Genomic DNA, 144,179 nt, shown 5'->3' on the forward strand with positions numbered 1-144,179 from the left:
ACTATTGAAACCCGTTGCATACTATGGTAGTGAGGTCTCCTTTCTCTGTGTATCTTGAAAAAGAGGCTGGACAGCTACCTGTTGAAGATACTTTAGTCTGAGATCCTGCCCTGAGCAGGAGATTGGAGTTGATAGCCCATGAAGCCCTTTCTAACTCTATGATTCTAAACAATGAATTCTATATAGATTATCCCAAGGCCAACACTTTTATTCCCCATGACGGGATAATGGAGAAGAGTGTACTTTTCCCTGTGTGAGAAGACTGAAAAATGAATCCTTGGTATTATATATGAGAAAAGTAAACAAAGGAAACTGAAGTGCATGGGAGTATTTATTTATTTACAGTATTTATATTCCAACCTTCTCACCCTGAAGGGGACTCAGGGTGGATCATAATGTACACATACACGGCAAACATTCAATGTTGTTTCTAGACATATAAGACATACAGACAGATAGAGGTCATTCAGCAGTTTTTCCAACTTTGGATCTGGAGGTTGCTCAATTTTGGCCACAGGGGGAGCTGTCCCTTCATCCAGTATGATGCCGAGCCTTTCTAATCATAGCATTTCCTCCTTGCTCTTTGATGTCTGGCATTTTTTATGGTGTCATAAATTAACCTGCTTTCAGACTGCTTAAGTGAACAGTAAGCTGGGCTATTAACAATCAACTCGGGCTTCGAACTTGCCACCTTCCGGTCGGCAATGATTTATTGCTGCAAGTGATTAACTAGCTGTGCTATAGCCTGACTACAATGTTCTAGTACAAGAACATTGTTAGCAGGAAAATTTACTCCCCTGGTCTATTCCCAACTGCTCATATCTTCCTGACTGTGGAACTGTAAGTCTAAAATGAGAGCTTGCAATAGGGTTTACTAGACACAAATTTTATACCACCAGAATGTAGTTAATATTTGGCCATGAAGTTAATAAGGCCCTTAGAGCCCACCTGACAAATAACAAGGACCATACTCTTGATTTTTTAATTAAACTATTTACATAATTAGATGCTGTCTTTTAGGTAGAATCTTAGCATTATATACAATAGAAACAAATTAAAATACTTCTAGATTTGAATAAAATGTTAAACAAGTTAAAAACATATTGAGTATAACAAAGGTTCAAGAAACTTAAGCACAGATAATAATTTTATAACCAAGTTCATTTCAAAGTAAGTTTGTTCTCAAAGGTTTTAATACAAACCTTTTTTTGCTTTGGCATCAGAAAGAAATGAATAATGGCACCAGCATTGCATCCTTGGAATGTGACAACTGAGAAGACCATCTCCCATGTCTTCTCACTTTGAATATACTACATTGGGAACATACAGAGAAAGGACCCACCTGAAGAGCTCAGTTCTCAGACAAATATATACAGAGAAAGGTGTTCCTACAGATATTAAGGTCCAAATATCCCTAGCACCTTGAATTCAGAAGCAAGTTGGCAGATCCTGTAGTTTCTTTAAGCTTATATTATGTGGTATTCATGTTATCATTCTTGTTGCTTCATTTGCAATTGTAGCTTCTGAGTGAAAAAAAGTGTACAAAATTTCTCCAGGACGAACAAAAACACAAACCAAAAACTTACCATCTTGTAACATGTCATAAAAATCCTCATATCAATCATTACATGGTGATCGTGTGTGAGAAAAAATGTAAGGACATGTCTTCTTCCCCATGGCTGGACCTCTCTTATGTCCTCTCAGAAACCATCTTTTGAATCCTAGGACTGACCTAAAATCCATCTCAACACATTGCATACCATAAGTACATAAGTATTTGTAAGGTGCACTTATTTGCACAGAAGCTATTAACAAGACACTTGTCTACTGACAAAACTTTTTTGTTGTTGATGGCTTAATGGACATTTCTCTGATATTTCTGTTTTGTTTTTGTTTTTTAAATTAGGGTCTCTACTATGCATGTCCCTGCTCAGAGTTTGGAAAAATCTGTAGCCTCTCATCCAGCATGGCCACTGGTTTAAAAAAGTAATTATTCAAAGCAATGCCTTTGCGAATGAGATTTAAGAATGTGTTTAACTGACAACTAATGGAAACCAGAATTCTAGGCTAGATGGACTCTTAGTTTGATCCAAGAAACATATCTCAATACCTTGAGTTGGATCCACATTGGCTTGGCATGTTTCACCAGGCTTGGCATGCCTGGTGAATAGACTTTCCTGCCTCCTGATAGCCAAGACTGCCTTCCCAGTTCCCTCAGATTCCCCCAATGCCCTATGGAGACATTTTGGCAGGCTTAAGGAGCTGCCAGGGGTGCGAGCAGGGGGTGAAGGAAAAACACTTTCACCAATCCAGTTCTGGAAGCCAATTCTGAACCCAGTTCTGTTTTGTTGTTTTAAATAATAACCTAAAAAAGAACATAGAGATAATATAATCATTATTCTCAACTTGCTGAAATGTTTATCATATGAAAGCAAACTGGACTAAAAAAAAACCCTTTAAAATATATCCCTTTTCAAAATGCCTTGTGAAAAGGCAGTGAGACTCTCATCAGAAAAGTTCTTGTCAACAATATAAATTTGTTGACAAGACAGCAACCCTCTGAACTCTTTGGAAATGTTTACTGGCTAGCAACACATTTGTTTACGATGTGCCAATCTGATGTTCATTTCAGATTGTTCCCAGAGATACTGCTCTCATTTTTGTCTCTCTCTGTTTCAGGCTTGATCCCCCCCTCTTTTTTTTCCTTTAGTGAATCTGCAACACCGTTTATCTTTTGGAGATCAGCAATTTCAATAGTTGGTTGCATTGCAATTTCCTGCAATGGAACTCTCTTTTCAGAGAGAGAGAGAGAGAGGGAGAGGAAGAGAAGAAAATGTAGACTCTTACTTCTGTAGCTGTGTCAAAGAATGAGAGCGAGAATAAGAGGCAGAGAGGTGAAGGAGAGGTGATAACTTGGGAGCAGATTTAAGCACATGAAAACAACCACTCATCAGTGAGTTTGTAGGGCCTGCTTGTCAAGACTGACATGGATCGGTATGGAATTTCCTAATTGACTGTCTGCTGAAGTGATTTGAAATGATTTAAGTAGACAACATATAAACAAATCCATCCTAAGAGACATTATAGTGTCGCAACTTGTCTCTGCTCCACCAATACTTCCTCTATTGATCATTCTATTCCTCAACTTATTGTCTTCAAAAGTGGTATGATAGAATCAGAGTGTTATCCTCATAGAAGAGGCTAGAAAAATGAAATGTGTAATCATGTGTGCGTTACAAATGAACAGATGGCTGACAAACCATTGGTAACTGCCCATGTAAAAATAAAAGGGAATTTTCCAAGAGATACATAATCTGTAGTTTTTTATTGATAATTCTTTCTACTTAAGAAGTTAAATGATGCTATTTAAATTAACTGAAAATCCCAACAAGCACCATAAAACATTAACCTGCTATGTCTTCTCACAGAGTTATAATGCAAAGTTTGGACATGATCAAGATATACATCCCTCAGATGATTTACTACAAAGCACTTCCCTTCAGTTGTACCTAAGACTATCTCTCTGAAAATGTTAACTAAAGCAATGGTGGGTATTTGCTGTTGCCTTGCTCTTCACCATCTTCAACTCTGGAATATCAGGGGTGCTTTTTTTGGACCCCAATACCATAAAATACTCAACAAAAAAAATACTTTTTGGACTATCAGGCATCATGGCCTGATAGTCTAAAAAGGAGGATTCTTGAAATTTTAGTTCAAAAAGCACTGTTTCTTGGCCTTATCAAAGAACTTTTATTTTTGATGCTTCATCAAGGATTATCCAGTCAGGCTAAACAAAAGCACTTAACTGAAGCATGATGAGAAATGAACAGAAACAAAAAGGTCTATACTTTCTACTCAGATAGATATAAGCCATATTAAAGGGTTTATATGATATGGATTTCAAATAGTTTGTTGGATTTAGTGGAAAATATGGAAATATACCCAAAACTAATTTCAGACCATGCCCCAATCTCAGTTGAGATTAAAATAACAAAGAAACACTTTGTTAGGAAAGGAAAGGAATATTCATTAAAAATTGAGAATGTGCAAAAATTAAAAGAGCATTTTTTAAAAAAAAAAGATTTATGAAATGGAAGGATTGTCTACTAACATATGGGATACATTAAAAGCTTATATGAGGGGAAGATCAATACAATTCAATAGAAAGAAGACACAAAATAAAAAGAGATTAATGAAATCCAAGAAGCTATTAAAAAAGAATTAGAAAGTAAAATTCAACCAACAAATGTTAAAATAGTTCTTAAATGTAACTGAATATTTACATATTAATAAAAACAACAACAAGGAGTGCTGATTATCTTGGACACGGAGAAAGCCTTTGACAACATTTCTTGCACTATTATAAATTAATTACTACTGGCAATAGATTGTGGAGAAAACTTTAGAAATAGAGTAAAGGCAATCTATTCTGAACAAGTTGTAAAAATACAAATCAATGATGACTTCATTCAAAAAATAGAAAGGGGTCAGACAAGGATGTCCACTTTCGCCTCTACTTTATATACTAGCAGTGGAAGTATTGACAAAACACATTTGATCTAACACTAATATGGAAGGTTTAACAATTAAGAATGAAAACTACAAGATAAGATCCTTTTAGATGAAATTGTGATGTTGATACAAAATCCTCTACAGAATATTCCAAAAGCATTAAAAATAATAATGGAATCTGGAAATGTGGCAAAACTGTCAATCAACTGAGACAAAACAAAAAAACCCCTCCTAATATGAATTAAGAGAATCAAAAGATGCTGAAACAATAACTCTGAACTATTCAAAAATAATTATGAAAAAATATGGAAAGATCTACAAAAAGATTTACAAAGATGGAAAAATTTGGACTTGTCCCTACTTGGAAGAATACCGACAATTAAAATGAATATACTTCCCAAAATGATATATCTGTTTCAAACAATTCCAATTTTGACAAAGGGTGCATATTTTAAAGTTTATAAGAGGGATTTTACAAAATGTATTTGGAAAAGTAAGACACCTCAAATAAAAATGAAACATCTACAAGATGCAAAAGACAGAAGAGTAATTGCATCACCGAATATGGGACTGTATTATGATGCAGCTGTATGGACATGGATTAAAGAATTGATTTTTTTGTAAAAACAAAATGTAACAATTGAAGGGACAGATTTAAGGTATGGTTGGCATATTAGATATATGACAAAATGAAATCAGACTTTAAGAAACACCAGATAAGGAACTTATTAATAAAATACAGTGAAGACATCTGCCCTTGCGCTTTGTTACTCTGCTGCTGAGTACACATGCCCAGTGAGGAACACATCTCACCATGCTAAAACAATGGATGTGGCTCTTAATGAGACATGCCACATTATCACAGGATGTCTGCGCCCTACATCTCTGGAGAAATTACACTGTTTAACTGGTATCGCATCACCTGACATCCACCGGGAAGTAGCAGCTAATAGTGAAAGGACCAAGGCAGTGACATCTCTGGCCCATCCCCTGTTTGGATATCAACCAGCACGCCAATGCCTCCAATAAAGAAATAGTTTTCTTGGATGTTCAGAGATACTCCCAGGAGCACCTCAGCAAGTGAGAGTCCAAAAGTGGCAGGCTAAAACCCAGGACCTCAAGCCATGCCTGATACCAAATGAGAAACTCTCTCTTAGGCACACAGAAGTCTGGGCGACTTGGAAGGCACTGAACAGACTGGCACCATGAGATGCAGAGCCAACCTTAAGAAATGGGGTCACAAAGTGGAATCCTCTACATGTGAGTGTGGAGAAGAGCAAATCACAGACCACCTATTACAATGCAGTCTGAGCCTTGCCACATGCACAATGGAGGATCAGAGGCACTCCAAGTGACCAGCTACTGGTCAAAGAACATTTAATATAATGCAAGTTTTTGTTTTTTGAATACATTACAACTGTACCCTTGATTCACTCCTGATATAATAAATAAATAATGGATAAATATATGGAATACATAAAAAATACTTTTTTACAATAGACTACCAGAATGGACAAAACCATGAGGTGTTTCCACATTTAAGAACACCAAAGAGAGAATACTTAACAATTATTAGATAAGGAGTCGCCACAGAATTTAAAAACACCATAGGATCTGCATAAAGAAGATTCAACTATGACATGGTTTCAATATTACCTGTCAGAGTATGTTTCATACTCTGGTATCTTGGATGGTAAATTGACAGAAAAGCTGAGGCCTAGCCACCATCTGCAAATTGCTGATTCATTATGCAGCAAGCAAGTGGTGGCTGATGCACTATGGAGGGTAAGCATCTCCCATGTGCTGTGAAGAGTGAGTTTAGTGTAAGGAGGTTTGGTTGGAGTTTGGAGAGAGCTTTGAGTTGTAAATAGCTTGTATATATTGCAACTGAATAGATAAAGCCTTTCTGAATTGGAACAAACATCTAGAGTCTGGTGTCTTGTGTTCCTGGCACAACTACAAAGAGGGGAGCTTAGATTCTGTCTGGTGTCTGCAGGGGAAGCTTCCAGGATTCTGTTTAGCAAACAGAAATCCCTGACATTACCAACAACAGCAAAGATACTGGTTAGATAACAAAAAGGTATACAAGAATCTGAGAGTCATTGGAACATATTTACTACATGTGCTGTCGCACGCTGGGCCTGTGCATATGACTGTAGACAGGACATAAATTCCGTGTGCCCAACGGGACGCCAGGCTGCCTCAGATTAAAGGCCCTTAGATTCCCCCAAACAAAGTTCTGTAGAGGCTTAAAGTAAGTCCAACAAAGTTCTTTATGAAAACAAACAGGTACTTTCAAGATTTCTTAATTGTCTATTGGCTCTGGCAATCTTGTTCACTGGGAACAGGCACTGTCTCCTTAACTGTAATTAACGAATGGGGAAATCCTAACTTCTAATCTGGGCAGTCTGTACTTGCCTCTGTTGATGTGGAGCTCCTGCACCCGGTACCAACTGCGTCTGGCTTCTGCGAGCGACCCTTGCCCCAACAGAGCTTTGTAGACCTCCAGGGAAAAAGAAGGAGTTCAGGTTGCTGTGATGGCCGGCTGAAGTCCCTCAGCCAAGCTGTGGCTGTATGCCTCCCGGCCAAGCTGTAGGACTGTATAACCCCGGCCAAGCTATAGAAGACGAAGCTTTTCTACACTTTGTTTTGTGTCCTGTGCGAAAGGCTTCTCTGTGAGAACTGAACTCAAAATGGCTCCTGTTCCCACTAAAACTCAAAAAGGGGCGGGACCAGGGAACCTAACTATTATAGACAGGTGGCTTGCCCTATGAATGCAGCCAAAGGAAGCCACCTATCTGCAAAGTCCCTGCAACTTAGAACTATGAACAAACACTCAGTGCAAAACACAAAATTGGAGCCCCTGGAACAGCCGTTCCAGAACACTACAGATAAAAGACAAACAGGTAGGAAAATTATACCAATTCCTTCTGAAATAATTTACAGTTGATCCAATGGATAAAAAATGTGGGCCAACCAATCAAACTAGAAGGAAGGGAAGAACTCTGGAAAAAATGACTTAAATTTACAAGAAGCTATACTGTCAAAGAAAAATTCTATAAAATGATACACAGATGGTATATAACACCAGAAAAGCTATGAAAGACGTATAAAAGGACTAACCTATGTTGGAAGTGTAATCAAACGACTGGAACTTTCTACTTGTGGTGGACAAAGAAATTCTGGACATAGAGATATACAAACTATAAAATCCCTCTGAAACCAGATTTTTTTTTGGTGGGAATTGTTAGACAAACAAGTACTAAAAAATAGGAAATACTTCTTATTTATGTGACAGCAGCAGTTAGAATTGAATATGCAAAATTATGGGAATAGCAAAATATACCAACATCAGAAGACCGGATTACAGAAGTTTTCAAGATGGCTGAAATGGACAAATTAACATTGGCTCTATAACAAGTAAACATCCCAAAATTTTAGGAAGAATTGAAACCTTTCAAGGAGCTCATACATAATCAGAAGTAAATTACTACAACTGGGTTTTTTTTTTTGGATAAAGGCTTTTCTAATTTTTTTCTCTCACATTTTTTTTCTCTTTTTTCTTTTCCTTCCATCACCTACAAGAATTTGGATACCTTTTAAACAGAGATATATGCATTTTGTGTACTGTTGGAAAAGGAAGAAATAAAAATAGTTAATATATTAATTTTTCCCTACTCAATATTAAATTAAAATTTTAGACTTTCTATGTAATTATTAAAATTAGATAAAGAATTTAAAATAAATATTTTATACATATAAAATATAATTATTAGAGACAAATTTAATAGTTATTGAATTGTACATAAACAAATATAAAGCTGTATATAATAATAATAATAATAATAATAATAATAATAATAATAATGACAAACTCTTAATGAAGAGGAACTGGAAAAAGAGACCAGAAGATCCTGAGGTAATATTGGAAGAAGATACGGTAGTGGACTTATTGGTGACAATCACTCATCCTATTTACATGGAACATTTTGGTATTTTATCATCATCATCATTGGTGATCACTCATGTCCGAGTATGATTGCCTTCAAAGTGTAGGGTCTTGTTGGTGGTTCAATATAATCCTTGTAATTTATATGAAGAAATAAATGTATTAAAAATAAAAAATGCTTATTTTTTTCAATGTAATAAGGACATTAAGAAAACTTTGAACACTGATAATGGTTTTTCCTTTTTCTTTAACCCCTTCCCTCTTCTTTTGCAACATATTTATTATTTGTCATGGGTTAACCTTCTAACAATAACTCCACCTTTCCTGCCGCTTTCTCTTTCTTTCTTTTCTGTTTTCCCCTTTTTTCTTTTTGCTGTATACGTTGAATTTAATAATAATAATAAAAAGTGCCGCGCTTTAAAATATATATACAGGGTTAGTCAAAATGCATAGGCCAATAAGCCATTCAATTGAATGGCTTATTGGCCTATGCATTTTGACTAACCCTGTATATAAATGCAAAAAAAAAAAAAAAAGAAGAAGAAAAAAACAAGAAAAAAAGGAAGAAACACTACCTGCACCATCCAGGCCCCATCCACACTGGAGCCTCTTTTCAGCTTCTAGTAGATTCCCCTGGCTGCCAAAGCTTGTTAAAAAAGTACAAACATGAGAAGAGAAAGGTAGTGAAGGTTTTCACAAGTGCATGACTGAAGTGTGCACTCTTATTTATTTATTTAAAACATTTTTATTCTGCCTTTCTCACCCAGAAGGGGACTCATGGTGGAGCACAGCATATACATATATGGCAAACGTTCAATAAAATTTACCATAAATATACGAAAGCACTAAAATCGGTAATATCTAATTTAAAATCAATTATTTAAAACCATCTCAAAAACAACCATATCAGCTCCAATCAGTGGAGTGGGTTTCCTAGGATTGCCCTGTCCCAAAGGCTTGGTCCTACAGCCAAGTTTTTACCATCTTTCCGAAGGACAGAAGGGAGGGGGCTGATCTAATCTCACCAGGGAGGGAGTTCCATAGCTGGGGGGCAATCACTGAGAAGGCCCCCCTCTCTCTTGTCTCTGCCAATCGTGCTTGTGACAGTGGTGGAACTGAGAACAAAGCCTCCTCAGAAGATCTTAGTCTCCACAGTGGTTCATAGAGGGAAATGTGTTTGGACAGGCAAACATCCTCCTCTCTATACCATTCCTATTCCACACAACCAACACCACTCCTCTTCTGCTCTGCCTTTAATGAGGCCAGTGCTGTGAAAGTCCATATGGAACTTAAAGGAACCTTTCCAGCAGGCATGTTGAACACAGCTAGCAAGGAGGTTTCAAAGAATTGGAACATTTGTCGTGGGAACAATAGCCTGTCGTCATTCTTTCACACTCCAAATGCCTGCAAGTGTAGGTCAGAGAAACCTGGCAGAGGGGTGTGTAATAATAGAATGAGAGTCTCCACCCGCAGGTGTGTGAGCTGCCTGCCTTGAAACTCTGGCAGCGCCAAGCCGCGTACCTGCAGGTGGCGACAAATGCCCTTGAAGCTCCGCGCTGTCCATGGTGCTGAAGCCTAGCCCTGTCCCATAGAGCAGCTGTGGCGCTGTCCATGGTGCTGAAACCCAGCGCTGCCCGCGGCACTGCAGCGGCGCTATCCACGGTGCTGAAGCGGCTCTAGGGCTTGGAAGTCAAGCTAGTTCAGAGCATCACAACGCCGATGGGAAAAGAGGGGCAAAGCGAGGGACGCGAAGGAACAGAACCTCCTGGGCTCCCTGCTTGGCCAGCCAGGGTCAAGGAAGGCTGGAAGGGATCCCTTTTCCAAGTTCCCTGCAGCCTCAGATTGGCAGAGTGACTCCACACACACACATTTTCCCCGCACTGCTGGAAGGTCCATTGAAACAGGCGACGGAGAAACATCGAGTCCTTGTCCTCCCTCTCCCCTCCGGAGGCAGGTACATGGGTCCTCGGTGCCTCCCTCCCGCTAAGGTTTAGCTTCCCCCGTTTCCTCCAATGTTGTAAGCTATAGCCAATACATTCATCTTACCAAGCAGGGCAGGCGCGAAGCTTTGCCAAGCAGTGCCCTAGTGTGCAGCAAAGTGGTCGCGGGGAGATCTCTCCTCCCTCCAAATCACCCTCAAATTAACTTTTGCTGCGATCTCTCCTCGTTGGCATAGCAGGACAAGCAGGAAACGAAGAACGCGAGCCAACTTGGTCTCTGTGTACGGCGCTAGGACTGGGAGCTGGGGGAGGGGAGGAGAGCTGACGTATTGGGGGTTCCGTGTCCTTCATCGTCAGGACTCAGCTGTGCGTGTATGTCGAGGGGAGAGCGAGGAGTGACGGGTGCGGCGTTTCTCTTGAATCGGGAGCAGCGCTCCGGATCTCATTGAAGAAAAGGAGGCATTCCCGCCGGCGATCCCCCCCCCCCTCCCCGCTCCCCAGAGAGAAAACACCGCTCAGGTGTGTATCTTGTGGGAAGAAGAAAAGTGAAAGAGAGAGAGAGAGAGAGAGAGAAGGGCAAGTTAGGACAAAAGAGAAGGAGTGAAAGCGGGGGGAACACCCGAAATGTAAGGCAGGAGAAAGGGGCGCTATTTAAAAAAGAACAGGGAAGTGAGACCCCTTCCACATATCTGAATAAAACTCCACATTATCTGCTTTGAATTGGAATATATGGCAGTGTGGACTCAGATAACCCAGTTCAAAGCAGATATTGTGCCTTGATATTCTGGGATAAAGGGCTGTGTGGACGGTCCCTGAGAAAGAGGCAAAAGGAGAAGAGGAGGAAAGGGACGGAGGAGGGAAGGCGCAAAGAGAGGCGCAAAGAAGCCCAGCGGAGGAGTGGCGGGGAAGAAAGAGGAAATCAGAGCAAAGGAAAAGAGCAGCGGCGGTGGCATTGGGGGGAGCGGGTGGGGGGACGGCAGAGGGAGCGACAGAGTGATACAAAAGGGGAGAGGTGGGAGGGGGAAAAGGAGGGAGAGAGGGGAAGACGGCGCGTGCCGGAGGAGACGGGAGCAGAAGCCAGGAGGAAGAGGAAGAGGAGGAGGAGGAGGAGGGCAGCGGGAGGGAGGGAGGGAGCAGGGAAGGAGAGGAAAGAAGAGAGGAGAGAGAAAGAGGGATCAAAGGAATGAGCACTGACGGCCGAGGAAGTGAGGAAAGAAGGCGAGGCAGAGGCGCTGGAGAAACCCCAGCAAAGTGAGGAGAGAGGGACGAGGAAGGGCAGAGGAGGGGCAGGACGGAGCCAGGGGCAGTTGGAGAGGGCGGAAGAGAGGAGAGAGAGAGGCGAAGAGAGGACAGCAAGTGGGTGACGGAGGAAGAGGAAGGGGAAGAGGGGCGCGGAGGGCACCTCAGGACTCGCGGAGAAGTGGCGGGCGAGAGGGCAAGCCGTCCAGGGAGAGGAGATGCCCAGCCTGGGAGGAGATGCCACCGGCTCCTTGGGACCGGGACTGGTCCGAAGGAGAGACCGAGAAGAGCACCGCTGAGGGCCTCTCTGCTTCGTCCTTATCCTGCCCCTGCCTCCTTTGCCGTCGGGGGCCATGAAGACCCCTAGGAAGCGCTGCCCCTCGCCGCCGGAGTGAAGCCCTTCCCGCCTTCCCACCTCGGGCTCTCCCTCGGCTATGGAGCCTCCCAACATCACGGCCAACGGCAGCCAGGCGGGCAACTGGACGGCGGCGGCCCCACCGACGGCCAGCCTGGGCTACCAGCTGGGCACTTCTCTGGCGCTGGGGGCGCTGATCCTGTTCGCGGTGCTGGGCAACGCCTGCGTGGTGGCCGCCATCGCCCTGGAGCGCTCCCTGCAGACGGTGGCCAACTACCTGATCGGCTCGCTGGCCGTGACGGACCTGACGGTGTCGGTGCTGGTGCTGCCCATGGCCGCGCTGTACCAGGTGCTGGGCAAGTGGACGCTGGGCCAGGTGACCTGCGACATCTTCATCTCGCTGGACGTGCTGTGCTGCACCTCGTCCATCCTGCACCTCTGCGCCATCGCCCTGGACCGCTACTGGGCCATCACCGACCCCATCGACTACGTCAACAAGCGCACGCCGCGCCGGGCCGCGCTCCTGATCAGCCTGACCTGGCTGGTGGGCTTCCTGGTCTCCATCCCGCCCATGCTGGGCTGGCGGACGCCGCAGGACCGCTCCGACCCGGACGCCTGCACCATCAGCAAGGACCCCGGCTACACCATCTACTCCACCTTCGGCGCCTTCTACATCCCGCTGCTCCTCATGCTGGTCCTCTACGGGCGCATCTTCAAGGCGGCGCGCTTCCGCATCCGCAAGAGCGTCAAGAAGGCCGACAAGAGGAAGAAGGAGGCCGCCCCGGTGGCCGACACCTGCCTCTCCCTCTCGCCCAAGCGGGACAACAGCGGCAGCAGCAGCAACGGGGGGCCCAACAGGGCTCAGGAGCCGCCCGCCGTCGGGGGACTGGGCAGCGTGGCCTGCGTCAACGGCAGCCCGGCTTCCCTGGAGGCGAACCCCCCGCCCCGCTCGGGGAAGGGTCTCCTGCCCTTGCCGGACCCGCAGCCCCCGCCCCAGCCCACTCCGGCCTCGGAGCGCAAGAACCAGGAGCCGCGCACGGCGGAGGCCAAGCGCAAGGTGGCCCTGGCCCGCGAGCGCAAGACCGTCAAGACGCTGGGCATCATCATGGGCACCTTCATCCTCTGCTGGCTGCCCTTCTTCATCGTGGCCTTGGTGCTGCCCCTCTGCACGGAGTGCTACATGCCGGACTGGCTGGGCGCCGTCATCAACTGGCTGGGCTACTCCAACTCCCTCCTCAACCCCGTCATCTACGCCTACTTCAACAAAGATTTCCAAAGTGCTTTTAAGAAGATCGTCAAGTGCAAGTTTTGCAGGCAGTGACACCGGGCGGGAGAGAAGGAGATGGAGGAGAAGAAAGAGGAGGTGGAAGAGGTGGAGCGGGAGAAGGGACACTCACTCACTCACTCACACTGCCCCTTGTAGGGGAGGCCAGGGCAGGGCGGAGGAAGGGGGGCGAGGAGGAGAGAAGGCCTAGGAAGGAGGGAGGAAGGGAAGGGGTTTCTGACTCCGTCGCCTCCCAGCAACTCCTTCATCGCGAACCTTGCTCCGCATCTCTTGCTCTTATCACCGAGGTGGCTTTGCGGGCTTTCCTTTCCCACTCAGACTCATGGGACCTGCACTTCGCCTGCTCCATTGCTTTAAGAGTGGACCATTTTTCCCTTTTAGGGAATCCCGCAAGACTCCTTTGACACCATAGTCCTTCTTCCTCCGCCTCTCTCTTTCCCTCGCCTTCTCCTTGCTCCCTCTTTGCGAACTACAACTCCTCTTCCGCACAAAGCAAGCCGCCCGGGAAGGTAGGACGTCCTTTGGAAGCCTGACTGTCCTGTTTCTTGTCGTTCGTGCTGTGCTGTTGTGGTCGCTCCGGGACCTCCATTCCTTCTCAGAGTTGCTTCCTTACTTCCTCATCCCCGGGGTCTCTGAGTCTGGAGGCCAGGGGCTGAGTTAGGATTTGCCCCCCTTGTCAAAGGCGGGGAGAGTGTGGGATCTGGGGTTTGCAGACCTGGAAGTCACCAACAGGGTATCTGCACGTCACTGACCACAACAAAACCCATCCTATGCATTGTAAAGCAAAATACAGAGAGAAAGAGAGAGAAAGAAACCTCATCTTGTCTTGTTTTGATTTTAAGTTTCTTGCTTATGGATGTTGGAGTAAGAAGTACGAACTCTGAAAGGGAGCTGAGGAACTGAATCAGATCAGAGAAGAAGTTACATTTTGGGGAGGTGAAATGGGTGGCTACCAGCTTCCACAACTACTTTCTCACACTAGAGAATGGATCCACTTTAAATTCGGTTTTTGCCTCCTACAGAATTCTGGGGTTTGTAGTTTAGGGAGGCTGTTAAAAGCTCCTCCCTAAACTACAAACCCCAGAATTTTGCAGGAGACAGAAACCGGATTTAAAGTGGATTCAGAGTCTGGTTTCTCTTCACAAGTGTGTTTTAGATTGTATCTACACCAGGCATGGGCCAACTTAGACCCTTCAGGTGTTTTGGACTTCAACTCCCACAATTCCTAACAGCCTCAGGCCCTTTCCTTTTCCCCCTCAGCCGCTTAAGCGGCTGAGGGGGAAAAGGAAGGGGCCTGAGGCTGTTAGGAATTGTGGGAGTTGAAGTCCAAAACACCTGAAGGGTCTAAGTTGGCCCATGCCTGATCCACACTATAGAATCAATGCAGTTTGACTCCACTTTAACTTATTGTGATGGAACCCTAGAAGCTGTAGTTTTACAAGGACTTCAACCTTCGCTGCTCTAGAGTTTTGGTGCCTCAACAAATTACAAATTCTGTGATTCCATAGCAATGAGCCATGGTGGTCAAAGTGGTGTCAAACTGCATTAATTCTACAGCATAGACACACCTGTCGCAAGCAAACACTTGTAGAGATCCCATCTGAATTCAAGAATCCCACCTTGGGAAGTCAGGGATGGGGAATGAAATTCTGGCCCTTCACATATGGCAACAGGGAGTTGTTAGAAAAATACATGGCCCAACCTGTCCTCCTAGTGGCATGATTAGGCCCCTTCTATACTGCCATATAAAATCCAGATTATCTGCTTTCAACTGGATTATATGGCAGTGTACACTCATATAATCTAGTTCAAAGCAGATATTTATTTATTTATACCTCGCCTTTCTCTACCCTGAAGGGGACTCAAGGCAGCTTACATATAGGCAATTATCTGATGCCTTAAAATACATACATTTCTAGTAACATTAAAATTAAATTTAAATTAATCTATATTAAGCATTTAAATGGTTTAAAAACGTTACATTCAATATAATGTGGATTTTCTGCCTTGGTATTCTGGATTATATGGCTGTATGGAAGGGCCTTGGGACGGTCTGTTTCAAGTCCTTCAAATCTAGTTTGAATCCACTGGGTGACTTTAGAGAAGGGCCCTTCCACACAGCCCTATATCCCAGAATATCAAGGCAGAAAATCCCACAATATCTGCTTTGAAATGGGTTATCAAAGTCACATTCAGATAATGTGTGATTTTCTGACTTGAGGTTCTGGGATATAGGGCTGTGTGGAAGGGCCTGAAGACACACTCTCTCTGCTTTTGTGAGAGCATGGTAACAAATCCCTAGGGTAGTATTGCTTTAGGTCTGACTGGACTTGAGGGCACATAACCCTCAAGTAGCATTTAGGGCCCTTCCACACAGCCATATAACCCAGAATAACAAGGCAGAACATCCCACAATATCTGTTTTGAACTGGGGGCCCTTCCATACATCCCTGTATCCCAGAATATCAAGGCAGAAAATCCCACATAATCTGAGTGTAGACTCAGATAACCCAGTTCAAAGCAGATATTGTGGGATTTTCTGCCTTGATATCCTGGGATAATGGGCTGTGTGGAACGGCCTTGAGATCACACTGCCATATATTCCAGTTCAAAGCAGATAATGTGGGATTTTATTCAGCTGTGTGGAAGGGGCCTCAAATGGATTAGCTTCAGACCAGACATTGGATGAGATTAGGCTTTGCATAGAAAAGGGGGAAACATGCTGTCCTTTTCAAATGAGGCCTTAGATGTACCCATGATCAATTTTAGGAGTGAGAGAAGTAAACTTCCAGACCATTTTGAGGATGATGTATAGGAAATTAATAGAGCTGGATAAATTTACTTAATGCTGACCCTGATCATACTCTGGTTTCTCTTCAGATCGTATAAATCTTTCACCTTTTATGATCATTTTATGATCAAAAGAGAACCTCTATTGCAAATTGCTCAGTTACTTTAGGCACAAGGATGCTACTGATGGATTATGTTCAGATATGTCTTTGAGAAGTTGAAGGAAACAGTATCTGTACTGCTGAAATTTCCCATAACCACTGGAAGGGTAAACACAGATCAGGCAAATTTATCAATTGTGCATTGTTAGGAAATTCAAATAGCTGGGCTAGCTAGAGCTGTCCGCTTCAGAGTTTCTGTTTGATTGACACATCCATCTTTTGAGACATTGTGTAAAGCAAAATGTATCCACCTGCACTTACCCCTGGAGGTTGCAAAGTTTACGTATTTGTCTCTGGATGCATAGCTCTCAAACTACTCAGACGCCAATGTGTTATCTCAAGAGTAAGCCACACTGGAGGGGATGCATTGACTTCAGAAAAGTTTAAGTAGGGACAACTGTGTTTAAAGTGGGAGGGGAAAGGTTAAAATATCCTTTGATACAGAAATAGAAGGATCAAGCACATGTCCTGTGAATCAAATCAGCTGTGTGGTACAATGCAATTTGAAAATATTTAAATATTCTGGCACAAAAATGTGATGCAAACTAAGTCCACATCTATGTGTATCTGTCTATTTTGTTTTTTAAGGTCTTCATATAGTTGTCTATGTCAATTACACCTTGTTGAAAGTATAATGAAGCTAATGAATGCACATCTATTGCCACATAAGTTATAACAATCACCAAAGGGGTCTACTGAAATGGAGCGGCTTATGTGGCTTGTGGGTTGCGGTCAGCTATATTGTTGTTTTTCTTTCCAGGAGAGCATTTTACAGTATACCTAAAGTAAATTGGTTGTTGTCCCTACCTCACCTATTAAAGATCCCATTAGCATAGACTTCTCCAGCCTAGTGCCCACCAGATGTGTTTGACCATGACTCCTATTATCTCTAGTCAATGTGGCCATGGTAGGATACTTCTAGAGGAGGCTTTTATTGAACAACCATCTTGCCTCATTTGGACAACTGTCCCATTCATATATCTGTATGTTCAAGAGACCACCTTCCCACGTGTGATCCTTTTATATGTCCTCACTGTTTCTTTAATTTCCTCTGCCAAACACACCTTTCTTAGGACCTGCTGAACAGTGAGAATCCATTAAGTAGAAAAAGGAGGAATAGCTTAAAAGTGTCTTTTAAGACTGGTAGTGTTAAGAGATGTCCCATTTACAAGTACCCGTAGTGGAAAATAATACTGGGTAATTGGTCCTCAAGATGTTTTTTGACTGTGTCTCCTGTCTTTCACCTTTGTCTACATTATCTATGGTTAAAGGGAGCTGTAGGCCAAGAACAACAGGAGAAATACAGTTGCTCATACCTAGTGTAAAAATATTGAGACATCTCCACTACCCTCTAATAATGATTTTGGCACAATTCCTTTGGCTTGAACTACAGCATTAGTTTGAATAATTTCAACTCCCTAGTAAAGGAATATTATATGAATATGCAAGGGACAGCTTTATTGGTTCCCTGTACCATTGATGTGAATGGGTTACTCATTGATCTTAATGGGATTTGCACCAAAAGATGGAAGTGTTCTGAAAACACAAGCCCCAATTATTTCAAAAGAGTCTGTATGAAAGAGTTTCAGATGATTTTTACTCCATGCAGCTGTTAATCTAATTCTTAAAAGATATATATTTTTAGAAGTATGATTTAAAACTATGAGCCACCAGTTCAGAGTGCCTTCTGCTCCACTCCACGTTTTCAGGAATCTTTGAAGTTACGTCCTTAAAACAATAGAGATGTGAATTATGCCAAGCACATGCACATGGAAGTTCATATAATCTATATCGACTGCTAGCATTTGGAATGCTTCTTATGGAGACATAATAAATGTGACAAAAGAGTTATTTAGCAATATATTTTGAAAGAAAGTTTCCATAAACTAGACACTAAACAAATGCAGAAAAACGAATCACAGAGTTGAGCTCAAAAATACATTCATGTATCCATTTGTAATATTTTTAACATATATCCTTGTGAAGAAATGTCTGGTTGCTGGGGTATCGCACAACACTGGTGACTTATTTCCAGGAAGGAATCCAGATATTTTTAAAATTAAAAATTATTGATGGGTATTTTTTTTATTTTCTCCTTCCCTGCTAACAGTTGCATCTGCTCAGGCTTTGTTTACGGTACATTACCATAATGGGCAATGTTTCTGATACTAGTACAGTAGGCCTTCTATATCTACAGGTTCTGCATGCATGGATTTTACCATCCAAGACTTGACAATATTTTTAAAAAATCAGAGAACAAATCTTGATTTTGCCATTTTATTTAAGGGATACCATTTTACTTTTGTATATAATGGGACTTGGGAACTCACAAACTTTGGTATCTATTTACAGTGAGTTCTTGTACCAAAACTCATCTGATATCAAGGACCTTCTGCACTGTGGAATCTGGTGATTTGTAGTTTAGGGAGGAGCATTTAGAATTCTCAGTCAGAGAGCACTAGTGCTTCTTTAAACTACAAAGCCCATTATTCCTTAGTATGCGGCCATAGCAGTTAAAGTGGAGCCATAGAACTATAACTTTGTAGTATTAAAGTCAACATTCCAGAGAATATTATTTAAATTTCTTCCAAAAGGACTTCTAAAGAAATAAATTAAACAGATTACAAGTTTTGATAAAAATGCATAGGAACTTAATTCAAAGTTAAGGCGGTCTCTGTATTTAAGCACTTTTTAACAAAATTAAATTAATTAGCCTAAAAACAACACTACCAAGAAGAGCAAAATCATATAAATCAATGGGACCTAGCTAAGTCAATACATATATAAGTGCCATTGGGGTGAGAGATATTTGTGTTGATACTAACAATTAGATTTGTCTTATTCAAATGGTATAGCTTAGGTCCCTTCTACACTGCCATAAACAATTCAGATTGTCTGCTTTGAACTGGATTATATGACAGCGTAAGGTAAAAGTAAAGCTTTCACCTGACATTAACTCTAGTTGTGTCTGACTCTGGGTGGTGGTGCTTATCTCCATTTCTAAACCTAATAGCTGGTGTTGTCCATAGACATGTGGCCAGCATGACTGCATGGAGTGCTGTTTCCTTCCCCTCAGAAGCAGAACATATTGATCTACTCACACTTGCATGTTGTGGAACTGCTAGGTTGGCAGAAACTGGACTAACAGCAGGAGCTCACCCTGGATTCGAACCACCAACCTTTCAGTCAGCATGTTCAACAGCTCAGTGGTTTAACCTACTGCACCACCAGGGAGTTAAAGTGTGCCACCAGGGAATTAAACCAGGGGAGTCTATGACAGTGTAGACTCATATAATTCAGTTCAAAGCAAATAATGTTGATAATCTGCTTGGATAATTTGGATTATATGGCAGTGTAGAAGGAACCTGATCTATCTAAAATTGCCTGATCTCGGTTTTTATTTCCTCAGTAGGAACAATCACAGAGTGGAGTTCTTAGAATATTCATCTTAATGGAAGGCCACAGAACAGAAGAAAACAATATTTGTTCCTCCAATTCTTGTTCCCAAATTGGGGTGGGGGGAGGCATAGAGAAGGAGGCATGGGGTTTGGAGGTGGAGAAAGGATGCAATGAAAATTGCATCTTTACCTTCACCAGCAAAAGATTCTCTATTTACCAAGGCTCTTTAGGAGGCTGGATCCAGCTCAATATATTTGGAATGGAGCTGTTTACAAAGAAGAGGTATCTCTCTATGTAAGAGTTCAATAGCTAAATGTTGCTGTTTGGAGTGAAGGGAACATAGCCATGGGACTAATAGTTTTTTTTAAAAAAACCCCAATTTCCTATGACTTCAAAGTTCCACCTTTTTGTTCCGATGTGGCTGTCTCCAAAGGTTTTCAAAAATCTAAATAAATAAATAAATACAAAGGCCAAATAAACTAAAAATTAAATGAATTATTATTTCTTTAATTTACACTCCATATTTCCATTGAAAATATTGCTATGTATGACTGCCTTTCAAGGAATACATTGGAGATGAATATAGTTTGAAATCCAGGCTGCACTTAACCATTATTAGGGTTGTTGCTAAGTCCCATTGAATTCAGCGGGGTTTGCTTTTAAAGGGTTATGCTTTGGATAGCATTGAACTATGTTTCATTTTGTTTTCATCCCATAAGTCCTTCCCCTAATATTTCCCCAAAACTGCATGTGGTGTAGTTAGTTACTCATTTACCACAAACTGTTTTGATTGCAATTATGAAATACATAAATCAGTCAGTGTCAGATGTAGCTTGAACAAAATTAATTTGAGCCCTGTGAAAAGCCATCACATTGTATGTTACTTCAGTTTTCAGACCCAAGCATGATGGCTTGGAAGAATGCTTTATTGCAATCCCATAGACTTACATCCAATATATGATCTTACATTTATATAGAAATCCTTCAAAATCCTAGGAAACTGGATCAGTGCTCTCACCCCCTCAGTGAATCTGCCCTCTTGCTGTCTCTTGCTGTCATTCCTCCACTTTTTCTAAGCACTGTGATGAATTGTTTGCTTGATAGACACAGAAAGCCAGTGAGCAAGCAGGCAGTTGTGCAATGTTCCTTGTCACTATTATTTCTGGCCAGAGGTGGAAATAATTGAACCAACTGAGTTAAATAGTGAAGAGGAAGCTTAAGGCAAGAGGTCTTGTATGTGAACTTTCTGGGATGTAGACTCGTGGTAGATACCTGCCTAAGCAAACTGTTGATGTCATCTCTGAATAAAGATATATGGATGGTGGAATGAATTTTCTACATAGTAAAATAGATATTGACCAAAATCTTATCATTAATGCAGGTTAGAGTAGACCAATTAAATCAATTAAATATTCCCACCACTTAATTGTTTATTTAATGGATCTACTCAAGTGGGGACTAACCAAAATTTCTACAAGAGGAACAACATTGTGTCTCTCCTCTCATCCATCTATTGATCACTGTTTAGTTGCTGTACTCTCTATGACCTGGTGGGTAGCAATTGTGAAGATAGAGGAAGCATACGGTGATGTCACCACAGTGAGACATACGCCGATGACATCGTCCATTGAGAACCAATTAGGTCTTTTGAAGGACTCACTGGAAGTTGCTTTTGCCTTGCATCTGGCTATGAAGACAGCTGCTTCTCCAATAGCTACTGGTTAGGTATGGGCAGGGATGCAGCCACTAAATGGTGAGTCTAATACAGTGGTTCTCAGCCTGTGGGTCCCCAGATCTTTTGGCCTTCAATTCCCAGAAATCTGAACACCTGGGGATCCATAGGTTGAGAACCACTGGGAGAGCGTTGGCTATTGTAAAGGGAGGAACAAAATACCAATTTCTGCAATGACCAAAACAAGATGTGTAAATGGGAAACATTGGACTTATACATATAAATGTCACTAACAGGATGATGGTCAGTATGTGTTAGGGTTCACCTCCAGGCTTTTGCTCATGGGAGTAATTTCTGTCTTGAATGAATCAAGTAAGGAAAGTGGATGAAAGGGATTAAGTGGAGAGCTGCAGCTGGTCCAGACCCTCAGGGTGCACCTAGATTGCTATGTCACCTTAAATCCACCACCATTAGTAAGAAAAAGAAGCCTGTGGGCTATAGAGGGGATCCATGCCACAGAAAATAGAGGTGTGGAGCACATGGAAGCCCAACACTTCACTTGGCCAATCTCTGTAACAGATGATGTTTGAGGTACTTCCAGGATCATAATTTGCAGGGAGGTGTCAGAAATGTCAATTTTTTTCAGAGCACCCCCTTGTTCAGGGTATGGATTGTGACCTAACTTCCCCAGACCAGATTTGACAGGGATGCTAATTTTTGCACTATTAAATAGTCTAACTCTTTGGGAAGGTCATCCAATGATCTTATATCTGAGCCAAAGAGAAAAGTGGATGATGTTGCACACAGTTTGTATTACTTGATGATATGAAGGGGATGCTTATGACTTCCATGACTTATGTGAATGTATATGCCCATTCATAAACTGAAGCTACTTATTATGTTCAATGACATCGATAATTTTAATATGTCCTACATACAATCTAATTTTCTGATCAAAATGAATGGCATTTTCTCAATTAAAATGATCTTTGATCTCACTTCCTGTTTTTTTCTTTCATCTGCATGTCCTGGAATTTCTGGGTCTGTGAAAATGAAGCTGTACTGTTTTCCACTTGCAAATGGTGGACTAACAGAATGGACGTGGGTTGGCAGTGTAGTAGCCATATTACCTGACCAGATATGACTTCTATAAAAGTTTATAATTTTGTTTGCCACAATATATAAATCATTTCTCAAAAGACTTCAGAAATTAATTCATGGCATCTGGGTAATTTGTTAGTGTTATTTGTTGCAACAGGAATTCTGGTAAATTCATTATAATGGGTTAGAACTTGATCTATTTCACTGAAATGAAGGATTATCATTGAGTTATTTATTTATAAGTTTTATATACTGGTCTTCTCACCTCCAAGGAGGGACTCAGGCTGGTTCACAACATGTGTTCATATACAATATGTTAATCAGAGTTAATCAGAATGGCCATTGTTTCACTTCTTGCTGACAATAAAATACCCACGGAAGACCACAGTTCTTAAAGATGTTCAAGAAATACATGAAATCAATGAGTCAATCAGTTTAGATAAACTACTTTATAAGAAGCTGGAAGCAACCAAGGAATCGTGCAGTGCTCTTAAGTTTTTTTAATGTTATTTTTTAACTTTTACACATCTTAACGCTGCATCTCTCTTTGACTTATCATTCAGTTTAGGAAGACAGATAAAAAGCTTTATAAATTGTTTTAAAAATTGATCACCCTTTCTGTCCCCCCCCCCCCCCATAAAAATAATTTTTGCAAATATTTTATGAGTGGCCTCCCTTGGCTAGGAAATGAAAAGACTTTAAAGCAACAGAAAAGACTACGCTTGTTGTGTTTGGTTATTAACACTTTGGTTCTTAGGAGTATAAGGATGACACTCCTCTTATGCCTTCAGGGAAGAAAGAAATATAATCGCTCTTCTATTTTATTTTTACAGATTTTTTTGTTAAGAATTTTCAAGATACAATAAAATTTACATTTATTTAGAAAAAGAAAAAAGAGAAGAGTAGGCTATAAAAAGAAATGCTGAAAAAAAGAATAGTGGTTTCTAGGCTTGTGTGCGAAATTTGTTCCTACTGTTTCTACAATTTCTTTTGTGTCTTCCATTTCTTGGGAAGCATGAAACGGGACCCCCCCCCCCCATGAAAATCTGCTCAAAAGCCTACTTTTGTGTGCATTTGAAATTGCCTTCTTGCTTTGGAAAGAGAGTACGTGTGTGGCAGGCAGGCAGGCAGGCAGGCCTGGAGCTTGGCTGCAGGCATGCTCTGGGCCTGCCTGCATGTTCCGCCACACACACTCTTGGAGAGTGTGGTGGGGCATGCAAGCAGGCAGGTCCAGAGTGCACCTGCAGCTGAGTGCCTCTTACTCTAGAGTAAGAGGTGCTTGGTTGTATGCATTGGCAGGTACACACCTTTTCCAGGCCTGCCTGCACACCCCAGCACACATGCACACTCTTTCCAAGGAGATTGTGTGTGTGGCGGGGCACGCAGGCAGGCCCAGAAAACGTGTGTCCCTGCCTGAGCACCTCTCTTACTCTAGACGAGAAACTGCAGGTGCCAGGTAAAAAGAATGCACACCGGGAAGGGGAGCCAGTGAGTGGGTAGCTTTCTCTGCCATAACAGTCCAATTTTTGGACTCCAAAATGAAAGAACCGAAAACAACCCTCCCAATTTTGTGATCCTTACAAAAATTGATCAAGGCCCCCAACAAAAGCTGGGACATGAAACGGGACAAGGTTTTCTCAGAATGCACATGCCTAGTGGCTTTTGGCTTTCTTTTTTGCAATGATACACATATCAAAACCCCTCTTTTAAAATTACATCATACACACCTTCTGCTAACCCAGTTGTCAAAACTGTTGTTACTAAGTCATTTTTTTCCTCCCCACAAAAAGTTTGTAAGGGGCTTCTAATATTTATGAAATTTTGGCAATGATTTTTTTTCTAATCAAAGCCAAAAACTTATCACTTTTAGCAAAATCAGTCCATTTCAACAACCAGTCCTCCCTGGTTGGTGTTACTGAATCTAATGGTAGGACCAGGTCATCTGATGACCAACTCAGCACTTTTTCTGATAGCAGCTGAGGCTCCATTCACACAGATGAATAAAATCCCACATTTTCTATTTTGAACTGGAATATATGGAAGGGCCCCGAGAAGCATCAAAAATAACAATAAAAAAAGAAGACGACGACGAAAAAAATGGAATTGTTTCTTTACAATGTGCTTTATCAATACAACTTAGGCTGGATATATCTCTATATCCCTGAATCTGATTCCATCTTATCTGCTTTGAACTGGATTATATGAGCGTACATTACCAGATAATTCAGGATAAAGAGATAATCTGGGATCAGAACCTGGGATATAGGACAGTGTAGATTTAGCCTTAGTGAGAATTGGTTTTATTTTCAATGACTGGAAAACCTTTTTTAAAACACTAATTAGAAGTAAAGCTGTATGAATTTTAATTCTTATCATATCTTGGATTGTTACCTTTAAAAACCATTTTGTCTTGAAACTTGCTATAGGATCTCTAAATCTACACTGTCCTATATCCCAGGTTCTGATCCCAGATTATCTCTTTATCCTGAATTATCTGGTAATGTACGCTCATCTGGTAATGTACGCTGGGGTCTCTTCCACACAGTCATGTAACCCAGGGCCCTTCCGTACAGCCATATAAACCAGAATATCAAGGCAGAAAATCCCACAATATCTGATTGGAACTGGTTTATCTGAGTCCACACTGTCATATTTTTCAGTTCAAGGCATATATTGTGGGATTTTATTCAGCTGTGTGGAAGGGGCCCCAGGGACCTTCCACCCAGCCATATAACCCAGAATATCAAGGCAGAAAATCCCACAATATCTGCTTTGAACTTGGTTATCGGAGTCCACACTGACATATAATCCAGTTCAAAGCAGATAATCTGGATTTTATATGGCAGTGTAGAAGGGGCCTTGGTACATGTTACTGCTGCTATTACAATATTGTTTCCCTCCCTTTGGGGGGAGAAGGGCAGGACAGAAAGGCATGTAATAAATGAATGAATGAATGAATGAATAAATAAATAAATAAAAAAAGCAGCTCAAAATCACAATCCTTTCCATATGTTGTTGAACTGCAATTCTTTAGCCAACATAGTCAATGTAGAGGGATGCTGGGAATTGCAGTTCAATTATATCGGGAGGTCTGCAGGATTCCTACCTCTACTTTAAAATTATGGTTTGTTATTTCATACATTGCTCATTACAGTAATCCTGAATGTTGAGCTGGTGTTTAATTCATGTGGTTGATGCACATGATTGTTCTCTTCTATGCATCTATGTGTCTTCAAATCATTTTGTTGATTCATGGTGATGTCATGAATTTCAGAGGGTTTTCCTAGACAAGGAATACAATGGGCCCTTGATTTATACTCAGGTTTGGTTCCAAGATCAACTGTAGATATAAACATTCACGGATGCTCAAGTCCAATATATACAATCGTGTAGTGAAATTGTTTCCCTGGTTGGTTGAGTGCAGAATCTGTGGATGCAGAGGTTCAGCTGTACCCAAGATGTGATTTGGCATTGCCTCTTTCTGAATTAAAACCTACAGTACCTAGTATTTATTTTCAATCACTCTTCCAAATACAAACCAGACTTAAATCTGACTACCTTAGGATATTCAGGCAGTCTGAGTGACTACTTTATCTAAAAGATAAAAGATAATGCTGTGCCAAGAAAGAAGGGAGTTGTCAAATAATTTCTTTTCAACAACATCACAGCAAGAGACAAGATCTTGTGTTGATGTGAACAGAGCAATATCCTTGTTTCAACTAAAAGATAAACAACCCCTCTTGTATTAGGATTCAGCTATGTATTATTTCCATTTGTGTGTGTCAGAAGCAATGTGAGAAACTGCAAGTTGCTTCTGGTGTGAGAGAATTGGCTGTCTGCAAGGATGTTGCCCAGGGGACACCTGTATGACTTATGTTTTACCATTCTATGGGAGGCTTCTCTCATGTTCTTGCATGAGAAGCTAGAGCTCGACAGACGGGAGCTTACCCGCTCTCTGGATTTGAATCACCAACCTGTTGGTTGACCAGTCCTGCTGGCACAAGGGTTTAACCCATTACACTACCGGGGGCTCCAATGCTTCAATGAGAAATGTTACTCATTAAGAAAATTGGGGGAGAGGATGAAATCCTTTGTTTTAGTTGTTATAATTTGCCTCAGAAGTACACTTGCTCCAGATAACACCATTACCTCCAAATCCATTGATTTTGCATTGATGGATTCAATTATCTATAGCTTGAAATGTGTTTTTAAAAATTCCAAAAAGAACAACAGAAAACCAAACTTTGACTTTGCCATTCATAGGTAAATGTAAAGGTTTTCCCCTGACATTGAGTCCAGTCATGTCCGACTCTGGGGGTTGGCGCTCATCTCCTTTTCTAAGCCAAAGAACCGTCGTTGTCTATAGACACCTCCAAGATCATGTGGCCGGCATGACTGCATGGAGTGCCGTTATCTTCCCGCTGGAGCAGTACCTATTGATCTATTCACATTTGCATGTTTTCAAACTGCTAAGAGACACAATTTTACTGTGTTATTGTATATAATGGGACTTGAGCTTCCATGGATTTTGGTATCCATGGCAGATTTTTAAACCAAACCCATCAGACAACAAGGGTCACTTTACATTACTTCCAAATTGTGATTGCTACATGTTTTCAAGAATTAGAGCCTTCCAAGGGGATTGAAGAGTGTTTGCATAGCCAACAGGTTGTGTTCAAGAACAATTTCACTAGCTCTAGTGAACTACAGATGCCAGTGCCTTCTTGCAAAAACTGACACAGAGCTCATTAAGGAAATTAGCTCTGGTGCTGAGTCAGTTTCTTCTGCTGGAGTTGGCAGCTACTGCTACATTGGCAGCATTGCCTCTAGTATCATTGCTGAAAATCTTTGCATCTGGATACCATTAAGAGCCGACGCTAGTCGACAGCTAGTGCTACCAGATGGAGTATTCCTACAGAGGCAATTTGTCGTCCTGGTAGACTAAGTCAGCAGAATAACACCGCATTGGGCACAATGAACCTATTTGAACCTATTTGAAGAAACAGTCTTGGCTTGATATGGCGGGCAGGGCAGATATGTGATTAAATGAAAAAAGGAGAGGTAAAATAAATGCTGGTTAAAAGGTGCATGAGCTAAGATCAGACATCATCTTGCTGCCTTTGTGCATCCAAAGAAAAAAAGGCTGGTAGTTCTTCTCCAGATAATTAAGGTCAACTGGAAAGTGCCCACATACAGCCCAGAAGCTAATTGATAATAAGGGAGATGGTGCTGTACTAAGTAGCTCCTTGACTAGTGTTACACATGCAGAACATGAGACTTACAGAAGGAAGTACTAGTTACTTTCTTTCACAGTACCCTGGCAAGTATGTAATACAGGGTTAGTCAAAATGCATAGGCCAATAAGCCATTCAATTGAATGGCAGATTGGCCTATGCATTTTGACTAACCCTGTATATTGGAAAATCTGAGGGTTGTGTCTATATTTGTCACCAAAAGGATTCCTATATGTTTTTTTTAAAGGAAAATGTTGGATTGCATCCTTCTAATTACTTACAATGGCATTAGTCTAATGTATGCCATTGCAATTAACTTCTTTGTTTATTGCATAGACTGAAATTCTCTACTGATCTCACCTAGTGACCAAATGGTTTGCAGTTTCTCACGGAAGGATTATCGTGACATCTGATGTGATGTGTGTATTCTCTGTAGACCTTAATCCATGTTGCCAGTAATAAATTGGAATAGCAGAGTCTAAAACAAATGTCTGAGAGAGATCACAACTTGATTATTCTTTGACTAATGTTATTTTGGTCAGCCCCCCGCCCAATGAATATTTCCAATATATCTTCAAAAGGACCTCTGGTATCACGTGACTTTTGAATTTGACATCTTTTCCAGTTCTACCCCTTGCTGTCAGCATCTAAATAACAAGAAAAAGTCCTTGCATCTTAATATTTAATAAACACATTTCAGAATACATTTTGGGGAACTACAGCCCACCTCTTTAGAAGTCTGTGGTCCACAAATATTTCAGTTGAAACAATTGGCTAGTCTTGAAGGTGGCAAAAAACACATCCTTTTAACACTGAACCATTTTCCTCAGAACAAGGACCCAAGATGTCTAACACATTAGAACAAATGTAATACAGTTAGAAAATACAAATTATCGTTAAAATTGAATAAAACAGTCAAGAGCATTAAAATAATTTAAAACATACAATTAAAATAACAAAAGCTGTTTAAACATGCAAGGAGCACACTGCAACTAAAACCCCTACTGCAACCTCTTCAAAGCCGCTTTTAAACTAATCTTGTTACTTTCCTCTGAATGTTCCTGCAAGAAAACAACTGGAGCCTGCATGTTGTTTTAAGAAGGTGGTAGTATTTACCAGTTAGGCCTAAATATCCTAAAGGTACTAGATCCTGTCTGATCTTGAAAGCTAAGCAGTATTAGCCCTTGTTAGTACTGGGATGAGAAAGGAAGGAATTAACAACCATCTTTGAGTATTCCTTGCCTTGGAAAACGCCATGAAATTCATTGTGTCACCATAAGTTCACAGATGACTTGAAATAACCTTTCTCCAAAACTGCGATTCAAATGAAATCACACAAAACAGTTATTAAAATTCAATTAAACTATATACAGAATTAAAACTTTAAAAAACAAATCCATTAAAAAGACAGAAGATGAGTATCAATAATACAGCATAACACTAAAAGCTCTTGTAGTTAATTCCTGAAAGTCTTTTGGAATAAAGAAAGTCTGTATTTGCCAAAGAAGGATAGGAAAAAGGGAACCATAGCCTGACAGCAGTCACTGAGAAAGAAGGTTTTTTCCCATATTTCTACCAGACATCCTTGGGAAAGTATTGAACGCAATCCCACAAATGAAACAAAAAAGTAGTAAAGTCTTAGAATTAACATTACAGTACACAACTGCAAGCCTATGTGTAATTACCCAGGAGAAAGCTGTACCGAACTCAATAGTGCTTAGCTCAGACAACATTCAGTTGTAAAACTGATAAAAGACATTGAACTTTAATGAACGATCCCCGAGGGCTGGAATTCAACCTTTTAGAATTGTGTTGTGCAAACCATTTAACTTATGTTAACAATCTAGCAAAAAAAGTTTCTATTTCAATTGCTAGCCCACCAAAGAGAAGAAAAAAAGAGAAAAGAATGCAGTCTGCTTAATTAACAATATTGTGTTGTTGCGCCAATATACATGTTTTAATTTTTTTTGGTAGACATGGAAACCAGAAGAAAGTAGCTTGTGCTTGAAAATGTATTAGGGTATGACTCTTGTATCTTGGGGGGGGGGGGGGGGGGTATGTTCCTGAACTTACTGTGGAAACAGGAAAACCATGCATGATAGCAAACCCTATTGAAATGAATAACTTCCATTGGAAGCTACCATACAATTGTGCTGGAGGAGTTGTTGTTGTTATTTATTGGTTCAGTTGCTTCTGACCCTTCGTGATCTCATGGACCAGCCCACGCCGGAGCTCCCTGTCGGCCGTCACCACCCCCAGCTCCTTCAGAGCCAAGTCAGTCACTTCAAGGATATCATCCATCCATTTTGCCCTTGGTGGGACCATCTTCCTTTTTCCTTCCATTTTCCCCAGCATCATTCTCTTCTCTAAGCTTTCCTGTCTTCTAATACCCTTCCCTCCAATGAGCAGTCAGGTTTTATTTCCTGAAGTATGGACTGGTTGGATCTTCTTGTGGTCCAAGGCACTCTCAGAATTTTGCTTCAACACCACAGTTCAAAAGCATCTATCTTCCTTTGCTAAGCCTTTCCTGTGATCCAGCTCTCACATCCATGGGTTACTACAGGGAATAACATTGCTTTAACTATGCGGATCTTCGTTGCCAGTGTGATGTTTCTACTCTTCACTATTTTATCGAGATTGGTCATTGCTCTCCTCCCAAGAAGTAAATGTCTTCTGATCTCCTGGCTGCAGTCTGCATCTGCAATAATCTTTGCACCTAGAAATACAGAGTCTGTCACTGCCTTCACATTTTCTCCCTCTATTTGCTAATTATCAATCAGTCCGATTGCAAGAATCTTGGGTTTTTTTAAATGTTTAACTGCAACCCAGCTTTTGCACTTTCTTCTTTCATCTTGGTTAGAATGCTTCTCAGCTCCTCCTCACTTTCAGCCATCAAAGTGGTATTATCTGCATATCTAAGGTTGTTAATATTTCTTCCAGCAATTTTAACTCCAGTCTTGCATTTGTCAACCCCTGCACATTACATGATGTATTCTGCATACAAGTTGAATAGAGTCTTGTTCCATGGTGAATTCTTACTGTTGCTACTTGGTCATACAGATTCCTCAGGAGACAGATAAAGTGACTTGGGATCCCTATACCACCAAGAACTTGCCACAATTTATTATGATCCACACAATCAAAGGCTTTCAAATAGGCTGGAGGACTTAGAAAGTCCTAAAGAAGTATCTCTAGGAAATTGCTAGTTCTTCTAGGGGAAAATGTACCTGGAGGGCATAACAAAGCCTATTTTACCAGATGTGGACTGGTGAAACCTCAAGACCTGTTCTCCATGGGTACTTTACTAATCTTGAGTTCTGAATATGACATTTCTCCATTATTGATAATAATTACGTGTTTCTTTTAAATACTTGTGTGGGTGGATCTTGACAAGACTGCTTGTTGGACTACCATTCCCATAATCTCCCAATGGATTTTTGATGGATGGATCATTGATGGATTTTGGGGATTTTGGTCCAAATGTAACTTTTCCAAGGTAACTAATTGCCAGGATTATAAATCACAGAGCATCAATTCTCACCACTCATTTTCCTTAATAGAGAACAAATTCTGAGAAACTACACTTGTGTGCTATGGCTTTCACAGTAGCTAAGTTTAACTTTGTAATTACATTACAGATTTGGCCTTGTGTAGCAGAAAACAGAATCAATATTTTGAGTCTTGGGTGAGCACAATTGTGTATGATTAGCAGAGGCCATGCGGAACGAAGCTATCTAAAAATGGATATCAAAATACATTTTGCACAGAGGTAATAGGCCCTGCAAATATTTAAGGATGAGAAACTATTTTACTGAATTTATCTCAACCTACTCTGAAAAAAAGAATGTAATCCCCTTTTAAAATAAAAAAAAATTACTGAGGTCAGATCAAGCTTTTCTTCAACATGGAACAAGCGTGGAGACAGATTGCGTATGTTATATTTGGTAATTGCACTGCAAGGTCACAAAGGTTGGTGAGGAATTCATTTTTAGAGAACTCTAGCTTATCATGTTGAGAATGTAAAATCCACCTAGCCATCAAGACTGGGAATCTCAGAAGCCATAGGAAGATGCATGAGAAGGTTGCCAAAGACAAGACTTTACAAAGGGTGGTCAGAGGCAAAAGTGGTCCTGGAAGACTTGGAAGAATAATAGCAGATATTCAGACAGCACATGGAAAAGGGAATCCCATGTCTGTCAAAGGTTTGTGGGTGTGCACATACAAAATAAGTCTTGAATAGCAAATAATTTTCAAAATCTGGGCAGCTGTCAATGCCATCAATGCCTTTCTCATAGCATGAAGAAAATTAATTCAATTATTCATTCTTTCCTGTCCAAATAAAATCAACACAAATTTAGGGCCTTCCTTTCCTTTTCCCCATCATATTATAAAAGAGAGGATCTCCACAGATATGGCCTATCTTGGAAGCTTTGCCTGCTCGAATTGCCCTGAAGAAAAGGGAGCGTTTGCCAGATGTTTTTGGATTGCAATGCCCATCAACCCTATCTATTTGGAAGGGCAAATCTTAGTACATGGAACTTACTGCAAAGATGCTTCTATAATATGATTTTGACAGTATGAACCAGGAGACTACCGGCAGACTACAGGGAAGGGTTAACTTTAACTCTTTTTTTGGTTGTATCCCTGTTCTGTCCCTGTGACAATTAGATTTTGAAAATTTTAGGTTGCTGTGGAAACAAAGATTGGTGATAAAGTTTCAGCACAGGTACTTTCCCCCCATGATAACTCTTATAGCAGTGAATTTCCCTTCCTAAGAGTAGATTTTTTTCTCACTTCCTGTTGTCTACCCTTGTTTGTAACCAGGAGTTGTTTGTAAGTCGGATGTTTGTAACTCAGGAATTGCCTGTAGTTGTTAACATGCAATGCCTGGAGACTGTCCTCAACAGCAGCTCTCCCAACTTTTGCCTATCAGGATAAGGAAGAGGGACAAACAGCAAGGAAAACTTTTGGGAGATAGCACAAAGGCCATATACAGAGTAATTGTGGAGCCATGTCTAAAACTGAGATGTGTTCAGGCCTGAATCATAGCAGTAGATGAATTGTGACCTTTTTAAAAAATTTCTGATATTCCCAGTTTCAAATGTTGATGTACAGTCCAAGGCAGGGATCTGGAACATGTGCCTAGTTGTTGTTGGAGTACAGTTCCAATGATTCACCCCTGCTCTACTAGATACTTGATGTTTGGATAATTCAAGAACATTAGGAGATCCAAGCTGGAGCAGAGCAAGGGCATATCTTGGCCTGCATTTGATTCTACTTTGGTCAACTACATGATATGGGAAATCTATAGACCAGTGTTTCTTAAACTCTGCTCCTTCAGATGTTTTGGACTTTGGTTCCCACAATTCCTAACAGCTGGTAAGGTGGCTGGGATTTCTGGGTGTTGAAGTCCAAAGCACCAGAAGGAGCAGAGTTTGAGAAACACTGTTATACACCATACCAACAGCAGTCTTCAACCCATTGTATTCCACAGCAGAGCTTGGAGGAAAGAAGACCGAGGGGGGGCATCTAAATAAATAAATAAATAATCATAATCATTATCATCATCATCATATAACAACAACAATAATAACAATAACAACTTTATTCTTATACCCTGCCACCATCTTCCCGAAGGGGCTCGCGGAGGCTTAAATGGGACCAAAAGTCCATAAGACAATAAAAAACAATCAATTTAAACAAAAAACGCAATTAAAATAAAAACATGGACAGATAGAACATTTGTCCAGTTAAAAACAAAATTAAATAGACTTAAAAGTTTTTTAAAAAACAACAACATTAGCAATAAAACTCTATCCAATCAATGCTCAAAATCCACAAACCAGGGATACTAAAATGGGTATCACTCGGTTATCAAAAAGGGCTGGGCATAGGAAAGTGCAAACAGCAAACTATAGGGCTGGGGATTTGGGCCAGGTAAAGAGAGCAGAGTCCTATCTGGCTAACTAGGAACTGGGCATTTATAAATGGGGCTAATCATTCTCAAATGCTTGCTGAAACATCCAGGTTTTCAGCTTCCTGCAAAAGGTGGACAGTGCGGGGGCTTGCCTAATCTCCCTGGGGAGGGAGTTCCAAAGTAAAAGAAAATCCCTAAACCTGTGCTTTCGCCCCAGATTAGGCACCTTTCGGACACCTCAAGCTAATCCGGTTTAGCCTGGAATAAACTGGATTTGCAGATTTCCTCCAGGATAAAAGAATATTTGGGAAAGTGTGGATTTTCCCAGGTATGAGGCCTGTTAGGACTGACTCTTGGAATCACCATATATGATCTTGAGGTTCAAAGCCTACAGTCATACCACTTCTTCAGGTTCCAGAAGCTTGAGGGAGTGGGATGGCAGTGCTACCCTCTCTTCTTCTTGATTCTCTGATAAACTTACATTAAAGGCCTGCCTCCATTTGCAGGGCTCTAGAAGCAAGCTGCAAACCCATCAAAAAGTCATGTCAGGAGTTTGCTCCTAGGTGCCTGCAAATAGAGGCAGACCTTTAAAGTAAGTTTAATGGGGAAACAGGAGGCTGGTGGTTGATACAAGATCTCTGGGTTGATCTCAGATCAACCCGGGAGGGTATCTAGACCAAAATTGTGAGGTGGGGCCATTGTTTGGCCACAAACTTGATATAAACTGGCATTTTAAATTGGGTTTTAGGTCTGTCTGGAAGATCCTTGAGAGGTGATATAACACTTGCTGAAACATGTTTAAATATATGAAGAAGAGAAGACTATAAAGTGGAAAAGAAACCTGATTTAATCAACAATCCTCATTGTTAACCATGGCTAAAACATACTATCTGCCACTTAACTGTACTACTGTTCCTTCGGATTCCTCTGCTGATATCATATGCATGCATGGCTGCAGAGCAAATCTAAATCCAGAAATGCCAGCTAAAGAAATGCCTAGATCAACGCCTCAAAGGAAGACTGAAGGATGCAACAGCTAAGAGCCCTTCCCTCTATTTGTAAAAGGACCCAGTGGTCTGGAAAAATAAAAGCAATATGAGAGGGTTGTTTCAATTGCTGCTTGTTAATAAGCAACAAAAAATAAAATTAAAAATAAAGTTAGCTATGCTTTTGGGTGCTTTTTTTTTTTTTACAAGGGACAAAAAAAACTACTCTGTTACAAACCTGGTTATAGGTTATAATAATATAAAAAGGTAACTTTTAAAGTAGAGGTGTGGAATATATAGTCCACCACATTTTATTGGAGTACCTCTTATTGGGCTCACTGTTGTCTCTGTGTTTGACTATCTCTGCAGGTTTCAGGTGAATGTCATCAGGAGAGTCAAATATTTCTTGTTTCTGTTTTGGACAATATCAAAGCAGTTTCTCTCGGACTGAAAATGTCACTCTTTTTGGAGGGCAACTTCCAAGATGTAACAGTCATTCTAGCAGAGAGAGTCTGATCCAAAAAAGGTAACATTTCAAGCTGTGGCTACATTTTAAAAAATCCAAATGAATGGTGGTGGCTTCAGATGGTTCAGAATGGGACTGGCTTCACCTGTTTGGGATGCAGCTGTTATCTCAAAGAGGAAATTAATTGCCATCAGCTATCAAATCTTTTTAAATTTTAGTTTTACTTGATCTAATAGATGAACAGGGAGAATATAAATTGTTTGCTACACTGATTAATAATGTTTTCGGACACAATTCAAACTGCTGTTTATGACCTATAAAGCACTATATGGCTCAGGTCCCGACTATCTAACAGATTGTATAAGGTCTAGGCTATCTAACAGATTGTATCTCCCCAAATGAACTTGCCTTGGGCCCTTAGAGCTTTAGGAGAAGCACTTCTTTCCACCTCACTGCCTTCACAAGCATGATTCGTGGAAAGGCATGATAGGGCCTTTTCATTGATTGACCCATGCCTCTCAGTTCCCTTCCTAAGAATGGCACTCTCCTTGCTGTTTTTCAATCAACAAAGATTTTTTTATGCTGACAGCTTTTTGATAACTGAAGGTTTTTAAAAGAAGGGCTTTTATGTGTATGATGTGCTGTTCTAATAATACCATTTTTAAAAACTACAATATGACCCCCATATCTATGGGGAATAAGTTCCATGACTTTCCAAGGATACGTGCAAAAATGCAGATAACAGTGAACACTGTTTTTGTGCTCAGAGCATTTGCTTTGCCCCATCCGCTTAAACTCCTGCCCCTTGGAGAGAAAAGTAGCTGAGATTCCTCTGTATTGTTGACTCAGAGAAGATGGGATGGTTTATCCCTGGCAGCAGTGCCCTTCTATAGGCAATGGCGGTGGCAATTCTTTATTTCTCCTCCAAACCCCCAAGGTTGTTGTGGATGATCCATAGATATAGGAGCCTTACCACCTCATCATATTAATTCTTTTCTGCACTTCTCTGCACTGCTGGTAGGGAGTCCCCTGGAGCCCATCAAATTATACGGGGCTACTTCTGGTAGGGCACTGTTGGGCTTCATGCCTGCAGCATGCTAGTATCAAAGTAGAGCCCAAAGGAGTCAGGTGTACAGCAACTTCTCATAGAATAGTGGTTCTCAATCTGTGGATCCCCAGGTGTTTTGGCCTTCATCTCCCAGAAACTCAACAGCTAGTAAACTGGCTGGATTTCTGGGAGTTTTAGGCCAAAACACCCGAGGACCTAAAGGTTGAAAACCACTGTCACAGAAGAAGCTGGGGAGGAAGTGGGAGGAAGCTGGGGACAGTGGAGGAACATCACAGGAAGCAATCCCATGACTACCGACGGTAAGGGCACTGCCCCACAGTTTCCCTTGCAATCCCCCAGCTTATGGACCTCAATGTGAAGGGGTCCTTACTGTATATATCCTGTACTGACCTTTTGCCGCAAACTTACTCTAGCAATGGCTACTCTGGAGATCTATTCTGTTGGGTACAGCAGAAGGGCATTTCTGGCCTTCTCCCCACATGCCAGTTGTGTGACAATTAGAAGTAGAACCTCTGTTGCATTTTCTCATTGCATCAAAGATTGCTGGTAGGAGGGGGGCTAGAAACATCATCCTACTGTGCCCTGATTGCTAACAGGAGAGACCTCTATCAGTACAGCTGTTTTCCATTAAGATAGATTTTGGGGGTGGGGGTGGGGTATTTCTTATTACAATAGCAATGCCACAATGGTAAACACATTCAGAGCAGTTACAAAAGTCTAGCTTATGCATTCATGCTCAAAAGGATGGGAACTATTAATGAAAAAGCAAGGACTCCTTTTGTACTCTTTTCTATTTTCTCTCTTTATTTCTGTAAGCTTTTCTATTTTCACTCTCTACATTTCTTTAGAGCATCTTGATGCAGGCTGGATGATCAGGCCATTATGTGACTGACTCTGGATGTTACCTCACAGAAAGGTGTTTAAGAAAGGTGACCAAGATACTGAGGATAGTGAAGTGTGAATAGACTTTTGTGATGAGGCTGACATTCAAAAGGGGAGCTTTCTACGTAAAGGCCATTCAGAAGATACTTCCTTGTGGTACCAAGCTAAAGGCATATCTATATAGATAATCATCATGGCTCATAACAATTCAATAGCCTTATTATCCCCAGATTCCTTCCAATCCCATTTTATGGCCTTCTGCACTAGCATCTGCCAAAATTTAACTATGCACTAAATGATGATTTTTTGTGCCCTAAATCTTCCACTACCTTTCATAGTGATGTATAAATCAAACATAATCTGCCCTGCATGTGTGTTAGCAGCCTGGTGCTCACTTCCTCCATATCATTTGCTGAATGCTCATTGTGTATTTGTCTCTATATTAGTGAAAGGGACGAGGGGGGATTATATGCAAAATGAGAAGCATTTTCTTCCATGGCATGCTAGTGGAAACCCATATACAAATTTTTGCACTCCAAAATGCCTTCCTTCTTTTATTTGGATCTCTCCTATCCATTCCTTTAAAAAATAACAACTTATTTTCAATGTGCTTATTGATGAATATTTTCTTAACATTTGAATAGAAGGTGTTGGACTGGGACTCTGGCAAGCAAAGATTCAAATTATTGCTCTTCATTTCCAAGATTCAAATTATTGCTTTGAAACTCTATAAGATCAGCTTGAGTCAATGTCAGCTTGAAGGCACATAACAACAAAAACCAAACAAGATTTGAGTATAGTGGTTGTTTTTTCTGTGGTCATAGATTCTGTTGAGACAAGGCAGTATAACATTGCAAAGTTGCTGTCTTTCATTAAAAGGAATATTGAGTGCCAGTACATTCCATGGTAGAATTTGCTAGCTTACTCACTTACTTAGGCAATCCCTCGTTATTCGAGTAAGATTGTTCTCCAAGTGTGGTGTCCTGGCGGGGGTACGTAGGTGACTGTGGAGCCCTATTCTTGACCTGCATCTTCTCCTGCAGTAAAGGCATTGGTTTCCAGGTGGAAGGCGGTCCCAGTCGAGGTTGGCTTGATGTGCCTTCCTCTTGGCAGGTTCCTCTCTTTCACCCTCCATTCATGCCTCTTCAAATTCTACAGCACTGCTGGTCACAGCTGACCTCCAGCTAGAGAGCTCAAGGGCCAGGGCTTCCCAGTTCTCAGTGTCTAAGCCACAGTTTTTAAGGTTGGTTTTGAGCCCAGCATCCTTCATCCTGAAGACATCAGACTTTGGAAATCTTTCATATCTAGCATGACAAGAAAAGAACTAGAGGCAGTCTCCAAGTTACAAACAAGATGGGCCCTTTAGATTTGTTCTTAAGTTGAATTAGTTTGCAAGTCAGAACAGGATGTTTTTTTAAAAAAAAAATGGCTTGTGGAAACAAGGATTGGTGATAAAATTTCAGTGGGACACATTTCCCCCATGATAACTCTTTCAGGAGTGAATTTCCCTCTTGAGGGGTAGATTTCTCTCACTTCCTGTTGTTTGACCCCTCTTCTTAACTATGAGTAATTTACAAGTCAGATGTTTGTAACTCAGGGACTGCCTGTACTCCCCTCTCTGTCTCCATTTTCTCCATGCCATGTACAGTTTTACAGATATTTATCATTTCACCCTGCTTGTCTCTTCCCCCAATGAAATGTCATAAATTGTAACTTTTTTTCCACAAGGAAGATTCTGTAGACCTGCTGATTATTTGGGTCTCCTTTTTCTTCAGTTTTATCCTGTAGGACATTGTAACTATACTTTTCGGTATGCAGATCTGTAGAGATCCAGCCCCTGACTTTGTAGAGTGTTCCTCCTGTGCTTCCACAGAACATTATGACACACAGCAAGTACACACTGTCTGTTTGCTGCAGTATTGTGATAAGAGGAGCTGCATTTGCTAGATTTAATTTCAAACAGCAATGAATGACACAATAGTAGATCTTTGGAAAAGTGACTTTTTGGACTGCAACTTCCGTCCTGCAGAAATCCTGAGATGAACACCAGCATTTCTACACTGGAATATATGTTAAGTGAGAAGAAATTGTGTGATTTTATGGACATTTATAGCTGTTTAAGAACAGCAGCAACAGAAACTTTATACTCCACTTTTATGCTACCATTCCCACAGCTGCTTTCTCTGAGTAAGGATGTATGCAATACAATAATTAGCTCATATCATGGTAATTTTGTTGTTGTTCAAACAGTCCTTTTGTATCTTTCAGTGTTTGAACCGAAGGGAGGTGTCAATTTCATTGTTTAGTTAGCTCTCCAGATCCATAGATTCTATATCCACGGATACAACCCATCCACAATTTGAAAATACTTTTAAAATTCCCAAGCAAATGTTGATTTTGCTATTTTATAAAAGGGATATCATTGTATATAATGGGAATTGACTATCCATGGGTTTTAGTATGAATTGGTCTCTGTGTGTGTTGGAACCAAACTCTAGTAAATACCAATATGTTGATTTCTTGTGAGTTGCATTTTCCTTTAACCTATGTCTTTGTATTTGTTCTTTGTTTGAATTGATATTAGCCACTTTGGGTGCCATTCATTCTTTTTGTAAGAATGGAGGAATTCAAAATGACATATTTCCTTGCCTACCTGATGATAACTAACCCATATAGATATAATTCAAAGTAGATAAAACATGAAAAAAAAAACATTAAAATTACATAATTGCAGATGATATAAATGAAAAGCTCTCTGAAACTGCTTTCATGATGAAATTAAGGAAGAATGAATTTATGGGAAATAAAAAGGAGCAAGCCTATTTGAGCAGGGTTGGCTAGGATCTTCTTTAATACTCTCAGGATTTTGAAGTGCATTGATGGCTGGGAGCACCAAAGATGGTTGAACCCTTGCTTGAGGGAGAGAGAGAGAGAGGATTCCTGGCTTATTCATCATTCTCAAAGAAGAAATCTCCATACTGTTCTGTCATTTGAACTGAGTCAAGGTGATGTGTCTATTTGATAAATGGATTCAAATACACTGAAGGCATCACAATGTAGATGCAGTAGGCCTAAATGACCTAAAGACACCAGATTATGCTCGATCTTCAATGCTAATCAGGGTCACCCCTGATATTAGTACCTGAATGAGAGACTGCCAATGAACACCAGGTGCTGTAGGTTATATCTCAGAGGAACGAACTGACAAAGCCACTTCTGAGTTTTTCTTGTCTAAACCCATGAAATTAACTGGGCTGACATAACTTGACAGGTGACTTGAAGCACACACACACTCATACCAATGGCTGTAGTTTTTCCAGGGTAGTGAAGCAGAGGAAAAGGAGGCAAAATCTGCTGGCTGTGAGCAGCCTATATTTCTTCAGTGCTTTACCTCCTTCACTGTAACTGTGCCTTTTCTGCCTTGATATAGTCACTGCCTTCATTGACATATTTTATACTGATGTACCACACACAACAGCTTTTGGCTTATATATATATATAATATTAAAATAGAAGACAAATCAAGTTTCTTAGGGAAATTTATTTGTATACACACACAATACATTGGGAAGTGTAAGGCAAGGCTGACCAATTTCATTTTCCTTTAAGTAGACAAAAGTGAAGGTAGGCAGTGGACCTAGAGAAATACTAGTCTGTTTTATTAGCACCTTGAGGCTTAATTAGAGATTGTGACTTGTGGAAGATCATTCAGTGGGAAAGCATGGATGAGCAGCGACGTGAACCCTGCTCTCCTAAAATCCCAGTTCCAACTATTGAATCATTGTCCTACTCTGGCTCAAAATATACACTGACCAATTAATTTCTGATGGTAAGTATAGACATGACCAATAAATTTCATTAGGCTGGCAGATTTCTATCTGAGCAAGTATAGATGTATCTTTCTGTATATTACATTTGTATTATAATTTTGCTATATATAATATTTCTTTATATTTATTTAGGGGTGAATTATGAGTAGAACAGGCAAACTGATCAGTTTATTGGACAGATAAATATTTAGGCAAAGATAGGCACCTTGAGGTCAGACCAATTCTGAAGGGAGTGCTAAAACAAAATACTTCCATTTGGTACTAAGATAAACTTGTCAATAAGCACTTCGTAATCACCACCTCCTTGCTGTCATTCTCTGTGTCAAAGATTTGGACTGTTTTGTACTTCTATTTTGAAAATCTGGCAACTATACTGGTGTAACCCCCTCAAGCGAAATATGTGAGCTGAGCCAATAATCAGCTCTGAGCAAGCGCATTCTCTGTTTTCAGTTCCCACTCAGTATCTGTTTTGATTTAATAGTAGTGTCAGCTACTTGTCAAAACCATTGCTGTGCATCAGGATTTTGGAAACAATTATTTTGGAACACTGTCAGTTTTGCTATGGACTCAGTTGCTTTTGCTGCAATAAAATTGATCAAACCTGTGACAGTCAAATTATATGGTTTGTCCAGATTAAATAAATGGCAGTGTCATCCGTATTGGGCAACTGCCGGGTTGGGTTATAAAACCAGCTTTGTACACACGTATTCAAAAATCCCAGGCTAGCAATTTGGTCCTCATTTTTGGAAGTCCAGGGAGAGGAATCATGCTGTCCACCAACTCCCAGCATTTTTCACCATTGGCTGTGCTGGTTAGGGCAGCAGGAACGAGTAGTCCAACCATATCCTTGTTGTTTTCTCTTTACAAACTATCTTTGGGTGATTTTATCAGCTTGTATGGTTTTCAGTGTCATTTTTATGCCAATGATACTCAGCTGTATTTTCCACTTCAGAACTTCCTTCTGACATCAAACATTGTATCGTAGCATGTGTCTGAGCTATTTCAGCATGGATGTGTCATCACTGCTTAACACTTAACATGGCAAAGACAGAACAAATATTTTCCCCTCAAACCTTCTTTTCAACATGCATTTTCCATCACTGTTAATAACCTTCCGTTTTTCTTATGAAGAAAGCGCAGAGTCTTGGCTTTATTTTTTACTCTTCTTTTGTTCCTCATATAGAAGCTGTAGTAAGCCATATCAATTTTTTCTTTATAACATTGCCAAAATCAGACCTTTTCTTTCTGCTTCTTTTGTTAAGGCCCTAGTGTATGCTTTAGACATTTCCCATCTTGATTACTGCAATTTTCTTTTGATTGGTCTTCCATTATCTCACCCTAGTCCTCTAGTTTTCATTCTCGTCTATAATTTTGATCATGTTATCCCACTTTTGACATCTTTTTATTAGTTACCCATTCCTTCCAGGATTCAGTGTAAGCTTCCTCTCACTTGGCTCAGCTTTATTCTTTGTCACTTGCTGCCCCTACTCTTGGAATCATTTCCCAGAGGATTTGTGAACTTCTCCTTCCTTTATAAATCTTTGTTTTCAAAGCTTTTGGAATTTTAGTTTGACTTTGTTTTGTAGTCTTGTATTTTTATTACACGTATACAGTAGTTTGCTTTGAATTATACTGAAGGGTTTTTTTTTGGCATTTTGTCAGGATGACTTGTTTTGCAATTGTACAGGTTTTTGCTTTTATTTTATTCCTTCTTCCCTCCTTCCTTATACAGCTTTGACAGGACCTCACTGTTTTTAGTTGTTTACTGTGAAGTACCATGTCTATTTCATGGCAGCCTTATTGTTACACTCATGGATGTAATCTAATACATGTCATGCCTACCTGGATTCATTCTGTCTGGAAATTTCCATTTCAAGTCTAACTTACAAATGCCATGGCCCACAACATCTGGCCTTTTAAAATGTTTTCTATTTTTTACTCATTTTTTTCTTTCTGTATCAATTTGCCTGCTGAAGACTTCTGCAAGACCTGAACACTTGCATAATTTTGCAGTTCTTTGGTTGATCCTATTAAAAGTATTGCCTAGCTGTGAATTAAGGTGGGCTCTTCCTTTTAAGGATAATCATTATGTGTTTTTTTTTAAAAAAACAAGTCTATATTAAATCAGTGGTTCCCAAACTGTAGTCCGTGGACCACCAGTGGTCCACAAGAATGAAAATATGGTCCACAGCCTCACCATTACTACAGCGTTGCAACGAGAGCAACTGGTCTTGCAAAACCCTCTTATAGTCCCAAGGCTTATTAAATATGGTTTTCTGTGAGCAAGCAAATATCAACTACTGGATGGCATATGTTCTGTATCAGAAACTAGAGCTGATGTGGTCTATCCAATGCAGTTTTCTGAATCAGTACTCCAAATAACCAAACCCAATCTAAAGTTGACCAAAAATTGATTTGTAACCCTTTTGGTACTAATGTTGGAGAGTGGTTCCTGGTCAAGTGGTCCCTGGTCAAAAACATGGTTGGGAACCACTGTATTAAATAGATGGTGGCCCATTCTCCAATTGTCTAAATTATTTCTTTCTCTCGGCAGCTAGATAACAGTGTCCCTGTTTAAAGCTGCAAAATGAAAATGGGAATACCCTGTGTTTTGTTAGTTTTCATAATAGGGAAATGCATTTCCCCCTTTCCGTTATGTTTTGGAATCTTACCAGCAAGATTATTTGAAACACCAGCTGCTGCCTGTCATTCCTCAATCCTTTTTGAGATTTGGCTGCATGGCATCAGAAATCAGCCATATGCTCAACAAGACTAATACATTGGAGTTGTGACATAATGTAAAAACACTCTTGGTGCACTCCAAGGCTGCAGTCCCATGTACTCTCTCTCTCTGCAAAGTAAAATGCCATTCAGTTTAGTAGAACATACTACTAAGTAAAGTGCAAAACTTCATTGTGTTTTTACAAATCACAGTATTAAGAACATAAAACATCTTTTTGGAGTGTGGAAGAACTGTTCTTTTTGGATCACCAGTTTCTGAATCCTCAGGCAGTGAGCCTGGTGGGATTCCATGAGCTCTGCATCTGTTACTGGTAGCATTTAGTGACAAAATGAGGGGAAATGTAAAGACACCAAATGGTACACCATTCTGCTGAATCAGCCTTGTACTGTGACCAATACACCATGTAAAAGACGTTCTATTTTCAGCTGACACTGCCCTTGAGTCTTATTCTAGGTTTGCTGCTTGAGTTCTCTATCTTTGAATAAATACAACTGACAGTTGTAGCAGCAGAAGTAAGGGAAATTGAACCAAGCTAAGAATTATGCTTCACCACTTGGGAAGATTTTCTGGATGATGCACAGGCACGGGTTGCAGGTCAGGAGGAAGAGTAGCGGAGAATTTTTGTTTCAGTTCATTTTTCTTAAACATTCACCAATTATTGCAAATGTCTTCATATTAAATCAAATAGTTTTGATATTAATACAGTAATAAAGCATATGCAGTTACAGGGATCATACATCTTCCATATGCCAACAGCACACAATGTTGTCTACTAGTGTTTTGAGGCACAATCTAAGCTGCTGATTATGATCTATAAAACTCTATATGTCCCAGGTCAAGGTTATCTGACAGACCTCAGTCGCCACATGATTCTTTCTGAGATCCACAGGAGAATGTATTCAGAGAAGAGTGATCAAAATAATCAAAGTCTGGAAACAAGTGTCACAGGGAATAAATTAGGGAGTTGAGTTTGTTTAGTGTGGAGGAGAGAAGGCTGAGAGATGAGGTAGTTGCTATCTTTAAATATCTGAAGGGATATCATGTAGAAGATGGAGCCAGCTTGTTTTGTACAGCATAAACCAATATTTATTTATTTACTGTATTTGTATACCGTCTTTCTCAGCCTATTGGCGACTCAAGGCGGTTTCCAACAAAACAGTATACACAGTATTATAAAACAATTTTAAAATATTACAATTACATAAACCACAACAGCAATAAAAACAACATCATTGGCGTCTCCTTATTGTCAAGCATTGTCCAATTCCATCGTCAATTGTCAATTTCCTATATCATTTATCCATATCCGTTACTCTGTGTTTGTGAACACTTGCTCAAACAGCCACGTTTTGACTTGCTTCCAAAACATTAGGAGGGAGGGAGCAGATCTAATCTCTCTAGGGAGGGCGTTCCATAGCCAGGGGGCCACCGCTGAGAAGGTCCTGTCTCTCGTCCCCGCGAAACGTACCTGAGACGAAGGTGGGACTGAGAGCAGAGCCTCTCTGGACGATCTCAAGGTTCTAGATGATTCATAAGGGGAGATACGTTTGGACAGGTAAGTTGGGCCAATAGATTCATATTATATTAATTATAGGAAAAGCAATTCCACCTAAACATTAGGAAAAGCTTTTTTTAAAACTATAAGAACAGTTCAACAGTGGAATAGATTAACTGAATCTCTCCAGGGAGAGAGGGCAGGTTAAAAATAAAATGTATTATTATTACAACAGGGGTGCCAAACTCATTTTCATCAAGGGCACATCAGCCTTATGGTTGCCTTCAAAGGGCCATTGAATCCATGCACAGAGAATCCATGGATACAGAGAGTCAGTTTTTCTACATTGTGGTCAGTGCCTTTTAGTTTTTACCAAATATGGGTTCCCAGATGTTACTGAATGACAGATAACTCCCACCATGAGGACTGGGGATGATGGGAATTGCCACCCAACAGCACTTGAGGCTCTGAGGTTGGGGAGAGGTTAAGGGATAATTTAAAGTCAGACATCATATCCTCAGCACTTGTATCTAAATCTAAATCCCACTATTCTCACTAAACAGAACAAACTGCAGCCTTTCAGGTTGGTTCTATCACAACTCTAGTCAGTTCTAGCTTTGATGTTCAATGAGGAGGAATACAGAAGTTATAGCTCAGCATCTAGAGGGTGACATAAAATGACATGGTGGGCTTGATTTGGCCTGTGGGTCTTGAGTTTGACACATGTGCCTTAGAGAATGATGGAAGTCTTTAGCCAAAGGTTGGGTGGGCATTGTTCAAGAGTGCTTTTTAAAATGTATTCTTGCACAATAGGGGATTGGACTAGGTAGTTCTTGTGGTCCCTTCTAAGATCCTATCATTCTCTCCTAGCATGGTGTTATGATAATTCTGGGAGGTGCAGTTATGAGATTTCAGATCTTAGCTGCCATTCACAATATCTAGCACATGCTCCGTGGAAACAAATCTCGGCCTTCTGAATGTTCATTTGCAAGTTTTTGCCTCTGGCAATTGGAGATCTCACATTTGTAGTGTGCATGCATGCATGTGTTTCTGATGCATCTGTCAGCTCCCATTGCATTGCTTGTTTTTAGTCTTTGATTAGATGACAGCTTACAAATTGAAATAATGAGCCACCAGCAAATAATACACATGCGTGGTTATGCATAAATATGGGATATATGCATTCAGGCAGTATCTGGAGTGGCTGATGAAAATTGTTATTTAGAGAGACTGGGACCCCTTCCACACAGCTGTGTAAAATTCACATTGAACTGGATTATATGGCAGTGTGGACTCAGATAATCCAGTTTAAAGCAGATATTGTGGATTATCTGCCTTGATATTCTGGATTATATGGGTGCATAGAAATACCCTAGGGCCCCTTCTACACAGCTGTATAAAAAACACAATATCTGCTTTGAAGCAGGTTATATGGCAGTGTAGACTAAGATAATCCAGTTCAAATCAGATAATGTGGATTTTCTGCTTTGATAATCTGGATTATCCTATTTGAATTGATTATCTGAGTCCACACTGCCATATAACCCATTTCACAGCAGATAATCTGGATTTTATATGGCAATGCAGAAGGGGTCTGAGTTGGTTAAGACAATGGTCTTTTTGGGAGGGGCCCCTTGTCAGCAGAATGGCTGCTGTGCAAAAAACTTTCTCGGAGCTTACTTTTTGGCACTCAGTTTCAACTTTTTTATTTCTCAGATATTTTAGAAATATTTTTGTAAAGTTAGACATTTACATTGCCCCCTCCCCCAGCAGTTTGGTTTTTGGCTGTTGTTGTTATTATTTAATTTATACTCTACTTTCTCCCCAAGACCTAAAACTGCTCTAATAATTTTTTGCTCTAATAATTTCTCCATTTCTCCCTTTATTTTTCTATAGAATTCTTGTAAGGTTGTAGGTTTTTTCGGGCTATATGGCCATGTTCTAGAGGCATTCTAGAGGAGAGAATGCCTCTAGAACATGGCCATATAGCACAAAAAAAAAAAACACCTTACAACCCAGTGATTCCGGCCATGAAAGCCTTTGACAATACATAGAATTCTTGTACCTTGGCATGGTCTCACCACATATGGATAAATGTTCCAGTTTCCCCACATTCATGCCAACAGCTTTTTAATATTTTTTTTTTGTAATATGGGCTATTTGCTGGGATGGTGGTTCTTTACATTTCATCACTATTTTCCATTGTATTACTTTGATCTTTAAACGTTTTTATTGAATTTATCCACAGTCCTAACTCCTTCTGATTATAGCTTATTTTTTGTTTCCATATTTTTAACAGGGTGGGTTTCAAACTATATTGGTTATCTATTCGTTTGTTATATATGAATCCCATAATTCCTTTCCCTTTCTCAGTTTTCCATTGTAATATTTGATCTAAATCTGTCTGAGGACCTTTCTTTTTTTTTTCCCCTCTCTGTAATCTGTTGCAACATTCCATACTATAACAACAATTGCTTGACTCACATTTGTCTCTTAACTTCCCCCAGTCTTTCATTGTTCCATCTGAATTTTAAAAATTCCCTATCTTTGTTATGCCATTTTTATTTAAATTATTACTTTTTGCCTATCTGATGAGGTGATATGTCTCCAGAGTTGTAGTTCAATGTGCATCACCTTACATATACCCTAGTTGGAATTATTTTTATTAGTTTTGGCCTGGCAAACTCTGCAAATTGAATATTAGTGAGCTCTGGAGAGCTGTGCCAATGGCTTTCATGTTATCTCAACATAACAAATGAATGCATAATAGCAGCTTTTCAGAGTCTACCAAGCCCTCAATGCTTTATTCAGGACAAGACAACATGGATGCTGCCGGCCATAGGAATTTCAGTGATATGATAGCATCATTCCCTTTTTAAAAATGTCTAGAATGTAAAAATGACTTCACCCTGTAAATGTACTTCAATAAATTGCACTTCTGGAATGCTGTTGTAGCAGCTGTAATGTGATGGCAGCGCGTCTTCCATCAGCCTCCTTGCAAAATGATGATAAAATACCATGCAGCTGTTGGAGTAAGCAAGACTAGATTTCAAAAACTGGAATTTTATTGAAGGACTGAATAAGATGTGCTGCACTTAGACTTGTTTGATAAGTTGGCTATGCATCTAGTTTGACATCTCCAGCTGTATCATCCATGTTGAATATGCAATGACCTCTTATTGCAAAAGCAGTTCAGGAGGAGGTTAGAAACAATATAGTGCACATTTAATTTTTCAGATTCTTAGGAATCCTTTGGTACCAGATGAATGAATTTATATAAACATATCTATTGAAGGGAATGCAAAACAAAATTATGACTGGATCTGTTAGAAACAGTCTCCATGCATCTATTGTGAACAAAGTTGTACTGGAAAGAAACAGCAGTGGCCAATAGTTTTAATTTCTTTATTGTTATTTGATATCAAGTTAGTTTTGACTTATTGTGACCCTATGAATGAGAAGTCTCCATGAGATCTGCCCATTTATAATCCTTTTCAGATCTTGTAAATGCAGGCAACAATGTGGCAGAATGAAAGTCACACGTAGTTCACGTCTTTACCAATTCGCACACTGTCTTGCTAGAGAAAAGATATGCCACACAGATGATCAGTAAAGAATAAGGAGTTTGCTCTTTGTTATGCAGAGCAATATATATACAGTCATGTGAACAGTTGCATCGACTCACACAATGTCCTTTGAGAAAGAGTCACATGTTCCTTGGGTGTCCATGCGAAGGATTTTTTCTCCCGCAGCTCAGAAGCAGAAAATATACTATCTTGTCTCGGCAAGTTCCTGCACAGAAAAGCTTAAACATGTAACTTGCCAAAACTCCCAGATTCAGCTAGCACCCCGAGCACAGCCCAGCCAATCAGCTTTGTGCTTTGTATTTTTCAGTTAACACACTCACCAACTGATTTTTACATGTTCAACAAACTATCAGGCTCGTAGCCAGAAAAAAAAAAATCAGGGCTGGGGTTTGAAACATTTTTAAGCGAATCATGAAGAGTAGGTCCATAACACAAAATTTAAATTATATGATTCATTCTATAATTTTATATAGATTTAATTAAATCAAATTTCTGCTTTAGTTGCTGTTGCTGTTCATTCATTCTGTCATTTCCGACTCTTCGTGACTTCATGGACCAGTTCACGCCAGAGCTCCCTGTCGCTGTCACCACCCCCAGCTCCTTCAAGGTCAATCCAGTCACTTCAAGGATACCATCCATCCATCTTGCCCTTGGTCTGCCCTTCTTTCTTTTTCCTTCCATTTTCCCCAGCATAATTGTGTTCTCTAAGCTTTCTTTTCTTCTCGTGATATGGCCAAAGTACTTCATCTTGGCCTCTACTAGCCTTCCCTCCAATGAGCAGTCAGGTTTTATTTCTTGAAGTATGGACTGGTTGGATCTTCTCGCTGTCCAGGGCACTCTCAGAACTTTCCTCCAGCACCACAGTTCAAAAGCATCTATTTTCCATTGCTCAGCCTTCCCTATGGTACAGCTCTCACATCCATAGGTGACTATGGGGAATACCATTGCTTTAACTATGCAGATCTTTGTTGTCAATGTGATGTCTCTAGTCTTCACTATTTTATCAAGAGTGGTCATTGATCTCCTCCCAAGAAGTAAGCGTCTCCTGATTTCCTGGCTGCAGTCTGCGTCTGCAGTAATCTTTGCACCTAGAAATACAAAGTCTGTCACTGCCTCCATGTTTTCTCCCTCTATTTCCCAGTTGTCAATCATTGTTGTTGCTATAATCTTGGGTTTTTTTGACGTTTAACTGCAACCCAGCTTTTTTCTTTCACCTTGATTAGAAGGCTTCTGCTTTAGTTACAAAGTTTCAAACCTTTAAAAGATGAAAATGACCCTTAATTGATAATTTATGGTTACAAAAGAACGCCACAGATAATCTTGTTCCTTGGCAGTTTCTGACAGGTGGAATACTGCAAGTATTTGCTAAGGCTAGATTTAGTGAGTGAGCACTGCAGTGGATATAGATAGCCATCAGATACTTCTGTGATATATTTGCCTGTGTACCACTCAATATGACCACTCATTAGCAGCTCCATCATAACCCTGTTCACAGAAAGTGAGTGTTTGGAAGAGCTTTCCCCCCACCCTAACCCAGTAAACACAGTACATTGCTCTTATCATCATGTTCAACTGATCATATTAAAAAACCCTTGATGAATAAAAAATATAAACAGAAAGCAGTAGACATCCAGACAGACTTTATTCTATTTTCTCTGAGAGTAAAGCATTTTTAGAAGTGATAATGCTTTAGAGGGGAAAAAAGCAACAAAATGACCAAGGGAATTTGTACAGTTTTGTGGGTTTTGATAATTTTCTCAGAAATGGCAAAGTCCATAGAAATATGTAAGGGTCCTGGCTTATTTAGTGCTTTTCAGGGATCCCTACATCCCAGGCAATGCACAAAGAGCTGCATTTGAAAAGAAACTCATTTTAGACAGACTCTCCTGCTGAGAATTTGTAATTGGTGGCTGATTGAGTATGAGATGTATTTCGCTCTTTTCCACAGAGCCTGACCTGACTGCGCTGGTCATTTCCTGACAGTGGTTGAAATTGGCTGCCTCAATCAGTGGAGAAATGCATTTAGCTTGCTGAGAGAAAGCACTTCAGTTATAGCTTGAAAGACTCTCATGCACTAAGCAAAAATGGAATGCGATCACATGGTGGAAGTGTTTTGAAAGTTAAAGTACAGCACTTAAATAGTAGCAGATTACAAATAATTCCTGCTGCTTGCTTGGTTTGCTTCCACGTTTCTGTTGGTGAAAAAGCTATTTAAGAAATCATCATAAGCTATTTAAGTTAAAATTTGCATATTTATTAAATTGGTACCTTCCCTTTCTGCTAAAAATGTCACATAAGGCACTGAAAATAAATAAAATAACACAATACAATTGAAATACAATTCCGTTTTCATGTTCTGGCTTCTGGAGTTGCAGAAAATAAGTTCGTTCCACTTTCTACATAATATGCTATCAAACATTTCAAAGTGGCTGTGATATCACCTTTCACTTTCCCCCTCTCTAAGATTAAAAGGACCAGGTCCCTAACCCTCTAGTACTGTGTTTCTCAACCTCCTTAATGCCGCGACCCCTTAATGCAGTTCCTGTTGTTGTGGTGACCCCCAACCATAAAGTTTTTTTTGTTGCTATTTCATAACTGTAATTTTGCTACTGTTATGGATTGTAATGCAAATATCTGATATGCAGGATATATTTTCATTCACTGGACCAAATTTGGCACAAATACCCGATAGGCCCACATTTAAATCCTGGTGGGATTGGGGAGGGGGGGATTGATTTTGACATTTGGGAGTTGTAGTTGCGGGGATTGATAGTTCACCTACAATCAAAGAGCATTCTGAACCCCACTAATGATAGAATTGAGCTAAACTTCTCACACTGAACCCCCATGATCGACAGAAAATACTGTGTTTTCTGATGGTCTTAGTGACCCCTTTGATACCCCCTCATGACCCCCCCCCCAGGAGTCCTGAGCCCCAGGTTGAGAAATGCTGCTCTAACATTTCATGAATGAAAAAAGCCATGTAAATGAAAAGAAACACTGAAGTTAGGAGAGGCTGCCATGTTTTTCCCCTGAGTGGGAATGACAAAATTCCACCTCTTCCTCTCAGCTTCTTCCTGTTGAGGTAATTGAATGCCAACTATGTTTGCACTGAACTCAGTTTGCAGCCATCAAAGTTAGTTGAGGATAAACGGGGAGGAGGAACAAGGAACTGGGATATTCTTAAAAGAGCCAGAAAGGTGGGACAAAAGAGCATTAAGCAGGACTGTCCTTGTCAAATCAGTGCAGTTACAGGAAATGGGTTTGTTTCCAGACACTTTGCCAGCTTATTTGCTCTCCTTTGGACACATTATGTGATTCACTTTGTCTAACCTTCCTGGTAGATTGGTTGGGAGAGGCAAACAGGAAAAAATAATTAACTTACCTTTATAGCACCAAATGCATTCAGTAAAATGTAAGACAGGGAACTCCAAGCTTGTATGAATGCACATTGCACAGAAGCAATGAAACAAATGTTTTTAATGTATTGTGTAAAGTTTGTGAATAAATAAATATGCTCTAGAATATAATGTTAAATATAAGCAGTCAAAAGTTTGCCTTTTAGACTTTATATCCCTGTTAATGAGTTCTACCATAGACAGCTATTATTGTTACACAGTCAAAGAAGACTTTATGAACCTTAGCAATTTTGCTGCAGGGCTGGGTATTTAAGTATTATACAGGAAGATCAAATGGATCATGTTTTATAGACCAGTTAATAAACATTCCACTCCTACAGGAGTGAGAGCAGAAAGCTGTTGGCTTGAAGAAGCAAGAGGACTTGGGAGGAGGCTGCTGACTGACTTCTTTTCTTTGTCTTACTCATCATATCCTTTGCCTGAAATAAGGCTTCGGAGGATGCCCAACTGCACTAGGGTTACGGACAGCTTTTATGTCCTAGGACCCCATGGGACCCCATGGACTATTGGAAAATAAAACTGTTTCCCAGAGTTCATCTCACGAAGCAGGAAGTCCACAATAACAAACATCAAGGAGTTGTGCAATCCAATGTCTAGTTCTAGAGAAGAGTAGAGCAGAGAATTTCATACCTGCAATTCTAATTCATTCTGAATGAGAGATCTAGGATGACAGTAGAAGAAGAATTATTGCATTCCAGGTTTCAGTTAAGGACATGAATGTGGATAAGATGATAGCAGATTCCTTAAATAAACAGTACTTTCCAGACAAAACATAAAAGTGTAAAAAAAAATCCCACACATGTGAAGCTGGACATATATGGAGTATCTCTCTCTGTGACTGCATATAGATTTCTTCCCTTGAGGGTGGTTCGAGTACACAGGAATGCTGTCAAGAACCCTATGGGAACCATATGCAATCTGAAAAAATGAAAACAATGTATTTGCTAGTTGTACTGCAAGAAACACTAACATGCCTAGCCAAAGTTGAGATAAGTCCAGCAGCTTTCTAAACAAAGATCTTTATTTAGAATACTGTTTAAAACATTCTCAGCATCCACATTGTATAAATATATAAAGTTAACATTTGGCACAACAAACCAAGCAACATTAAATATGTAAATTTAAAACCCCCCATAAAAGTGTATTGATAACATCTAACCTTCTGTATAATCCAACAACAATTGTTGACTTTTTCTTGTCTGTTTAGGCAATGTCTGTAGCCTAGAATACAAGTGGGCAACTGAATTGGTTTAGGGCAGTGGTTCCCATCTTTTTTTGACCAAGGACCACTTTGACTGGGGACCACTTGACCAGAAACCATCTTGACCAAGGACCACTTTGACCAGCGATCACTTGACCAGGGACCATTTTGACCAAGGACCACACTCCAACATTAGTACCAAAAGGGTTACAAATAGTTTTTTGGTCAACTTTAGATTCTATTTGGTTATTTGGGGTGCTGATTCAGAAAATTGCATTGGGTAGACCACATTGGCTCTAGTTTATGATACAGAACATATGTCATCTAGTAGTTGCCGTCTGCTCGCCCACGGAAGACCATATTTAATAATCTAGAGCTGCAAACCTTATTTTAGGTTTTGCAGCCCATTTAGGGTCAACATTTACATCCTAGGCCCCATGGATTCCCGAAAAATAAAACTGTTCTCCCAGAGTGACTGGAATTTCTCCCTTGATTGTAAAAATTGGGTATTTTTTGAAGTTATACAATATAGGGAGGCCTTCCAGTATGTTTTAAAGGGAACAATTTGGGCCAGAAAAATTGGCCTGGGAATTCTGCAGGGGTTGTGGGATTTAGAAATATACCTAGTGTGTGTGTGTGTGTGGTAATTTGCCTTGAACCTTACAACAGAGTTGATATGTTAGAAATTCCATATAAAGAAATGAGACCCATACACACAAATACATATTGACAATCTTGATATGGCATAATTTGAAACTGCAGTCATCTCACAAACACCAAAAAGCCTAGCAACCTTTCATATTTGTTCTGAGTGGTACATGCTGGTCTAATGGGAAAGCACATAGTTAGTATGCATGTGCCTTCAACTTGCCTGTTGACTTACAGTGACTCTATGAATTTCATACTTTTTTTTGTTAGGGAAGGACTACTTGGAGAAAGTCTTGCCAGTCTCTTCTAAAATATGACCCACAGCACTTGCTATCATTCATTGGACATTTCTCATCAAAGTACTATCCAGAGCTGACCTGCTTAACTTCCAGGATGAAGTAGGAACTGATTCTTTTATCTATTATTCATTTTGTTTATTATTGAGATTTCTATTATGCTTTCTCCAGAATGGACCTAACCAAGGCGGCTAACATCATATTTAAAAACATGCATACAAATAATCAGAAACCGTAACTAAACAAGTAATGGAGGTTCAATAGTCTGCCAAAACCTTCTGCATTATTACACATTAAAATTACCATCAGTCTATAATTCCCCATATCCGTAAGTGCCTGGCTTCAGTTAAAAGCTGCCTTGAAGAGGAAAGTCTTCACATCTTTCCTAAATGTTATGAGGGTAGAAGCCCATCTAGTTTAGGATATTGAGGCCATTTAAGTACATATTACCTACTGTTGTTGTGGGTCTTCAAATTATTTCTGACTTATAGCAATCCTAAGGTAACCTATCAAAATTTGCTTGGGTGGGTGCGTTTGCTTTCCTCTGAGATGGAGTAACTAGCACAAGGTCACCCATGTATGTACTACATGTATGTTTACCTATAGTTCGACAGATGCATAGATTTTGTAATGGGAGGAGGGTCAAAGCTACTTTTTGTGCTCATTCCATAGTGCGGATGCAAAACACCACTAATGTGGCAGCCAAATGAAATATCTCAGAATTCCTTGTGCCTAGGATTGAACTGAGAGCCAGAGCAATGACTTGAGCTCAAGATATTCCAGTGGTTTCCAGGTTATCTGAAGTACCCATGGGGCCCACAAAATATTTCACAGCATTCACTTGAGAAATTGCTGTTATTTTTGTTTAAGGCACTGCAGAGGAAAAAATGAAGGCATTTTTGTTACCTGTGGAGAGGTTGTACATGTCAGAAACAAAGTAGATATGGAAGGGGACACCTGAGAAATGACAAATTCTGGATAAACTCAGTTATAATTTCATTAGAGTTCACAGTGAAGACAAAAAAGGGCAAACCATTAGATTCACTTTTACAAGACTTCCATTTATAATCTTTGGTATTCTTATTAGTGTTCACTAGGTTAACATTAATCATTAAATCACACAATCCTCTGCCTACCTTCAAACCTATTTTTTTCTTTATTACTAATTTCTTTAGGAGCACAGAAAAGTGAACTTTCAACTGATGTATATTGCTGTTAAGAACCCTGTATTCTGCCTTCACTTAACACTACAACCAGCCAAACATTTATTAATGTTGCATCAAAATGTAATGGATTGGGAACTCAAAGCCAATTCAGAAAGTGCTGAATCTTTGTAAGTGGACAATTTATAGCTGTGGGTGATGATGCTACTTATAGTTGCAGCAGTTCAATAGCCTGAGGAAGTATAAAGATCACATAGATGAAATATAACTTACAGAATGATGCTTTCTAAAAAGGTCGACTGGTGAGATATATTAAGTGAAGAGCACACTAAAAATTCTTTGATAGATGAGAAAAAGATCTGTCTGTTTTCCTCATTCAACATTTTTTTTGCAATAATCAGGTACCTTGGTACTTATTTATTTAATTAATTAAATTTATGTATTACCTTCTTTCCAGTACAGGGCTCAGGATGAGAAGTGTAGTCATTATTCCATCATGAAATTGTTGATACTGCTTGTGTAGAAGCTCATCATTCACAGTCTTTACCTTGGGTACATGAGATTACCAATATCCATAAACCAAGAATAGAAGACCTGATTTGCAATATCCTTAGATGCTCAGAAACCGCTACCATGGAGCCTTTGGCGAGTCTGGGGAAGTTGCATTCCTGCTTATTATGCTGTAAGCTTTTCCCAGGGTACAATCTCACAGGCACAAATTCTTCCCACTCCCATTCTTACTTAGAAAAGAACAAAGAGGCTTTGCTCCAGCCAAGCACAAATCTGCACAGCTCCTCAAACTCATTTGCAGATTTGAAGCCCCCCCCTCCACGTTTAGAATGAATAATGGTGAACATATTAGAAATGGATACATTGGCTGTTTTTATTATTAGTATACTTGGTGGGTCCAGTATCATGAAATGGCAATCCTACTCTGAGTTTTAAGCTTGAAAGGAAGCTTTATTAAATGGAGGGTAGCATTAATGCCCTATAGTACTGGACCAAGTAGCTGGACCTCTTTCTCTTTCATATAAATTTTCCTTGTATTCTGTCAAGTGTCTACTCTGCTCAGTTTCTCTATCAGGGTGGATTTTTTTTTTAAAAAAAGCTTATGAAAATTCTTATAATTATCATTATCTGACCTTTCACTTGTGTGACTGTCTTGGTTGGTTTCTGATCTGAGCAGTCAATTTTTGTACCATATCAGGTTAGGTTGTTGTAGGTTTTTTGGGCTATATGGCCATGCTCTAGAAGCATTCTCTCCTGATGTTTCACCAGCATCTATGGCAGGCATCCTCAGAGGTTGTGAGATCTGTTGGAAACTAAGAAATTTGGGTTTAGTTTCCAATAGACCTCACAATCTCTGAGGATGCCTGCCATAGATGCAGGAGAGAATGCTTCTAGAACATCGCCATATAGCCTGAAAAACCTACCCAGTGATTCCAGCCATGGAAGCCTTCAACAATACATATTAGGCTACTTTATCAAAATAAGCAGAAGTGCTATTCTACTATATGATGCTTTCCTTTCTTGTTTGTTTGGTTGCTTATTGCAGTAATAGCATTTAAAAATAGATTATCTGCTAGTTCCTAGAATCATAGAATCATAGAGTTGAAAGAGACCACATGGATCATCAAGTCCAAACCCCTTTCCATGCAGGAAAAACATATTGACAATAACCCCGATAGATAACCATCCAGTCTCTGTTTAAAAGCCTCTAAATAAGGAGCCTCCACCACACTCTAAGGCAGCTCTTACAAGCAGGAGGTTCTTGCTAATGTTCTGTCAATTGAACCCATTGCTCCGAGTCCTAGTTTCCAGGGCGGCATAAAACAAACTTGCTCCCGCCTCCTTATGACATAGTTTTACATAAGACTATCATGTCTCCTCTCAACCTTTTCTTCTGCAGGATAAACATACTCAGCTCTTTAAGACACTTCTCATAGGCCATGGTCTCCAGACCTTTGACCATTTTAGTTGCCCTCCTCTGGACACCTTCCAGCTTGTCTATATCTATTTTTAAATTGTGGTACCCAGAATTCCAGTATTCCAGGTGAGATCTGATCAAAGCAGAATAGAGAGGTACCGCGACTTCCCTCTTTTTGATGGTCAGTAATGGTGGTTTTATTTATAAAACCCAATGTGAGACTTGTGTAGAATATGTCCTGAATGCAGATAGTTTCTTATAGTGCTACAATTATTCATTGCTTCCTTTGAAAATGAAATGATCAAAGAATAGCAGTGTACATCACATTTATTAGTACATTTATTGAAGGTATGGAATCCATTTTTGGAATGGTAATTTATTTCCTCCCCCCTCCTCCAGGCATACATCTAGAGAGCACTGAGAAGCACAACATTTCTTCCTTCTCCAGCTTGTGATGAATTGCCAGTCTAGACAAAAAGCAGACACCTTTAAGATACTAGCTTGACTGATCTATCTGATGTTTATGATGCTGCCAAATGAAGAAAAGCAACCCAAGTTAAACAAAAAATCACTTCAAAATATGAAATCATGCAAATACACATTATTAATAAATATTATGTTATAATGAATGTGTTGTCATTAAGATGTTGCAGGACTGTTTGCTGTAGAAGAGATGACTGCATGCGGCACAACTTTAATTACAACTATAGATGAGATGACTGCATGTGGCACAACTTTAATTACAACTTTGTCACATTAAATTACCTTGGAATAAAACTGAGGGCCTTTCCATATAGGCCAAAATCCCAAGAGGAACTGGGATTTTTAATCCCAGATCTCTGGATTGAGGCCTCCCAGCTGGGTCAAACCCTGCACTTTCCCTGGTGTGGTAGTGGTGGGTTGGCTACAATTACCGGAGGGTGACCTGAGAGGGCATGTAGCCAGCCCTGAAGCTCTGTTAAGATTTTTTGCAAAAATGGGGTGCTGGGAGGGGAGGGTGAACATGCTCTCCCACTCCTCTGGGCTTTGAAAGCCTGAAAAGCCAGAATGTCGATGGGGATTGACCCCCAGGATTGTGGAACATGGCCCTGAGAGTCAATCCCCACAGGCCCACACCTGGAAAGATCAGGACTTTACATTAAAGTTTGTTCTTTCCAGGTGTCAAATTAGAAGAATTGGGATGGCAATGAGGATTGATCCCGGGGATCGTGGAATGAGGTCCCAGGAGTCAATCCCCATAGACCCATGCTTGGAAAGATCCAGACTTTTCAGTAAGGTCCAGATCTTTTCAGGTGTTTTCTTAATCTGGAGTAAATTGGGAAATCCTAGTTCATTCTGGATTAATCTGAGGACCTGTCCAGACAGCACCTTTATTGTGGGAACTCCTGCAATAAAGGAGGGGCTGTCCAGACAATTTTCTGGACAGTCCCAAATTAATTCACTACAAATCAGGGAAACTCTGGTGTGTAGCGAATTAAGTTGATAGTGGATTTATTCCACACCTTCATGGAAGGCATGGGATAAATCCACTATTTCTGGTGTCTGGATTACAGTTCAGACACCATTCCCACAGTTTATCAGCTAAATAAGCCCAGTAAACTGTGAGAATACTCACCCTATCCCCCCAAGCCCCAAGACCCTTTTGAAAAGTAAAAAACAAAAACAAAAACAAAAAACTTACCAGGCCTGCAGTATACCCTTGGAGCAGCTCTCCTGGCACATATGAATGACATGCCAGGAGAGCTGGGGGGGGGGGGGGAGGAGGAAAATAGTTCCTCCCCTCCTGGCACGTTATTTGGTAAGTCTTTTTTACTTTCCAAAGGATCTGGGGTCTGGAGGCTTGGGGAGAGGGGGATAGGGCCTCTGGGCATTATCTTGGGCTACTCCCGAGAGAATGTCTGAACAACCCACTCCAGGAAGTACATGCTTTCTGGAGTGGGTATGGACAGGTTCCCAGAAACATCCACTTTTTAAAAAATGAATGCTTTTGGGACAAAGGCCTGTCTGGATCTGGCCAAAGTTAACCTGAGTTATTGTTTGGATGCCTCAGGTTAACCCATGACCCATCATGAGTTTTTGGGCCTGTCTGGAAGGGCTCTGATTTACACATCAGCTGAAATCAGTATCTCTGTTGACTTAGGCTGTGGATTTGTGCTGGAAATCATCTTAAACAGAAATTACTAAGTTTGTCTCATTTATTCTATACCAACAAACTAGCCTAATTGTTTAGATACTGCGATCTGTGTTCTAAGCCATCTCTAATTAATAGTGTTAGGCCTTTTAAAGCCAGTTTCATTGACATTTTTATCATTAGGTGTTCTGGGATTGCAGTTAATGGTTTTATATGCATTTATTGGATTTAAATGCATTTTAATTTATAAACTGTCTGGGAATTCTAGTGAAGTGATGGGTGTGAAATCAAATCAAATAAGAAAATAGCCTGGTCTGGAAAAACAGCTAGTACATATTTGAGAAGAGAAGAATGGATATAAGAAGGTGAATGTGAAATAGAAATGTCTTTATTGGAGGTGAACTTTTGAAAATAGAATTAAAATAAATAAAGGCATTGCTTGTCATAATAAACTATAAACTAGATTTCTTAAGCTAAAAATACATACATATGCATATGCTACACATCAATTTGATATGTGTTGGACAGTCTATGGTATTAATGTTAATGGAAGTTTTTCTTAAATTTTATGCTTATAAAAATGACACAATGATATAACCGCTGTTCTGTAAGGAAATAAAAGACTGGCTATTCTTAAATAACCTTTCAGATACCAAGATCATATGTTCTAGTATGGTCCTTGGAGAAGCACCTTCTCACCTGTATATTTTATTCTTCTTCAGTAGTACTTCTTAAGATCTCCTTTGGGAGTAAACAGTGTATAACTTCCTTTTATTCAATGTTTACTTTTCTTTATTGACAATGTTCCCAACACCTCCACAGAGGAAAGAAACTCAGACATGTTACAACTTCATTCCCAGAATTGGATTAATTTCATTGATGTCATAACTGTGTCAAAAGCTAAACTATTGCTTTTTGCAAAAGTGATTACCCTAGAATTTCTAGGATTGTCCTATGAATATAAATAAATACCTGAAACTATGGCTTGACCACATTCAGCACATCTCAGCTTACAAGGAACTGGTTACAAATAATGACCCATAGCTATAGCTGCCCCAAAATGACAATGAGTTCCTTATAACCAATTATTTTTCCTACTGATGATTATAATTTAACAAGGGACAATGGCATGTAAATCAAATAAGTATACCTTTTCTATTTCATCATCACCATCTCCTTCCTAACCCCACCCAAACACAAGGAATATGGGCTGCGGGATCAATATCTAAACATCCGGGGAAATAGTGTGTTGTTGTTATTGAAGGCTATAATCTAGGTACAGTGGGGTCCACTGATGTTAATAGAATGGGATTTATTCTGTGTAGACTTAGTAACATAAACATTAAAGAATACGTACCCATAGAATTGTATGAAAGAAATTAATATATTATGCTAAGATAGTAATATCGTATGACCAAGAAAGTTGCAAGGTACCATAGATTGTTAAAGTTATACTTTTAGTTTTGCTCTACTAATGCAAATTTGTCGCTCAACTTGACCAGTAATGTCTCTCAAAGAAATATGGCCACCTATGTTGAATTGTGGCCCTCTGTTGAAGAGTTGGACTACAAATCCCTTTCGAAATGGTATATGGTGTATATGTAGGGCTTGTAGTCCAAGGATTGCTTTTTAGTATTGCATACATTTTGCTCAACATTTCTAACATGAAGCATCCCAGCTGGTTAATTGGCCCAACTGGGTGATAGTTTTCTGTATTTTTCTTGTTGTTGTGTGCCTTCAAGTTTCTTCTGATTTATGGAGACAATAAAGCAAAGATCTTCAATTCTATTATTTATTTACAAATATTTCAATATTGTTTAGGTCTCGAGATTCCCAAGTGCTGTACAATTAAATAAAATTTAATCAACAATAATTATTGGGTTTGAATTGCCTTTCCCCACAAGCCCTTTTATGGAATCCAAACAAAATATAGAGTTTGAGTTATCACATCACGTCTGGTTTGGTCACAGACTACCTAAGACGAAACAGGTGGTTATGCATAAAACATAACCACCTGGTGGTGCTCTTGTGTTAGTTAATTGCCATAAGAAACACTTTGGTTAAAGCAACTCCTGTCCTTATGGTGGGCAATTACTGGAACTATACTATAAATTAGGATTCAAATTTAATTGCTAAGTTCAAGAGCAGTTTTACATCATTTGATTATGCAGAGATATTTTTGCAGAGCTTGGAAAAGTGACTTTTTGGACTATAAGACTTAGAATGGTTGTAGGTAGCGGGATTCTTGGCATTATAGTACAAAGAGCTTTAAAGCTCTGATTTATTGTTCTGTCCCTTTCAAGGGATAAGATACCTTGCAGTTGTAACCTCACTTTGATTGATGCAGTACTACTGTGTATTTCCAAGTGAGGCTTAAGAATATTTTCTAGCACTCCATACATATACTGATCTCTCTCCTTTTCTCTCAAATTTAAAACAAAATAAGACTCACCTGCCTCCGAGGCACTGAATAGCATGAGAAAAGTGGAACAGATCTAAGGAGACAATATCCTGCCAACACAAAAGCTAAGAAGACTTGGCATCTGGGATTTCTTCAGTGTGAAAAAGGAAGCATATCTGTATCTTTGATGCTGTGATATGTAACACAGGACTAGTTACAGACACAGTATAGAACTGCTTAATAAGAAACACAACTGGAAGCCCATGTGAATTCTGCTTTTCTGCATTTAATAACTTCTCTGAATTCATTTTTCTTGCACTCCCATATTCCTCACTCCATTCCTATGGGTACACATAACTATTCAAAGTTATCACTTTTGATAAATGTCTTCTTTCTCATATTTATATTTACACTCTCCTCAGATATGGCATATGCTTCTCTGTTCTTCTATGACTTCTTTTCACTCACAGTTTGGACATTTGTCTAACATTTCAGTAATTCTGCTTGCTTTCATCATTGTTCAGTCCCTTCTTGTCATTGGTATTCCCCTTGCTGGCTGGAAATATGTACAAGTGGCTAGAAATATCCCATAATGTGTCAGAAGGCACTCTTATAGCCAATGAGGGGCATCATTTGGAAACAATAGCTGGTACATAATACAGTTGCCAGGATGCTGGCAGGAACAAGCCTATTGGATCACAGTGTACCTAATTTTACATTCACTGCATTGACTGTGCAGCAGTTTCTTTCTGTACTCAAGCTGATGTGCTGGTGATCTCTTTAAAGCTGAAATGTCCTTGGGCCAATCCATTACAAGTACTTCCATTGCCCATAGGAGTCTGTCTGTGCATTATGATGAGCACCAAAGGCCCTGTTCTCTCTCTCATCATTAGTTAAGATGTGATTGGTGGATAGCAGGTATAAGATTGTCTTAGTGAGAGTATCATATATGGAAACAGCTTATCCTAGTGGCCATGACTGTAGCAGGGGGCTTCCTGAAAACCCAGGGATGCCTGGGTTTTAATAACACTTCATTATGGGATGGTTACTCATTCATGACAGGAGAATCCTACACCAATAGTGTATGCAAACAAGGTTGAAGAAGATGGAGTAGGAAACTGTACTGTCTAATCAATACTGAAAATATGATTATGAATATTAAGAAAAAGAAGAATAACATTTATATACCAAAATATTCCTATCATACCACAGTTAGCAACAAGTAAATGTAGATTTTTTTTAAAAAATTATTAAGCTCCAAAGGATTTATATTAAAAAGCCATTTTAATGTTTAAAGTAAACCAACTCTGGTGCTAATAGGGCTTCCAAGGGGAAGGAAATCCATAAAAGGTAGGACACAGTGGCCTTCTCCTGTGGCCTTGTATGGTGTATTGTTCTTACTAATGGGATGGAAGAACTCCTCCTGCATATCTCACTTCTCAGCCATGTGTAGCCAAGATTTTTTTATCTACAGATTCAATCATCTACAGCTTGAAAAATATCTTCCCTCTGATATGAGATCTCAGCTTCTGCAAGATCTGAGGGTTCAGAGCCCGCCATGCCAAGCTCCAAAGGTCGAATAAGACAGGTTTAAAGCAAAGGAACAGAGGCTTTATTCACTTTGGCCAAAGTGGATACTAGCAGAGTCTGCACTCTCAAAACTCACATGAGGCAATGGAAGTACATAGAAATATTTATAGGACTTTGACAGTAGTTCAAAACAAATGACTTTTGCCATACTGAGTGCTGATTGCCTTTGCCCTGGGCTGGCTAGGATTTGTGCACCGGTTGGATAAGTCATGCCATCTGCCACTGTCACTAATTAGTTCTTGGGTCTTGAGGGAATTTTAATAAACTATCATTGCTCAGTTTGAAGTATTGTGATTGTTTCTTGGTCTGTCTCTCATGGGTGTGTGAAGGAAGGAATGTGGGTAGGGTTCTAATGACTCAATTCCTGCCTGTTGAGAATAAGTCTCATCTGGCCTAACAATGGGTGGCAGGGTGTTGACATGGTATGAATGGGTTCTTATGGATAACTTCTGTGACTCTTTCGGTCCGGAACTAGTGTTAATTCCATGGAGCCATTGTAATGGGATAGTGTCTCCTGCCTGGAGGAGATGATGATATTTGCCCTTGTGTGTGTATGTTCTTTTTGTAACTTGGGAAGTTCATGCTGGAGGACACCTGAAACTAGGTTTCTAGGGGAAAAGGTAATTTCAGGCTCCATGTCTGGGCATTCTTGGGGTCATGGGTATTGGGGTCTGTTTTGGGGTTCCTGGGTTTTAATAACACTTCTAAAAACAAAATCCAAAAAGCAAACCTTGATTTTGCTATTTTATGTCAGGGAAACCATGTTACTATGGTATGTTTCTAATGTTAGTTGAGCATCCATGTATATTGGTCTTCATAGAAGCTCTTGGAACCAAAGGGGAATCAAATACTATATACTAGAGAAAGGTGGTATTGAGATCTCAAACCATTTAGGACTTTGAAACTCACAATCAGAACCTTGAATTCAGAATAGAAGAAAACTGGCAGTAAATAGTTTGTATTCCAGTTAACTGTGTGGTTTTCTTTCTGGCAATTGAATGTTTCCCTTATGTGTTGGAAATTGCCCTGAGTCCCTTCGAGGAGATAGGGTGGTATACAAATGAAGTATCACCATCATCATCTACTTTTTTCTGTTATTAGTTGAGCTTCCTTTATCTGGAATTCTGAGATCTTAAATACTGTTCCGTCTTCCAGGAGCATGGTTTACGTTGCCTTTTAGCTGCACGGGATAGCATTCCTTTGCATTTCCCCAGGGTTGCTATAGACCCAGCAGCACCCTGGAAGTTAAATAGTATCAGAGTCTGGAAAGCCAGGCTGCAGGCCCTCTGCATTTATTGGTTTAGAAAGAATCTCTTTGGCTTAGGAGTCCACCCTTTTTCCTGGGGTTGAGATCTCCATTTTGGAATCTCCCCTGCCTCCTTCAGTAGAGAAAAAAGTCTCAGATGTGCTGTTGGTCAGACAGATACTAGCTCTGAAAAGCCATTGTGAGTACACTTAAGAAATTGAGTTATTGGGTTATTTAGACCAAGAAATTGAGTTATTAAGAAAGGCAATTGAGATAGAGAAGCTGATTGAGTTATAGATAGATATTGAGAAATAGAGAGAAATAGTTATTGAGTACTATTGAGCATTACTTCATCTCCAAAGCTAACCTTGAGCTTAGATAGGGGAAGGCCTGTTCTTTCTAACCATAGCAGCTCAGGGTTAGGGTGAAAGATCCCAGGATTTTTTCTACCTTTTGGAGAAAAGTTACCTCAGTAATTGAAGGAAAAAGAAAGAACATCTCTATGGTTTCCCAAATTGACTGTTTGTGTTGTAACTTTATCAAGCTGTGCCAAGTCTGCCAAGGACTTTGGAAATAAATATTTTGTTGATGTTCATATCTTGACTGGCATCAGTTGTTGAAAATATTGAGTTATTGCTTCAAAGAAAGACCCCCAGCAGTTCGCTCAGTTAAAGAGAGAAGCACATCTTAGTTTTAACATTATAGTGTCTGGGTGTGACGGCACAAATACTTCAGCATTTAAAATTGTCTGCATGGGTGGCTGATATAATGACATTTTTTTTTGCTTTCTGATGGCTCAGTGTACATTTACATTTTGGTTAATGCACAAAATTATTTAAAAGAATGCATAAAATATTTTCATGCTATTTGCATAAGGAGTGCGTGAAACATACATGGATTTTATATTTAGACCTCTCTCGCATCTCCAAGATATCTCATTGAAGCGGGGAGCGCGGGGTCCCCAAAATTCCAGGAGGAAGAAGAAGAAGGAAGAGACAGAGACAGCTTTGCAAGTTCACAGAATTTAATGCTTACCCGGGTAAGGGCACCTCAGCTTCAATCTGGCTGATGAGGTACAAAGCCCTAATCCCAAAACACCCATTATTTATAGGCAAAATTATCCAGTTCGCACATGCGTACAATCATTTGACATTTACACAATCTAATCAGTTTGTCCTCGAATCGTGGCCAAGAACATTTGTTGGCAAGAACACTTGTTTTCCCCAACTTTCCCTTACATCATCTGACCTCGCTTCCCAGATGATTTACATTGAACCATTAAAATGAATCATAACTTCATATATTTCTTCACACATCATATTATATGATTCCACACATCTTCATCTCTGTATCTTTAACATATTAAAAGCAAGCATTTCCCTTATTAATCTTCTTAATTACCTTCCCAATACCTTCACAATATATTAGTTCTTTCAATTGATCCATTAAAAAGGTGTATTACATTTTTGTCTGCTATTTACTTCAACCAGACAGGAGGTGGCGCTGTTATACCATATCTTCAGATGTTCGCCTCTTCCTTCGATTAATAATTATCAAATTTGTTCCTGGCACCAACTCTGTAACCTTCCACAATTAGCTCTTGGCTTATCCAAATATTGACATAAGATTAGGCCTCTTGCCCTCCTGTCCTCCATGCCATCTGTCATTTTCCCTTCCTCCAGAGAATCACCACCAGAATTCCTTCTTCATGCTATTAAGAATCCCTTTTTAAGGTAAGACTTCATTAGGTTCATTAAGTTATAATTATTTTTCTATTTAGCTGCTGCCACATACCCCACAAAATCTTGTGATGAAGAAAACTCATTTTTTGGAGTCACACCCTTAGTGTGATTATACCACCTTATTTCCCCTGGATAACTGTTGCATCTCTTCTATCTCCAGAGTCATAAGTTGTTTCAATTGACTTCCATGTCGGGCATTTGCCGCAGTAACAATTCTTTCAATCATATTTCTTAAGCAAGCAATCACACAAGGCAGTAGGAACATGATTAGAATACCAATTATCAAGATAACAAATCCTACAACGATGAGATCTTTTAACCATTGGAAATTTGGCAGCCAATCAGTTAACCAGCCAAAAACACTCTCTCCCTTTGGGGCGTATCCAATTCTGATGGTAGATACTACTTTCTGTATCTTATTTATATCAGATTCAACCTCTCCCGATTTGTTTATATAGTGGCAACACGTGGTATTTAGAAAAGAACACAGTCCTCCCTGTACAGACAATAGGTAGTCCAAAGCAAGTTTGTGCTGCATCAGGACCCCTGCCAAGGAATCAACTTCTGTCTGCAGAGCTCTTATTCCAGCCACAGTTTTGTTCGCCAGCCTCTCCACTTAAGCTGAGAGTCTCCGAATCTGTTTTATATTTAGAGCTACGCCCACAGCAGGGAACAAGATGGCTCCCAGCCTTTCTCCCTCATTTAAATAAGTTTGATCTGGATCATATCCAAGAGTTTCATCATAAGCTCTTTTCAAACGCTGTTCTTCACGCTCCCTTCTCCAAGTCACCTGGGATTGTTGTTCTGGGTATATTGTCACATCCGCTAACATCAAAGTACCAATCGTACAAGTACCTTCCCAAAATGGCGGCAAAATCTTTCCTGCCCATTGACCACAGATCCAATACAATCCCTGAGACAAGCCACCCTTGGCTACCAACGATTTAGGCACTTCCTGGTGGGCTTCCACCCCTTTTACCACTTTTGCAGGATTTGATTCTCCTCTACTCTGCTGTGGCCCTTCAACAGGTGGTTCCCCCTGGCCCTGAGGCAGCCCTTTGCTAGGAGCCTTTGGTGGATCACGACCCCTGCTGGCTACTTTTGCCTGGGCCTGTTTAATGTGAGTGCCTAATTCTGGTGAAACAACTCCATCAGATCTTTTTACCCTTCTTGAGTGTTCCAAACGGGCTAAGAGGCTAATATCTTCAGAAGCCTCCGTTTTGAATACATGGAGAAGGAGATTGCAATTGGGATAATGACCAAGTTCTATTTGGTGTGTGTGGAGAGGGTTGTCTCTATCTTGGGTCCATCTCTCATCTTTCTCCCAAATAATGCAAGCTGGGGCCTCTGGCGAAGTCCCTTCATGTGTTATTATAGCTTGTCCTGGATCAAGTAAAGTTTCAGTCATCTCATAATTTTGAGGCCTTAAATTGCTCCATCCTTTTTGACTTAATAATGTTCCTACCATAAGTGGCCATCCCTCACGCTGGGAAGTAGGCCCATGACTACAAATCCAACATTCAGTAGCTTCTGTCTCATTCGCTATATTCTGGATCATCTGGTGGAATATATTCTGCTCCCATCCTCCCTGCACTAACTTTGGGACAATCACACTCAACACCATCAGGTAATAAGTATTCCACATTCCAAAATGAATAAGCTTTCCCCCATAAAACATGCTTATAACGGTAAGCCAACCAGACCAACCCCACAATAATAAGGAGTCCCACAATTACACTCCCGTCACCAAAAAAGTCCATTCACTCTTCTTTCTTCTTTCTTCTTTCTTCTTGCTTGATTGCAGTTTCAAAAACTAAGTCTCTCTCCGATTCAGGGCAACTTTATTCTTATGTTTTAAGTCTTTGAAGTGTATGTCTTTTTATTTTATTTATGTATGGTTTAATTAGTTCTTTATTCAATCATCCAACTCTTAAATTTATTTGCTGTAAGTCAGGGTCCTCTGCTGTGTAGTCTTCTCTCTTAAGCAGGCTTAGCTCATCCACAATTTTACTTCCTCGTACCCGTGGGAATTCATCAAGTAGCAGACCCCTTTCACTCCTGTCTCAGATGTCACACTCCCCAGGATCTTTCATCCACTTTAAATCTTCTGGTAAAACAGGGGGATACTGTAACAGGTAATTAACATTTTTAAAATCTGTACTTTTTTCCTTGATGCTTAATCCTCCTCACTTCCACCTCATATTGCAACAGTTTATCTTCCTTTACCAATTCAATTTCTAACAATTTTTGAACCTTAAAAAGCATCTCAGTATTTTAACAAAGCAACCCCATAACATTCACTTTATCACAGCTCTCCCCACAAAATCTTCTAAATTTAAATGCATCTCAAATTGTCACTACTTTTTCTCTCTCAGACAGTTTCACAACTAATATCAATTTTTTTTCCAAAAGATTTTCCCAATTTCTTCTCTCCCCGTGAGGGTATTTAAGTGGCCATCTTAAATACTCTCAACACATAATTTCCCTTTTCAATCTCACCAGGCATTTGCAAACAATCAACCTCACACAACCTCACACCAACAAACTTATTCATCCCAAAACTGATTTCATACATACACTCATTTACTCTTTACTGCAATTCTCTTCTCAAAAGGGAATCTAATCATTCACTTCTCACACTTCTTTCTCACACATCTCAACAGTTTTCTTCTTTCATTATCTTTAATCTCTCATTACTTCTGTACTAACATTTCATCACTACTGTATGACTTTCTTTTACATTCTCATTCTCTCTTTTCAATTCTTTTCCCACATGGTAATCACACACTCTGGTTCTTCTCCTGTGATTAACCATTTCGCTCTTCTGACTTACTTTTTCCTTGCTTTCTCAACATATTCTCAACATACCTTAACTTTTCTTCTTGGATGACTTTCTCTTACCCACATACTTGGTCTTTCCCCATCATGTATTGTTCCAGGTTTTTCCTGAATTATCCTCTTTTTCCTTTTATTTGAAACCTGTGAAGATTATTTCTCTCACAACACAAACAGCTACACACATTCTTTTTCCTTTTTCTAACCATACACACATTCAAGTTTTCCAGAGAATGTATACAGACATTTTCCCTTTTCCCAAAAGACAGACACATATTTCACATATTTTTCTTTTCTCTTTTCCTTTTTTTTCCCATTTTTTTTTCTCATTTCATCATCATTTCTTTCTTTTTCCTTTTTTGGGCTTTTTCCCGGAAGCCTATAACCATTAGTTTCTTTTCTTTATGAACATACTGACATTTAACAAAGAGACAAAGCAAAAACAGAAACAAACATATGGTTGCAAAGCAGCTAGAAGGGACAATGCATATAGACTCAGCCAGATTCCACAATACACAACACATAGGATCAACATAACAATTTTCCCTTTTACAAAGTGCACTTTTTCCCAACCTAAGAGTGCGCCTTCTGTGGCGAACGCAACACTCAGGGGGTTTTTCTTCTTGAGGTCTGCAGTACCTCCTTTGAAAAAATGTTCCCCCAAAAATGTTTCCTCAGGCATATCCACAAATGCCTATACCTTAAAAAGCTAGCTTTTCCCTTTTTCTGGAACTGCAGCTGTTAATTCCCAATGCCCTCTCAGTCAAGGGGCCAATGAAGGCACAGGCCAGTGGAGGCGATTTTTCTTATGGGTACCCTTTTCGTCCCCCCTGATCCACGCCCTGTCTGGCCCATCGAGTGAGAGAAAGCATCAGCTTCCAAAAGCTTACCTTTCCTTCTTCCTGTTCTCCAGCCCCACGTTGGGCGCCAATTTGAAGCGGGGAGCGCGGGGTCCCCAAAATTCCAGGAGGAAGAAGAAGAAGGAAGAGACAGAGACAGCTTTGCAAGTTCACAGAATTTAATGCTTACCCGGGTAAGGGCACCTCAGCTTCAATCTGGCTGATGAGGTACAAAGCCCTAATCCCAAAACACCCATTATTTATAGGCAAAATTATCCAGTTCGCACATGCGTACAATCATTTGACATTTACACAATCTAATCAGTTTGTCCTCGAATCGTGGCCAAGAACATTTGTTGGCAAGAACACTTGTTTTCCCCAACTTTCCCTTACATCATCTGACCTCGCTTCCCAGATGATTTACATTGAACCATTAAAATGAATCATAACTTCATATATTTCTTCACACATCATATTATATGATTCCACACATCTTCATCTCTGTATCTTTAACATATTAAAAGCAAGCATTTCCCTTATTAATCTTCTTAATTACCTTCCCAATACCTTCACAATATATTAGTTCTTTCAATTGATCCATTAAAAAGGTGTATTACATTTTTGTCTGCTATTTACTTCAACCAGACAGGAGGTGGCGCTGTTATACCATATCTTCAGATGTTCGCCTCTTCCTTCGATTAATAATTATCAAATTTATTCCTGGCACCAACTCTGTAACCTTCCACAATTAGCTCTTGGCTTATCCAAATATTGACATAAGATTAGGCCTCTTGCCCTCCTGTCCTCCATGCCATCTGTCATTTTCCCTTCCTCCAGAGAATCACCACCAGAATTCCTTCTTCATGCTATTAAGAATCCCTTTTTAAGGTAAGACTTCATTAGGTTCATTAAGTTATAATTATTTTTCTATTTAGCTGCTGCCACATCATTATGTACATAAATGCAAATCCAGGCATTCCAAAATCGGGGAGGGGGGAGAGGAGCCAAAACACTTCTGGTTCCAAACATTCTAGATAAGTGTTAGAGGTGTGCAAAATGACTGAAATCCAATTAGTAATTTGTTTTGGAGATCCTGGTGGCCCTCGCTTCAATTAGCATTAATGGGGAAAATTGCAAGGCTTGTTTCTCCATCATTTTTATGGCTATTAGGATGAAACTTGGCATACTTGTAGGCTACATTTATGATTTTAAGCATGTGAAGTTTCAGAATGTTTCAGTCATTCACTGAGTTTTAGGAAGCTTTAAAGTTTTTACAAATAATTTTAAAAATGATCTCCTTGAGTTTTTGCAAAATGGGACAACATAAGTAGGGCTTTAATCCTGTAAAATTTCAGAAATATTGTTTCATCTACTGTTTTCTATGAATTAAAAAATTAAATTAAAATATTTTTTTAAATCTGCACTAGAATAGACAAGTTTTAGAACAGTCTCTCCACTGATTTTAAAGATTTCAATTTAAGCACATGCAATTAACCTACATTGGGGCTTTAACGTGGGCAGCCCCATTCTTATGGTGCAAGCAGAATTCTGGGAAATGCAGTTTAGGGCGGGAGCCTTCTGAATACTCTACTACAGAGGTTCTAGCCTTCCCAAACTACATTTCCCAGAATTCTGCTCACTTCAGAAGAACAGGGCTGTAGTTTTAAGAGAACTGAGGGGAAGGTAAGGCTTGTAAAGTTTGGGGAGGGAATTTGGAAAATATAAGTTTGGGTTAAGACATACAGGAGGAAGGGGTTACTAGGCCTCCCTCCCTCTTCCCACCAACCATCATTTCCCCTCACTGCCCCATCCATTTGCATTTGTGCTTCAGTCACACCTATTCACACCATCTCGGCTCTGGGAGAAATCACTGATGGAGGTGGAGGTGGTGGTGGTGGTGGTGAGGCCCTCCATTTGCCTCAGGAAGCGGGAGCCACTGGCAGCAATGCCAGGCTAGCTCCAAAGAAACAAATCTTTACGAATCTCTCCGAAAGTTTTGGATGCTTGTTTTTTTTATTCGTAAATGCTTTGGAGGGGTCCTTTCTGATTAGTAATTTGGAGAATCGTCTGAATCCCCAAATTACAAAATGGAGCTCCGAAGCTTTTCACACCCCAATAAGTGATATTGAACCTGTATTGAAATTTGATAATTTAAGGATACTGCTGAGAGCATCTTCCTGGGAGAAAGCCTGTTTGAACTCCGTGGCAGTTATTTCCAAGGAGACCCATGCAGAAACTGCATTGACAATGGAATATATTAGCATAGTTCATTGCTATGCCCTTCCTTACCAAAGTTCCTTGTTAAGTGTACTAAAAGGAATTACCATTACTTTCAAACATATAGAACAGTGTTTGGGTACTAATTTAGTTGTCTGAAGAATATTTTGTTCAGTTTAATCATATTAATTTACAGTAGGTCAATGTTTACATTATTATTTATTCTTGTCATTTGAGAATGTTGGAGGCTATATGAGGAAAAGATGTAAAGTGCTTTAATTAAATGATAAATGAATGAACAGACAAAATGTTCAGTGGCTTTGAAGTGACTGTTTACTTACATAATAATATTCCACTGGTTTTCAATGAATTCTCTAAGATTCATACACATTTGGAGAATTCTGTTGAACAGAGTTAACACAGAAAGTGGTGGGAACATTCACAAGCTTTCGGTACTGCTACATATCCATAACATTTCCTGAAATATGAGTTATTCCTCTTGCAAAGCAAGCCGTGAATCTACTGTATTCTGCCATATTACCCATAATTGTTATTTGTTGCTGAAGATAATCAGCAGCTGGAAGGACAGATCCTGACAGAAAAATAAACCCCCATTTTTTAAAATGGGATTTGATTGAATATAGTAGAGAAGTATTAAGAGATCTCTGGTGTTCATTTCCAGAATTTATGGCCAGTGTGCATGTGTCTGTCTGCCTGCTTATCTTTCTAATTTTTAATGTTTATTTTACTTAAGTGATATTCGTCTTTACTGTTCTAATGTAGCACAAATCCAATGTAGAACCATTCTACGTATTTTCTGAAATCTGAAATATATACAGAAAGTCTTATCTGGACTGAGCACAGGTAAAACAATGAACAATTTTAAACAATCCAGATTAAAACAGTAGTTTAAATGGGACATATAAAAGTATGTTGAAATATATGCATCGAGAAAAAAATCCACTGAAAATCTGGTTTCTGTGTCCTGCAGAATTCTGGGATTTGTAGTTTAGGGAGGAGCCTTTAATAGCTTCATTAAACTACAACCCCCAGAATTCTGCAGGATGCAGAAACTAGATTTTAAGTGGATTTTTTCTCTAGTATGATGAAGTGCTAAGTTCTAAAGGTTTTAATAAACACCAGAAAGAAACCAACCCTGGCCCTGATCATCTCACATTTGGGGTGCAGTTCCTGATAAGGCATTCTCTCATCTCTTCCCACATTGTATTGCCTGCACTCATGGAACATGACCAATGGATATGTCCGTTGGCTGTATTCCATCTATCAACAGGTCATCCTTTTTGTTGTTGTTGTGAGTGAGAAGGGAGAAATGAACTACAGTGAGCTGGAAAAAGCTAGGAGCTGTATCAAATTGTTATGGCCAGAATCCTATTGGTGCAGAACAGCTGTGTGACTGAGCCATTGCAGATGGCAATAGCTGGATGAATAAAACTGCAGGTATAGCCCTGTGAAAGAAGTCAAGCTTTGTAAACTACTTGGAGATCACCCCCCCCCGCCCCGCTTCCCGCACCTTCTCTACACACTGCTGTGTGACATGCTGAAATATAGGAGACAGATAAATAGATGGATGTGCGACCCTTGAACAAGCGCAACCACTGATGCAGTCAATTCACAGGAATATCACCTATGAATTTTTATGATATTGCTGGATGTCCTGAAACCTCTTTAAAATGTAAATTGTTATGCCCAAAGCCTTCCAGGGAAGCAATTCACCCTCCCTCCTTTGGCCAGAAAACAATTTATCTGGGGATTCTGGATGTGTCAAAGGCCATGAAAATAGACCTGGGAGTGGGGGGTTCTGTGCACCCCCAGGGTGCACTTCAGCCATAGAAGATGTCTTTACATCTCTGGAACTCCTCTTAAGGAAGGGTAAGATGGAAATTAAAAGCACTCCTATTTCATTAGTGTTTTAAAAATTGTCTGTGATGGGCTTTTAATTGTGTGCTGTGCTATTTTGCTGATTTTTTTGTATTGTCATTCAATGAATTTTAACTTGGCAGATTGTTTTGCAATTTCTGTGTCTTTAATAATTGATTGACTGCCCAATGGGAACACTGTTGTACATCTTCAAGTTGTTTTCAGTTAATGGTGATCCTAAGGCAGATCTGAAACTTAATCTAGGCAAGACCTAGGTGTTCATGGTCAGCCGGAAGGCAGATCAGGGAATATTCAGCCCGGGCTAAATAGAGTTGCACTCCTTCTGAAGACATATATATATATATATATATATATATATATATATGGGTTCAGCACTTGATCTAGAGGCTCAAGCTTCTATAGCAGCCAAGAATATCTTCATACATTTAAAACATATGACCAACTGCAGTAATTCCTTGAAATGTTGGATTTGTGGCCCAGGGGATACGTGGATAATTTACCATCTTGTGGGAGGTTTCTCTCAAGCCCCTGCTTGGGAAGCTGGGGCTTACAGATGGGAGCTCACCCCATCTTGTGGATTCAAACCACCAACCTTCAAGTCAGCAGTTCATCCAGCACAAGGATTTAACCCATTGCACCACTGTGGCTATGGGGCTGCCTTTGAAGGTTGCCTGAATCTCCAAATTACGAAATGGAGCTATGAAGCTTTGCACACCCCTAATAAGTGATATTCAACCTGTAGTGAAATTTGAGAATTTAAGGCCACTGCTGAGAACATATTCCTGGGGAAAAGCCTCTTTGAACTCAATGGCAGTTATTTCCAAGGAGGCACGTGTAGAAACTGTATTGACAATTGAATATATTAGCATAGTTCAAAGCAGATAATCTGGATTTTATTTGACAGTGTAGAAGAGTTTGAGTCTTGCTAAAGGGACCACTTAACACTGGCTGCCAGTTTGTTTCTGAGCAGAATTCAAAGTGCTAGCTTTGACCTGTAAAAAAAGTCTTTATGGTCCAGGATCTGGGTATTTGTCAGATTGTACCTGTGTATATGATTCCAGATTATCTGCTTTGAACTGGATTGTATGAGTCTAAATGCCATAAAATTCAGTTCAAAGCAGATAATCTGGATTTTATATGGCAGTGTAGATGGGTGTTTTCTCCCTATATGAGATATGACATCCTCATGAGAGGCCCTTTGTCAAGCCCCTTCTGCACTGCCATATAAAATCCAGATTATCTGCTTTGAACTGGATTACATGGCAGTGTAGAATCATATAATCCAGTTCAAGTCAGATAATCTGGGATCAGATCCTCAGATATAGGGCAGTGTAGATCAGGCCTCAGTCCCACCACCACTGCAAGCACAGTTGATGGAGACACAAGAGGGGACCTTCTTGGTGGCTGCCCTTAGACTTTGGAACATCCTTCCCAAGGAGATTAGAATGGTCCCCTCCTTGCTGCCTTTCATGAAGGCTTTTAAAACAAAAACAGTTGCTAAGAATAGGTCAGGAGGTGTTGGATGATGTTGTGAATTGTGTTTAACAGCTTTTTTACTGACTAATTTTAATGAGATTTTAATTGATTTTTTTCAATAATTGTAACATTTAATTTATGTATTTATTTACTTTATTTGTATATCATCTTTCTCAGCCTGCAGGAGACTTAAGGCAGTTTACAGGGTAAAATTCAATGCATACAATATCATAAATACAATTAAAACATTACATATAATAAAAACTAGACAGAATCAATAAAATATAAATCCATAGTGTCTCCTTGTTAAAAACGTTGTCCGGTCTCGTTGTCTAGTCATTCTGTTGTCCTATGTCAATTGCTCTGCATTTGCAAATGCTTGCTCAAAAAGCCATGTCTTGACTTTTTTCTGGAATGTTAAAAGGGAGGGGGTTGATCTAATATCTATAGGGAGGGTGTTCCATAGCTGAGGGACCACCATCGAGAAGGCCCTGTCACTTGTATCCGCCAAACATACCTGTGACAAAGGCAGTAACAAGAACAGCCCCCCCCCTCCCGATGATCTTAAGGTTCTAGATGGTTCATAAGGGGAGATGCGTTCAGATAGGTAAATTGGGCAAGAACCGTTTAGGGCTTTATAGGCTAAATTTATTTTATTTCCGGTATTTCTATCCCGTTCCTTCTCAACCCCCGAAGGGGGACTCAGGATGGCTTACATTTGGCAGCAATTCGATGCCACTACATAAAACAGAGCAATATAATAACAATTAAAACAATAAATAAAACATTCATTAAACAGTAAAAAGCCAGCACTTTGAATTGTGCCCAGTAGCAAACTGGTAATCAGTGAAGCTGGCATAACAGAGGAGTTGTACGCTCCCTGAGCACTGCTCCTGTTAGCAATCTGGCTGCCATTTGTTGGATTATTTGAAGCTTCCAGACAGTCTTCAAAGGCAATCTCACATAGAGCACATTGCAGTAGTCTATACGGGATGTAATCAGAGCGTGGACTACCGTGGCCAGATCAAACTTCCCAAGGTACTAAAATTCCATTTTATATTTTGTAGTTTTTTTAAAATGTTCAGTTTTAAAGTTGTGAACTACTTTGGGCCTCAATCCTCAGTGAAAAGTGGGGAGCAAACTCCAATGACAACAGGTTTGGAGAAAGGTTTGCCTTTGTCTTTTTTTGAGGGTGAAAGAGTGTGACATGTCCAAGGTCACCTGGTGGATTTCTGCCCCTGAGCCTGGATTTGAACCCTGGTCTCTAGAGTCATAGTGCAGCATCCAAACTACTACAGGTGGGAATAGCATTCTACAAAACAGATTTTATTCCTTCTGCATTTGAAGGTGGAATTTGCACCTAAAACACAGAAGTGAAAAGGAAGACTTTGTATATAATAGCAGATGGCTAGTGCCAGTTTCCTGAAGGCCTTTTCGTGAAAGGTCTTGGATGCTGCTCTTCCACTGGAGAGCATAAAAGGGCACATCTGCCCTGAATTGTCTGAAGAGACTCCATTGCTTGCCTCGGGACATCTGGCAAGGTACATCGTATTCTCTCTAGCAGTCAATGCACCTTTCTGAGTTTATGTCTGTGTTTCTCTTTAGCAGTCAATCATTCACTTTGGCATTCATATTGGAACATAATTAATTTGCTTACTCTAGTGTATTACTCTGGCCAAGATGAAAACATTCTTTGTACAAATTTGTTTTAATCTCTTGTTTACTTTATCCCAAGTCCTGTTGCCTGAATAGCAGATGCACAGATGCTTAACAATTTTATTTTTTGGGTGTGTGTGTGTTGGTCTGTTTACCAGGTATTTTAGAATTACATTCCCCCAGCTGTTGTCGGTATTGTACATAGTCATTTCAGTTTATTATTTTGTATACTGTACCACATTTAGATTGCTTCCATGGTATCCATGGCAACTGCTTCCTGCTTAAGCACAGTTGAACATGTGGGTTTATTTTAATTTAGCTGGAGAAAGGGAGAAATGCTCCTAGAAGCCCTGAAATAATTTACCTTATTACTAGCTTTCATGTTAGAGTCAGCAGAGTTAGGTTTTGTTGACTCTTTCTTTTCTCGGAAGTGCGCTCTCGTTCACTCTCCACATTAAAAAAGCACTCAACCAAAAATCTCGGGATGGAGGAAATGGCAACTCAAAGTTCCCGGACAAGTCTTCACCATCATTTCACCACTTAGTTGTCAAATAATAATTCACTATGATTTTGAGAGGATGTGGGTGGGTGAAGCAATCAAATAGGTGGGACATTTTGGGGATGGATTTTTCTTCTTCTTTCTTGATTAACTTTGCTATCTGTTGAAGTCCAAGAACACATGGATGAATGATGAAATCCAAGTACATGTTGACGAGTGTAATGCACAGCAGCAAAAAGTGTACTCTTTGTCATTTGGCCATTAGAGGTACTGCCTGTATAGAATTCCTTCTTTTTAAAAAAGTGTTAGAACACCAAATCTTCCACTGATAGAAAACAAAACCTTGGGTACATCTATGCTACTGTAGAATGAATCCACTTTAACTACCTTGGTTCAGTGCTATGGAGTAATGGGGGCTGTAGTCTTACAAGGCTCGGCCCCATGACCATTGTACTGTGGGGTCCCACAGGGCTCAATACAGTCCCTTATGTTACTCAACATATACATGAAGCCATTGGGAGAGATCATCCGGAGTTTCGGAGTTTGGTGTCATCTGTACACAGCTGATGTCCAGCTCTGTCACTCCTTCCCACCTGCTACTAAGGAGGCTGTCTAGGTCCTGAACTGGTGCTTGGCAGCTGTAACGGACTGGATGAGAGTGAACAAATTGAAACTAAATCCAGACAAGACTCAGGTTCTCCTGGTCAGTCAGAAGGCCAACCAGGGTATAGGGTTACAGCCTGTGCTTGATGGGGTCACACTCCCCCTGAAGGTGCAGGTTCGCAGTTTGGGAGTGATCCTGGATGGGTAAGTTTTCTTTACTTTTAAAAGGGGTTTGGGGGAGGTGGGGAGGGTCCCCAGATGTTCTGCACACTTTCTGGGGTAGCTGTAGACAGCCCCCAGGAACATCTGCATTTTTAAAACACGAATGATCCTGGAATAAAGGGCTGCCTGGAACCACCCTCTCTCTCTAACCTTCTTTCTCCTTTCCCTCATAGCAGCACTTGCTTATATTTATTTTCATAGAATCATAGAATCATAGAATCACTGAGTTGGAAGAGACCTTGTGGGCCATCCAGTCCAACCCCTGCTGAGAAGCAGGAAAATCACATTCAAAGCACCCCCGACAGATGGCCATCCAGTTTCTGTTTAAAAGCCTCCAAAGAAGGAGCCTCCATCACACTCCACTGCTCAACAGGTCTCACAGTTAGGAAGTTCTTTCTAATGTTCAGCTGGAATATCCTTTTGTGTAGTTTGAAGCCATTGTTCCATGTCCTAGTCTCCACATATACACAATTTTCCCCACAAATACACAATTTTCTGCTTTTTCTTTTCTTTTTTCTGCTGCACAACTCTTGGCTGAAACTTTTACCATTTTCTACTTCTCTCCTCTTTAAACATTTCATAGTCATACTCTTTCGTTCCAGTCCTTGCCTCTCATTCCCTTTCTCTTTCTATCCCCAGTTGGATTCCCCTGTCTGCTTTGGCCTTCTTCTGATTTCCCCATTTGTGTTTTGTGTGTCATTAAAAGTGTTGTATGCAGAAGCGTTAAAAACAGCTTGGAAATGTTTGTGCTACTCTCTATTCAAAGCAGTATGTGGAAAACTTTCTTTGCATGGTTTGCAATTCTCTGGTGTCTTTAAACAATGCTTGAAAAGCATTCAAAGCAAAACTGGAACAGGGTTGGTTTTCCCCCACCCCTCGTCTTGTGCAATGCAGAGCCTGGAAAACTTAATTTCCAATCAGAGAAATATTTTCTTAGTTTTTAGATTTTGTATTTTTCATTTGTACTTCCAACCTTGCCTCCAAAATTATCATATATTTGTCACTGGGATATGCATATTTATCTGTTCATGGGAATTTTATACAACACAATTGACTGGGGTTTATGTATAGGTCATATACTTGGAAACAGCAAGTGCCAGGGAACTCAGTAGAGTCAAAATGAGAAGTAGTGTAGTACTGATGTCTCAAATGTTTCAATGTCACCCATGGGAAACAAGCAATCAGGAAAAACAATCCTGAAGAATTTGCAAGGCAAATTATATACCTTATAGTTGATCCAAGGGTTCGGGAATTCAATAATGTCAAACACATATAAGGTTGTCAAACTGTTACCTTTTTTGCCCCTGGGAATTTTTAGCTGCTTGATCTTGACAGACAGGTAGCTAGTTGTTTGGCACTGGGTATTTAGGCTGGAGCATTGTTTCTACCTCTTCTTGACTTGCTATTGTAAAAGGAAAGAGGTCTCTGTTCAGTATCTATCACCTATGGCTAAAATTGTGCCTCCTTGTCCAGAAAGTAGTTATTGCAAGTATTCACTTTTGATTCTTCAGGATTGGGTAAAGGCCTTCCTGATCGGCCTCCTTTGAGTTGGATTCCTCAGATAATCCTGTAAAGTAGTGGTTCTCAATGTGGGTCCCCTGGTGTTTTGGTCTACAACTTCCAGAAATCCCAGCTACTTTACCAGCTGTTAGGATTTCTAGGAGTTGAAGGCCAAAACATTTGGGGACCCACAGGTTGAGAACCACTACTGTAAAGTTACAACAATATGGACTTTAGGCCAATAGATAATTTCTTCTTGCATGGGTTGTGTTTTATATTAGTCAGACCTCTGCTTTCATGGGTTTTACTGTCATAGATTTGATTATTCACAAGTCTGCCATCAATAATTAAATGGCAATTTTGGGTAGTTTTACTGTCTGCTGTGAAAATTGTGCACATAGATTAGAAACTGTAAAGAAAGCTTTGAAAAGTTTAGTAAATGATAAATGCATACAATATATATACTGTACTTTTGTGTTAAATGTGATTGATAGTATTAAGTTAAGGCTTTTTTTGTAGGTGGGTGTAGTGGTATTAGCAGTTCTGCAAATATAAAGGGCAACTAGATATATTGCATTTAATTGTTTTTGTTTTAACTTGAATAACATGAAATGTTTTAAGAAATGACAAAGAACTGTAAACAATACTATCCTTGTTATTGTCCTACTCCCTCTCCCCCAACTGAAACTCAGTGTGGAACAAGAGGCAGAGAAGCAGTAAGTTATTCAACAGGTTGCCACTATCATTCATCTTGCCTTTGGCAGTAGTGAACTCTTGGAAATTTCCAAGAGCAAAAGATTGTAATGAATTACTCTAACTGTTCCTAATCTTTGAAGATTTAAAACTTCTGCCTGGTGTTCAAGGGAGGTGATGCTTTCCTAATCCTGGTTTCTCTATCTTGTCCTTATAATATTGTACCATAATGCTAGTTTACAGATAACACATATTATTTTACATTACACATTCTCTGTGCATGAGAAAGATAACATGGAAAAATTCAGTTTGAGCTTGTGATACCAATAGATATGTGGAGAAAGGGCTTGGCTCATGAATGGGGATGGAAGGATGGAAGGAAAGAACAAAGGAAGCAAGGAAAATAAAGGAAGGGAAGGGAAGGAAGGAAGGAAAAAATGAGAAGAAATTTTTGATGGGTTAGTTGGACAGATAAGATGGATCACAAATGAACTACAGTGAAATTGAAATTTCAGAATATCCTATATTTTGCAGTGAAGACGCAAATAACAAACCTAATGACTACAGGAAGCATGTATTTATTTTATTTATCGTGTAATCAGCAACCATAACATTGTATTACATTTCTAACAGAACAAAACAAACAAACCGATAAAAAACCCACAAATTTTGCAAACTTGGTAGTTGATTAAATGTCCTTTGACCAGTATCTGGCCACTTGGAGTGCCTCTGGTGTTGCTGCAAGAAGGTCCTCCATTGTGCTCAGGTTGCATTGCAGCAGGTGGTCTGTGGTTTGCTCTTCTCCACACTCGCATGTCATGGATTCAACTTTGTAGCCCCATTTCTTAAGGTTGGCTCTGCATCTCGTGGTGCCATAGCACAGTCTGTTCAGTGCCTTCCAAGTTGCCCAGTCTTCTGTGTGCCCAGGAGGGAGTCTCTCATCTGGTATCATGCACGGATTGAGGTGCTGGGCTTGAGCTTGCCACTTTTGAACTCTCACTTGCTGAGGTGTTCCAGCGAGTGTCTCTGTAGATCTAAGAAAACGATTTCTTGATTTAAGTTGTTGAGGTGCTGGTTGATACCCAAACAAGGGATGAGCTGGAGATGTCACTGTCTTGGTCCTTTCACTATTGGCTACTACTTCCCGGCGGATGTCAGGAGGTGCAATACTGGCTAAGCAGTGTAATTTCTACAGTGGTGTAGGGTGCAGACACCCCGTGATAATGCGGCATGTCTCATTAAGAGCCACATCCACTGTTTTAGCGTGGTGAGATGTGTTCCATACTGGGCATACGTACTCAGCAGCAGCATTTTATATCTGAGCTGGTCCTTGCACATAGCGCAAGGGCAGATGTCTTCACTGTGCCTGGTTGTGATCCCCAGCTTGTGCCAGTCAGCTTTCGAATGATATTGTTTCTAGCACCCACTTTTTGCTTGATGTTCAGGCAGTGCTTCTTGTAGGTCAGAGCACAGTCCAGAGTAACTCCCAGGTATTTGGGTGTGCTGCAATGCTCCAGTGGGATTCCTTCCCAGGTAATCCTCAGAGCTTGGGATGCTTGTTTGTTCTTAAGGTGAAAGGCACATCTCTGTGTTTTAGATGGATTAGGGATCAGTTGGTTTTCCCTGTAATAGGTAGTAAGAGCACCTAGAGCTTCGGAGAGCTTCTGTTCTACCATCTCAAATCTCCCTGCTTGAGCTGTAATGGCATGATCATCAGCATAGGTGAAACTCTCTGTCCCTTCTGGCAGTGGCTGTAGATTTTTTTTGTCGTGTCAGGAGCATTTGTGTAGATGTTGAACATGGATGGAGCAAGCACGCTCCCCTGAGGCAGGCTGTTCTTCTATTTCTGCCATCTGCTTCTCTGGCCATCTGTTATAGGTTTGCTTCAGGATCTGCATAAATCAGAGGGGACTTGAAGGCACACAACAATATTTTTATCCTGGAAACATAGCTGCAACCTAGGGTCTATCCAGACAGGCCCATATTCTGGAACCTGTCTGGGTTTTTAATGGGGGTGTCCAAACGACACCCCTGGTATAAATGAATTAATTTGGAATAACCTTGGTTATTCCGAATTAATAAAATACCCAATTAGATCTGGGCCTTCCTGAAAGGTCCTAGTCTAATGGGGTATTGGGCCTGTGGGGACTCACTCCTGGGACATTCCAAACTTTTTGGGCTCCTGGAGCAATTTCCCGCCTTGTCCACCCCCCCCCCCCGGTCTCCTGGCATATCATTTCTTCATGCCAGGAGGACACAAGGAGGACCTTAATGGGGCCCAGGTAAGTTTGCTTTACTTTTAAGGATTGTTTTGGGGGCTTCGGGGTGGCTGCATGTAACCATCCTGCCTAGAAAAGACTAGGTTTTGAGTGGCTTGTGGAGACAGAAAGCAGGTTTTAAAAACCTGCTTTGGCATGCATTTTTGACCTTTCCAGAAGCTACACTATACTGTTACAATGGATATATGGTTTTTCTAAAAAGCCTCCAAACATGGGAAATTAATCAGCCTTTAATTTTGGCATTCTGCAAAATGAAAAACTAGAAACCCCTGAAAAAGTTTCCCATTGTGCCATTTTCTCACTCTAAAGTAAAGCAATAAGACAGGAATTTATAATCTTGTGTACTTACTTACACAAAAGCTCATTGACTGGCTATGAAAAACAGCATCACATTATTTAAAAGATGATAGAACAACCGCTTATATATAGTTATATATATATATATATATAACTAGGCAGAGAGCAAAATAATGTGTTATCAAAAGTTCCTTGGCTCATAAATCTCTGTGCTTTTCCTAACTGGCTTGACAGATTGAGCAAACATCTTCCTATTCCCTGTATTTTCTTTTCCAAATGGGAACCGCATGGGTCATCCATTCGCACCCTCTTTTTATCAAACAGAAATGTAAAGTCACAATACAATAGATATATCTGTCAATCTCTCTCTCACACAGACTATTAGAATGGAAAATTAAACAGGAAAGTCTAACACAGTTTTATAAAGAGTAAAAAAATCATGCGAATCTCTGTAATTGATTATCAGTAGAGATAGTTCAGGTTTGTATTTTCCCTTGTATAAGAGCCACAACTGTGTTTCCCCTTCATTTCTCCAGTTATCATTATTCATGGCTAAGTAACTGAGTTACCTGATATTTCAGAACTGATGACTAGATCCCACATACCAATATGAAGTGTTAGATAGGGCTGCTGGATTTTGGGAGCTGGAGAACAAAAATGTAACTTTTCCAATGTCTGGTCAAAACCAACCAGGTTATTGGGGTCCTTTGCTCAAGACCAACTGACTTTTGAATTGGAAATTATTCTTGAACACATGACTGCATTGAAGCTGGGTTTTTTTTAGACTTCCTCTTTTAATGTTAACAAGGGAAGAGAGTCAGTTGTGCTCTTTCTAAATAGCATATCCAGTTCCTCTTTGGTAATACTAGTTTAAAAGTGCAAATATTGTAAAGCAATTTTATCTGCCTTCTGAAACCCCTGCTGGAATTTAATCAAGGCTTGGTAAAATGTTTTTTCACACAAATTGACTTATAAGGAAATCAATTTTGCAAAGTTGCAGGCGTTAGAAGTATTCCATATTTATGTCTCTATCTCTGTTTGAGTTTTGCCCATAATAATTTGCCTTTGTTTGAATGCTGCACATCAGTGGTTGTATAGAACATGAACACTCAGAAAAGCTCTAGAGATAGTGGGGGAGGCAAAGTATATTTTTGAGCCTTGGGCAATAGTTTCAAAAACAAAAAGGATCAAGGGAACACAGAAGTTAGACATTCCTAGGCAATGTAATTGTTATCTGTAGGCATGGTAGTGATGGGGAAGGGAAAAACAGATGACATTCCAAGATGTTGATTGACTCAATGTAGCTCTCACAAGTTGCACCTTAATAATTTACTTCCTTGAAAAACTGTGTATGGAGACTAACAGTGTGGGGCTGCTGTTGACAAGTCATTTATTACAAAACTAGTACAGAAGGCAGCTATGAAGTTGTTGACTAAAATGTGCTGCAGAGAGCCAATTGTGAAACCACTCCATTGTCTTCCATTTAGTTTAATGACACAGCAGTGGTACTGTTTTGTAGCCATAAATGCCCTAAGTATAATTCATGGACACAGGCATTTCTTTTCCATGTGATTGAAAGCCCTGCTGTTTTTTTATCATATGGAAAGGCCCTTAAGAATAACACTAACAAACACATGTAGGCTGGAGGCCGAATTTGCCACCTTGATGTCCCTCCTTCTTCCATACTTGTTCACTTTGCAGTCTTAGAATGGCTTAGTAGGACTTTCTATTCTCTTCAGGCCTCATTTTAAGGAGGAGGGGGATGAATTATTATTACTTCCTTGATAATCATTGTAATCATTATAATTACAAGAACTCTGCTAAGTTCCTAAAAGTTTTTCAAGTGGATAGAATGCATAATTAAATGGAATAGTAATTATCTTTAATTAATTTTTTTCTTTTCAAATGTTAGAGAATTTCTTGTTGGAATGTGACATTTTCATGGCGGTCTTGGTTCAATGGCTATTTGATTAAAGCAGCAAGCATGGAAAGAAAACTGAAATTAAAGTTTTCAACTTTTTGGGTGGAGAGGAAGAAATTAAAACCAAGTGTGCCAAGTTCTCAATTTAATATTTTTATATCAATTGCTTGGAAATGTAGGAGACCATGCTATGGTTTACGTGTCATGTTTTTGGAGAGCTGACTTTCTTTTAGATTTCAAGCTGAAACTAGGAAAGACAATTGTGTAGTCCATAATCCACATAACTACTACAACAACAACAACAACAACACTTAATTTATATTCCACCCTATCTCCTCAAGGGGGCTCAGGGTGGATCACAGTACACATACTCGGCAAACATTCTATGCCGTTTTGAATAGACAGAACAGAAGTAGGTATGTTGTGTCGACCCACGTCAAGCTTTTTGATGCCTTGGAAGGTTTGTTCTCAAAATCCAGCCACAGGAGTGTGCTGTCACTCCATCCTCTATGACAAAAAGCCATCAGACTTCCTCCTTTCTTTTTAGTTACCCAGCATTTTCAGATCTTTTTCTTTGTGGTGTCATAAAATACTTCCCCTGCTTGTCTTAGCGGTACCTAATTTATCTAATTACAGCACAAGCTGTTTTCGAACTGCTTAGGTCAATAGTAAGCTGGGCTTTACAATCAGCAGCTCACACTGACCCAGGGCTTCGAACTGGCAACCTTTCTGTTGGTAGATCTTATCATTGCTGGTGATTTACCAGCTCTGCTAAACCCTGTGCTAAACATATGACCTGTTAGAGCCCTCACTTTGCACCACTTTTTCTTGTTAAAAAGCCATGCACAAATACATTGAATTTTATAATGCCTTTAAATGTAGTGACTGAATTAGTTTTTAACTACTGCTTTATTCAGCAGGAGCCCCCGGTGGCTTAAACCCTTCTGCTGGCAGGACCGAAGTCTGACAGGTCGGAGGTTAGAATCTGGGGAGAGTGTGGATAAGCTCCCTTTGTCAGCTCCAGCTCCCTATGCAGGGACATGAGAGAAACCTCCCACAAGGATGGTAAAACATCAAAACAATTGGGTGTCCCCTGGGCAGCGTCCTTGCTGGTGGCCAATTCTCTCACACGAGAAATGACTTGCAGTTTCTCAAGTTGCTCCTGACAAGAAAAACAAATTCAACATTCAACTATGTTTGAAATTTATGTTCATTATAATCCTTTACAAAGAGCAATAGATTAAGATGGCAGATTTGTTTTTGTTTACATTTAATGTTCATGATTGAAATGGCTTCATAGGAAAAACCCATTAGTGTCTCCTTTGAGATTCACTTTTTCTCGGTTTCTTTGCCAATTTCACATTCTGATACAAAATATTATAATGTCAGCAATCCAGTATTATTATTTTTTTCTAAAATAAAGAAACACACCTTCTGTAATGTGTATGTTCAAGAGTAGCACTATTGGTAATGATGCAAAATATAACAAAATCTAAAGTACGAAACAATGTGACACCTTCATTAAAGTAAGTCCAATGCACCAAATGTATTACCCTAGCTTCTTTCCCAGCCAAAGATATTTAAAAAACCATACAGGAGAAGAAAAGTGAAATATTTGCCTGTTTGAGATGTTTGCTTATGCTAGTGTTGAAGATGGTCTTGAAAGAGGCTAGGCTACACTTGGCTTTGGGGTCTGAGTACAAAGTCAGTAAGAGAAAAGCTATTTATTTGTATTCCTCTTTGGAGATTTTCGTCTTCCATTTCTTGCATATGTCCCTTTGAAAACTCAGCTCAGCTGATAAGTTTTGTATCTATATCTTGTTTTCTTTTAAAGACATCTTCCCATTTTGCTTCCTCACTGAAATTGTTTGCAATTGTGTATATTTCATCTCATCTTTAAGAAATTCTTATGATCATCTTTCTTCTCTCCAAGTTTCTTCTCTTTGAATATTTCTGACACAAGATCTCACCCAATATTTCTTTAAGGATATTTAATTCAAATTTCTTAAAGTCCAAAGAGCATTTTTTATTATTCACTTCACAAAATACAAATGTACCAGAATACTATTGGATAATTATACCTATGGTCAATCATATAACCATTTTACCCAAACAAACAAACAAAATCCAAAGAGCATGTAGTTTTTTTTAAAGCTTTCCTCTGCATAACAAATTTTAAGAGGATATGGTTATTTTCCATTACTTCCACCTAATACACCAATTCACTCCCAATTCATTCTTGTTGGTTAGGATCAAATTCAAAACAGTTGACCCCCTTGTTGCCTCCTTTAATTTCTGAACAATGAAATTGTTACATTCTTGATGAAGACTGACTTCCAACAAATACCAGGATGATTGAATCCTCCAATTATTATATATTTCTCCTTTTTGGATATTTGGTCAGCTGTTCTAGGAGGATATAATCTAGTCTTCATTCTGTTGGTCTATAGTTATATAACTATTGTTTCCCTCTCTTTCATTTTTGTCCATATATTTTTAATACCTTAGGCCATGGATATTCTTGTACATGTACTTGACATAGAATGCTCTTACTCTTGCCTTACAGTTTAATCAGTTTCTTGGGAATAGGTCATATCTGTATGTATTACTACATTCCAGTCATGTGAACCATCCGCCAAAGTCCAGTAGTCTTTCTTATGTTAAGGGTTCATGTCCATGTTTATTTGCCATGTTCTGTGCATTACTATAGAAACATCTAAAATAATGGATTATTCTTTCTAGCTCTTCCCTTGTTTTTCCTCCCACCCACTGGTGGGTCCTTGGACTATATCCCCAATTCCCTACATATCATTGAGGCTGTTAGATTCCCAATAGCTCAGCTCCTGTGTATCATATTTGTTGGGGATTGTCTTCCTAGAGGCATCTTTTCTATGCTGTTCTTCCATGAGACTCCAATCTTTTCTGTTCAAGTGGTGTGAAAAAATGATGTGAAAAGATACAGAAAGGGGGATGCCTGTCTTGAGAGCAGTACATGTGAAAAAGATCTTGGAGTCCTCGTGGACAGCAAGTTAAACATGAGCCAACAATGTGATGCGGCAGCAAAAAAAGAAAAAAAGAAAAGCCAAAGAGATTTTGGCCTTTATAAATAGGAGTATAGTGTCTAGATCCAGGGAAGTCATGCTACCCCTCTATTCTTCCTTGGTCAGATCATATCTGGAATACTGTGTCCAAATCTGGGCACTACAATTGAGCAGAGATGTTGACAAGCTGGAATGTGTCCAGAGGAGGGTGACTAAAATGATCAAGGGTTGGGAGAACAAGCCCTATGAGGAGCGGCTTCAAGAGCCGGGCATGTTTAGCCTTCAGAAAAGAAGGCTGAGAGGAGACATGATGGCCATGTATGGGGATGTCATAGGGAGGAGGGAACAAGCTTGTTTTCTGCTACCCTGGAGACCAGGATGCAGAACAATGCCTTCAAACTACTAGAAAGGAGATTCCATCTGAACATTAGGAAGAACTTCCTAAGTGTGATAGCTGTTCAGCAGTAGAACTCTCTGCCCAGAATGTGGTGGAGGCTCCTTTTTTGGAGGCTTTTAAGTAGAGGGTGGATGGCCATCTGTTGGGGGTGCTTTGATTGTGATTTTCCTGCTTCTTGGCATGTGATTGGATTGGATGGCGAATGAGTTCTCTTCCAACTCTATGATTCTATGTAGCTCAAAAGACACAAAATTACATTACTACTCATCTTCCATCAGCCCCATGCAAAATGCCTATTGTCCTATTTTTGTTAACCAAATGTTTCCATCCCTGAAGTTCAAGCAATCAAAAAGAGCTATCTTAGCACTGATCATACCTGGGTTGCATCTGAGCATCACTTTCTGCAAATCAATGTAGTCAGGGGCTCATAGACCTCCTGCAACTCTCTCAGGGGAAAAAAGTTATCTCATAGGGGATAAGTAGGATGATTAAGCAGCTCAATAAAAATGATATCAGAATGATGAATCAGTAGCACAAGGAATCTTCTTATTATATGTTTTTTTCTTAATACTAAGCTCTAACATATCCTCCAGCCAGTTTTCAAAATGTAAGGATTTATGAGATTTCTACTTTAATTTCAGGATGTATTCTTTCAGTTCAGGAAGGGCATGTTTTCTTATAATGTACAAATTGCTTAGTGAATCAGACTAATGGTGCATCAAGCATGCCAAAGGAATATGTAAAATGCAAAGATTATACATTTTTCTTTTTCCATTTCTGAATAAAAAATACTTCCGCAATCTTGGTGCCTGAGTCTGAGGTAGTGAGAAGAATCACCCTCAACAAAACACAGCCATACCAATGACCTCAAATTTTGAAATATTAAAATATGTATAAATAGCTCTTGGCAACATGTTAGCTCCTGGCAATTCAGGAAGGAGGCAAAAGCATAGACATCGATTGCTTACAATTCTGAAGTCCTGGAAAATTCCATTTAGCAAATGCTCGGGGAAAGTTTAGAATACAGAATATGGAGGTCACTTTATTTATTACAGCAATTGAGTATCATAACTATTGGTGTTAGATCAGTGTTTTTCAACCTTCCTAATGCTGCGGCCCCTTAATACAGTTCCTCATGTTGTGGTGACCCCAACCGTAAAATTATTGTCGTTGCTCCTTCTCAACTGTAATTTTGCTACTGTTATGAATTGTAATGTAAATATCTGATATGCAAAATTATTTTCATTCAATGCACCAAATTTGGCACAAATACCCAACACACCCAAATTTGAATACTGGTGGGGTTGAGGGATGTTTTTCTCACTTGAGAGTTGTGGTTGTTGGGATTTATAGTTCACCTACAATCAAAGAGCATTCTGAACTCCACCAATGATGGAATTGAACCAAACTTGACACACAGAACTCCCATGACCAACAGAAAATACTGGAAGGGTTTGGTGGGCATTGACCTTGAGTTTTAGAGTTGTAATCCAACTACACCCAGAGAGTGCTGTGGACTCAAACAATGATGGATCCAGACCAAACTAGAAATGAATACGCAATATGCCCAAATGTGAACACTGGTGGAGTTTGGGGAAAATAGACCTTGACATTTGGGAGTTGTAGTTGCTGGGATTTGTACTTCACCTACAATCAAAGAGCATTCTGAACTGCACCAATGATAGAAATGGGCCGAACTTCCCACACAGAACCCTCATGCCTTGAAGGGAGTCGCTGACGCAAACCTGCTTCCAGCCTCACATGCTCTCCCTTGCCCTCACATGTACACCATGCTGCCATGCGCCGAGCACTCCTGCTCTGCCTTCTCCACTTGGAATCTCAGAAACAGCCCTCCCCTTGGCTGAGAGGCTGGCCAATCACAGCGGATGAGGGCTTTTGATGGGAAGATTAGCCGTTTGTTTCCCAAAAGAAAGAAAAGGACAGAAAGAGAGATCTTTAGCCTTCTCGGCCAAAGGGGTTCCTAAGACCATCAGAAATATAAAATCTCAACTAGCCAGGAATTTCATAGGAGAAAAAACTATAACATTTGTATCTAAGGTATATTCTTTGTTATAATTCTTTATATAAGGATTTTATTTTGCCATATTCCGTATCCTTAAGACAGCAGCCACATACTTGGAGATAGGCTTGAGAAGATATTCCAAGTAAAGCTATTCCACAAATTTCCAAATGGCAAAATGCATTTCTCAGAAAAGCCAAAGACAATAGAATGATGTCCAATATACATAATTAATTACTAATTATTGTTTAGTTCTGATTAAAAAATCATTCATTATATGTAAATAGCTTCAAGGCACTTTGCAGGAATACCTCAGCACTTGGTTTGTTGCTCCTCACTCTCTTCTTTTTTAGTGAAATCGAAGGGTTTCTTCTCTTTTATTCAGCATTTATTTTAATTAAATATCTGAAATGAACCAAGTGTGCTTTTAGCACAGACATTTTCAGAAGTTACAGTGTATTTAAAGATGTGTGAAGAAAAGTGAATTCATTTGATTCTTTGGCATTTGGAAATAGTGCAAAGAGTTGTCCCTAGAATAGTCGATACAAACAAATAACAAAGAAACTTCAAGAATATCGTGTTTATTTATAGCACGTGGTTTCATCACCTATAAACATGTTCCCCAAATGGGGACAGATTAATCAGGGAGGTAAGGAGAAAATGAAATGCAAAAATATCTACTGTCAATCATGGCTAACATAATCAATTGGGCTAACATAAATTTAGCACATCAACTGGTCTCCTATGTGTGCCTCTATAAGGATACTGATATGGTAAACTAAATCTTCTAATCACTCCCTTCATTAGAATTTTAATTGAACAAATGATGTCTCCAGGCTTAGCAAATTGCTGGAGATTCCAAAATGTGTATTAACTCTGGGGACTGCTCAGTTCCCATAGAAATACAATGGGATTGCTGTATCTGCAAGTATTATGTTTCAAGATAACTGAAACTATAGACAACAATTAATCTTATATTTTGACTATATTTGTATATCATATACTAGTACTGGGGGACAAACACCTCTGAGGGGAATATCTTTTGGAGTCTGAGTATGTGGATATTGACCTCCCATGTATAAGAGAGGTCACACTGTACTTTGAGATCTGAATCTTTTTATGCCATTGTGCTAGCCTACCTCTGTTCAATGCAATAGTGCTTGTATATTTTAGAGGTAACTGAGGTGTGGCATCCATTAATTTTATTGCATAAGACCTCATGATCTATTGCTTTGCTCAGCTGCCTGAAGAAAGGTGTAATCCAGATAACTATTGGCATTGTTGGATTTTAGCCTCAGAGACTGCCCTTTGTTTCTGCCTGATGTTCAAAGGGGGAGGTCTTGGAACTCAAATGTGTGAGCCTTGTCCTTCCCCTAACTGAAAGCTTTGATTACAGGTAGTTAATCACTGGGTTGCAGTGGCCTCACTAGGAATTGTGTCACCCAGTGCCAGAAATCATAGTGTCATTCCCACGGGTCTCATCCCATATCACATTACTGTAGCTTTATTTATTTTGTGTCAAAAGCATTGCATAAATAAGTTAAAAATGATAAAATAAAGGGATCACAAGCAGCTAAATAGTTTTAGACCAAAAATGGGCAAAAGTGACTACATTGTCTGTACCATTAAACAGTTCTTCCTATGTGCCTGAGGAAAGGCATTGTGGGCAAGCATACCAATGCCGAGTTGTTTGTTCTGCTCCACAATAGCACAAGGTGGAGGATTCTCCTAGGTTGAGCCATTTTGCCAGGTAGTCGTTTGATCTGCCAACTCCATTTCTGAGTCTGTTCAGGGACTTCCAAGCTTAAATGACTGAAAATGTGACAAATCCGTGAGTATAAAAAGCCAGCTGTAATGAAATCAGCACTGCATCATTGTAGTACATGCAGAGAAAACCCTGTGATGTGAAGCATCATTGTAATTGGGTAATTGGATTTCTGGATGATATGGATTATCTTGATCCATTTCAATCTGGTTTCAGGCCTGGCTGTGGAACAGAGACAGCTGTGGTCACCTTGGTGGATGACCTAGACAAAGAGCTAGACAGGGGGAGTGTTTGCCTGTTGGTTCTCCTGGATCTCTTAGCAGCTTTCAGTACCATTAACCATGGTATACTTCTGGGTCATCTCATTGGGATGGGACTAGGAGGCAATGTTTTACAGTGGCTTTGGTCCTTCCTGGAGGGCTGTGACCAAAAGGTGGTGCTGGGAGACTCCTGTTCAAACCCCTGGCCATTGACCTGTGCAGTTCCTCAGAGTTCTGTGCTCTCTCCCATGCTATTTAACATATACATGAAACCACTGGGAGAGGTCATCCAGAAGTTCAGTGCCACCTACATGAAGATGACACCCAACACTACTATTCCTTTCCACTTAAAGCCAGGGAAGCTGCCCTGACCCTAAACCAGTGTCTGTCATCAGTAATGGACTTAATCCAGACAAAACAGAGGTACTCCTGATCAGTCATAAGGCAGACCAGGGAATAAGGATCCAGCCTGTGCTGGATGCGGTCACACTCCACCTGAAGACACAGGCTCTCAGTTTGGGGGTCCTTTTGGATTTGGTACTGAACCTGGAGGCCCAGGTATCTGTGGTGGCTGGGGGGGCCTTTGCACAATTAAAGCTTGCACCCATTCCTTGAGAAGCAAAATCTGGCCATGGTGGCATATACCTTAGTTACATCCTGTCTGGATTACTGTAACATGCTCTACATGGGGCAGCCTCTGAAGAGTGCTTGGAAACTCCAGGTGGTTCAAAGTGCTGCAGCCAGGTTGGTAACTTGGGCTGGCTACAGGGAGTGAACAACCTCCTTGTTGCAGCCACTCCATTGGCTGCCAGTCTGTTACCAGGCACAATTCAAAGTGCTGGTTATGACCTTTAAAGCCTTAGAGAGTTCGGCTCCAGGCTATCTGGCCAACCACATCCCCTTGTACAAACCTACCCAGGCCCTGAGATTTTCAGGAGAGGACCTTCTCTTGGTCCCACCTCCATTTACAGCTTGGCTGATGGGAACAAGAGAGTGGGCCTTCTCGGTGGCTGCCTGTCTACTCTGGAATTCCCTGCCCAGGGAGGCCAGAATGGCCCTTTCCCTGCTGTATTTTAGGTCACAGGTTAAAACCTTTTTATTCAGGTAGGCTTTTAAAGATCGTCAGGGGGTGCTGTGATTTTATATGCTTTTATGGTTTTAACCTGAGTTGTTTTAGTATTATGTTCCACTGTAATGTTTTTAGTTGTGAGCTGCTTTGAGTCTCGGTTGTTCATTTTTATTTTTTAAGAGCAACTGACAGTTTCTGAACTTTTGTCTGTTTGACGCTTTTACAAAGTATCTGACAAAGAAGTTCGTTATTATGAAGCCTTCCTCTTTCTTCTTCATCCTGTTAAAGAAATAATGCTTAGGAATACATTGATTTTATTAATGGATGTATTCCTATTATATGGAACTGACAATTAGAAATGGTCTGGTTATCTTGCCTATATCACTTGACAGAGACATGCTTATAAAGAACTGAAATTATCAATTTCTGTGCCACTTTACAGTGTAGATACCAATCAGCATGTAATGGCAGTGAACAGCTCTTGAGTTTCAGTTCATGTGTAACCTGAATTCAGTAGAAGCTAGCAAGCATTGTTGTAGATAGTAGATGCATACTACACTGAATACCTTCAATAACATACTTCTCTTTAGTAGGGCAATTGCAGCTATTTACTATTCTGTGATCCCATGATCATACTTCCACATACAATTTCACTCATGCATAACTAGTAGGGCTGTGCAAGTGATTAAAAAAAGGTTTAAAAACTCATCACAAAATTAGGGGGTGCTGGGATTTCATTTCTAAAGTATCATTTGTGAAAATTTCATTACTATTACAAGAGTAATGAAATTTTGCTACTTTTTCGTTATAGTAATTGCGCAAGTGGAGAAGCTTCAGGGGCTCCTTTCTCCTTCATTTTTACAGTTATTAAGGTGAAACTTGTTACAGTGGAAGAACACATTTATCACTGTTAGCCCATCAAGTTTCAGAACATTTCACTTATCCATGGATTTTTGGGAAATTTCCAATTTTTTTATAAACAACATTTTAAAACCCCTATAAGAGCTAGCTTCTTGCATTTTCTATGCAATAAGACAAGATAACAGGGGATCATTCCCCCCAACTTTCAGAAATATTCATACATCTACTGATTTTAGGGAAGTTTAAAAAAACGTTTTGACAAAAAGTTTTTTTTAAAGCCACAACAGTGCTCTCGTCGAATGTCTCTCATATTAACAAATATAACTTCCATTTAGGGATTTCTTCCTAGCCTAGCACAGAGATTTACTTACTAGAAGTAACAGTCAGTTCTCCTTTTTTCAGATTCAACAATGTATTGGAACCCTGGCTGGCTGCTGCTACGGAGGGTCAAATCTCTCCCCTAGCCTGATTGGGGCTTTCTCATACTAAGTAGAATTCTGGGGAATGTAGTTTAGGGCAAGGCCTTTTGAATTCTCTGGCATAGGGCTCTTCCCTTCCCCAAACTACATTTCCCAGAATTCTGTGCTTTCTCAGTCTCTTTCCCAGCAAACTCTGCTTTCTCCCTGCCGCTTCCCTCTCCTAATGGTGAGAGGCTATTAATTTAAAGAGGAATGGCAGCCTTTTCGGCTTTGCTTCCTTGTGCTAAAAATGAAACTGACTTTGGGAGGCTTCCAAGATTTACAAAATACAAATAAAAAAGTATTGGGTAAGTTTCGATTCTTAAGTTTTTGGCGTGGGCCATGCCCCCACAATGGATATTGCATTGTAAGTATGAATTTAACAAATTTGATATGACTTACGGCAACTAATGAAAAAATTGCACACCCCTGATAGCTAGAGACTGAAAATCATGAAGTGATTTTTCACTTTTTCGCCAGCATTATTTTTAATTTTACTTACATTTGGCCTACCCACAGATTTTAAAGAGTGTTGTCCTATTTGATAATGCTTATGTTATTGTTTTATTGTTTTGTTGTTTTAAATTGCTTATATTGTTGTTGTTATTGCTTGTATTGTTGTATTTTGGGCTCGGCCTCATGTAAGCCACACCGAGTCCCTTGGGGAGATGGTAGCGGGGTATAAATAAAGTGTTGTTGTTGTTGTTGTTATTATTATTATTATTATTATTATTATTAGTGGAGGCAAACTGATAGTAGGATGTGTATGATGTCATGTGTTCCAGCTGCAATTTCAGCTTGCCTGCCTCATGTGATAAAATCCTGTTACAAAAGTGCTATATCTCAAGATATTTAATGTAGTGTCTCAGTTAAAAAGCCCCTGTGTAATAATGTTCCAAAATACAACTGTAAAGACCACAGAATTTGAAAAAGATGGGAAAGCATGGAGGAAAAGCCTGCATCACAGAACTGACAAAACAACAATGATCATAATTACTCTGTGAACATTCATCAATACTCTGTGACCATTGTGAGCACATTCAACTTTTGACTTCCATTTAATAGTGATGTTGTTCTACCCCCTTCATTAGAAATGTTCAGACACAAACAGAACTTTATCTAAAGTGATGTTTTTCATTTCCCAAGTACAATGACAGCAAGACACATCTGGAAGGACACTCTTGCATTCACAGATGGAGCCTCACAAACTCTTCACGATGAATAATTTATCTGGCAGATAAATTTAAATGTTCTCATTTCGTTCATGATCAGAGAATGGAATTCCACTTTATTCAAAATTATTCATGAAGTTCTTTAGCAGATGACTTTCTGTTCACATCTGGTGTGCAGAGAATTTGCCTGAGATATTTGCAATTTGCATTGCAGATGTACGAAAGACTCTGTGTTCCTGTTTCCTGACGAGATAAAATTGGTCCAAGGGGGTGCATGGTGGCCCTTTGGTGTCAGGGTACTCATTTAACATTGAGTCACTAGATGACACTGGTCATAATTGTCTCTGTGCAGAATTAGGTGTATCCACCCAGATTCTGTTCTTGGTTGACAGAGAGTCAGACTTGATATTTAAGATTAGCTTAAAACAATAGATTTTCCTCTGAGAGGTATGTCAGCAGACTTGCAAAATTAATCCTGTGTTTATGCTTCAATATTTAATCACATAAAGGCAAGCTACAAGATACATGGATGAGGAAAAGCAGTTCTATAACAAACAGATATATTTAAATATTTGTATTTTTAGGTTGATTCAAAGGCAATAAAATCCTTGTCTAGCTTCCTCATTGGGTAGGCCCCAACAGGCAATCACAATGTTGTATATATAGTCAGTTCTCCACATTTGCAGATTTGTTATTAGCAGATTTGATTAATATGACCCTTTTAGGAATCTCTAGGTCTTTCGATATGATCAACTTCCGCTGGAATTTGACCATAGAGTTGCACTTGAGAACCTAGAGAGTCCTAGAGCAAACACTTATCTGGGCATTTGTAGGCCCTCCAGCATGATTCTATGGTAACTGCTGGATGAACTTGACCATAGGATTCTACTGAAGAACCTATAGATTCCTGGAGAGATGTTTTTATTCACAGTTCATTCTGCTTTCATAGTGGTCCTGTGCTCCTAACTCTTTTGAATGTGGATGACAGATTGTAATTCAAGAAAAATTAGTAGCCTAAAGATGAATTGGAATGAGCACTAACTAGCTCATTCTATTATGAATATTAACTAGCTTCTACAGTGGCACAATGGCACTCAGGAGTAAATATCTACATCTACATCTCTCTCTCTCTCACACACACATCAGGAGTTAGTATAATTTTACCTACAGACATGAATCTCAATAGCTATGTTTTACACTCCCATCCCACCATCTTCCTTCAAGAGTTCAGTGCTTTATATGAAAAACAATCTGTAAGGCTATGGGAGACCATACCAGTTCGATTGTCTAATGAAGGCAAACATGATTATGTAGGTATTTTACACAAAGAGAAATAACAATCAGTCCTGTAGGAATGTGGTAGTTTTACGCCTGAGGCTAATGGAGAAAATACAAGGGATACTTCTTTTAAAGAGATATATAAAACTAAATTAAGATAAAATAAACACAGCTGGTTTTTATAAGCCAGCCTTACCCAAATGTTGTGAAACATTGGCTTCACAGAGTTACTCTCTAGCTTCCGCTCTTAGTGACTGGAAAGCTCCGCAACTTTATAATGGGTCAGGGTCACCCCTGCTGGTCTAGAGAAGTACAAATTACATTGCTCTGCATGAGATGTGCACTCACACGGGAAGGTCTGTGGCATTTCCATTTCCACCCTCCTGCCTGGCTGACATCCGTCCTTCCCACCATGGGATCGATAGAAGCTTGGCTCAACAGAAGCCGCAAGTAGGAAAGAGCAAAGTCAGGTCAGGCATAGTGGAACTCTCAGCAGCTTTCTGCAACAACCGTTCTCTGCCTCTTCTTGTTTTAACGGTTGTTTTGGTTCATATGTTCTCATCTTGTTTACATTATTTATGATTTTAATCTGGATTTTAAATTGTTTATATTTCATGATGCCCTAAGATCCCACAATAAAGGGCAAGATATAAATACTTAACTACGTACATGCATGCATACATACATTTCTTGCTAATTGCTATCAAATCAGCTTTGATTATGGTGTCCCAATGAATGAGAATTTTCCAAATCATCCTGTGATCAACAGCACTGCTCATGTCCTGTAAACTCAGAGCTATAGGTTCCTTGATTGATCACCTTGCATTGTGGCCATCCATTTTTCCTACTGGTTCATACTTTATCAAGCTTTAGAATCTTTTCTTGCCTGACATGAGTAAAATATGAGAGTCTCAGTGCTGGATTCTAGTGGGATTTTAGTGGGAGTTCAGGCTTGTTTTGCTCTGGGACCCACTTATGTGCCTTTTAAAAATATGCATGATATCCAACAACTCTCCTCCAGCATCACATTCAAATGCATTAATGCCTTCCTGAGGTAATTCAGGATGCCTCTTTAGGGAGAGAGAAAACAAAATGGATAAACTTGGATCCAGGACCTGTCTTGCATGGACATATTGACTTTGTTTATACTCATTTTAGGTGTTCCCTTCTCTGCATCCTATGGGCTGTGCCACATTGGTAAGGGCTGTGTAGCATAGCTTAAGGGAGGTCCTAGCACTCTTTCTTTATTAAAATAAATATGCTAAATTGTATTTTTTCTTATTTTTTACATGAATTATAGCACCATATTAACCTGAAATTCAGGCAGATGTTGCATTTTACATTGGATTTGCACTAATGAAATCATATGTGATTATTCAAAGTTATTTCCTTATCTTGTCTTACTGGGATATGTCCTTCTTGTTGAATAGATCTGTATTCCAGTGGTGCACAATAAAATCAATTTAACAAATTGAACATGGTAAAAAAAATTAATGTAAACAAATTAAAAGCACATTAAATAACTTAAGTAGTTATATCAAGGCTGTTTAAAACCATTTAGAAGACTCTGGAACTTTTTAAATGTATGAGCAAAACAAGATACTACTTGAGGCAGAAGGTTTTGGATGTACAAAGGTCAGCATATAAACTTATTGTTGTTTTTGTACTTTATTGTTAAGAATGATAAAAAGTTGCTTGAAGGATTTTTCTCGTTCATATGCCAAAACACCTTGGCAGACTTTGGGTATTATGTATTTTGACTTAAGGCAGTGGAAAGAACAGTTTCTGTTAAGAAATTAGCTGCCACTATGCACATCACTCATCTCAGCAAACAATGTATGTGTGCCAATAAAAAGCTATAGTTCTGTGTTATATACATAGTATTTAAAATGTGTGCCATTGCCATGATACGAAGGACATTTTTTTTAAAAAAAAGGGCGTGTACTGGAGAGGTAGTTGTGAGAATTTGTGTGTGCTTAAAAGCTGTGCAACCTAAATCATCATAATAACTCTTTTAAAGCAACTAGTTGACTTTGCAAACAAAAAACACAAAAAAAGTTTGCTTAACATATAGCTATATAACTCAACAGTTTTTTTGTGTGTCTTTGAACTATATAGGAAGCGAAGCTTTGTTGCTGTTAATTGCTATTATGTCTATTTAGATTTATGGCAACCCTATGGATGATTAGAATGCTAATTAGAATTTATTTTCCTTTGCATATTTTTCCAAATTAAATCTTTGATTATTTTTTCCCATTTGTGTCAATGAGTTAATTTCCTCAATTAGTTTAATACCAGTGTGAAATCTGTCTTGCACCTCCAGATATTTCTGGCATTCTGGATTTATTTGTTGGCTACATCTGCTTACATGTGCGGATAAATACATGTGAATATTTGTTAAAGGAAGGGGGAAAAAGGTGTAGAATATATCATATACCTAATCATATTAGAGATATAAAAAAGGAGACTTATTTCTTAAGTAGGATCTATTTCATTATAATTGCAATGTCATGAATGCGTACCTCTACGCATACAAGAAAGAGGTACCTAAACAATGAATACAGTAAGTAACTTGCAAATACTTTATGTTGGTTTTGAATTAGTGTCCTGAGCCCAACTGCAGTCTACCTACAAAGGGAGAACTGCTAGATATATGGTTTAATAGTTGAAACAGCCGAGGATGCTATTACTGTGACAGAGTGAGATTTGGAACCCCCAAGGGTACTTGATTAGCAGAATTCATAATTAAGATGAACTATGTGTTTGGGATGATATACTCTCTGCAGGTTTATTTACTTTGGATGAGTTATATCCAGTTTTGATGATGTTTGAGATTTGGCAGAATGCCTTGTGTCAAATAGACATATTTACAGATGATAAAAGAATTAGACTTCTTTGGCCTAGAGACAGTAAGTGTGCCATTTGATTTCTCAGGGTGAGAGGTCTGCTCTATTAAAAAGAAATGTATTAAGCATACTTCTGGGTTACGTTAAATTTAAAGAGAAGTTTGGATAAATGATATAAACTATACTCTTAATCTATGTTGAGTATAGATTAAATTTAAATTACACATTGTTGAAGATTACTGTTTTTTATAAATAAATTTGTTGCGTATTTAGAATGTAGAAGTAATATGTAGAGAAGAGACTAATCGTAAGGTGATACGTTGGGGAAAAGATGGAAAGCTGTTATATTATAAAGAAAGAATAATTTATTCAAGATTTTTGGTTAAATTGAGAGCCCATTATTGTCTTGTCTCTTTGTAGTAAAAAAGAGAATAATATGTTAACCATAGGTTGAGATAATTCATAGGCTTAGTTAAGTTGAATAATTTTATGAATTATATTAGTGCTGAAGAAGATAATATATATAGTATGATGTATAACCATTGTTAGGAAAATTGGAAGTCAAATGTAAATCCCTTTCTATTCTTTTTCCTTTTTTCTTTTCATATTGTTTGCCTTTTAAATGCATGTATTGAAAATTATTTAATCAAAATATTATTAAATGTATTTATTTATTTATTTAGAACATTTATATCCCGTCCTTCTCAACCCCCGATGGGGGACTCAGGGCAGCTTACAACTGGCAATCATTAGATACCAACAAACCAATAAGATTATAAAAACACATTAAAATATTTACCATTAAGTATTAAAACACAACCAAGCCTAAGTCCCCAAATCCAAACAGTTTAGAAGCCTTTAATGTTGGAAAAGGAGAATGTGCAATTCTGTTTCCACAAGCAGTTATACATTTATGAGTACAGTGGGCAGCAAAGTTGAAGACAAATAGTCAGGGTTCACAGATGTTTTTCTTCCTGCCTAGCTTGCTTGGCCAGAATGTGTTCTCAGTTCTTTTTTCACTTCTTACCTCTTTGCCTCGTTGAACTTGGTCTTTGTTATCGCATTGTAGGCAGTACAATCCATCACCTTTTGTTTATCTGACATACACTTTCTGTAATAAATACATTCTATTTGCTTTTGGTGGCCTTTGATTTTAATTACAATCCATATCAAGTCAATATTTAGAGTAAATCGCACTGGGACAATCTCCTCTTATAGCAGAAATGCGAAGAACATGGGGAGAAGACAATATTGATGTTTTTCTTCTCTCTATAGGAGGACTAAGAAGTTAAAAAAATGATGCAGCAATAATTATTTATTTTTATTTATTTACTATTTTTCTATACTGCCATTCTCAGCCTGAGGGCGACTCATGGCAGTTTACAGAATGGCACAATTTGATGCCCACAATAATATAAAACAGTTAAAACATTTAACATAGATAAAATTCATTAAATAATAAAACCAATAAAACATAGATTCTCTGCATCTTATTACCAAAGTCATTGTCCAATTGCGTTGTCCAGTTATTCCGAGATCAGGGTTTATCTGCTACATTGCATTTGAGAAAGCCTGCTCAAACAGCCAGGTTTTGACTTTTTGTGGAACGATAAGAGGGTGGGGGCCAATCTAATGTCTCTACAGCCAAGGGGCCACTGCTGAGAAGGCCCTGTCTCTCATCCCCGCCAACCGAACCTGTAAAGAAGGTGGGAACAAGAGCAGGGCCTCCCCAGAAGATCTTAAATTTCTAGATGGTTCATAAGAAGAGATACATTCAGACAGATAAACAGGGCCAGAACGGTTTAGGGCTTTATAGGCTAAAGCCAGCACTTTGAATTGTGCTTGGTAGCAGATTGGCAGCCATTGGAGCTGGCGCAACAGAGGAGTTGTATGCTCCCTGAGCGCCGCTCCTGTTAGCAACCTGGCTGCCGTCCGTTGGACCATTTTTAGCTTCCGAACAGTCTTCAAAGGCAACCCCATGTAGAGAGTGTTGCAGTAGTCTATACAGGATATATAGACTACTGTATAGACCAGAGCGTGGACTACCGTGGCCAAGTCAGACTTCCCAAGGTACGGGTGCAGCTGGCACACAAGTTTTAATTGTGCGAATGCTCTCCCGGTCACCGCCGAGACCTGGGGTTCCAGGTTCAGCAATAAGTCCAGGATCACACCCAAGCTGCGAACCTGCACCTTCAGGGAGAGTGTAACCCCATCCAGCACAGGCTGTAACCCAATGCCCTGTTTGGCCTTACGACTGACCAGGAGTATCTCTTTCTTGTCTGGATTCCATTTCAATTTGTTTGCCCTCATCCAGACCGTCACAGTGACCAAATACAGGTTCAGGACCTGGACAGCTTCCTTAGTAGAGGTGGGAAGGAGTGACAGAGTTGGACGTCATCAGAGTTGGATGATCTCCCCCAGCAGCTTCATGTAGATGTTAAACAACATGGGAGACAATATTGAACCCTGCGGCACTCCACAACACAATGGTTGTGGGGTTGAGCAGGAGTCTCCCAACAACACCTTCTGGAAACAATCCTCTAGATAGGACTGGAGCCACTGCAGAACAGTGCCCCCAAGGCCCATTCCCATGAGGCGTCCCAGAAGGATACCGTGGTCGATGGTATCAAAGGCTACTGAGAGATCCAGCAGAACCCACATGGACACACACCCCCTGTCTAGCTCCCGGCAAAGATCATCCACTAAGGCAACCAAAGCTGTCTCAGTACCATGTCCTGGCCTAAAACCAGACTGTGCTGGGTCCAGATAATCTGTGTCTTCCAAGAATACCTGGAATTGAGAAGCCACCACACATTCCAAGACTTTGCCCAAAAAGGGGAGTTTGGAAACAGGCTGATAGTTGTCGAATTAAGTGGGGTCCAGTGATGACTTTTTCAGCTGTTTTATTACAGCTTGTTTTAAGCTTGCTGGGATGTTGCCTTCCTGAAGGGAGGCATTAACCACCACCTTTACCCACTCGGCCAATCCCCCTCTGGCTTCCTCTAAAAGCCAGGATGGGCAGGGGTCTAGGATGCATGTGGTCGCTCACATCCCTTCAAATATCTTGTCCACATCCTCGGGTTTCACCAATTGAAATGAATCCATTAAAATTGAACAAGCAGGTTTTCCAGCTATATCCACAGAGATTGCAGTTAACATAGTGTCCAGGCCTGAACAGACCAAAGCGACTTTGTCAGCAAAGAACCGAGCAAATGCTTCACAGCGAGCTGCCAAGTTGTCAGAGCTCCCGTCTTGAGAGGTGAGCTATAATAGGCCTCTGACAACTGGCAATAGTCAGAGGAGCTCCTGTAGCTTCTGCTTCTTTGAAAAAAAAATCACTTCACCAATGCAAAATTATAAGCTGTTTCTGGTCAGGGAAACCATCTGACCTAGGATGGAAATTTTGTGGTATGTGGGACACGTGCTCTTTAAGGGATCTAGATTAGATTTTGAGACCAATACCCCAAAGAGTCTGGCATGGTCTAGATTTTTTTTCCTGATGAAATTCCACAATTTTTCAAATAACTCCCCTTTGTGGATTTATTGCACTCTGTTCAATGTGCTCTTTACTTTGAAAGTCAGCTCTCTCCACACACCACATCTAAATGTGATCAGAAATAATGTTAGCAGTTCTAGGTGTCCAAATGGTGACAACAAAAATATGATTGTGGTTCTCTTAACCTCTAGAAGAGCTAAAAATCGACTAGGCAGGTGATCTAAATCTCTGATTATCTACTACATTGTGGTAGGAATTGTGTGGTCTTGCAGTGGATATTAGACTTGTTAGCTCTTGCCAGCATAAATACTGACAAAGAATGATAGGAGGTGCAGTCCAACTACATCTGGAGTATCACATGTTCCTCCTGCCCGGTCTGTGTTGAGTTTTGGTCAGTACACTGAAATGAGAGCAAAACTGGACAGGGCAGTGAGTTACATTTATGGAGAACTATTCCAGTTGAGAAATCTAACAAAAGCAGGCTGGAAAGAATTTTAAAAGCTCTGTGATGCCAAGGAAATTGCATCAGTATTAGTACTAATTGACTCTTTCCCATAGCTATCTAGCATCGTGGAGCTGGGAAAGCATTTTACAATATAAAATAGCAGCAGAGTGAACTGTAGTCTAGTAAGTCCTTCTTCACTTAACAGTGGAATCTGTAATTGAAATAAATGTCATAAAATGATTGTAAAGGAAGGACAAAGATATACTGAATTGCTCCTTAACTGGGATTGAGGCATAGGCAGACAATAGTTCTTTCAGAGAAAGAGGCCAAATGGATTTTTGGAGATCATGATTTTTTAAAAAAAAGTTTAGTGAAAGATGCAAGAGTGTAGGAGAAATGTTCATGTTCCTGGGAAAGGATGTCTTAATTCTTTGGTCTGTATCTGGCCTTAAATGAACAAGGAATGCAAAGCTGAGGAACCTCACGGCTCTGATATGACATTAAGATCATTCAGTTAATTCTTTTAATGATTAATTATATTAAAACTTGCATTATCCATTGTTTCAGGTGCATTTTAACTCAATTTGGAATCCACCTTGGGCTCCTTTGGGAAGAAAGGCAGGATATAAAATAAATAAATAAATATAAATTCATTAAACTTAGTCTTACAATTGTGCCAATATGTTTTCTATCTAAACATGTATTACATTATGTCACAACATTTGAAACATTTTCTATTTCGGGTTTCAAAGTGTTATTTCCTGTTTATGTGGTACTTACTTTGAAAGTAGTTGTTATTCTTTGTTTTGGTGACTGTTACAAACTGTGTTGGATTGGTTGAGACGCTATGGACCTAATCATACAGATGACCCCTGTTTTGCTGGCAAAATGCTCCACATGCCCCCTTCTTCCCCCGTCACATGTGGGGGATAGGACAAGGCACCCTGTCCTTGTTGCCATCAGACAGGGAAAAGTGTGGCAACACATGTTGCTGCATTGTCTTTTCCCCCACTAGATGGGGAGAAAAAGGTAAAAATTGCACTTACCCAAGTGTGGTGTCCAAGGAAGCATCTTGCAATGCTTCCTCAGCACTTTGAGGAGCAATGGGGCGGGGTCTGCAATGTAATGTGATGGTGCTTGACAAGCCTCATCCCCAAAGTGTTCCAAGGGGCCAATTTGCCCCCAGTATTATGTGGTGGTATGAGATATTGAAAAACTATTGCAAAATGTGCTGCAGGATGTCCTGCCAAAACTGTTTTTGCAGTTTAATAAATCTTTTCCATGTTTTCATGATAAATCAAATTAGGAAATGACATTTATAACCCAGGAACAAAAATTGTGTTACATAGTGTTATAATTCTATACTGTATCCAGTAAAGTATCCAATAAAGGACTTGCTAGACTTCAATTCACTGCTATTTTATATTGTAAAATGCTCTCCCATGTCCACAATGCCACAAAAGCTCATGTAAAAATAAAAACCAGTTCAGACTCAAAATTGCTTTCACATCCCCGCCCCCCTTCCTCCTTCCATTTTGCGGACCTAAATAAAGTGGCTACTCACCACTGTGAATTGAAACTGAACTTGGACCAATGAATTCTGGATAACATCTGCCAATTTCCCAGCTAGCTACCATTCAATGAATCTTCTATGTATTTGTTCAACCACTCAAGCCATCACCCATTTTATTGACTATAAACAAAGAAGTAAGCCAATTTGCATCCTAAACAGCCAGTTACTGCTACTCAAATGTTTTTCTAAGAAAGAACTTTGACAATATTTTAAATGGATGTCTTTACTATTGTTGCTTTAATACAGGTTGTGAAGGAATCACAACCAGCAGAAAGGATTATTTTTACATTGCTGCTAAAAATTAAATTGTGCTATAAGTAAGCAATAACAATTTTTAAAAGCCTGTAGAGCAATAATTATTAATACTGAATCCAGCATGCAAGGAAATTGGTAGTGGGGTTCATGGGGCCAGCATTCTTAAAATGCTTATAGAAGCACTTTTGTTAATGACTGCTATCCCCCCCCCCCACTTTTTTTTGTTATACAGCAGTGGCTTCTTGGTGAGAGGGAGACTTCAAGGCTATGTCACCAAAGAGAGACCCATGGCATCTTCCCTGGAACTCAGCATCTGGCCCTGAACTAGCCATGCTTGGAAAATGGGCAGTGATAGAACTTCAAGTCAGAAAGCAGTGGCTGGCCACAGAATATGCAAGAACAGCAATGCAGTAGGAGTTTCTATAGAATTGGATGGAAATTCAATGTGTCTTGTAACCATTGCCATCATGGAACTCAAAAGTTGCATCCACCATCTGCCAAATGAGGGAAGAAAGACCACCTCTCCTTAAAGACAATATTCTACCTGTGCTATGGAAGGTTTAGAGGATTTTCCAACAACTTTATAATCTCCATAAGGTTTGAAAAAAACAGACATGAGAGACATCATGCAAACCAACATTGCAATGACCACTTCCAATGCACTCCACTTGTCTGGTGGGCAGTAACTGCATCTGTGTGCATACCAACACTTATATACATTAAGCTCCTCTATATATGTGGGGATTCCTATTGGGTCATATTCCAATGACCATGCTGCTTGAGGACAATGGAAATTATAGAATGACAAGATCTGGAAGGCACTAGGTTGGGAAGATATGGTCTAAAATGTTATGCTGTTGATACCTACTGCTTTGTAACTGTGCTCCAGCTTCTTGGACCATCTAAACACAAGAGGAGTCAAGTTATGTATGTAAATTTTTATAATATTAAAATGCTTTCTGTTATTAAAAGAAGGTAAAGAGAATGTGTGTGTATGTTTATGTTATTACAAAATAATTGTGTGGACATGAACAAAAAGTTAGAACTACAATTTCCAAAATGTTCCAAACCTCCAATAATTTCCTCTTATTTCTGCTATATAATTTGAGGACGGGGTATCATATACTGTGCTGCTTCAGGCAGTAAAATGACTTGAGCCAAGTTATCTTTTGGGTATAAAACATATGGCTCTGTAGTAATTTCTTTACACATTTCTTTTTTATACAGTATAGGAGTTACAGGCGTGGAGCAAAGTGGATTCAACATGAGAGCACATTGTTATCCTGACCCATTGTGCTGGATGCCTCCAACCAAACACAGTCCCTAAGTCTTAGTGTGAAAGAAATGTGGCAAAAATAAACTGGATCTTAACATTCAGTGCAATATTGTCACTGCATTGAGGAGGAGGTGCCATGACATTATGTTCCACACTACTTCAGAGAGAATAATAGAGAGCAGACAGGGTTTAAGGATAATTGGCACAACAAGATGACAGATTAGATATGAGGAGCAGAGGCATAAGGTATAAATTCAAGACTTCAGGACTGGCCTAACAGGAGAGATGTTGTCAAGAGAACTGCAAAGAACATAGGGAGAGGAAGATCTGAAGTGGGAAAAGATGAGGGAAATAGCAGATAGTGTTTCAAAAGTTTTGGAGAGTAAATTTTTTACTATATACTTGAACAATTTCTTAGTTTTGTGATCAGATGCAGTTGGTCAGAAAATATCGCTTCAACCTCTCCTCTTTAATAATTCACTTACTGCAAAGGATACATTCCTGGCCAGACCATGATTAGATGAAGCTGCAGATATGAATGAACACCATTAAATGACTTCACTTTTCAGTCCACCATACTATCAAATTCAGTTGGAAGACCTAGAAGTTCCTAGAGAGGTTCCCATAGAATCGCCTGGAGGACCTAGAAAACTCCTAGAGAGACTCACCCTAACCCCCAGGAGAAGGTAGGTGAAACATGCATCTAGAGAGCTAGATTCCTTCCATGAGTTCCATTATTAAGGGAATTTTACTGTAATATAATCCAGTTCAAAGCAGACAATCTGTATTTTATATGGCAGTGTAGAAGGAACTGGATTTAAAGTGCCTCAGTAAAGTGTGATGAGGTCCTTAGGCATGTTAATAGTAGGGGAAGGTCCCACTCTGTTCTCTGAACTGTGTTCATATAATTGTGCTTAAAAACATCGGGTTATGCTGGAACCCCCTTTAACATTATTTTTACAGTGTTTATCCTCAAATAAGCATGCCTAGCACTTTATTTTAGTCACTCCAAGAAGATGGATGCCCCACTAGTGTGGAGTGCTATCATATTACTAACAGTAAATATACATTTAGTATTCATTTTCACTGTCATTCTTTTTTTAAAAAAACCAACACAAATTAGTTACATTAATCAGACATGCAGCCAGTTGTGTCCAGATACGGGGAGTCCCCCCCCCCCAACATTAAATCCTCCCCAAGCCTTTATTTTCAGCCAAATTTCAGGCAAAAGAAGTTGAGCAGCATTTACAAGGTATGGTATCAGGACAGGTGGGCAAGACCTATAGAGGAAGGCAGAAGCAAATAATTGCCCTCCAACACTGCTCAGTTGCCCACCCCTGCTGTAAATCCTGTGCAGAACTTGTAGCATGAGACATTATGTGAAATAATGTCTCATGCTACAAGTTCTGCACAGGATTTACAGCAGGGGTGGGCAACTGAGCAGTGCTGGAGGGCAATTATTTGCTTCTGCCTTCCTCTATAGGTTTTGCCCACCTGTCCTGATACCATACCTTGTAAATGCTGCTCAACTTCTTTTGCCTGAAATTTGGCTGAAAATAAAGGCTTGGGGAGGATTTAATGTTTTTTTGGGGGGGGGGGGGAACTCCCCATATCTGAACACAATTTGGGATGCGTTTTCAGGCAGAAAATCATTCCTAAATTACATTGAACAAAATATAAAATGGGAGGAAGGAACTGGTGACATCTACCAAGTGGATTTAGTAGCTGCAAAATGGGGCTTGAGGGCACATGATATACATTCCCTATACATAGTCTACAGCTACTGAATTTGGAGCAGAATAATTCGGAGGAGCAATGAAATAATACAGCTGTGAAATACCATCAGTATACGTGCCAATATGACAAAACCAGGTTGGTTATAGCTTGTGGCAAAGCTTTCTTCACAGCATCTCAACCAATTGTCCTCACTATTAGCCTGGAAGAATGCCATCAAAGCATTGTCTCTTCCAATACCCTGAGACACATCCAGATTTGGTTCATCGTTGCACAGTAAACAAGAAAGCATATTTTTTTTCCTCACCCTGAGCTGCCACAAAATATCATGCTACTCAGGGCTGGTTTCATAGATAATGTGTGCATTCTTCTGAGTGCTTAAATTTGGGAACTAACTACTGGAAAATGGCATGCACCTATTGCCTTGTTTCATGAACAAGCAAAACTACTGGCACTTGATGGGTTGTTTGTACATTTGTGAGCATTCAGCCTGCCCTGTTGTATCCTTGTACTTCACATCACAATGGGAAAAGGCTGTAGTTTCTCCCCCGAGACAGGCACTTATGCAAATTATATTTTGCATGAGTTATGATATCTATGACCAAAAAAGATCATTTAGATTCCTGATTTCAGACCTATACTAAGGTCTCCCATGAGTAGTTATGATGTAGAATCAGTTTTGATCAAGTGACTTTGGGCATCATTCAGTGGTCTGAACCCATCTTTTACATATTTACTTATCATGTCAGAAGCAAATTGAGAATACATTTATAATGTATATATGTATTTAAAAACATCTTTTACATGAATGACTTGCAGTATGTTTACATGAACAAGGTCCAAAATTCCATCTTTAATGTTTCCAAGTAAATAAATTTTAGGAGACAAGACTGGGGAAAAGATATAATATGTTTCATTGTATAATAGTTGCCACTGCACAATACTCATATCCCCATTGTTGGTTGTCCAAAATGTCTGTTTTTATTTTCCTCACATAATAGTCGCATCCCGATTTGAGGCTGATTTTCCCTTCCTTCTTTCTATGAAGGCAATTCAAACTATAAAGTGGAGGCTTCTGAAGCTTCACATTTCTCTCCTCCCTTATCCACCCTCTTCTGAGGCAAGGCAGTTTACAAAACGATGAATGGAGTTCTTTGGAAAAAGGAGAGAATTTCAGAGAACTCCAGTTCAGGTTTTTCAGACTGCCATTCCTTTGAGGAAGGATAAAAGAAAAGAATAGAGCTTCAAACACCTCTATTTTATAGTTTTGAAATGGTCTTGCCTTCAGAGAGAGAAGGAAGGAAGGATGGGAATACCAGCCCCAAATGGCTCTGTAGTTTTTTTTTAAAAAAAAAAACAAAAAGAAATGGAGCAGTTTTTTAAAAATATCTGTTTACATAAAATAATGGGGGTCTTCAGGAAAGGTAAGGGGTAGGTAAGAAGTGGGGATTGGGAGGGGGGTTTGTGGGTGGTAGGTAGGTAGATAAGAGTTTAAGGGTAAGGCAAGGTTTTAGGGTAAAGGTGTTAGGGAAAGTTTGTTGGCTTCCCATCTTCTCATTCCTGGGAAGTTTCGTCTTCTTTTATCTCTCCTTCTTATTATGATCCTCTTATTCTTGTTCCATTAGATTATTCTAAGTCTTTTTCTTTCTCTTAATATTTATATCCAACTAAACATTTTCCTTTTTCCCAAAAAAATTTAGTTAATAATCTCCAATCTGCTGTTATTTTAATTTGTTTGTGTCTAAGTTGATGTGTCAGATTATCCAGAAATGGAGCAGTTTGAGACTGGATCATTCTTCCTTCTCCCCCTTTTGAAGGTAAGGCATTTTAAAAAAGAAACCAGAAAATCAATACCAGATTTTTTTTTCCTCGCATAAAAGTTTGACAAAAAAAAAAGTGGGAAAGTGTGACGAGTATGCAATGAAATGTGATACTTTTACAAATGCTCCAAATATTACTAAGCTGAAAAAATTGTACATATTTATAAATTTATAAATCACCATATTTTCACCCTTGAGAACACTTATATTCTGCCTTTAAAAATAGCTCAATATGCTAATGACAATGAGCCTTTTTAGTGTAGACACTGAAGTTGAGGAGTAATCTACATAAAGCAACACAGTTTATGTTTAATATTCTTTTTCCTGTTAGGTGACAACCTTGTGATTCCCAAACCTTTTGGCCTATCAAATTTGAAGACTGTGTCCTTAAGAAGTAACATTTTAGGATTGTTGTTGAGATTAATTAGATTTTGTAGCTTTCCTTTTTTACATTATGTTCAAAACATTCTTATTTTTTTATTTTGTAAAATGTCTATAGAGAGAGCTTTGGTTATTGCACGGTATAGAAGAGCAGTGAACTGAGTAAATAAATTAAATTAATTAAGCACTGCAAAATTAGAGTAAATGGCATTTTAAATGGAAGAAGCCATTAAAATAATTGTACACTTCAGTGGTAAAACAATTTAATACACAAGTTGCAAATCAGGCCAACTGGGGGCGAAAATCATTCACATCTTAAGAAACTTTCCAATGTAGAAAATGTGAAATATCCAGTTGAAGGCTATTAACATGGAATATCTGGGGCTGATGGTCTTAAATTACCAGATCAAACGTATCTATAAAGAATTGCTCTTGGCGAGACATCTGTGCTAGAAATGGTTTGTTGATATGTATCAAACAAAGTGCCTTCATTATTGAACTCTCCTTGGAGTTGTGCTAAAAGTAAATATAATTATGTGATTTCAAAATGTACCAAAATGCTTAGGACACTGCACCATTCCATATGAATTGTGCAGTGAAACTACTTTTGGTTGTATTCTCTAGACTTTAAAGGAGATGTTCAAGGTGATGAAAATATTTAAGGGCTAGAGATCAGCATCTTGAATATATCCTTTAAGTCTAGAATTAAATTTCATATGGATTGACCACTCTGGTTGTTTATTCATTTAGTTGCTTCTGACTCTTTGCGACCTCATTGGCTAGCCCACTCCAGAGCTCCCTGTTGGCCATGGCCTCTTTTAAAGTCTTTCAAAATCTTTCAAAGTCAAGCCAGTCACTTCAATGATACTATCCATCCATCTAGCCCCTGGTGGCATGGTGGGTTAAACCTCTGTGCCGGCAGGACTGAAGACCAACAGGTCGCAGGTTCGAATCTGGGGAGAGGCGGATGAGCTCCCTCAATCAGCTCCAGCTCCTCATGCGGGGACATGAGAGAAGCCTCCCACAATGATGATAAAAACATCAAATCATCCAGGCGTCACCTGGGCAATGTCCTTGCAGACGGCCAATTCTCTCACACCAGAAGCAACTTGCAGTTTCTCAAGTTGCTCCTGACATGACAAAAAAAAATCTTGCCCTTGGTCAGCCCCTCTTCCCCTTTCCTCCAATTTTCCCCAGCATCATTGTCTTCTCCAAGTCTTCCTGTCTTCTCATGATGTAGCCAAAGTACTTCATTTTTGCTTCTAATATCCTTCCCTCCAGTGAGCAGTCAGGTTTTATTTCCTGGAGCATGGACTGGTTGGATATTCTTGTGGTCCAAGACACTCTCAGAATTTTTCTCCAGTACCACAGTCCAAAAGTGTCTATCTTCCTTCGCTCAGCCTTCCTTATGGTCCAGCTCTCATTTCCATAGGTTGCTACGGGGAATACCATTACTTTAACTATGTGGATCTTCATTGCCAGTGTGATGTCTCTACTCTTTTATTGAGATTGGTCATTGCTCTCCTTCCAAGAAGTAAACATCTTCTGATTTCCTGGCTGCAGTCTGCATCTGCTGTAATCTTCATGCCTAGAAATGCAAAGTCTGTCACTGTCTCCTTGTTTTCTCCCTCTATTTGCCAGTTATCAATCAGTCTGGTTGCCATAGTCTTGGTTTTTTTGATGTTTAACTGCAATCAAGCTTTTGCACTTTCTTTTTTCACCTTAAACACTCTACTGACACTTAAATACCTTGCTGCCCTGATAATGTTATCTAGTTTGATTATTTCAATTAGAATAGGAGGAAACTCCTGCAAACACCAGCTTGCATTATATGATGTGTTGTTTAGAAGTATACACAGGTATATACCAACATGCATACATACATAGGGCAATGCCAATGAACACCTCTTTTGGATTAGAGTTCAAGAATAGCACAAACATATGGTGTGACTTACAAAATGAATTGCCCATCACTTTAAATAACATCTCCTGCTTGAACGGATGGCCAATGAATTTCATTTTCTGCCTCCAGCATTGGCTTTTCTGTACCTGATATTTTCAAGACGAACATGTCAAAGCAAATCATGTTCCCCAGCCACTTAGGCAATATGATATAGGTGGAAAGGGATGACCATGTTGCTGCCCTTGACAAGAATTGGTCTTGGGACATAAGAATTGATTAGCATTAACCACAACATCTCATTACTTAAATGATGAGATCACGCATCCTTGGAACCCTATAAATATTAGTAATGAAAACACAAGAGCACCAAGAGTTGTTTTTTTAAAATATATATTTTTATTTTAGGACATACACATATACAAACACAACAGTTACAATTCCCACCACCACCACGAGGATTATTTTCTTTCACATATTAATCCTTTTGGAGACAAGTCTAAATTTACATACTGTATAACATTTGTATTCTATTTCTTATGACCTGATCTCTAGACTTGTTCATAATGTAATTCTTGATCTGGTTCCATCTTTCTTCAACTTCTTGCATTCTATTTTCATTACATTTTGAGTCATTTAATTGTACACCCATAATTTCAAATTCCATTTGGTCCACCATATACTGATACCATTTATTTACTGTCCACATTGATTTGTCTTTCCATCCCAATACTAGGACTGCTTGTGTGCACTCAATTATTGCTTCCTTTATTTCCCTGTTATTTCCCATTCCTTCTCTTTGTACTAAGACCGCCATTTCTTTTGTTATAACCCAATCAGTCCCTAATATTTGGTTTGACACATTTTGTATTGTTTGTCAGAAATATTGTACCTGTTCACATTCCCAAATCATGTGCATAAACCGTTGTGCATTAAGCCAATGCTCTTTCTTGTTCAGTGAGATCCAAGCATGCATTTACTCTCCTCTCCTACTCCTGTTTTCATCTTCTGGGGCTTCTTGACAACAAATACTTCTGCAGTTTGATGCTTCTATCTGTAAGCTTGTCTCCACCATTTCCATTTCTCACACATGTTTTTACCAAACTTTTCCCTTCTCTCCTCAAATTCCCTTGATTCCATAGCATTGAGATATGGCAGTTAGAATGGTGCTCAACAACCTTGCCCCCTCCACAATATGACATCATTTCAAATATTTAGACATGGCTATCATATCCCCTCTCAACTTTCTTTTCTACAAGCTTAACATAACTATCTCTCTGTGTTAGTTGGTACAAAAGTGAGATGATCCAAATTTGAATCCTCACATATTTGTGAAGATGGCTGGGTGACCTGGGCCAGGGTATACTGCATAATTAAGGCAGTTTTCTGCTGCTCTAGAAACTAGGAGCAACGGATTCAAACTGCAGAAAAAATGATTCTGTCTAAACATTAGAAAGAACTTCTGGATGTCAGTTGACTATGCTGCCTCAGAGTGTGGTAGGGTCTCCTTTTTTTGGACGTTTGGAAATAGAGGCTACATGGCCATCTGTTGGGTGTGCTTTGATTGTGTTTACCTTAATGGCAGGAGGTTGGATTGGATGGTTCTTGTGCTCTTTTCCAACACTATGATTCTATGAATAGGTCTCCTTCTTTGTTTTCTCTGTGAGCTCTCCTTATCTGTTTTTTCCCCTTTTTGGAAATTCATCCTGACAAATATTTGAGTCTCTTCCACCCCCACTAAAATCTCTTGGGCCTATACTTATGAAACCTGAAACAATGCTTTGTATCTGTATTAACAATCCCCAAAGGTGACGGGATCAATATCAGACTGTTTTATAGGTTCATTAATTCTTTTTCTTAGTATGTTCATTTTCACAGAGGATATCCTAGGGCCCCATTTACACTAAATAAGCAACAAGTGTAGACTTTAGTTGGCATGAACATTATTAACACAACAGGAAATCCATTACAACTGTGAAAATACAGATAATTATCTTCTCCATACATGCTCTTCACAACTTGCCTGCTCCAGTGATGTTCCTTTGCTATGGAGTCTTGAGGGTCTTATAAAACTTATTGCTCAGGAAATTGTGCCACATTGTTATTGTTCTATTTTTCCTGATCCATCCAATAAAGGAATTTTCTGATCCATCCAATAACATGAAGTGCCTCCTCAAGGATGCTATATGTGAACATGAGAAATGAAACTTCCATGGTCATTAGGTCCTCTGAATATGGAGATGTCTTTTGCATTTCTCCTGTGTATCAGATACAGCCTTGCTTTATTTTTCACTCTCAGATCAGAGTCAAAAGAAGAATGAATTAAAAAAACCCTACATTTACAAAATGCAAGATAATTTAAGCAGCCCAGCAGGCAGTTAAAGTTCTTAACAGTAAATAAAATTAAAAAGAATAAATCAAAACCAGCATTACTTGGAACTTTCAGGCCAAGAGATTTGTCATGTGTTTGGGAACCAGAGAAGCATGGGAACAACAACCAGCTCTTGAAAAAATGAATATGAGAGAAATATTGGCTTGTTACTCTAGGCGAGTCTCCTGAATTTCCTTTATGATAAATTCATTTTACAGGTTTAGTGCATTTGCAACCATTTATTTCTTTGTTTCTGAAGATAAGGCAAATTCTCATTATAGGATGGATTGTAATACCAATTAGGAAGGTTTCCTTCTCCTTTTCATGTTTCTATGTCATGAGTACAGCATGCAATCTTTCAGAAAGGATGTGCATAGGATTTAATGTATTTCAGTGCATAATAGTCAGAAAAGGGGGAATGACTATTATGTAATGGCAACTATTATGAGGTGAAAAAAACCCCACTTTGAGAGACCCTTTTCATGGTGTAATATTCCCCTTAAAGGTGTAGCTGCACATGATAGATGAAGTTCCACCTGCCACAGCTGCACCCACAAAGTGTAAACCTTCCATAGCTCAAATGGGAGAGGTGAGCAGGCGTGTGAATGTGCTCACCCACCTGAGGGAACAGGCATGCAGGCAGGTGAAGCCTCACCCACCTGCACATATGGCCCCTTCACATATGCGATGGTGACTATTATGCGGTAGAATGTGGTATATTATTTGATTGCTTTTCTTCAACAAGAACCAAACAGATGAAGGAAACCTCTGACATCTTCTAAATAAATCTTAGCCCTATGTCATCTAAAGATTCAATTATATATTGGCACTATTCACACAACATCATGCATGTTTTCTCCAGAGGTAAGAGAACAGTTTTATTTAGATATTTGGAGAGATACACAGAAAGTGTAGAGGAATGCATTTTCCCCATGTAATTTTTATTGCAAAATATGAGGAAGGGTGCAAGAGTGGTTATAAAACAGGGCGTTTTTAACATCATACATCTTCGTCTTGCTCCATCAAAAAAAAGTTTATATGATGTTTATAAAAAGAACATTTCTTTTCTAATTTAAAACAGAAAGATAGAAGAGTGTATGTACAGTGTTTTGAAACAAAGGAAAGTTGAGAAATGCAAAATAGAAAGCCTTAATTAACACTTCCTACCTTGTCTCTGCTGTCTTCTTCACCATAAAAAATCTATCCTTTTTGTCATAAATCTTCTCATCTCTGGTAGATTAACTTTCCAGAATCCCTTGGGTATCATTGAGGATCCTGTTGTTCTTGTCACCAACTTCTCTATTTTTTTCTTGTTATTACTGCATCCCTGTGCTACTAATTTTCCCTTAATGCTGTAAAACACACATACACACATAGTCAATAAAAGGATACCATTCTTCTTCAAATTTGGAAGGATCTGGTGATTGTACAAGCCTTGTCAGTTTGTCAATCTCTGCAATATCCAGGATTGTTGTACTAAGAGAATTCCCACTGCAGATATTAAAGAAATGAAGAGACTACTTTTTCCTGACTGCTAAGTTCAGGAAGAAAGGCTAAGGTTCTGATGGGACAATCCAGAAGGAATGATGGTATTGTATAAAGGACAAAGATAATGGTTAACATTGATCATGAAGGCCAAGGAATTTTATGAGAAATTTTAAAAAATGTAGATTCAGAGGAAACATCAGAAGAGCAAAGAGAAGAATAGACCCAAGCACAACAAAAAGAACACAAGAGAACCAAGTAGACCAGCACCCAAGAAAACAGGTAGAAATGACAATCCCAAATGATTTATTGGATCAGGATGGTGCTCAAAAACAGCACCAGGCCATCCCACAGGATGAAGAAATGGATGATCACAGATTGTTAGAAGAATGAAGAACCTAGAGATATTCTCTTTAAATACAAATAGACTGAACTCACCAAATAAAAAGAGAAAAGTTTTCACTATTTGAGAAGTAGAATGTCAATATAATAGCACTACAGGAGACACATATAAAACAACAGGACAAGAAATACTTAAAACAAAAAAGACTGGGAGAAGAATTTTAAAATGTCCTAGGATGAGATCACATTAGTGTTATAGAATGGAGGCCTTTGTCTCCCTATTGCCTGGTTTGCTTCTGCAGAATTCTGGGAAATGTAGTTTAGGGAAGCTGAGGACCTCTCTAGCTGAGAATTTAAAAAGCCCCCACCCTAAACTACATTTTCCAGAAGTCTGCAGGAACAAACCAGGTGCTAGGGAGACCAAACCCTTCATTTTATAATGCTAATGTGATCTTGTCCCTAGTTTCCCTCTCTCTTTTCCCCTGGTCCTCAGTTTACTTCAACTGCTGCAAACTGATTTCAAAGTGCAAAAGTACTTTTCACTTACTGAGTAGGGATGGGGTGTGAAGAAAGGAGAGAGAGATTTTTGCCCTGCGCAAATAGGACAGAACAAACATATGTAGCCACTCCTAGCTTGTGCCATCTTCCTGAGAGGTAACTTTTGCCATCTTGGCCACACTCTCATGTAACTTGTGTGCTGAAATGTTGGATGATATGAAACTGTGACAGAGGTGGCCATGGGATTTTATAAGGCATACTGTACAGATGGCTCCTAAATGAGAAATCAGACATGTAAATATCATTAACTGTTTATAAAAATTAAAGTTAAAGAGATTCACCTATTTTAAAAGTACAAATCAATACATAGAAATAGCAATAATATGCGTGAAAGTTCTTCTCAAAATTCCACTGCTAAGAGCTGTTATCTTTCAACCTACTTACACATTAAAAGAAATCTCTTTTTTTTTATTAAGCTGAGAGTTGCCTGCAAGAAGGCCTGAGGTAGTAAAGGAAGAGAGATTAAAGTCTGTCAGGCTGAAGGAGAATATATGTTAACATGTCAGACTCAGAACTTTTGTTCGATCATTTTCTACTAGAATCACAGATGGCATGGCTTTTTGTTTGCATGGCCTAATGTTCAATCATGCATATAGCTTCCCTTAGGCTCCTTGTAAGCTCACTATGGGCTCCTTGAATAATAGTGTTCTTTGCTCAAGTGGGAAAAATGCAGTGTGATCTTACTGTGATTTTCAAACTTCCAAACAGGAAATCTGCAGTAATCCAATTTATGCCATGGCAGGGTTTGCCATTATTAACTTTAAATAGTCATTATTTCAAAGCAAATCTTTTTATCAGGGACTAGCTCCATTAATTAGTCAGCCTGGAGAGATGGAAGTACTTCCATTTCAATCTCTGAGTCACAGTTCAAATTCATAATCACAGAAGATTAACCCAGAAATAACTAAGTCTAGCCAAATAACATAATGCTGCAAATCTATACCCAGTTACATGTCTGCATTTTCATGAATAATCTATGTATGTTTGTATTAATTTTCTTGCACTTTTACTATATATACATTTTTACAATAAATATTTCACAATCCAGTGTAGGGTTTCTAGACAAGTTCTAGAAGGTTGAATCTCCCTTTTCTGGAAATCCGAAAGGTGAAATATACCAAAAACCTAAAACTTGACTAGCCCCCTTTCCAATTCTGCACATGAAACAACATTTTGTGTACAGAAAATAATAATGGTAGATAGAAATATTACTTTCTGTACATTTGTGCACAGGAGGAAGTCCTTGAAATACAATGTTAATCAGTCCAGGATTTTTTCATCAGTGCTTTTGACACCCAAGAAACATGTTATTTTTCAAATATTCTTTCTATGCATAATATGGTGCTCACTGAAGAAAATGTATTTTTATGATCAATTCAGCCTTGTTTTTTTTATTATTTTCTATAGAATTCTTCTTATTGATGTCAGATGCTTGTATATTAAATATTTATCCTTGTAACATTTATTTGATCTGAGCTTTTATAAGGTTTTATACTTTATTGCATATTTTTATTAACATGAATGTGCTAAAATATGGTCTAAATGTTTTTTGGAGGTGGTGGGGGGAGGAAATTGCATCCAATGCTTTTGATGGGTTACATCTCTCTACCCCTTTAGTTGAATAGGCTATGACCAAACCTGTTTATATATTGTTCCTCACTTTATTGCTTGGCATAATCCTTTAGTGTTCAAAAGGATGGTATCTTCTATCATGAAAAAATAACACTTACACAAGCAATTAATTTTAAGACTAAACATGCAGGAATTAGCATTTAAATAGAAATTAGACTCCAGACCAGTAACTAAATGCCATAAGCTTAAATGGTCAACTCACACTTTCAAGCTGAAGCTTTTGGAGATCTTGCGCCTCTATTCTAGCTATAAAACTGTATGGTACCAATCTGGCACAAAAAAACTAGGATTCTGCTCATTTCATGATTTTGTTTTTTATTTATGTAGAAGTAAATACATGAAAACAAGATAGTGTGTTTACGGTAATTTTTGACATGTATATGTCAAAATTGGAGAAGTTATGTTCAGAATACCCCATCCAGTATGGTTAACCAATATACTGATTGAGAGATGCAAGCTGTAATCTAAAAAAGTATTTGAAACTATGGATGCTGGTGTCAAAAATGATCTAGAAACACACTATTTTCCTGTTTTCACAACTATCCAAATTATGAAAGATGACATATAAACATCCGTGAAAATACGTTAGGAAACTTACAATGACCCCCTCCTCCCAATAATTAATTCTGAAGTAGTGTTTTTAATAGAAGGGATCGTTTTTGGGTATTTTGCTGTTGTTATGTACCTTTCAAGGTGTCGTTAAGTTGAACCTTTTCCTAAGAACCTTTTCTTAGCAAAAGGATTGCCTTTGCTTTACTTTGAGGGTGAGACACTGTGAAGTCAGCTAGTGGGCTTCCGTAGCCAAGTAGGGATTTGAGCCCTGGTATCCAGATTTATAGTCCAATGTTCAAACCACTAAACCATACTGACTCCTTTGAAGTATTTAGCAGTGTTTTTCTCTTAGGAGATGGGAAAGGATGCCTGATATGGATCTAATGATTCATTCCTATGCATTCCGCAGGCAAAGATAGATATGCCTCGTTACAGATTTGTACTGCTGCATGTTTATGTTCCTGTCAAACTTCATCAGCTCACAAGCTAATAGAAAATAAAACCATTAATGTGAAATTGCAGATTGCATGGTATGCTCTTTTAGTTTAAAGTGCTTCGGGCAATTGTTCAGTACATTACAAGATTTACATTAGGAGCAAGCATCTCTCTCAGTTCCTGGGGTCACACACTCCCTTCACTGAAAGGCAGAGGGTTGCATGCCTCATGCTCCGCACCATTTTTTAAAAATTAAACATGTCACCACCATATCGAATGCCATAGAGAGGGTTTTCATCACTTGTTTGTAATTTTGTGATCTTTTAAGAGAGGCCCTGTGGTTTCTGGGTTAAAACATGAGATTTCTTCCAATGATGTGCATTATGTATTGAATGCTAATCACAGTTGCTCATGATTTATCATTCAAGCATACAGACAGAAATTTTAGCAAAAGAGGCAGTTCCTGAGGGGAAAGGTTCTTTCTTGCTTTCTTTGGGAGATAGGCTAGGGAATATTTGATCTAGCTTACCTTTTTCTTTCTAGAGGGAGACCTGGCACAGCAACAGCTGGAAGGAAAGGAGGAAGTTAAGTAAAGTAATAAATCTGTCCCCCTCTTCCAAAGGTTTGCAAATTTCATCAAGGACTCATTTAAACTCTGCAAACTACAAAATATTTCCAAAAGGTGGACATGATTGGAAATCACTGTATCTCTTCACCCACAACCTCTCCATGAATAAAACTCTTCTCCCTTGAAAAGGTGAAGCATATAATTTCAAATGAAATTCCAGTGCATTATCAGGTCCTAGTCATATGAAAGACAAGGCCTATTGAGATATTTATTTATTTACTATATTTCCAAAGGGGACTCAAGGTGGTTTACATATATAGGCAATAATTTGATGCCAAAAAACACACACAATAAAAACATACACATTAAAACAATCATTAAAAATATATAAAACCTTAAAACTACATTATTTAAAATCATGCAATCAAATATCATAGTCCATGGCTGTTCCTATTTAAGATCGCATTATTTCATCCTTTCTTACTGCACTGAATGCTTGGTTACACATCCATATCTTTAGCCTTTTCCTAAAAGTCAAGAGGGAGGGGGCTGATCTAATTTCACGCAAGAGGGAGTTGCATAGTTGAGGGGCCTCAACTGAGAAGGCCCTGTCTCTCGACCCTGCCGAATGCACCTGTGAAGGAGGCGGGATTGAGAGCAGGGCCTTCTCAGAAGGTCTTAACCTCCTTGCCAGCTCATAGAGGGAGATATGTTTGGATATTCTTCATTTGCAGAATTATTCATTTAGATTTATTTCTGGCTCAAAATGGATAATAAAACTTGATAACCTGAAAACTCATTAAACCATTTGTAACTTTTTGTGTAATTTTAACATGCTGCCATTGTGAAATATATTGCTTTGAAATAGGGTCTGTCATTTTGAAACACCTTGTATAACAAGCTGCTCCTTTTCTCAGTGAACTGGAGATTTGTACTCAGCCCTTTCCTTTTGCCTGGTCCACTAAAACTGGAGATGGGCCATGAAAACTGGAGACTCGAAGTTAAGCACTGAGAGCTGGCAACCTTAGGAAGTAGGGATGCCAGAGGTCCCATTTACCCTAGGAATCCTGTATTTGGGCTCACACAATTTAGCTCTGTATTGGTATACGAGAACTCAAATGTTCTGTTTGAGAGTGGATGAAAACCACATTCTTATCAAACCAGCCCCAAACATTTTCTTTACCAACCAATTGCTGGGATTTCAGCTGACACAACACTTTTCTTCCTCCTCTCTGCCAGCCCAAGATGGTACAAGTGGCCAAGTAAGGTTCTCATCCCATGAGGGCTGGCTTGTAATTGCAAAATGTGCATGAGTTTTTGGAATTCCCATGAGTGTTCAAATCTTGTTATCACGCTTGATGTGATAGGTTTCAAAAAGTTATTATGTCTGCCTCACATAACCCAGATTGTTCTGCAGGAAATATGGTACCTCTAGACATTTCTGTTGGAATCTAGTTTTTCTGTTCTTCCACATTTTGAACTTTTGCCATCCTGATTGCACTCTAGTGCAGTGGTTCTCAACCTGTGGGTCCCCAGGTGTTTTGACCTACAACTCCCAGAAATCCCAACTAGTTTACCATCTGTTAGGATTTCTGGGAGTTGAAGACCAAAACATCTGGGGACCCACAGGTTGAGAACCACTGCTCTAATGTTTCTTGGATACACATGCCCCCATTTTCATCTGAGAAATGCTGAAAGATATACTATCTATGCCTTGATTTTATTTTTCTGAAGAGCAATCTGCAACTGAAGAAAGCAAAATGTTAGTTGGCTTCCATTGGGTATATTCATGGAACATCTTAATGCAATTAGGGCTCCTTCAACCAAAATAAAGTGGCATTCCATTTGCAAAAGCAGCTGCTTGATATGAATGGCAATGAGTGAGGGACACACACAAACAACGCAGGGCTGCTGAATGAGAAAGTATGTTTGGGATCAATTTCTATGAAAAAAGGAAACGGTGCAGCACAATGACTGGAGGAAGCAGGAGCTCTCTTTTTGCTTAATCTCTGTTGTTTTTCTTTTTAGTATGCTAAATGAGCGGCAGAATGAAACAAAAGGTAGCTGATGTTTTCCTGGAACTACTGAGAAATAGATACAGCAGAAGATTTTTTAAAAACTCTCCTGCATTTGAAAGAAACGAAAGGCATTTTCTTTTTCTTTTAACATTAAGGATTAAGAAACAAATCCAGTTTTGAACTGTGAGGTGCAATTATGACAGCTGAGGAAGAGATAAAAACCTATAATTTGCAACTATGTGTTTTTGTTGTTGGCCGTCTTTGAGGATTGGAGCACCCTGTGTGGCATCCGGTAAAATCCTGTGATGAATTAGGGTACATCAGTGCCCTCAGTTTGAAGTTTCATTTATTAAACTAAGATCCCTGAATTATTCAGCACCAGCCACTAACAGATGCCTTCAAGCAAGAGACACAGTATCTCACAAATTCACAGCCCTACAAATTTTCAATCCAGGCGACAGTCTAAAAGAAGATGGCATCAAACTACAAATGTGACAGTTGGCATCATAAAATCTTATAGTGCCTGGAAAGTTTTAACCCGAGTCTATTTGTTTTTTGGATCCCCTGGTAGTGCAGTGGGTTAAAGCGCTGAGCTGCTGAACTTGCTGACTAAAAGGTTACAGGTTCGAATTTGGGGAACGGTGTGAACTCCCGTTGTTAGTCCCAGCTTCTGCCAACCTAACCATTCGAAAACATGCTCTGAATCAACAAAAACATAGAAATATGCATAGTTGTGACATATGCAAATGTGAGTAGATCAATAGGTACCACTCTGGCAGGAAGGTAATGGTGCTCCATGCAGCCTTGCTGGCCCCATGACTTTGGAGGTGTCTACCGACAATGATGCCGCTTCAGCTTAGAAATAGAGATGAGCACCAACCCCCAGAGTCAGACACAACTGGTCTTAATGTCAGGGGAAAACCTTTACCTAACCTATTTATTTTTCACTGGAAATGGGGGGGGGGGGGGGGGAGCAACAGAGATGTCATTGAAACAGGAGAAAACCTGCAAACATTTAAATTGCAGGTGATTTATAAAGAAATTAAATGCAAGTGGGTTTACAGAGCAAGAACAATTTGTCTGTCTTATTTAACTGTCTATTCTGAAAATATTAGTTCAGCAGAGTGTCTCTATAACTGAGAACGCAGACAAGTGGTGAAAATATTCAAGTGATAATAAACTCTATATTAACCTAAGTTTTTAAAACAATCCTAATGTGTTGTCGAAGGCTTTCATGGCCAGAATCACTGGGTCTCAACCAATCCTAATGTTTGTATGCCCTCAAAACTTTTGCTAAAGGTTTTGTTTACGCATTTGTATACAAGCCCTGTGTTTTGTACCAATATCCAGTTATTGTCAAAGCCTCGACCCTCAAGTCAATAGCCTAACTGAGAGGGAAACATTAACAGAATAACTCAACAGAGAAGCCAAATGTCCACTCCATGAGACGATTACCAGAGTTTCTAGAGTACCAGGTTGAATCAGAGTCTGTAAGTCAAGATCCAAGGTAAGTCCAGGATTCAGGAAACATGAGATATCAAGAGTCCAGGGTCATGATTTCTACAACTGAGGTTGCAGCCAGCCATCATGTATCAGTCTTCAGTTCCTTAAATCCTAAATTTACAGGTGTTACCTGTTACTGACTCTTCTCAGTTAATCTCAAAGACCTGCATAGCTGAGACCTTTCTTTTTTTTGCAAATCTATAAAAACTGGAATTTTAAACTCTTCCTCAGCCTGCTCTGAGGAACTCGCTTGCACTTGTTCAGCAGGCTGAGGAATAGTAGCTCCTTCCATGGACTTTGCTTCAGAGCTTGGCTGGGAGAGCTGTTGGGCACTGTTGGGCTCCAGCTTTACTGCTGTGTCCTTCCCCAGAATCTCCTCATCTGTGCTTCCCAAACTGTCCATGACAAATGCACCCACAACTGTGCAACTGACAGATCAAATTGTTAGCATCCAGAAATTCAAACATTGTCCTTTTCATTCAGAACTAGACCCAAATATTGTAATATTTTATAGGGTTTTGTAGAACATACCAAAATTTTGTGATACCAGCTATAATGGTCTAGTAGTATTGAAACATATCACTCAAACTAAAATCTTTCTTTCTGTTGAACAAGCCCAAAGCCTTGAGCAATGTTCCCACTGTTTTCATAGGTTCATCATCAATGGTTATTGCATTTCAGGCATTCTGTGGGGCACTTACACTTCCAAAAACCTTTCTAACTACTTACTGTTTACATTCTCATTAGATCTAAAAACTTGGCTCTTCCAATGTGCCTGTTGGGGTTCAGTCTGATCCTGATCTGTGTGAACAGGATTCTCTGATAGTTTTTCAAACTGAGCAAGCTCTCCCTGACTCTGACAGTGTGGAATGTGTTGTTGATGCAGAGGTCAGTGGGAATGAAAATGAAACCCAACAGTTAGAAGAGAATGTTTTGGAAGTTAGCCGTGATATCTCCCCACCTGGGCTTGATAATGAGGTCCGAAGAGAACAGATAGTGAGAGATAGATTTGTTTCCCAGTCTGTACGAAGGTCACAGCGTCTTCAGCAGAAAGAGTCCCAAACAGAAAAGTCAAGGGACGTTTCTAAGAATAGCTTCTTTGGTTTAAAAGCATCCCTGCCGGGTGCTTCTTTAGGTCAAGCAACGTTCGGGACTGTGGCTGGTCTTGGCAGAATTCCTGTGTTCCATGGCCAGTAATCCCAGAGGCTTGTAGTTTCCAAGTTCATGGTTAGTAAAAGGCTAACAGACTCCTGGTTATTGTTTTGTGGCTTTTGAAGTTTTGCTCAAGTTCGGAGATCCTATTGACTACTGTGTTTTTCTGTGGCTTTTTTACTCTGCATTTACCTTTCTTTTGTAACCAATTTTTCATCAATAAACAAGGATTGCTTTTCCTACAGTCCAGAGTGGTGGATTTAATCTTATGGTCTTGTTTCTTGAACTGGGATGCAACAGTGCCTTTGGTGAGTGAACATTTATCCCATTTTTTTGTCTGTTCCAACTATAGTTACATCCTCATGATGCACTTTCCTCCCGTCCTTAATGAAGGTCTAACCTCATTGTTTGCCCCTTATGAGCTCCTCCCTCAGAAACATAATCTCCCACTACTCTCTCATCCAGGATTTTATCAATTTTATCCTGTGCATTTGGCCCGCTCACTGTGTTCTAAATCATCATGTTATTTTGTAACTGTTTATTTTAGTTTGTTACTTCATGTATTTTATTTTGATGTTATTTTTGCTTCTTTGTATTTTATTTTGCTGTGTTGTATTTTTGGCCTTGGCCTCATGTTAGCTGCTCGAGTCCCCTTTGGGAAGATGGTGGTGGGGTATTATTATTATTATTATTATTATTATTATTATTATTAGATAAAGGTTAAGTGAGTTGTCCCACTGATATGTATGCAAACATCTCTTTTGTACTAGTTCTAGTGTAATCTGTGGCATTAATTTTAATAAGTGATTGTGTTTTTCCTGGATTTTGTTTGGTGATTTTAGGTTTTATTCTACTTAGAATATTTCTTTCTCTTGCTCCCATCATGGCATCCGGACCTCAGGAGGGAGGGCTCTTTAACTGTGGAACTCCTTCCCTACGAGAAATAGGGACTAATCTACATGTATAAAAGGTCAAAAAGAGCAGGACATGATGAAAAAGGCAGAGCATTACATATAAAGTCAGCTCACAGAGGCTATTATAAATATATACCCTCTGATTCCTTTTAAATCCAGAATAGTGTTACATAGAGAGATAGAATAGTGGCATCTTGGAAGTTCCTGATAAACATATTGAAAACAATCCAAAGTAACTAGTCTCAATATTCTCAACATATTGTACCTGTCTGCTGTGAAGTTATTGAAACTAAGGAGTATTAGAAGAATGAATATGTGTTGGAGGAAAGTTCTGAGAGTGCCTTGGACTGTGAGAAGATCCAACCAGTCCATACTTCAGGACATAAAAGCCCGACTGCTCATTGGAGGAAAGGATATTAGAGGCAAAGATTAAGTATTTTCGCCACATAATGAGAAGACGGGAAAGCTTAGAGAAGACAATGATGCTGGGGAAAATGGAAGGAAGAGGAGCCGACCAAGGGCAAGCTGGATGGATAGTATCCTTGAAGTGACTGGCTTGACCTTGAAGTAGATGGGGGTGGTGACAGCTGACATGGGGCTCTGGCATGGGCTGGTCCATGGGATCACAAAAAGTCGGAAGCGACTGAAGACTGAACGAATGAACAACAACAAGAAGAATGAATTTGGGAAAGAACAAAGCAGATATATGTTTCTGACCTGTTATACAAAGATAGTTCATGGTTTGAGTGCTGAGGATGAGAATCTCACTCTAAAATGTTGGCCATGAGCCACTGATGTTACACGCAAGCAAACCATTTCCATTAAGGTTATTAGATTAAGCTACTAATTGGTTGGAAAGACAACAAGGTCCTGGATTGCTCTCCACCACCATTGTTCTATTATTCATAAAAAGACATCCTCCCAGTCTCTGTGTTTCAGAGTGTCAACTTCAGGGACTTTAAATAGGAGCATTCTAGCTCATTGCTCAAATCACAGTAACAACAGTAACTGGCTGTATGAGCATGATTGTGTTTACTGGCCCTTACATAAAAATGTCTGCTTCCTAGGCTTGGTAAATAGAGAAATCATCAAAGAGGTTGTCAAGGTCTTCTGCACCACTGAGTTCCTCAACAAACTAGGCCGATGCTACTCCAGTTTTGCCAAAATGCTAGAATTTTGTAAACAGTTGTAGTAACCTGCCTTCTAGTCTACTTGATTTCTCTGGCTTTGAAATCTGTCCTAATAACACAATCTACCTTTGGTTTTTGCATAGGCCTTGACCTACAATTTGGTTAACTTAGTATCTGGGCTTTGTCAGTGTTCTACCATGAAATTAAATGGATCATAAGCATTTTAAATCCAGGATTTGGATTAATTAGTTTTTGAACTGAACTGACAATCATGATAAGCAGAAGGAATCAAAGAGAAGAAATGATAAAAGTGCAACAAAGGAACTTCCTTCGAGTTGTTTGATAATATTGTGGCTGTGCAGCAATGATAGGTGAAAGTACCTTAGAAAGAAATGCAAGGAGAGATTTTGAGAAAGATAAGTGTGAGAAAATATTTTCCATTTGCAAATTCAATTAAATATATAAATAACTGGATTCATACTGGTCCAATACAATGCTAAGCTAGTGCAATGGCTGTAAGTAATACTTGATGTGTGATTTCGCATTGTTGGAAATTGCCAGCAACTTCAAGAAACAAGAAAGAGGACATATTCAAAACTGATTTAAATTAGTTGTCCCAAATCCTAATTAATCTTAGCTGAGACTAAGAAATTCAATAATTTCACCCTCATATGCTCTGGATCAGAGTTTAGAAAATATTCTGCTTTGGACTACAACTTCCATGAATCCCGCACCAACATGGCAGGTTGTATTGGCTGGACATCCTGGAAATTTTTGTCCAAAATGCATCTCTCTTTAACACCATTCTGGATTTATGGAAAGAAATAATATTCTACTCAGCCTTCAAAAATGATGCCACTTGTGATTAGGCATATATATAAAATTTATCACATAATCCAGTGTGATCGGATTTTTCTCTCTTTCTCTCTTTTTTAAAAAGGTGAGTCTTCTGATGCTGGATTGCTTTGTTTCAACAGACTCTGTGTTACTGCCCTATATATACTTATGGAAAGTATTACATGGCTCTTGAAAGTGATGGATTTTTTTCTCATGTCAGAAATGACTAGAGAAGTTGCAAGTTGCTTCTGGTGTGAGTGAATTGGCCATCTGCAAGAACATTGCCCAGGGGATGCTTGGATATGTTACCATCCTGTAGGAGGCTTCTCTAATGTGCCCACATGGAAACTGGAGCTGACAGATGGGAGCTCACCCTGTCTCACAGATTTGAACCACTGACCTTGAGGTCAGCAGTTCAGCCGGCACAAGGGTTTAACCCATTGCACCACCGTGGCTCCTGAAAGTGATGGATAATAGAGGCAAATGGAAAGGGCTTAAATGTCAGTAGATCTGGTGGAGTATTTTTTAAAATGAATGAAGGCTTTGCAAGTCCTCAAACTATTGAATGGGGGCATGTAGAGCCTAGATTCAGGGCAGAATTTATCATTTATTTATTTATATCCTGCCTTTTTCTACCCCAAGGGGTCTCAAGGTGGCTTCCCATGTGGCACTTACACCGTGCCTTAAAACATACAATGTTAACTTAAAATAAATTGGATGAAAATTAATACATATTAAAATGTAATTAAAATACATTCAAATGTTAAAACACATTATCCTGGTATCAGAGTCTAAGGCCATTCCATAATCAATTGCACATATTCCACATTAAAATTATTGCACTGTGATATTTTTCAAAAGCCTGCTCCCAGGTTTTTACTCTCCTTCTGAAGGCTAGGAAGGAGGGGGCTGATCTAATATCGCTAGGGAGGGATTCCACAGCCAAGGGGCAACCACTGAGAAGGCCCTGTCTCTCAACCCCACCAGCAGCACTTGCGAAGAAGGTGGGGCCGAGAACAGGGCCTCCCCAGACAATCTTAATCTCCAAGATGGTTCATAGGGGGAGATAAGTTCGGACAGGTAAACTGGGATGGAACCGTTTAGGACTTTATAGGCTAAATCCAGCACTTTGAATTGTGCTCAGTAACAGACTGGCAGTCAGTGGAGCTGATGTTATTCTTCTTATAAAAAGAGACTTTTTTAAAAAAATGAAATTTGATCAAACAGCTGAAAGCTCTGGTATCTCATTTTGCTATTTCCTCATCTGAACAAACATCATAAAGATTGCAAAAAAAGTTAGGTATGAATTGAATAATGTTATGCCACAACAAAATACAGTATTATTTCCATGGAAAGTTGCCAAGTCAACTCACTGATCCAGCTTTCATATGTCTATGGCAAACATATTGGAAAGCAAGGAACGTTCCAACAAGATTCTAGCCAATCACCTTAACACAATGCAGTGTTATTTCAGCTATCCAATATGAAAGCAATAATTTATATATGTCATCTATAGATATAAATCCATAATGTTTGTTTTATGCGGATCTTTATAATTTAAACCGTGAAAGTCATCAACACAATATGGAGTGTTTTTTCCCATATTGACCTTACTCATCTTTGGGTATGACAGTAACTATTTCTTTTGCAACCTTTACACTTAGAAACAAATTATCAGTGTTGTAGGAAATATGAAAAATGTAAAGTCTACTTTTCCTGATGAGTTTTCAATAAAATAGGATAATATTGTTTCTGGTCTGTTAGTATCAAGACTGATCCAATTTTACCAACATATCTTCCTCCTTCTCTTCATCATTAAATGATGTCTCTATTGCCTTGATACCTAAATCTCTTATAGATCACATTGGCTGTGCTAAATATTGCCCTATATCTTTACTTAACATTCATATCGAAATATGCATATTTGACTACTCAAGAGTAAAATTTGTTTTTCCTTCTACTCTGTGTGATTCAACTTAAGGGCTGGAGTTGGGAAGACTGCTGGGTAGCTTCTGTATAGACTAATAAACCGCAACAAATATTGCCCTATATCTTTACTTAACATTCATATCGAAATATTGACAGCTATTTTAGTTAATAGATTATGTAAAGGTAAAGGTTTCCCCATAACATTATGTCCACTCATGTCCGACTTTGGGGGTTGATGCTCATCTCCATTTCTAAGCCGAAGAGCCAATGTTGTCCATAGACACCTCCATGGTCATGTGATTGGCATGACTACAAGGAGTGCCGTTACTTTCCTGCCGGAGCGGTACCTATTAATCTACTCACATTTTCATGTTTTCGAACTGCTAGGTTGGCAGAAGCTGGGGCTAACAGCAGGAGCTCACCTCACTCCTGGGATTTGAACTGGCACCCTTTTGGTCAGCTAGTTCAGCAGCTCAGTGGTTTAACCTACTGCACCATCGGGGGCTCCAGTTAATAGATTATAACTTTCTTTATCTTTGCTAAGCCCTGACCAGGTGGTGATTTATTAAAAACAAGAATTTCAAATTGTTGTTGTCAATGTATTTATATAGTATCATTGTACATGGCATGGCTCTTTACAATGTAAAACAATAGCAACAACAAGGGAAGCATCCAGCCCCATCAAAGGCATCCTATTTAATATGTGTTATTAGAGAGAGGGGAAGGAAGGAAGTGATAAAAATATAAAACTAATGTAATACATTCTAAAACAAAATTTCCAAATAGAATTATTTAAAAAAACCAATGCAATATAATATAAAGCAAATCACTAGCAAGATTGATCTCTCCAACTCCTAGAAGCTGTTAGATGGGAAGAAGGAAGGATAATAGAGAAGGAGGTAGTGGAGAGAGAAAGAAATGAGGCTGGCAACAAGAGAGAAAACCCATGGACCCAAGTATTTATTTACTTCTTGCTCAATTCATTGCTGTCATGTAAGTAAAAAGTGGTACAAGGAAAAGAGGTTTATCAGAAAATTGAGAGGGGAGAGCAATAAAAGGATGGCACTTTACAATGGAATGCAGTCCTTGACCAAAGAGCTTCCTCATCCTGACTTAGGGGCATATTTTCTATTACATATCTGGCAAAAACTCTCTAGGTTTTTTTTTAAAAAAATCCACATATTTTCCTAGTCTGAATTACTGTAGCTAATGATGAGTGGGAACATGAGACCTCTACATGAAAAGCATGTGCACTATCACTATGGTACAGTCTCCCTGGAAGTAAACACTATTAGCTGGCATTGTTTCTTTCATTTCTCGACACAAAACAGAACGTTCTGTTGTGGTGTTTCTCTGCTACTTCAGATTCCCTGAAACACGACAGCTAATGTTTCAGATACCCACATTGATCCAGATTATAATTGCCTTTCCATTAGGTTTGTAGACTGGATATGACAAGTAGCAAAGACAATCAGTGACAGTATAAAGAGTCAACTGTGTCCCATTTCAAAACTGCACAAATAATTTTCTCTCCCATCATTAATACACTATTATCTCCACAGAAAGTTGCGAAGTCACTCACTGATCTGCCAGGTTCCCTGACAGAATCTTTCGAAGAGTTTAGGACAGCTTGCCATATCCATCATCAAAGAGGGAAAAAGGTTTAGTCTTTGTTAGGAGAAAAGAAAAAAAACCCCTCTTGATTGCTGTACACAACAAAAAAAGTTGCTTGATATGGAGTAGCAATTTATTTCCCAGCAAATTGATCCCATGATCTCAACAAGCAGGGACATTTCTTACCATTTCCATAAGCTTGTTGGTTACATTTTATTGCCTGGTGCCTTTGGGTAAGAAAAGTTTTTTCTCTTTTATTAGGTTGATAAATGTTTTTTTTTCTGGAAGCAAACATTATACATATTGATATTCCCTTATCCAAAAGGCTTGGGACCAGAAGTGTTCCGCATTTTTTATTTTTGGGATATTGGAATACTTGCATATAGTTAATGATATATCTTGGAGAGGGAACCTAAGTCTAAACACGCAAAAAAACATTTATATTTCAAATTCATCTTATACACATAGCCTGAAGGTAATTATATATGTAATATTTTCCATAATTTTGTGCATGAAATTTGAATAGCCCGAAAGCAAAGGTTTCAATACCTCAACCACCTATGTGTACAATTTTAGATTTTAAAATATTTTGGTTTTTGGAATTCCAGATAAGGGATGTTCAACCTGTACAGTGGTTTGAGCGTTGAACTACAGCTGCAGATATCAGGGTTCTAATTTCCATTACACCATGGGACCTTGGGCAGGTCACACTTTCTGAGTCCAAGGGAAGGCAAAAAAAAATTTATTTTGAACACATTTTGTTAAGAAACCCTGTAATAAGGTCAACTTGGGGTCACCATGAGTTGGAAATGACTTGAAGGCAACAACAACGCTATTTCTGTTTCAGTAGGCTTCACATTTTACTGCACTGTAATGATTACTAGTTTTTCTACTAGCAATAAAGTGGATAATGTTGTATGTTAAAATTATGTTAGAGCTCCTCATAAAATGGTTTTGACAGTATCTGAGAGAAGCAATGAAAGAAAGAGAGTAAAGAATCAAATATTGTTATTCTGTTGATGTGGAAGAATGGTCTAAATGCAACTGTACACAATGAAAATGCTTTCTTATGGTTATGTGAGCTTTTCACAACACAAACCAACCTTTTGCTCGCATAGAGTTCATACATAGAGTATACACTCAAAATGGGAGCAATTATAATACAATCACATTGAAGCTAAAAAGAAGTTAGTAACTTGGACACTGAAACAAAAACTTCAACAGGATAGATAGAACCTAAACAATGTCATGTGGCGGCAAAAAAAGCCAATGTTATTTTGGCCTGCATAAACAGGAGTATAGTGTCTAGATCCAGGGAAGTCACGCTACCCCTCTTTTCTGCCTTGGTCAGACCACACCTGGAATCCTGCATCCAATTCTGGGCACCACAACTAAAGGGACATTTTGGCAAACAGGAAAGTGTCATTAACAACTCTGCTCAGCTCTTGCAAAACCAGGGGTACAACTTCCTTTATTCAGCCAACTCATCTGTAATGTTTTCTTAATCTTTTCCTCCTTCCTTCAGTTTTTCCTAGCATCCCTCCCTTTTCTGGTGAATCATGTCTTCTCATGCTGCGATAAAAGTAGCAGGTGAATGCTGTCAATGGTAAGAAATGATGAATTGGCTACAGATATTCAGACACACAGCATATCTTGGAACTTACGTAGTATACTTGTGTATAAGTCTACCTTGTGTATAAGTCAAATGCATGTTATAGGGCCAAAATTATGGATTTTGATATATGCTGTGGGTAAGTTGGGGGTTATTCTGCAAACAGGGAAAGGTGCTAGAGCTGCCCCTGGCCATGGCCACCACTGTTTTGTCAGAATATGAAGTATGTAATGTGTTTTAAATGTAATTTCATATAGTAGTAATATGGATGCCACCAAGATTGTATTGCTGTGATGTATTGTTTATGTTTGAGGCTGTGATTAAGTAGTCATGAGATACTCTCTACTTGGTTCTGAGAAAATTAGGGAGTATCCGGATTTCAGCAAAGCAGCCAAGCAGCTGCAAGGATTGTTTTGACTTTCACTTCCTTTGTTCTGCCTACTGTGTTCTTCCATATCTTGATGCTTACTGTAATGGATGTGTTTTGAATTGCTCTAAGTAAATTGAACCTGCTTTGTAACCAGACGTCTTCCAGGGTCCATGATTTTCTACCAAGCCTGGACAAATCTTCTGCTTAACTCTGACATGTTTTTCTATCCATGCATCAAAAAGGCCAGAAGCAGTGGCATGGTGGAGAGGGTAGGGGGTGGATATTCATTTTAGGTTTTCCCAGAATAAATTAAACTCTTGCCTTTTACCATTCTACTAAGAGAAGGGAATGGTTCCTTTTTTTGATTAGATTAAAGGTACAAGTACTTACATTCACCTATGGATAAGTTGACCCAGGTTTTTTTAAAGTTGATTTTTGAACTAAAATTTCTGGACATATACATGAATATATACAGTATGTCTTCTCCGGTTTCTATATTCATATATCAGGAACAGTAACTGCTTTCTACTTCTGTGAATTTTAAAGTATGACAATCAGTCGCTGCTAACTGAACTTATAATGAAATGAGAGACAGAGATGTGTGTCTGTATGGTGAAGCGGAGAAATCTCATATGCTATGATTGCTATTTCAAGCTTTAGAACCGTGCTTATTACTGCTCTATTTGTAGAGTACTGCAAATACTGTAGGCTCACTAATTACTTCCAAAGGCATTTGAAAATAACTTAATGACAACCTTCATACCTAGCCAGATGTTGACATTTTATTTTATTGCTTGGTATCATGAATCAAAAGAACAGTATTTTTTACACCTGGAAGTCTAAGCAGAAAGAGCACAAAATAAAATCCACGTAAACCTGCAATATTTGCAATCTTGTATATAGTTACTTGGGAGTGAACCTCATCAAACAGACTGAACTTTAATTCAAGTAATCATGCATGAGACAAAGCTGCAAAGCAGAAGGAATATCCTTCATATTTTCTTCTTCTATAATGCAATACTGTCATAAATAGTTTACGTTATCTGTTCTACTTCTGTCAAGAAATCTTAGGGATGGTAGTTTCTGGCTATCTAATTAGATTAATATGCACATGGAAATAGGAATCAGAAAAAAAGGAAAGAATGTGTTAACTCAAATGAGAGGTTGTAGATGTATTAAATATACAGATAAAATCCAGAAAAGAATTGAGGACACTTAAGTCCTATTAAAATACAGTTTGATGTGAGGATCAAATGATAAGGTCCCATTAACAAATCATTCACATAAAACAGAACATACAATCAAATAATTTTGCAATGCTTTAAAATGTTTAATTTGTTTTAATTTTAATCTAATTTGATTTTTTAAAAATTGTATATGTTTTAAAACATTGAATAATTGCCTCTATGTAAGCCACCTTGAGTCCTCTTCGAGGAAGAGAAAGGCAGGGTATAAGTAGAGTAAATAAATAATAAATAAATGTTTAATTGTCTCTTGAATTACATTCCAAGAACATATTCCAGTACAATTTAGTTGTGGTTAATAACACACACACACAGACGTGTGTGTGTTTGTGTTTATCAATAAGTCACATTGAGTCCAAAGAAACTTTTTCCAAGAAAAAAAAATGAGTATTTGGTCACACTGAAAAGAATGGGTTAAGCTTGTTGTGATTAAGCCACATACATTTCAATTGCAATGCAATTTTATATCTAGAAATCCTGTACTATTGTTTTTCATTAATTTAAACAAGTCACTTTGGGGAAAAAACATAGGACTTTATCCCATGTAGAGTGGAGGAGCGTCACATTGCCATGGCATTAATTCTGTAGTGTTACAAAGCACATAGTTCTGTTATTCATTCCTTATCACTTGTCATCTGAAGTTGCTGGTTTTATTGGTATTATCCATTTTATCCTTATTCCAAGGATAAAATTGCTAAAATCAAAACATTATTTTCAGCTGATCTCTCTCTCAAGTCAATATGTAGGGGAAAAAATCATCTAATTTCCAAATGGCATTCCTCGTTTGGACAAGCAGATGTGTTTTGAAAATATTTATACTTTTTGAAAGTATTAATATCATCTTATATTATAACTAACATATGTTTGATTTGGAGTGTGGTAAATGAAGGCTGAGTTTAATGGCTTTGCTGCATATGCTAGTACAGTATTATTTGTAACTCCCACTACCATATATGAAAAACACCCCTATACCCACGAATCTGCTTGCAGACTGACATTCAAATTGACTTATTATATCCAGTATTTTTACATAGTTATATAACCCTCTGAAACCAGTGATTTACATGATAAAAGATGCCAATTCATTTTCCTAAGAGTCATGACAGTATGAGATTTCGCTATCATTCAACAACAGGGAAATTACGGAAATCTTGGGTGCTAGTAATAGTTCTAGTTGCACGCAACCAAAAAAAAAAAAAGCCAACCTTTTATTGAATTACCAGAGAATCTAACTTATAACACGGTTGAACAGATGGCACACAGAAAGGCAAGCTGTGGAGCCAAGTTTATTGAGAAAAGGCTGGATAGCTTCCGATGCTTTAGTCACCCTATTCTGTATGGAGAAAATACCCAGCAAATCAAAACAAAGAAGTGCCAATCATTTAGAGCAGAGATCCTCAATCTTTTTAAACAGAGGGGCCCGTTCATGGTATCTCAGACTGTTGGAGCTCCAAACTACAGCTTTGTTTTTGTTTTTTTAAATGAACAAATGTCTATGTACATTGCACATATCTTATTTATAGTGAAAAAATCCATGAAAGAACAATGTAAAATTACTAGTATTTCAATGGGAAGTGTGGGCCTCCTTTTGGCTGATGAGATAGTCAAGTTAATTAGGATTGTTTCTGCTGTTGTGTATCTTCAACATGTTCCAAACTTAAGGCAGCCCTAAGTCTAGCGTTTATGATGGGAGTTATGTAAATGACCATGGAGGGCCGCATCTTGATTGCAGGCCTTAGTTGGGAACCCCTGATTTAGAGTGCATTGCCACTGCCAAGACAGATATTTGAAGTGGTTCTTTTAAGCCATAGTGACATTTAGCAAGCAATCATATTTTATTAATTCAACAAAACAAGGTGCTGTGCATTAAGAAGGCACACTGGGAAATAAAACATTATTTTTAAACTTCACTGGCATATGGTTCAAAAGCACTGGAGTAAGTCATAAAGAACTGCAATAGCAGTATCCTAATGAGATTTGATTGATTCTACTTTCTCCTCCTTCTCATCTCTAGTCACATTGAGTTTAGAACAAGACATTAATGATTTTAATGATGAATACACTCCTTGCATCAATTTCAGTCTGAATCAATTATGGTTTTCTTTCATTGGCTGTATTTGGAAAAAAGCAACTCTTTCCCCAGAATTCCTCAGTGGATCACATGTTGGCATATGTGTCTTATTATTACCAAAAACTTATCAACTGCCTATTTGTGAATTATAGAGTTCTTTCCCAATTTACATTTACTTGAAACAATGAGAATGAAGTCATCATTTTTTAAGTATCACTGATTTTGATGGCTCTTAGTTTTGCTAAGTACTTTATCCCATATTTTTTTATTCTGGACAATTTTATTGTCTAGAATGTGGAAGAGGCAAAAAGGGGAACAGTTACTCTGGACCGGATCCTAACCAACACCGAGGAACTGGTTAATGGAGTGGTGGGATCCTTAGGTGGGAGCGACCATGTTCTCCTGGAGTTTGTGATACAGAGCAAAAAGAAAACTAAGGTCCCTTCCACACAGGCCCATAACCCATGAGGGGTCACAGATTTACCTGAGGTATCCAAACAACACCTCAGGTAAACCTGAATTAGTCTAGAATAAACTGGGATTTCTCAGTTTACTCTAGATTAATTTGACACATGGAAAAATGTGGACTTTAATGTAAGGTCTGTATCTTTCCAGGTGTGGGCCTATGGGATTGACTCCCAGGATTGCATTCTGTGATGCTGGGGGTCAGTCCTCATTGCCATCCCAGTTCTTCATGCTCTCAGAGCCCGAAGGAGCAGGATGGCACCCCACCCTCCCCTCCTAGCCCTCTGTTTTGCCCAAAAACTTAATGGAGGGGCCTGGCTGCATGTGCCATTCAAAGACAGCTTCTTGATGGCAAGCACCTCTGTTTTGTCTGGATTCAGCTGCAATTTGTTTTTCCTCATCCAGCCCATTACTTCCCCCAGGCATTTATTCAAAGGATACAAGCTATCCTTAGGTGTAGTTGCTTTTAAAAGCTGCTTTTCAAAGAAATATATTTAGGTGTCATTAGCATACTGATAACACCCTGCCCCGTATTTAGGGATGATGTCTCCCGGAGGCTTCATGTAAATATTAATGAGCACTGGGGATAGAATGGCACCTTGTGGGGCACCATATAAGAGTTCCAATTATCCCCAAGCACCATCATCTGGATCCTGCCTGAGATGTATGAACAGAACCACTGCAACAGAGTGTCTCCAATTTCTATCCCCTCCAGGCATTTCAGAAGAATACCATGGTCAATGGTATCGAAGGCTACTGAGAGGTCTAGAAGCACCAACAAGGACACAAGCCCCTTGTCCGTATTGAGGTAGAAAGCATCCAACTCAGCTACCTGCTCTGAAGCCAGTTTGAAATGGGTCAAGGAAGTGTGTCATCCAAGACTGCCTGGAGTTGGAGGGCAATTGCCTTCTCAATCATCTCGGCCAAAAAAGGAAGGTTGGACACTGGTCTGTAATTATTAAGGTGCAGGGGATCCAGCGAGAACTTTTTCAGCAGTGGTCAAACAAATGCTTTTTTTAAACAGGATGGAAAGTTTCCCTCACTGAGAGATGCATATTTAATAAACTTTCTTTATATTCTGCCCTGTCTCCCCAGGGGGACTCATCTCCTCCCTGGACGGCCAACCAAGATGGACAGGGATCAAGAAGGCAAGTTGTCTTTCTTATTTGCCCCAGCAGCTTGTCCACATCAACAGTACTCTTCATTTGAAACTGATCCAATGCAATCCCACTTACAGAGTTGCTGGACACCATGTTATTGGCTTCTGCTCTGATGACCATGTATAAGTCAGTTTTTACACAACAGATTTTAATCTTCAAAATGATTGTTAAAAGCATCACAGTGAGCTACTGAAGGTTCTAGCATAGGGCTCAGAAGGGAGGGCACCTGGGTAAAGCCTCTTCTGCAGTAGTACAGCAGACTCCTCAATCCTGCCAGGCCTTCTGGACTCAGCTTTTATAGCTGCACCTTCCTTGGAAGTGCTGAATCACATCCAGTTGGAAAAGGCCTGGAACTGTAGTCTGCTCATGAGAAGTCCAAAAGGCAGCAACAGAAGGGCTAGCTGGAGATGTTCTGGCCTTTTCTGCAGCAGCACAGCAGACTTATTCCTCATCCCGTTTCACTAAATTGGACTTATCCCTGGGGCTCCCATTGAAATGGCCAAACCTCCTGAGCACACTTTTTTCCTGGACAGATACACATTGTATTAACTGGCACTGAGATACCAAGACCCATTCCAGCCAGTATTGCTTACCCCCACTGCATTCCTTTCTGATAATGCCCTTCTCATGAGTAGAGAGAAACAAATGGATACAATCTTTGAAACAATCCAATGACAATTGATGAAACTTTCCCATCACAGTAAAAGTCCAACAGCAATGATGTCAGACAAAATCCTGAACCAACTAAGGAGCACATCCTAGCCAGACACATTTTTAAACCAATCAGGAGCTGGCACAGCAGTCTTGAATAGTTGTATAAATTGTATAAATAAAATGTATGCTCTCAAGTGCTGCATGTTAGTTCTATGGAGCTCAGACTCCACTGACATCATCTTTGGCCAAGGAGAACAAATGTGTCTGATTTTGTTTGCAAAACATCTGGGTCTCATCTGGTCTTTTGGATGCTTGACACTCCCAACCCTGAACCTGTGGTTTTAGTGGAGCTGAAATCATTCAACAGTTATATGCCCCCAAAGGCCAACTTTCTTAATACTGTCCAGAGATTACTCACTCTCCCAGACACTACAGTTCATTTTCTTTTTCTTTTTATTGGGCTCAAAAGGTTTTAAGAGAAAAGTCCAAGCTGACAGATTCAATCAAACCTGTTAAACAGAGTTAATTATGACATATTTTAAATGTTATATTGGCATAGGTAATAATTCAAAGCAATTATACGCCTAAGCCATGTGACGGATCCTGTTTATAAAAGGTCAAACCTTTCGTTATCCCATCTATGGTTATCAACTCTAAGATTCCAGCTCCCTGATGAGCTTATGGACATTTAGATGTGCAACTAGATTGCCACTTTCGGAGAGTGATGTTATTAATCAGCTCCCCTTTCTGTTTCTCTTTGCTTGTGCTTTGCTGCCAAATAAATGTTTCAGCTCAGAAGGCTCACAAAGATCAAGGCATTTGTCTTGCCAAAGAGGTGTGACAAATAAGACTGGCTACCTGCCATTTGATTCCTGGATTGTAACATTCCTGCATCTCACTTACAATCATTACAGAGAAAAACAAAAAGCACAAACTGACTAGACAACCAGATGTTCCCTTGTTTACGTCCCAAGTTGATGTTTTTTCTAGCACATGGGCCCCCAAAAGGGTGTTTGCCAAACAATTAGTGCAGAGCAGAAGTACTGGTCATTCTTCATCAGCACACTACAATTAGAAGATGTATTTCAACATACTAACTCTTCCCTGCTGGTTTTTCTATTCAGTGTTCAGATCCAGACCCCAAATTTCTAATTAGGACTAGACATAATGAGACTTGATATATCGAAAACATTTTTTCTATGAGAAAATTAACCAAGAGAGAGTTTTCTTCCATCAAACCAATTGAAATGATAAAACCAATAACAACTAATAAACTGCAAAGCAAAGTAAATTAATACAATAATAACAAAAATTATATCAAGATTTTTTAAAAGAGATACAAGATTTCTTTATCTTTTGTTTATTTTGTTTATATCCTGCATTTTCCCATTGTGTGACCCCAGGTCCCCTGTCACATTGTTGATGTCCTGGAATAGGAAAAGTATTGTAAAGTTCAACAGAGGTGCACCTATCTAGCCTCTCCCCTCTCACCCCACTGTCTTTTTTCCTGGTGCAATCTCCATGGCCATTTAGTAGCCAATGGAAAGCAGTGTTGCTCTCCAGGTCTGTAAACACCTATGACCACCACACCACACAAGAGTCCAGGAATATAAGCAAATAGTTTATTATAAAAAGCATATTTATTTATTTATTTATTTATTTATTTATCGTGCCAGAAGCAAACTGAGAGTACAGTTAAAATGTATTTAAAGCACAAAGTTAAAAACTTGACATTATGAAAAAAATTGCAGCATGAAACTAAACAAAAAACATATAAAAACCATATAAAATCAAGAATAAGAAAGGAAGATATGTAATCCAAAAAGGTTTAGCAAAAGGGGATAACCAAACAATAATCCAAATGTCTCATAAAGATCCAGAGATGGCAGAGTCCAGGAACAGCCAGGAATCACAGATACAGCATAAATCAACAATCGGGAAGTTATAACTAATATAAACTTGAACAGCATAACATGAACAGAAACATAGAAAACTTCCAGGATATATTAAATCCAAAATCAAAGCTTGACTTGAACCAGGAACAAGAGAACTCAGGCTTAGCTTCTCGCCCTAATGCAACATTGCCTGAACTGACCTTAAGGTAAACAGCTTATTGTTTAATAGACATCCATGAAATCATTCATTTTCCCATGAACTTCTTTCACAACTTTCCCACATAATCTCTCTGAATAATGCAATCTATTTTTGGTTCTGATTTCTAAATGAAGATTTTTGTTGATTTTTGTCTCCTGGAACCCTCCTTATCTCTTCACTCTTCACTCGATTCCTTATCTGCTGTTGCTACACCTGACTCCCCTGAATGCCCTTGGGGCCCTGCACTTTTCAAGCCAGTTTTCTCACCAAGAGAACCATCCTTTACCAGACTTGAGGACCCATCACTTTTTGCCACAGGAAAGCTTGCAATCCTCTCCAAATCATCAGTTAAACTTTCAGCCTGTGGTGACTGATCTACAACAAGCGGAAGAGTGGCAGAGAAGGGTCCAGTTATGTTCTATATTTGAATACACAGTGGGACCTTTTTGTGAGTCCACTAGATATCCTGGAAGATACTGTCAGTGCTATGCATAGCTGGATGCTTCTCAGCTGTTCACCAGCTCTTCACAGAACAGTTAATTAGCCTTTTGATGAGAGGGTTGTAGCAGCTAAAAGGTGAGTTTGGTGGGTGAAGTTTTGTAATTGCATGAAGTTGATGCAAAATTCCAAATCCTGGAGTTATCAAAACAATTACATGTGTAAGTTATTAACAGAATTCCAGATATAGATTCTAAAAATGATAGCAAACGATTCCAACAAGAAGGTATATTATAACAAACAAAGAACTAGAAAACCGAAAAGGATTAAAATAAAATAATTTATTTGGAATTAAACAATGATTATACCAGGCAAATTCTCCTGGGAAGATACTTCCATAGAGCCAATAGGATTAGTGCTCCTAGTGTTGTTTGAATCCATCTCCCCATCAGCTTTAGCCAGTATAATCAGTAGTGAAAAATTATGATCATTGTATTAGACAATGAGAGAAACACAGGTTTTCCATGCTTAGCTTTGTACAACATTCTGATTTGCCCCTTAGCACATTTCCCTTGTATATATGTACATTCACAAGGGTAGACTTGCACGCAAGACTCTATAGCACTGCTTCCCAATCTTTGGCCCTCCATGTATTTGGGACTTCAACTCCCAGAAACCTCAGCTAGCTTGACCAACTCTCAGGAATTCTGGGAGCTGACTTTCAAAACACCTGGAGGACCAAAGGTTGGGAACCACTTCTCCAGGGAATGCCAAGAAAGCTAAAACAGTTCCAAAAACTGTTCATTTTACGAACTATAGGCCATACAGAAAAACTGTTGGAAATAATGAAAGATGTGAATACAATTAGCAAAGTAGATGTGTGGCTGGGAATTACTTCATTAATTGGAAATCTAGGACAAGAGACAGAATTAAGAGAAAGAATAAGGATAGATTCCTTTATCACAAAAAAGCCAACTTGCATAAGTAAACAAAACATTCAGAATCTTCTACAGACCTGCTGTAGGCTCCTTCCAAAATGCATCCTTGGATGATTTTTTTCTTTTTCTAGCCTTGTTATCTTTCTTATTTTCATATATTGCCAAACTTGTGTATCCATACTTTGTTTAATAAGCTGAGGTTAGCTGATGATAGCCTTATCTTCTTTCTGTTTTCACTCTAATTTTTTTTTGCTGTAAAAGCATGCTCAATAAAGATTCTTGAGATGATTCTGTTTACCCTGCCTGTTGTAGGCATGCATACACAGTGACAGTAGAACAGGCTAGAGTAGTGTCCCATTCAGTCAAGCTTCATTGTATTTCTGATACACAGTCAGACTCCAACACTAAAATCTGCTTTTCCAACCCAACTTCATCCTCCTCACCTTTTGTAAAACGCTTACAGAAAGACAAAGGATGGGCTTGGTAGACATGAAAAGATTCTGTAAAAAGGAGCTTCTTTTTCAGAGGCTCCGTTAACTGAAATGTGCTGCACTATTTGTTGATTCAGGAAGTAGAAATTATGGGGAGTCCTTATCAAATATGAATGAGGTGATTTTATGCCCCACGTTCAACCTCTTTCTCCCCTCGCCTTCCTGGCATCATTCTGCCCAAGTTTTGAAATTATTATCAAAGTTGCTTTGCTCCAAACATCAGCAATAAAATCTTAATAAATA

The 144,179-nt window shown here is 39.2% G+C and overlaps 1 protein-coding gene across 3 annotated transcripts; it reads left to right on the top strand.

The window, feature by feature from the left end:
• Positions 1 to 10,619: 10,619 nt before the first annotated feature.
• On the top strand, positions 10,620 to 107,233 carry HTR1A (5-hydroxytryptamine receptor 1A). 3 transcript variants are annotated; one of them, XM_067464586.1, is made up of 3 exons: positions 10,620 to 13,789; positions 54,151 to 54,278; positions 106,481 to 107,233. In XM_067464586.1, exon 1 carries the CDS (start codon positions 12,075 to 12,077, stop codon positions 13,314 to 13,316), a length of 1,242 nt encoding a protein of 413 aa, XP_067320687.1. In that variant the 5' UTR covers positions 10,620 to 12,074; the 3' UTR covers positions 13,317 to 13,789; positions 54,151 to 54,278; positions 106,481 to 107,233. The 3 variants fall into 3 exon arrangements, 2 of the variants coding, with proteins under 2 accessions (XP_067320687.1, XP_060617528.2); XM_060761545.2 differs by lacking the exon at positions 54,151 to 54,278; XR_010909349.1 differs by lacking the exons at positions 10,620 to 13,789; positions 54,151 to 54,278 and adding an exon at positions 95,325 to 95,491.
• The last annotated feature ends 36,946 nt before the right edge of the window (positions 107,234 to 144,179 follow it).

The sequence above is a fragment of the Anolis sagrei genome, chromosome 2, assembly GCF_037176765.1.
Source record: "Anolis sagrei isolate rAnoSag1 chromosome 2, rAnoSag1.mat, whole genome shotgun sequence".
Classification (NCBI taxonomy): Eukaryota; Metazoa; Chordata; class Lepidosauria; order Squamata; family Dactyloidae; genus Anolis; species Anolis sagrei.

Excerpts from the sequence above, each read along its gene's own strand:
- HTR1A (XM_067464586.1), top strand. The coding sequence starts at position 12,075 with ATGGAGCCTCCCAACATCACGGCCAACGGCAGCCAGGCGGGCAACTGG.